At 41.7% G+C, this 144179-nt stretch overlaps 5 protein-coding genes across 5 annotated transcripts; 3 read left to right on the plus strand and 2 right to left on the minus strand.

The window, feature by feature from the left end:
* Positions 1 to 15265: 15265 nt before the first annotated feature.
* Positions 15266 to 52597, minus strand: cd109 (CD109 molecule). The gene is made up of 33 exons (XM_078275389.1): positions 52533 to 52597; positions 51717 to 51883; positions 50387 to 50415; positions 49247 to 49483; positions 48829 to 48954; positions 46265 to 46304; positions 46063 to 46144; positions 45852 to 45945; positions 45153 to 45297; positions 43853 to 43962; positions 43101 to 43376; positions 42524 to 42625; positions 42306 to 42368; positions 41661 to 41834; positions 40516 to 40668; positions 39422 to 39511; positions 37797 to 37866; positions 37617 to 37692; positions 36105 to 36222; positions 35126 to 35239; positions 32990 to 33208; positions 31716 to 31854; positions 31284 to 31460; positions 29105 to 29186; positions 27711 to 27939; positions 26256 to 26427; positions 24804 to 24994; positions 22957 to 23112; positions 20722 to 20787; positions 18395 to 18528; positions 16129 to 16285; positions 15943 to 16045; positions 15266 to 15749 (listed from the first exon to the last, which is right to left on the minus strand). Exons 1-33 carry the CDS (start codon positions 52595 to 52597, stop codon positions 15553 to 15555), a joined length of 4353 nt encoding a protein of 1450 aa, XP_078131515.1. The 3' UTR covers positions 15266 to 15552.
* Positions 52598 to 53352: 755 nt separating this feature from the next.
* naa20 (N-alpha-acetyltransferase 20, NatB catalytic subunit) lies at positions 53353 to 59598 on the plus strand. Its single transcript, XM_078274416.1, has 6 exons — positions 53353 to 53453; positions 54113 to 54137; positions 54275 to 54365; positions 54812 to 54947; positions 57017 to 57162; positions 59238 to 59598. The coding sequence occupies exons 1-6, from the start codon at positions 53401 to 53403 to the stop codon at positions 59321 to 59323; spliced, it is 537 nt and encodes a 178-aa protein (XP_078130542.1). The 5' UTR covers positions 53353 to 53400; the 3' UTR covers positions 59324 to 59598.
* On the minus strand, positions 59543 to 68323 carry crnkl1 (crooked neck pre-mRNA splicing factor 1). The gene is made up of 14 exons (XM_078274415.1): positions 68129 to 68323; positions 67176 to 67328; positions 66877 to 66968; positions 66608 to 66766; positions 66130 to 66296; positions 65655 to 65833; positions 65280 to 65450; positions 64095 to 64286; positions 63855 to 63914; positions 63573 to 63653; positions 61925 to 62164; positions 60858 to 60959; positions 60477 to 60725; positions 59543 to 60099 (listed from the first exon to the last, which is right to left on the minus strand). Exons 1-14 carry the CDS (start codon positions 68174 to 68176, stop codon positions 59689 to 59691), a joined length of 2304 nt encoding a protein of 767 aa, XP_078130541.1. The 5' UTR covers positions 68177 to 68323; the 3' UTR covers positions 59543 to 59688.
* A 2080-nt stretch (positions 68324 to 70403) lies between these two features.
* Positions 70404 to 111448, plus strand: cfap61 (cilia and flagella associated protein 61). Its single transcript, XM_078274782.1, has 24 exons — positions 70404 to 70546; positions 71342 to 71492; positions 71971 to 72047; positions 72270 to 72337; positions 72882 to 73002; positions 74302 to 74434; positions 75898 to 76089; positions 76968 to 77065; positions 79263 to 79302; positions 79554 to 79690; positions 80811 to 80937; positions 81994 to 82071; positions 84122 to 84328; positions 87833 to 87961; positions 91587 to 91714; positions 95447 to 95539; positions 95735 to 95903; positions 96645 to 96813; positions 100073 to 100365; positions 102396 to 102723; positions 104754 to 104836; positions 105715 to 105926; positions 110874 to 110961; positions 111234 to 111448. The coding sequence occupies exons 1-24, from the start codon at positions 70404 to 70406 to the stop codon at positions 111390 to 111392; spliced, it is 3423 nt and encodes a 1140-aa protein (XP_078130908.1). The 3' UTR covers positions 111393 to 111448.
* A 3072-nt stretch (positions 111449 to 114520) lies between these two features.
* insm1a (insulinoma-associated 1a) lies at positions 114521 to 117537 on the plus strand. The gene has a single exon (XM_078275204.1). The coding sequence runs from the start codon at positions 114821 to 114823 to the stop codon at positions 116165 to 116167; it is 1347 nt and encodes a 448-aa protein (XP_078131330.1). The 5' UTR covers positions 114521 to 114820; the 3' UTR covers positions 116168 to 117537.
* Positions 117538 to 144179: the final 26642 nt, after the last annotated feature.

The raw sequence follows: 144179 nt of genomic DNA on the forward strand, positions 1-144179 counted from the left end.
AAGCCTTCCAGTGTTTTTTTAGAGCACTGCTGATGGACAAAAAACATGTATATTCAGAGTTTTTTCAAGCAGGAGTAAAATAATCCTTCCACACAGCGTGCATGTGGGAGTTTTGTGGCTCCAGCAGTGCTGAAGCTCACTCAGCACTTCGATGATCTGATGATCATTTTTCAGTTTGAGTAAAAACAGAAGAGAAACTCTGCAGTGATATAGTTTTGAAGCTCTGTGCTCTCAGATTAACAGATCAAGAGAGAAGTGTGAGATGTGTTAAACAGATGGTCTGAATTCAAAATGAACAGAGCTGGAAGAAGGCTTGACATGTTTGCTGTACATCCACATGGCTGCATTGGTTTTTCTCTTTTCACAGCGAAACTCACTGCCAAGGTAACTGCAGATTCTGTCCACTGCTGCACTTCAGTACAGTTTTACTGTTTCCATGTTTGGAATCTATTTTTTTTTCCCCCTTCTGTTTTCCCTCCTTCGGGGGATGGGGGGAAATATTCAACCTTTTAGCCACGCCAGCAGGAAGCATTCAGGGATGGCACTGTTGCTCAGTCCAGACTGAAATATCTCAACAACTATTGGATGGATTGACATGACATTTCATACAGACATTCAGGTTCCCCTCACGACGAATCCTACTCGCTTTGATGATTCTGATTTTTCCTCCAGCACAACCAGGAGGCCAACACTTTCACTTGTTCCGTAAACCGTGATCTACCTGATGGATTTTGGCATAACAAATACAGACATGTTCCCCTCAGGATCAATCTGTTTAGTAAGTAAAGTAAAATGTAGCGCTTTTCACAGATAAAAAAAATCACAAAGTGCTTTACATAAAACATACAATATGATACATATTAAAATACAGTGCACAATTAAAATCAAAGTAATACATAAAACATAAAATGAAGTGAGGACAGTTCAACCAATGGCCTGTTTAAAAAAGCAGGTATTTAACTGAGTTTAAAATTGATGTTGGGTTTGTTGGAACTACAAAAACACAGTGATGTTACAGAGCGGAGCTTCGATCATCCCTTACAAAAGATCTTTGGCTGAGACACACACACCCGACAACAGAGACGTTTAATTTTCATCATGATACCCACAAAATTAACATCAATTAGCGACGGCTGATATGACCTGCTGCCGGCGAGGTTTGTGGACGTTTTAATCGGCCAAAGCAACAGTTAGGTTGGCAAAAAAATGTGAAGCTGCTACCTGAATGTTTTGTACACTGATCTTTGCTAATATGATTTATTTGCTTTGAAGATTTACATTTACAAGTTTAGGCACCAATACAACTACTTAAGATTAGAAAAAAGATTGTGGTTTGGGTTTAAACACCGGCCCCCTTTAAGTAGTACTCCCAGGACACAAACACCCGTTTCCTGGGTGAAAGTCTTGTGTTTTCCCCTAAACTTTGTCTGGGAAACAAACTAAAAAATTTCAAAAACAAATACTGCATTCCGCGGGCCCACATAAGCTGTGTCACGGCGGAGGTTAACAACTAGTTCAATCAACCCAGGGTTTCCCAATCCAGCGGCGGGCGTTCACATAACAGAGGCGTTGTTTGCACAGCACGACCAATCGCAAACATCTACCAGAGCCGCATATTTTACATAAGAAGACACGGTTTTACAGGCAAAACGCAGGAAGGTAAGCTGGCATAAAAATAGCCGACGCTGTAAATGCGTAAATCACAACGCTTCTCCATCAGTCAGGCACAAGATCTGACCATAATTACACTTGTGCTTTCCATGAACTGCTGATGCTTTAGCCTTTTTTTCAGTTGCAACCCTGGCAGTGGTAAGCAATCGTGACAGTAAATACAATATATAAAAACATAATTCAAACCTATGCACGCATTGGCAACACACGACTCAAGAAGCCGACAAAGATACATAAATCCGCTGAAAATCTTTATCTTTCATAAAAATACCCATCGGGGAATGTTATCGGGGTTGTCGGTCTCTAAATGTGTGAACTTTTCTGAGCGCACCTCTCTTTCTCCGCGCACCGAGCTCCACCGGATCTCCTAAGAGCGGTGACGCCGTTATCAATCGAGTATTGATTGGTCAGTAGGCGGTACATTTACACCGGTTGATCTCTAATCTCCAACATAACCTGCTGCCGACCAGGTTAGGTGTTCAGCATAAGTTACCACGACGATTGAACCCGGTAACAAGTGATCCACCGTCGTGATACACAAAACCCTGGGTCAAACCTGAAGTTAACCTCGTGAACGCCAAATCTTGCTTCGTAGTACAGGCCTCAGGTGTTGTACTTGTAATAGAGTATTGCTACACTGCATGGTGCGAATACTTTAAAAGTTTTGAGGTTGCTCTTCCTCCGCCGCTCGACAACCAAAACATGTGTCTGCTTATTGATTCCATTTGCGCACGGCTCTGTTTCAATTACAGTTCTTTTAAAAGGTCACACATACCCAGTGAAAGATAATTGGTTTTACTGCTCTTCTGTTCAAACGAGGAGCTCATTTCCACAACGATGTGTATTTATTTTGGAGAACAATCGTTGCCTGAGGTTCATCATTCAGTATCCACATTTATATAACATTTAACCTTGTTTACAGTGAGTGAACTCATCGAGTCGGACTGGATTTCTGTTCCTGGCTGCTGCCGACAGTCCGGAGGTCATGCAGGTTCAGTTACCTAAAAGAATATAATTAAAACTGATATCTCTAATCATTTAATTGGATGTTTACGCAAACCACAGCACCGATGATGTTACTTGAAAAGATTTCATTTGTATTATTGCGTAAGAAATTTATATTTTCTAAAGGAAATTATGTTACATGCACCCTTTCACTGCCTTCCTCCTGATTGGAAGTTACTATCTGACCGAACTATTTAACTCTCCTGTTGTCCTCAGGTCAGATTTGACCCATATTCATACATTTTCTATATCAGAAATTTGGGTTTCTTTCAACCAAATTGTCAAAAAAAAATAATGTGGATGGTTCCATACATTGCTTTTCACTTCTTTTATTGAATTTGGGTGTTTTATTCAATTTTATAACATTTGAAAATTTATAAAAAGAACGTTGAAAAAAATTTCGGAAAAAAACTTGGAAAAACGAGACAAAAAACGTCAAAAATACATGACAATAACTTTAGAAAAAGCAAGAAAAGTGTCAAAAAAGACCTCAAACATTGAAGAAATACAAAATTGCATGGTCGACGGGAAGACAACACAAAGGTTAAGCCTTTCAGAAATGCATGATCTGTAATTTGTGCTGACGATACACCTTTATTTAAATTTTTTTTCCATTGTGTCACTCATTGTATGAAATAAACCGATCCACTTTGAGTGCAGACATTCGTTTGACATGATGTGACGTCACTAAAATGTGATGTAGTGGTTCATGTTTGTGTGGTAATAATCACTGACCAGGCAGTTGAGCTCTTTTAAATGGCTCTCTGGGCAAAGAGCTGCATGAGGCAGTCCCGATAAATGGAAGCAATTATCTTTTAGTAATGGTTCTGGGAAACCAGTAGCTAATATTGTGTCACCTTGGCAAAACCCTGCATGTTTATTTGTCCCGGTTATTAATGTTTCCTCTGAATCCGGCCTGTCTGCAGCCGTACAGCTTGTACTGATGCCAAATCCCCCGACAAGAGATTTTCTCTCTTAACGCTCTCTACATTTTCCTCTTGATGAGATGAGCTTACTGTAATTCATTCACATTGTCCAGTTTTCACGTTCAACATGTATGCCGACGACACGTGACTGAAAATAAACATCGCTGCCTGCTTCTCATTACTCTAATTGGTGATTTAATAAGTCTATGGCAGCTGCCTACATATAAACCCCATGCTGGGCTCAAATGGAATACAAAACGCCAGCTCTTCCGCTCATAGGAATCTGGCTCGAACTGGGGCTCTCCAGATGTTTCAGATGTCGAGCTGCAAGCAATATTTTGAGAAATAGAAGAGATAATGTGTCCTGAAGTGGAGTCATAAACACATTCCTGCTTTTTGCTGATGCGGAAGATCTGATGTAACTGTCCTTTGTGTTGTTTGAACAGCCTGAAAGGGAGTTTGGAAGTTGGTGTAGTTATTTTGACTGTTCACCCTGCAGTGTGAAGTGATGGAAGTTTAGTGATACGATATCACTGTGGGTACGTCCCAGGTTCTTAAATTGCATCCACGTTTGCTTCACTTGCTTCCCTTTCTCGCGTCTTAATCCATCCCACAGAGGAAAGCATGGGAGAGACCCAAGGAAATCATGCGAGGAGAGAGGAAACCAGGAAATGTGTTTTTGCGGGATGAGACGTCCTTTCCTCTGAAGCGTCACGTGAATTCGTAAAATATTAAAAATCCATTTCTCCAATAACAGAAATGCACAGTCACAACGCTGCTTTTTTCCTCAGCTGCTGCACCGGATGTTCGGTCTGTAGACTTTCTGCAGGCTGCATCATCGTTCATAAGGTCCTGCCCTTCCAACAGGCTCCATGGATACATAAAGACAAAAAGACTGTATGCAGCATTTCTGCTGCCTGCAGTTACATTTTGGGTTAAAGCTTCATTTTCGTCTCTCTTGCACTAGACTGTAAAATTGTAAATTTGCAAACTGCAAACACGTGTTAATCATTAAATCCCTCTTAATAGTTAACGTGTGTGTGTGTGTGTGTGTGTGTGTGTGTGTGTGTGTGTGTGTGTGTGTGTGTGTGTGTGTACTACCATTCAGCACAAAGTCTGTGTTGATTAAGATGTAGATCTAATTTACAGTGTTGCTGACTAATGTTTTCTGTTTGCTTTCTTTTGTCGGTATCAGCCAGGTTCATATGATCACTCACGTCTGACGAACTACAACTTCAACCATAATGACAATTAATATTCATAGATGACATTCATGCAAACCTTCCTGTTCACACACATAAACACTTGTCCTTAATGAATCAGTATCTTTGTCCTCTTTTTACCTTTTGTATCAAATTATTTATTACAAGTAAAACAGACAACAGTGAAATGATGTTTGAACTAGAACAAAAATGCTCTTTTTTTCTCGTCTTTGGCACCTGCCAGTATTTGAACTCCTCATACTCAGACCCCAAAATCCCACCAGGCACGTATGCGCTATGGTTTTGATCTGTCATCCGCCATGTGTCATACCACACAAGGATTTGGCCATTCAATTTTATTTATAGTATCAAATCATGACAAGAGTTATCTCGAGACACTTCACAGATAGAGTGGATCTAGACCACACTCTATAATTTACAAAGACCCAACAATTCCAAGTAATTCCCACAACAGCAAGCATTTAGTGCGACAGTGGCGAGGAAAAACTCCCTTTAGATAGAAACCTTAAGTGGTGAGTAAAATTGACTGGATGCATTAGCCGTTCCACTCTCTCGGGCATATGTAACTGTCAGGATTTAGAGAAATGGTGGACCCAACACACACACACACACACACACACACACACACACAAACTTAGTAGTTTTTGTGCCTAAACCTAACCAAACTGCAACCATTTCACAACGTTAACGATGCAACCGTTCCATTCTCTGGTTTAGATATGAGACGGAAAACGCTCCTGTGAGTCAAACTAGAGGGTAGGAATAAACGACAACATTGTCGTATGGTTTTGAGGACTTGTTGGTCAGATGATAACTGATTGGTTCCAAGATTGCATTTCGGCCAGTGCGTTCCTCCTCTTTTGCTATCCACACGGACTGTTGACCTGCATGCAACCAAAGCCCGCTCAAACTGGATCGGTCAATGCTACCCAGACTACAAACAGAAACCAGAACTCATCTTGCCCTGTTGCCTATAGCTTCTGCATTCTCATGCAGATATCTGTTATAGAGATTATAGTTTCCACAACCCTACAGTTTACATGTAGGGACCCTCATTATGCTACCGTGGATCTGTGGTGCTATTTTGAGCCTTGTTAGTGGTATAGAAATAGTGATTTCTTTTTACTTTATCCGTGCCTCAACGATTAGCATTATAAGCTAATTAGATGTTTGCGCTAAAACTGGTCACATTCGATTAGCATGAAAACATATCCCAGAGAACGGTCGACTCGGTACACATGTGTTATTAGCCCCTAGGTTCATTTTGCGCCGGATTTCTCCTTTAAGTAACCTTGGCAGAAATTGTTTTCACATCACCTACTCCTAACACGAAATGTCCTGAATTTTCACTGAGAAGTTCCCTGAAATTGGTTCTCATTGTCCAACAAAGAACTTCCATTGAGAATTACATTTGAAGCCAGAAGTAGGTGTTACACTCAGCCAGCCATCCAGATCCTACAAAATAAAGGCCCTATGGATTTTACAGGGCTGCTCATCATGCTTAGAAAGCCAAGTAGACCAAAAGCATCCAGCTGTATCTTAACGCTCTCCACTGGAGACATTCAGGCTGATCATCCTGAGTTTGACAGGAAACAAATTGGTTTGGACTCCATAAAACAACCAAAAACTCAGACCGTTCAGGATGATTTATTACCCAAAACTCTATCCAATGAAATCTAACTTTGATTTACAAGCCGTGGTCCACTCCTAGTTGGTCAGTGTGAAGCTGAAAGAGCCAAGTATAAAGAATCCAACTTTTCCAGTCTGATTGAGACCAAAGAAAACAAACTGTGGAGGCGATCACATCCTGAGAGCAGCGGTCAGATTTAAACCGCTGATCTCCTGGACGACCCACAGAGATGACATCACAGCCGGCTGATTGCAGTGTCTGTTGGCTGCTGGAGTTCAAGACTGAAAATAAAGGGCCACTTGGGAGGTCTGAGGTTACACATTTACCCCTGAAGCCAACACTCAAATGCCAAACTGTTTGTTGGACTGATCGTCAATGTTAACCTACAGGTTTGATCTGTTTTATTAAGTGTTGATCAATCATCCAGTGGCGGTCACTTGACGTCTTAATTCTTGCAGGAAACCTTCTGTGGCTCCTTCTTTGCAACTTGTGCCGTGCAGACAAGAGCTGTTTAAACCCACCGAACTTAGAAGATACTAAAGTTTGTGATGCTAGTGCGTTCCATTTGATCAATCATCCAGTGGCTGCAACTCTCTCCAGTGGAGAGCGTTAAGACACAGCTGGATGTTTTTGGTCTACTTGGCTTTCTAAGCATGATGAGCAGCCCTGTAAAATCCGTAGGGCCTTTATTTTGTAGGATTTGGATGGCTGGCTGAGTGTAACACCTACTTCTGGCTTTAGATGTAATGCTCAATGGAAGTTCTGTGTTGGATAAACTTTGAGAACCAATGTAAGGGAACTTCTCAGTGAAAATTCAGGACATTTCGTGTTAGGAGTAGGTGATGTGAAAACAATTTCTGCGGAAGTTGGATTTTCCGAGGTCAAAGTCAGAAAACAAAAGAAAAAAGAGATCTGTGTAATGCGTTATCAAATGGTATTGCCAATAATGGCTAACCTTGCTAGAGCTATACCCCACAATGAAAAATCTGATTTGTAAATGGAATGCATTCAACTTGGGTGTGACGTCATTCCCAGCTCTGGCTTCTAAATTCCGAGATAAATGGAACACACAATACGTCAAAGACAAGCATAATCCGGTACAAACTATGTTTCCCTCGAGAATGCAGTTTCGTTGTATGGGAACATCATTTTTAGGTGACAGGGTTGTCACAACTTGTTTCTGCTGCCCACTAGTGGCCAACAGAATCTGTTAATGCAGGTTAAAAATTAAAGGGATTATCCATATTTTTGTTTTAGTACAATATAAGGGTTTGGTCTCTCTCTCTCTCTCTCTCTCTCTCTCTCTCTCTCTCTCTCTCAACATCTTGTTTCCAGAAGTTTTCAGAGATATTAAATATGTCAAACTGACCTACAAAACATGTAACATATTTTCCACAAGCGCAGTGTCTCGTGCAGAACTTAGACTTTTACTTCATGTAATCGATGCAGGCTGACTTAGCTCTCTCTCTCTCTCTCTCTCTCTCTCTCTCTCTCTCTCTCTCTCTCTCTCTCGGCTCAGTTCAAATCCACATTCAGGCTGTAAAAAAGAAGCTTGGTTTACGGTTAACATCAACTTGTTTCCATATTGTCGTGCACCTTGAGATACACATTTTAAAAAAAGCTGTCAAACAATGTGCTCAAAAATCCAATCATCACCTTTAAACATGCTGGAATATTTCTAGAGATGTAGCTTTGTGACATTTTAAAGTGTTATAATCCGACATCAATGCTTCTTTTTTTCCATAGTCTCTAAATGTCAAGCTGCTTTACTCTGAGCAGAATAAGTGAATCACCCCCCCTGTGTGTTTGACAGCGACAGAGCAAAATATACAATCAGCATCCAGTCTGCCTGCTTGTGTGAAACCTGCACTGGTTCCAGATTTCCCTCATTAGTCTGCAGCGTGCGGGCCAGGTCCATCTGCCTCCCATTAACAGTGGCAGCCAGAGAGGCTCGACTCTCTCAGACTCAACTTACGCAGCCCATGTGAAAGCCTCTATAAAAAGTTTCCTGTAGATACCTTTGTGCCATGGAAAGTTGTCGTTTAGAGAAGTTCATGCCTGGATTTTCTTTCCCTGAGCAAGACTGCCACCTACTGGCAGAGCTGGAAACAGCAGAGGGATCAGAGTTCTGTGGGAAATGAACAGCGGTGGAAGAAGTATTCAGATCCTTTTCTTCAGTAAAAGTACTAATAGCACACTGTAAAAATACTCTGTTACAAGTAAAAGTCCTGCATTGAAAAAAGCGAAAGTCAGTAAGTCAGAAAGTAAGTATCATCAGGAAAATATAGTTAAAGTATTCAAAGTAAAGAAGAATCCTCCCATTTTAGAAAGTGTAAAGGATCCAAACAGTTTAATGGTCTAATCATCTCAGCTGGTCTTGTAGGCCATTATATTGTTGGCTAGTTTCATTTATAATAAAACATCAGATCTTATAAACTACATGTGTTTTGTGTGCAGGAATCTTAATGTGTAAAGTAACTAGTGACTAAAGCTGTAACAGATGAATGTAGTGGAGTAAAAAGTACAATATTTTTCTATGAAATGTAGCGGAGTAGAAGTAGAAAGTGGCATGAAAAGAAAAGACTCACGTAAAGTACCTCAATATTTGTACTTAAGTACTGTACTGGAGTAAATGTACTTAGTTACATTCCACCACTAGAAATGAACATACTATAAAACGTAAGTATGGCTCGTAATGGACTGCAAGGACAGTCTAGTTTATTTACATTGAATAAGAAATACATATAGAAATCAATAACGCACATTAAAAGGATAGAAAGGAAATTAAGAAACAGGAAAATCAGATCGAGAATTTAATTAAGAATTTACTTTATTTCATTCTAAATAAGGATAATTTGAAAGATTATGCGATTGTATAGCTTTTTTGCCCATTATTTGATCATTATTGTAACCTATACATTGTTTTTATATCTTTAAAACTTTAATACTACTACTATTAATGCCCTAACTGTCAGGGTTTCAGGAATGCAGGTTTGGACCCAAATGCTGAACACAGGTGAGGATGAAGCAGGCGGAGAAAATAAATTTACTAGCTCAAAGTCCAAATACAGGAGAACAGAAGCAAATCCAAACGAAAAGCAGGAACACTGAAACACGTGGGGAAACTAATCGCTGGAAACAGGCAAGACTTCAGACCACGAGAAGAGACGGCGATCTGACAGCAGACAAAGGGAGCACACAGACCAAATACACGAGGCAACGAGGGTAGTAACGAGGGACAGGCGACATGAGGGCTGATGAACAGGTGAAACACATTAGAGTGGGGAAGACAATTACAAAGGCAGGAAAACACACAAGGCAGGAAGTCAAACAAGACATGACAAAGATTCTCTGGGAGCATCTCACTTTACTTAAATTTCCTCCACGGCTCCTACACTTGCTTTCCTTTCTCGCGTCTTAGTCCATCCCAACGAGGAAGCATGGGAGAGACGCGAGGATATCATGCAAGAAGAGAGGAAATATGTTTTTTACAGGGATGAGACATCCTTTCCTCTGAAGCGTCACATGAATTAGTCAGCTGTATGGGCGGAGTTAGCAAACGGCTTTCAGCTGCACGGCTTCCAGGAAGGCTGCTCTCGTGTATCCTCGCTCATAGCTCCTCAGAGATCCCTCCTCCATCCTCGCTCATAGCTCCTCAGAGATCCCTCCTCCATCCTTCTTCTGTGGCCCTCCTTCACGAAGGAGGGCCACAACGACTTCCGCTTCAGCCGAGGAGCTATCTAATAAAGGACATGGGATGTACCCTCTATTACTAAAGATAGCACATTACACGCGGCTCCAATACTATGAAACGGTACACACTTCCTGTCTCCTAAAGGGGCGTGGCCTCATTTGAAAGCGTAGCGAACGTTGTCTGGATGGACAAAAAGTTATATTTTCATAATTTATAAATATTTTCCGTCCGTCCATCCATCCATGCGTCCATTCATCCATCCATCCATCCATCCATCCATCCATCCATCCATCCATCCATCCATCCATCCATCCATCCATCCATCCATCCATCCATTCATCCATCCATCCATCCATCCATCCATCCATCCATACATCCATTCACCCATCCATCCATCCATCCATGCGTCCATCCATCCATCCACCCATCCATTCACCCATGCGTCCATCCATCCACCCGTCCGTCCATCCATCCATGCGTCCATTCATCCATCCATTCATCCATCCATTCATCCATCCATCTCCTCGGCACACTTCTATCATGCAATCAGTAAAAATCTTCCCACTTTTCTTTCCTTTGTTCTCCTCTGATTGGGGACTAAACGTCCTTTGGAGAAGGATGTGAGTTTTTTGAGTGCATTGTCTTTTATCCAATAGAAACAACCTCTCTGCTCCAGAATCGGCTGCTGATTGAGCCCAGATGTCGGCAGCTGCATGTTCTAGTGACTCATCTCTCTCTTGAAATATGGTAGCCCCTGCTGGAGCTGTGTAATTGTGACATGCTTGCGCTGTTTGATGTCCATGAGAATGAGTGGAGCGGTCTGTAGTGCATGTGTTGACTGAGTACATGTGGCGCAGCTTTGCCTGCTGACAGATGATGCACTGAAGGGCCAGTATTTGGAGTTAAGAGCTCTATGGAGGAAATATTTTGCCTCTGTGGTTGTGTTTATATTCTGACAGGATCTGATACACTCTCAGGGCTGATGATGAGCGTGCTGCCCCGGCATGGTGGTTTTAATGTCTGTTCGCTCTGGAATCCAAAACAGTCCAAAATCTTTCTTACAGAGAAAGTGAGAGTTTCACACATTTGTTTTTGCAGCTTGCCATGCTGCAGTTTGTGTTTTTCCAAAGTGTCTCTATGGATGGGAGTGTCAGTCTGTGGGTCCTCCTCCAAAAATGCCCGCATAACATGTTTGTTCAAGCAGCAATTACGACCTATATTTATATTTATAGTGGTGGCACCCTCTAGTGGTCATAGTAAGTATGCAAAGCAGGAAGTAAGGCAAAGAAATATAAGAACGCAAATAAGGACGCAGGTTGGGGTGGTGGATGGGTCATGTTCTTTTTTTAAATTAACGGAACAAACAAACCTTCCTTCACCTCGCTGTGGAGGATGGTCTGGCTAGTCCACACAGAATTCCGGGAAGAAAATTATGCTCTGGTTTATTGGTATTTCTTTGAACCATTCACAATCATCATGGGCGGCGCTAAGGCCAAAATAGCCTTGGGAAGGAACTGGTTTTAATGGAACATGTTCATTCAAAAGTAGTTTTAGTCGTGCAACAGAAAACTCAGATTGGACAGATAGTCTAGTTAGCTGTCTGGATTTACCCTGCAGAGATCTGAGGAGCAGTTAACCATACTTCCTCATCCCGGAAGTAGAATGCCGTGGATATAGACTACGTTCTGTGCAACACAATCTTGCCGCGTCATTTTTTGATTTTCAGTTTTAAATTTTTTAGACATGTCCTCATACCTAAATGACAGAATAGGTCTATTTCCAATGACCTCCAAAACGCAACATATGACCGCTCAACCCGATCTCACGCCAGTTCGTGAAATGGTCACATTATTTAGATTTATTGATTCGTGTACAGGTCACGATGTTCTCGTTTATTTCGTGTACAGGTCACGATTTTCGAACGTGACCATTTCACGAACTGCCATGACACTGGGCTGCTCTGGGGGACGCAACAACGGGGAAATGAAATGCCACAACGGGGAAATTGTGGAGATGGGGGAAAGACCACCACACGCGGGATGCGATCCCCGGGCGCAGGGACACGATCTGCGGTCTCTATGGCACGCAACAACGGGGAAATGAAACGCCACATGCCGGCCACAACAATGGGACGGTTGTGGTTAGGAAAAGAAGAACGGGGAAAGGAACCTTCACACGCAGGAGCTGCCGACAACAATGGGGCGGTTGTGGTTAGGAAGAGAATAACGCGGAAAGGAACTGCAACACGCGGGACGCGGGAAAGTCCTGTGTTGTTTGATCCATCCACCACCCCGACCAACCTCCCTGCGCGGATTTTCGCCTTATCAACACTACTCGCTACAGTAATCGTTCTGTGATCACGAAATATGCTTCCCTTTGAAATACATTACTTTAAAATTTGTGCTCACCACACAAAAATAACGACATTAACATGTTCAGTACACTAATCAATAGATTCAATAACGTGACCATTTCACGAACTGCCATGAGACTGGGCTGGTAATTTCATATATTTATTGACCAGGAATTCCAAAAACAAGTGAAAAACTAGTGTTAATAAGTTGGTTCTAGTGGTGAATATAGCCTACTGGTAGTAATGGGGGAAAAAATGCAACAATTTACTGTTTATGTTGACCCAGGAAGACAACACAAGGGGTGTTGTCTTGTTGTCGACCATGCAACTTTTTGTTTTTCTGGGTCAAAATTTTAAATAAATTATTTTTTTCACTTTTCCCCAATGTTTTTGAAGCTTTCCCGGCTTTTTTTTTTTTTTGTCACTTCTCGACATTTTTGTCACTTTTTCAATTAAGTAGTCTGATCATATATTTTACTTGTGAAAAGCATGTATGCCATCCACGTTATTTGTTTTGACAATTTGGTTGACAGAAACCCAAATTTAGGATATAGAAACTTTTTAAAAATGGGGCAAATTTGACCCGAGGACAACAGAAGGGTTAAAGGTACACACCATTTCCAACTTAATCTAAGCTACACTAGTCTGTTGTACAGTTGGATGATCCCAAACTGTGTGAACTGTGAGTGAAAGGTGAGCTGCGGGGCGTTGTGCACCGCGACTGGAGGTCAGCTGTAATGAGGTAGAACATCTGAGGGCAGTAAAACGCCCGAGGGCAGAGAAATGCCGGCGATATCGATCCCACCTGCTCCTCCCGTCCACATGTGGGTTAAATATTCTCGTCTCAACTTGCCGTTTCTCTCAACTGGAAAGTTTAAGCTGTCCATCATCGCGGGATCTTTTGAAGTTGTCGTTAACGTTCATGCCCCCATCGCTGTGATTGTCGAAAGGGATTTATTGTGCCTCGGTACCACGAGGCAGCATACCTGCTTTAGTATGCATATTTATGGGAGGTGTTCCTGTTGGGCTCCTGCTCGTGTTTGGTCGTTCATTTTGTCACAGTCTGAGTAAAGTAACTCCGAGGTCACTGTGCACTGAGTAAATCTTTCCTATTGATTGTTTGGGGTTGTTTTACACTGTGAGGCGGCCACTGTCCTCCGTCACAGCTGGTTCTCCTCCCGGGTCAGGACCCTGCCAAGGATCACAGAGAGGCTTAAAGCGGGTTACAGGATGGATTTACGTGAAATTTGTGTCTCATACACGAAAAAAAAGAGGCCTTTTGTATCAAAGGAGGTCTTGTTTTCAGTCCTGTTTCCATGTGTTGTTTGTTTTTTTAAGAAGTCCTGTTTGAGTAATTATTAGATTTATGAGTTTGAAGTAGAGATGTTCCGATAACGATACCAGTATTATAAAAGCCTCCGATACTGCCTATAATGCTGGTATCGGTATCGGAAAGTACTGGAGTTTATGCACCGATCTGTTTAAACATAATAAAATATATGACACACTGGTAGCAAATCGGTACTCGGTATCGGCCTATACGCAAGTTCAGGTATTGGAATCTGTACCGGGAAGCAGTACACCAGACCAACAGACACCTAAACTCTGACGAAGAGTTTCTAAAACTACAAGACAGGATTTTACAACTCTGGATTCCCCCCACAAGGGGAGAATACACTACCAGGAGTGTGTGCTTGCACGTATTTGATTGGCCAACACAGTGCATTGCTGGATGTTGTTGAATTGGGTTGCAGCAAAAGTTAAACCAATTTCAACTTTTTTTGTCTTATTTTTTTCCTAAAACGTGGCAGAAGACACAAAAAGACGAAACAAAAAGAACAAACTCAACAGAAAATCTTGGATATACAAATTTAACAGTCCCATTTAATCTGTGGCAGAAATCTACACTGTATTTACTTAAAGTGTCCAATAACTTAAATGACAATTCCGGCGTAAAATGAACCTAGGGGTCAATAACATATGTGTACCGAGTCGACCGTTCTCTGGGATATGTTTTCATGCTAATCAAATGCGTCTCTGGCTTTTAACAAGCTAACGCAAAACCGGTGGTTACCTGCTAACGCTAGCTTTCAGGGCACTTGGTAAATCACTATTTTCTACCACTAACAAGGCTCAAAATAGCACAACACTTAAACGGTAGCATAATGAGGGTCCCTACATGCAAAACGAAGCATTGAGAACTTTGTAAGTGTACAGACAGTTTATTAAAAAGATAGATTATAAAGATAGTAGTGTTAGTGTTTACATTCGGCCGCCATCTTGGAAAACAGTCACGAGCAGTCGAACGACGAACGCCGTGCAACCAGTAACCAGTAACAGAGCTCAAATACAGCGTGAATCGTGTTTTCCAAGACGGCGGCCAAATGTAAACACAAATGCTACTGTCTTTATAATCTTTTTAATAAACTGTCTGTACACTTAAAAAGTTCTCAGTGCTTCGGTTTGCATGTAGGGACCCTCATTATGCTACCGTTTAAGTTTTGTGCTATTTTGAGCCTTGTTAGTGGTAGAAAATAGTGATTTACCAAGTGCCCTGAAAGCTAGCATTAGCAAGTAACCACCTGTTTTGCGGTAGCTTGTTAAAGCTAGAGACGCATTCGATTAGCATGAAAACATATCCCAGAGAACGGTTCACTCGGTACACATATGTTATTAACCCCATGGTTCATTTTGCGCCGGAATTGTCCTTTAATACATCGTTGTGCACTTAAAAACATAAATCATATTTTAATGAATGCAAGGTGGCAGGCAGAATAAACAGTGAAACCAGAAGGTCACATATGATAAAAGATTATTCATGTAGGAGAATCTCCCTGGATATGCATGCGTGTATGAATAATAAATGTTCCCATGAGACAAAAACATTGAGCTCAGCAGTATTTAGCGGCTGTGTTCAAATGCACAGTGAATCATTCAAATTATAACACAATGATATATGACTAAAACAAATGCATTTTAAAAAAAAAGTCACACAATGTATGTAAACTTTATACATCTGCAAACGCTGAACATCTGTTATACTGTCTTATTTACATGATGGTGATGATGAGGAGAAGGAGCAGAGCCGGGGTTAACCCATGCATCGGGACGTTTTGGCTGCTGTGTGACATCACGCTGGTGTCATAATAGTCGTCTTGTCTGCACTGACTGCAGTCGCCGCCGCAGAAGGAGCAGACGGACAGCTCGCTCCTCCACTCCGACGTGTACGTCCTCACCGTCCTCCGTCCTGACAAAGAGAGGGGGGACAGGTCAGAGGTCAAAGGTTCAACATCATCAAGTGTATACAGGACTAGGACCAAAACCCCAAAACTCTGCAGTCAGCCTCACCAACAAGGCCCCAGACCCCCACTGACTCTTAACAAATGTAAGTAAAAATGTATGTAAAAAGTACAAATGGAGATGATTGTGAAACTTCTTACTTGGTTCATAATAATCATAGATGACAACATTGGCCTCCTGGACTTTGGCGACTTTAAACTCCACGACCAGAGGAATCCGTATACACATCTCCTCCGTCGTCACCTGGAAACACATTCACACGTATTAGTCTTTGACCCGAGTCAGACCGAGCGTCTGCGATCCAGGATGTTTTCAGCCGAGCTTACAGAGTCCAGGTACAGGATGACTTTCCCCGGCACCGTCTCCACTTTCTTGATGACCTGGTCGATGGGGACGCCGTCCTGCCGCAGGCTGAAGCCGCTCAGCAGACCCACCTCCATGATGGCCATGCCCGTCGCCGCCAGACCCAGATCCTCTGACAGACTGTAGGACAACGTTACAAAAACAAATTCCATCAGTTAAAAACATAGGGAACATTTAAGTTATCAGTAGGGCTGCACGATATGAGGAAAATATGTGATAACGTTGTTGAATATCGATATAGATAACAATAGTACTTGCGATAAATAAACAGCTTTTAAAGTGTACTAATGTTCTGCATTTCTGTTGCTTTGAGTATTCTGCTAAAAAACAGAACATTGCTTGCTAAATTTAAACATTATTTTATTGAACGAATTGAACACTGAATTGAACATAAAAGGCACCACTAAAAAAGAATGAGGGCCCTATCTTGCACCGATTACACAGATGTGCGTTTTTTTACTGATATTTTCTTTCAACTAACTTGAAATACACCCTGCAGTGCCATGCTACGCCATGAACTACTACAACTCTTATTTCTAGTCATAGTTCCATTATCTTTATTGTGACTGTTATTGCCACTGTTCATCACACCCTCAACCGGCACCGTCAGACCCCGCCTACCAAGAGCCTGGGTCTGTCCCAGTTTTTCTCGCCACTGTCGCACTAAATGCTTGCTCTTGGGGGAATTACTGGAATTGTTGGGTCTTTCTAAATTATAGAGTGTGGTCTAGACCTACTCTATCTGTAAAGTGTCTTGAGATAACTCTTGTTATGATTTGATACTATAAATAAAATTGAATTGAAATATCTCCGAGTGTCTTTAGCGATGTGTTTATTGTACCAGTTGATATCGCGATAACGATGAAAAAACGATATATTCTGCTGCCCTAGTATCGATGCATCCTGGATCGCTTAAATATCAATTTAAAAAAAGAAGAAAAAAAATCTATTACAAATTTAAAAGCATTTCGCAAAACTGTACGAGCTGCCTGATTTGACAGAGTAAAAAGCCAATACATTAAGAAGTGAATTCTTTCATATCAGCATATTAATGTAAGTACTTTTTTCTCAGTGAATGGATATGGTTATTTTTTTTTAAACATTCCAGTTTTGTTTCTGTGTAATCTTATTCTCAGAACTGGTGTTCACATTGTGTTTTATTGTTTTGTAAAGTGGCTTAATGAAAGGTTTGACAGATATCCCACCGTGTGCTGTTGGTTGTTATGCTATTGTTAGGTTATGTAATGTAGGGTTGGGTATCGTTTGGATTTTTACGATTCCGATGCTAAACCGGTACTTTTAAAATGATTCCGATTCCTAAACTGATTCTTGAAAAACTGAAAAATGACATCAAAGAAAGGCTCTTTTATAGAGTTTTTTTTTTTATTGAAAATTATTTAAATTTAACAATATATTAATGTTTTTAAGTACTTAAATATATAATAAGTAAACATAAGTTGCCTAATACACAACTAGAAAATTTAAGAATAATTTAAAAATAAATAACAGTTACACTATTAACAACATAATAATGTTGAGTTGGTATGCTAACTAAACCAGCTTCTAACTTTTGCAGAAAAAATGACCATATGTGAAATACAGCCACACTTTCGACTGCTTCGCTTTAGGCATTTTAAATGCACTAAAAGCTAGCTAGCTAACGATAGACTAGCAGAGCAAGTGTAATATGTTTACTAGCGATCACGTGCAGTGAATGGTTAATATGCTTTTATGTCCGTTTTGGTGAGCCCAGAGGGAAAATATGGCATTTTAATAGTGGCCTACATTTACGGTAGCTAGCTAACGGTAGACTACAGAGAAAGTGTGATATATTTACGTCTGTTTCGGAGCGACAGAGGGAAAATATGGCATTTTAATAGTGGCCTACATTTACGGTAGCTAGCTAACGGTAGACTACAGAGAAAGTGTGATATATTTACGTCTGTTTCGGAGCGAATGAGGGAAAATATCGCATTTTAATAGTGGCCTACATTTACGGTAGCTAGCTAACGATAGACTATAGAGAAAGTGTGATATTTTTATGTCCGTTTCGGAACGACAGAGGGAAAATATTTCTGTCGACACATTAAGTGGAACCGAAATGAGGAACCGAAATTTGCGTCCTAATCCGGTCCGATTCCTACCGGTTGCGTAGGAACAGGTTCCATAGTGGAACTGGGTTTCGGTACCCAACCCTAATGTAATGTGGAGAGAGAGAAACCTGCTCACCTGCTGCAGATGTACAGATGCGAGACCATCTCCGTGTCAAACAGCTTGACGTCCAGATCAAAGGCCTCGAGCTCATCAGCCCCTCGCCGCCTCCTCATCAGCCCCTCGCTCCTGATGTTGTAAAACACGTTCAGCTGAGGCAGAGGAAGAGGTGCGTTCACGGGAAGGAAAAATCTGATGGTTTTCAACAAGGACTGAGCATCTTAATACCCCTTTGAAAGTCTCTGCATTGCTTTGCTGCATGCTGTGTCCGCTGCTTCTCTCCTAGTCTACATCCACGAAGATTAATTTCCTGGATTGTTATGGTGCCGCCGGAGGTTCCGCCGGATGTCCCTCACTTTCCGTTTGAACTGTGTGATCATTGTCAAAAGATCCGTTATAAACTGTAGCGAGTTTGTTTTGATATTATGAGAGTCAAATATTGTATCTGTTAGAGCTGCAAAGATTAATCGATTAGTTGTCAACTGTGAAATTGATCACCAACTACTCGCCGTTTTGATAATCGATCAATCGGTTTGAGACATTTTTTATTTAAAAAAAATTGTGCTGTCAGTTAAACGGGTTATTAACGGCGTTAATGCAAACCCATTTTAATGGCGACAATTTTTTTATCGCGAGATTAACGTTCTTTTTGGCCTAGCAAACTTTGTAGTTTTTTTCACATGCTGTTGCAACAACTAGTAATGTTAGAAAAACTACAACACCACACCGGATCTAGCTAGACCGGAAACAAAACAACAGGCACGCCGCACACACTTGTTTGGGCTTGCGAGCCGGCCAAAGAGTAGTAGGCTAACGTTACGTTTTGAGTGGATGGCGAGCGCGAGACGCCGAAATGGATGCCAGTAAAATTCTGAATGGAAAGTTTACTTTTAAAAAGTTGCCAAATGGTTCCATTGACAAGACCAAAGTGATCTGTGTGCTTTGTCGTTGTGAACTGAGCTATCATCGCAGCACGTCCAGTCTGATGGCCAAGCACACAGCTGATGCGTCAAAGCTGTTACATTGTGTGAGAGATTATTTGCTCCAAGTGAGAATGTTAGTGTGAAATTGAACACTACAGTATGCCAATGTTGTTTTCAATAAAAAAACATTTGCACAAAGCAAGCCGATCCACTTTCCCATGTTGATAAGAGCATTAAAATGAGAAAAAAGAATGGGACAAAAAGAAATCAAGGGCCATTTAGAATAGATAAAAATGTGCGATTAATTGCGATTAATTGCGAGTTAACTATGACATTAATGCGATTAATAGTGATTAAATATTTTAATCGTTTGACAGCACTAAAAAAAAAATAATAATAATTCAACAAACAATTTATCTGATTGCAGCTTGTTAAATATGAATATTTTCTAGTTTCTTCTCTCCTCTGTGACAGTAAACTGAATATCTTTGAGTTGTGGACAAAACAAGACATTTGAGGACGTCATCTTGGGCTTTGGGAAACACTGATCCACATTTTTCACCATTTCCTGACATTTTAGAACAACTAATGGAGGCAATAATCGACAAATTAATGGACAATAAAAATAATCGTTAGTTGCAGCCCTAGTCCCCATCTCTGGCTTAGTCTATATCGACAACGTTTCATTTCCGGGATGGCTTCAGTGCCGCCAGATGTCCCTCTTTTCGGCTGGATGTCCGTTACCTTCCACTTTCTTTGTGTTGGCGTTCTAAACTCCGGTGGATTTGTGAGGACTATGGTTAACTGCTCCTCAGATCTCTGCAGGGTAAATCCAGACAGCTAGCTAGACTATCTGTCCAATCTGAGTTTTCTATTGCACGACTAAAACAACCTTTGAACGTACACATGTTCCATCCAAACAAGTTCCTCCCCGAGACTATTTTGCAGCGGCTCCGTGTGGAGCTTAGTGCCGCCCAAGATGATTGTGATTGGTTTAAAGAAATGGCAATAAACCAGAGCACATTTGTGTGGTCTAGCCAGACCCTCCTCTGCAGCGCCGCGGTGGAGGAGGGTCTGGCTATGCGAGACTACTTCTCTCTGTGCCCGTCCCACCTCCACTTTCCTTTGCGCTCTAATTGGACACTTCTCTTTTCTCGTCTCAGACTCACTTTTGCAAAAATAGTTCACCAAAATGTGTAATGCGAGAAATAAGCATTAAATTATTTCATTTCAGATCGTCAACGGTCAGTTTAAAAGATTTTCGTGAGTTATCACGAGGCGGCGAGTCGAGCCAGGCGCCCCTGATTTGCATAAATTAGCCTGAACCTCAACTTTATGCAAATGAGGAGCGGACAACTCGAAGCCCCGCCGTTTACGTGACAATTAAGAATAAAGTTTGTTTTGTTGCTTCTGTGGCAGTACCTGAAACAGGGCGAGTCCACGACCTTCTGCAGACACCCTCAGGTTCAGCTCCTTCTCTGGTTCAATCTGAAATGGATCGACATACCACAGATTACACTGTTCTACCTGCAGATGAGTTTGGGTTTTGTTTTTCTGCTCCAACATGAAGTGAAATGACCGGAGCAGGGGTGGAAAGTTTGACTGATTTTAATGACCCTGTTATGTTTCTTTTAGCGCCAAAAATAAGGACAGTTTAAAATGCTCATATTATGCTCATTTTCAGGTTCATAATTGTATTTAGAGGTTGTACCATAATAGGTTTACATGGTTTAATTATCCAAAAACACTATATTTTTGTTGTACTACACATTGCTGCAGCTCCTCTTTTCACCCTGTGTGTTGAGCTCCCTGTTTTAGCTACAGAGTGAGACCTCTCACTTCTGTCCCATCTTTGTTTGGAGTCGCACATGCGCAGTAGTTAGGTAAGGACTACTAGCCAGTCAGAAGCAGAGTATTAGGGCGTGCCCTGACAGTACCTAGGTAAGGACTACTAGCCAGTCAGAAGCAGAGTATTAGGGCGTGCCCTAACAGTAGCTAGGTAAGGACTACTAGCCAGTCAGAAGCAGAGTATTAGGGCGTGCCCTGACAGTACCTAGGTAAGGACTACTAGCCAGTCAGAAGCAGAGTATTAGGGCGTGCCCTGACAGTAGCTAGGTAAGGACTACTAGCCAGTCAGAAGCAGAGTATTAGGGCGTGCCCTGACAGTACCTAGGTAAGGACTACTAGCCAGTCAGAAGCAGAGTATGAGGGCGTGCCCTGACAGTACCTAGGTAAGGACTACTAGCCAGTCAGAAGCAGAGTATGAGGGCGTGCCCTGACAGTACCTAGGTAAGGACTACTAGCCAGTCAGAAGCAGAGTATGAGGGCGTGCCCTGACAGTACCTAGGTAAGGACTACTAGCCAGTCAGAAGCAGAGTATGAGGGCGTGCCACGCTAGCAGCTAGGCGAGCATTATAACGTGTGTTCCAAAGTGACCACGTTTGTCTCTGAAGTAAAGGCTGGACTACAATAGAGCTGTTTGGAGCAGTTTGTGAACAGTGTTTTCTGTTGGAGATGGTAAGTCCCTTTGGGGTGGACTTTGGGCTTTTTGACTTTGTTAACCTATAACATGCACAAAAAAGATATATAACATAAAGGAATTTAGCATTTAGTGTGTTATGTAGTTTGTGTATGTAATAGATGTATAAAGTAAAAAACAAACACATTTCACTCCAAATGGAGCTTTCTCTCCCACAGACAACACTTTTTCTCAACTGCCTGAAACAACTTGCCCACATTCCTGTTCGAAATTCCTCAAACAGTGATGTCACTGATTGGGAAAGCCAGCCCAGTTTTTCATATGTGCTGCCCATAGGTGCTGCCTGAGCAAGCACAGCCCGCCCAGTGGCTTGTTGGAATTTGGTTGACCAATCACAAAATAGTGGGCCTGCTGACCAATCAGAGCAGACTGGGCTTTTCAGGAAGGCGGGCCAAGAGCTCAGACTGTAGCTGTGTTCGAAACCGTAACAAAAAGATTTTGTAGTGGTGTTCGAATTCTCCGCGGTTAATTTCATTCACTATATAGTCCATTATAAAATACCCACAATGCACAACTACTTTGAGTGAACAAACAAGGTACCCTACATTTTACTCCCATATACCACAATGCAACACGGTCGTGTTTCCGAAGAAGCAGAAGGACCCGCGAAAACTGAAAAGTAAAAATGGAGCGGCCTTTGGTTTCTAAACAGTGGAAATGTAACATGCAACATATATAATATATATAACCTGTTACTCTCTGTTAGAAGTATTTTCGTTTTGGTTTGTTTACATGATGGCGCGCACTCGCCTCCGTCACACGTAACCGGCGCATCTACTGACACAACTATATAGTTCCCTATTTAATAAACATTATACAGGGAATAGTGAGTGAGTGAATGAGGGAATGGTTTCCAACACAGCTAACGTGTTTCAGGCAGAGGAGCTGTAGCAATGGGCAGTATGAGAAACATTATATGTTTTTTGAACATCAAAGCATGTAAACCTATTCTAGGAGTACAAATATGATGCTGAAAAGGAGTATAATAAGGGCTCTTTAACACATCTGCATCACCTCTGTGTGACCTGACCTCTCATTGGTTCTTCAAAGTTTCTGATCATCATTACTGCAAACAGTTCAGCTTTTGTTTCTGATAAATGTGACATGTCTCTGTGTACCTGCTGGCTCTGGTGCAGCAGGTAGTTGTCCTGGACGATGTGGAAGAAGGCGACGGTGGTCAAAGGGTCGGTGTTCACTCTGATGTGGAGGTCAAAGTCGTGAGAGCCGCCGTGAGCTGCGAACGTGGACAAGGCCTGCAGAGCCACGACCGTGTCCTAAGAGAGGAAACAAGAGTCAGAGTCATACATCTGCTCCTGAATATTCTGTTACAGTCCAGTCGCTGATAGACTTTTGCTTTGATAGTCACCGTTGACGTCCCGTTTACAGCTGTGTACGTGTCGTTTTGCGAGTGTGTTCATGTCTGTCTGTGCATCTGTTTTTGTAAACAAATAGAGTCATGTTAGGCTGACAAAGCCTGAGGAAAAGCTTTATTCAATGTACTATATTTGGAGCCACTGACGCAGTATTTGGATCTTTTTTGTTTCCTTGCCATGCATGTTTGCGTGTCTGTGTGTGTGTGTGTGTGTGTGTGTGTGTGTGTGTGTGTGTGTGTGTGTGTGTGTGTGTGTGTGTGTCCATGCGTGCTGCGGGGTTAATTGTCCTGTCATCGCCATATGCCCAGACGGCCACAGTCTCCTTTTGAAGTGACACAAACCACAGACTCCTGCTGATGTGACGCAGGAGGGAATTTCTCTTCTTGCATGAATGCACTTTATGATTGTCTTCAACTTTAGACTGAGCCTTAAATCCTTTAAAGCAGGGTTTTGGAAACTTGTACAGCTCGAGACCCAAAAGAGAAATGTGGTTTCTCCCCCAGCAACTCATTCTCATGAACGGGTTCGTGTGATATTGTACCAAAAAACGAAATTAGGCGACTGTCACGTGACAGTTAAGTTTAGCGGTCTTTACAGTTAGATTTGGCCGACAAAAGGTGACTGTAAGTCGGGTACCCGTCGACGTGAGGTTATGGTCGTTTCAGCGGACAATAAAGTTGAGTTTAGCCAACAAAAGGTGAGTGTCATGCAGAAAAGACAGTTAAGTTTAGCCACCAAAACGACTAATTAAGATTAGAAAAAAAAAAATGATTGTGGTTTGGATTAAAACACCAGTAGTAGTAGTAGTAGTAGTAGTAGTAGTAGTAGTAACTTAAGTAGTACTCCCGGGACACAAACACCCTTCCTGGGTGAAAGTCTTGTGTTTTCTCGATAACTTCTTCCAGGACGCAAATTCCGCTCCCTGGCTTGAAAGCCCTGTGTTTTAAGACCCACCACGACCTCCTCCCCACGCAGATCTTCTCGCTCTTATACAGCAGCTGTTAATGTGGTGCATACAGTCATAAATACGTGGAATACATACGAATTACAGTGCATTACTTTTCATAGCTATATGTACAAATGGTTCATTAGAACAGCCTGTCCCCAGGAAGTGCGCCGGGCTTTGAATTTGAAAAATTGAACGTAGTATCCAAACAGTGGAATTACAACTTCTGTGTCCATCATGTGAATGCCATGAGGCCCAAAAATACTTTTTCCCATTATTTAACATGGCGAAAGAGACGTCTGTATATCAGTGGATACATTTTTTTGAGTGTCACAACCCCCGCAAAATGACTCGTTTCGCTATCAGAATTTGATTCATCTGGTCCGATAACATTTGGAAGTCTAGATGAGCTGCACGATTAAATCATTTTTTATCCCAATGTGGTATTGAGTTAAAATGAACTAGTGTGTGTGTGTGTGTGTGTGTGTGTGTGTGTGTGTGTGTGTACATGGTGATGAAGGAACATGACAGTCAGCGCAACAATGTGGCTCACTGATGGGTTTACTGTGATACACACATAATACTTTGTGTTAGTGGATACAATTTATTGTAAGTTTATGGTCCTTTCTGAATTTCAGTATCTCACCTGAGTGCTCCCAAATCCTCCGTTGGGGTTCCGCTGTCGGCTGAGCCACTTCATGAGGCTGAGAGCCTGTGTGACGTGCCCCAGTTTGTGTTGGGCGAGCAGCAGGTACGACACCATCTCAATGTCTGCAGAGCGCGGCTGCCAGGACGACGAAAGGCCGCCGTCTGGGGAAGACCACATCGGCACACCATCTACTCGCAGAGGAGAGTCCGAGGAGATACAGGCGCCATTAATACACATGATTTAATGGACTATAATTAGTGGTGTAGTCTACGTGATACGCAGATATGCAGTATACCCACAAAGAAAGCTCCAGGATTTCCATATACCCACTTAAAAATGCCCAATGACACACAACAACATACTTTCCATTATATTTTTGACATATTTTGAATTGTCATCTGTGTTTTTTTTTTTCTTACCATAGGCTAAATAAAGGTATTTCCACCGTAAATTGGTGCATAAAAGTGTATCCGAATACAGGAAATGAAGTCGTTGATGCTCAAAACTTCCCTGGGGGAGGACAACCAGACCCCCCACTATGATATGTGTGTGTCTCCCCCCCCGGCCAATATATAGTATACCCACTACAATACATTAGACTACACCACTGAATATAATAAAAGAGAGGAAAATGTTTTTACTCCTCTACATTAATTCAATAACTTAGGTTACTTTGCAGATTCAGACTAATGACACAAGACATAATCAACAAATAAATGATGGTGTATTGTGTAATAGGTTAGAATAATATTTATTAAGTATTTATTGGAGATTTTCGGGGGGGGAAATCACAAGCTACCCAGCTGAATATAAAGTAAATAAAATGAGCTCCATCTTTACCAGCTACAACATAATAGTGATCAACACATTAATGCATCAATAATTAAAATACAATAATATATATTATTCTGAAATGGGTTTCTTTTGCATAAAGAGTACTTTTAATTTTGGTACTTTAAGTACATTTTCATGCTAATACTTTCGTACTTTTACTTGTACTTTACTTTTACTTACGCCATCTTGTTTTCCCAAGATGGCGCCCGCCTGTATACGTGAACGGTACTGTCTTTCTAAACTATCTTTTTAATAAACTGTCTGTACACTTACAAAGTTCTCAAAGCTTCAGTTTACATGTAGGGACCCTCATTATGCGACCGTGGAAGTGAGGTGATATTTTGAGCCTTGTTAGTGATATAGAAATAGCGATTTCTTTTTACTTTACCCGTGCCCCGACGACTAGCGTTTTAAGCTAATTAGCGGTTTGAGCTAAAACTGGTCACATTCAATTAGCATGAAAACATATCCCAGAGAACGGTCGACTCGGTACACATGTTATTAACCCCTAAGTTAATTTTGCGCCGGATTTGTCCTTTAAGTACATTACAGAGAATTTCAGAAATCTTCTCAGTTCACACACAGACACACACACACACACAGTTGCCATTGCACCTCTCATCTCAGCTCGTCCAATCAGCTGGCTGAGTGCGACGTCGGCGTTGGAGCTGCCGGACAGAGCCAGAGCGTAGGTGAGCAGGCTGAGGCTGTAGTTACTGGACACCCTGAGAGCCAGGCGGGTCTCCAGGAACATCAGGGCTGCAGACACCTGGCTGCCGTACTTAACCTGACAGAGGGGAGCAGCGTCTCACACAGACGCAGCGAGACAAAGCATGAACTTATAGATTTATTGACTCTCACCCATAGACTGTAAACATAATATAAGTAGCATCAGTGTCGTCACCCATTGGTTTGTGGACTGCCATTTTTAAGTCAGTAGTATGTTTTCGCGGTTCCCATCTTGGTACTTTGGAGCCAGAAGTGACCATATTTGGGACAAAAAGGGCGGAGCTGGGGAGGATGACGCATCAGAGGCAATGTTGTGTATGGTTTCAATGGCGCTGCGCTAAGCAATTTTTTGTTTTTTAATTTAGAGATTTATTGATTCTTACTCACCCCTAAACTGTAGAAATAATGTCACCCATTGGTTTGTGGACTGCTGTTTTGAATCCATGGATGTATTAAGATAATGTTTGAATCTCTTTTTTGAGCCAGGAGTGACCATATTTTGACAAGCCAGTGTGTCTATGGTTTCAATGGTGCAGCGCTAAGCTAAACGCTAAAGAGGGGAAATTGCCGAATTTCAACCCTTCTGACGCGAGTCATGCAGCAGAGATTTACTGGTGGGGGAACACAGACCTCCGGGTTCTTGTGCAGTTTGTCAGCATGTATGGCAGTACACAGAGCTGGTTGATAAACGGACGTTACCAGCTAACGCTAGCGCTAGCTAGCAGCTTGGTTGACAATGCTGAACAAGACATTTTTAAGCAACCAAATCTTTGATGACGTGAAAACTAGGGCTGTCAAAATAATGCATTAATTTCGATTAATTAATCTGAGAAAAAATAACGCGTTAAAAAAATTAATGCAGATTAGTCCATTCCATATTGACGTTTGCATACAGACGAAAATCTGGTGCCTCTGATATGTCTGCGCTTCTCTCTGATGCTCTGAAACAGACGTTACAGAAAACACAAACCCCGCTGCACGTGACGCTAGTTAACACTATACTCAACAGCAGCTAACGTTAGCCTACCGCTAGCTAGTAGCTGGATTAAACACGGTTAAAATGCTGACAGCTAACGCTAAACGGTGTAAAGTTTGACTGTGTTTTACTGTAGAGGATTCAAGACCATTGAGGATTGAGACCATAAAGTCATTATGAAAATTTTTACTGAGGTAATAAATCAAGTGAGAAGTAGGCTCATTTTCTCATAGACTTCTATAGAAACAGACTTCTTTTTGGAGACAGTGGAGTCACCCCCTGCTGGATATTAGAGAGAATAAAGGTATAAGGAGCTTCCTCATTGGCTTCACATTTCAGACCCGGAAGTTGCCAATTGCTCTCACCCTGATGTTGCTGTCTTCCAGCAGGGCGATGAGGACGTAGGCTGTGAGGGAGACAGGGCCGTCCAGGCCTCCCTGGAGCTCGGTGTGGATGACGCGACCGGGCTCCATGTATCTCCCGTCAGCCTCCTGCTGGTCTCCTAACCAGGCTGCCGCTCCCTGCAGCACTTGGTCATCGATGCTGATGAACGGCCGCGCCTGCAGGAAACACCTCAGCACGAACGCAGAGAGCCTGCAGAGATTTCTTTTGTCAGTGTTTCTAAAGGGGAGTCATGTTCCTGCTACATGTACAGAATTAACTACTCTATGAGGCCGCATTCAGACAGCCTGAGTTGGCCATCCAAAGGTCCAGCAAAAACGCAGGTCTTTACCTTCATTTTGAATGGGGGTAGTGTGTTTAGGCTGCGGTGGGGGGGTGCCCCAGGGGGGACACTCAAAAAAACACAGCAGGCCTGCGGTGAAAAGTTGAGACCGACTCAACATTTACGTCACACTGCGGTGGCCAATCATGAGACCAGAGATCAGACTTGTCGGTGTGTTTTGAGGCGATGTGAGAGTCCCGTACAGGAAACAGGAAACATCACTGCCTCTATCGCTGCAACGAGAAAGTTTTAAAACACCAAACACAAGCACTGAACTGCCCGGGAGTTTGTGTAATAGCTGAATGTTTCCTGCAACAACAAAGCACTCGCTATGTTTCTTTCTCTCTCTCCTGTGAAATGAAGCTGCCTTCAAGTGCGGTCGGAAACGTCGAAATCTATAAACGATCTGACGGAAAACAGTAATTATAAAGTCTACTTGTGCTTTGTTGGGGGGTTTAAGAACATAACAGGATGTCACACAAATGGGCCATTTCATTGACACTCCTCCACGCCACACAACCCTGCGGAACATCCCTTTTTTTTAGTGTGAATGCCCCGTAAAGGCCGTTTTACACTCGCCGTAGCCGAGCTGGCACGCACCAATGTGACATCAAAATTACGTAGATCTCGCTGGTGCGCCAGGATTTTGAGTGCGCGACCACTCTTTCTTTTCAGCGGTGCGCGACAAAGCGGAACCAGGAAGCATTCTTTGAGGGCAACCGGATGCCAGGACTCTCAGAGTGACTGCAAGGCTCTCTTGTAAACTTACTGGGTTAAGATGAGTTCTTTTAGGGCGAATGAAAGGCTTGATCCGACCAAGTAGGTCATCGAATCAAATCGAACCATTGACGTCAATGCTGCTGCCAGTTCTGCCATTATTTACCTTTTTTCTTCTTCTTCTAGTCCGTAGAAATAGCAAAGTCGGTAGCCTTTCCTCATTAGCGCCACCTCTGTTCAGGAGAAGACTGCAACTAATGTCGCGACCACCACGTGCCACAGGTCTGCTACGGCGAGTATACCCCACATTTAACTCACCAGGTGCTTCCAGATGAGTCCTGGTCTCCGAAGGCACTGAAGGAGCCATCTGCTCTCTGAAAGGACAGCTCTCGCTCATAACCTGGTGAGAACATCAAAGATTATACAGACAGCGATCAGGTCATCAGCAAAATATGTGCACAAAAGGTCCTGACATGGATACGGAAGTCAAAGAAAAATTACAGACAATGAGACAAATAACCCCAAAAAATCATGAAAGCTGATTATTTTACTCAACAGACTGTTCTTGATGCGAGTGCAGCGATAGTCTGTGTCGTTTTTGACGCGCTAACTCTTGCAGTAGAAAAACATATTTATCTACAGAAACTCCTTAAAGCGTAACTCTCGCCAAAATGCAACCTAGGGTCTTTTTGTGAATGTACCCGAGTCAAACTTTCGTTTAAAAGCATATTTAGGACGGAATCGCCACTTTTAAGATTTATCGTATTTTAGTTTTTCGGTCAAATGGCCTTTTGAATGGGAGAGCTAGAGGCACTTTTATGCTAGCCTCAAAATAGCTATTTTTAAAACACTAAGAAGGCTCGACACAAAATGATACTTTGCTCGAAGTATCGCCAGAGGTTGTACACCTTAACGAAAGCATTGACAACATTGTTTGTGTACACAGAGTTTACTAAAAAGAAAGGTTTTGAGCAACTCACGTTAGCAGTTGTTGTTTACGCTATCCGCCATTTTCCCAGTCCAAAATAGGCGATCTCCGAATGCGAATGAACGGACTCCATAGGAGGAAATGTCATTCTTATATGAGGCTCCTTTTTCAACTACCATGTCAACATTGTGTTTCACTGTGTTGTGTTAACGACAAAACAACGAATTATCCGTGCATTTATATGCAACTAAGCTTTTGGAGCGTTCCATCTGTACTCTCCTCCCTCGACTATTTTTGACTGGCTCGATAGACGGCGACCGGAAGAACAGCAGCTAACGTGAGTTGCTCAAAACCTTTTTTAGTGAACCCTGGGTACACAAACAATGTTGACAATGCTTTCGTTAAGGTGTAGAGACCCTGGTCAAAGTTTCATGTTGTGTCGAGCCTTCTTAGTGTTTTAAAAATAGCTATTTTGAGGCTAGCATAAAAGTGCCGCTAGCTCTCCCATTCAAAAGGCCATTTGACCGAAAAACGAGAATACGGTAAATCTTAAAAGTGGAGCTTCCGTCCTAATTATGCTTTTAAAAGAAAGTTTGACTCGGGTACATTCACAAAAAGACCCTAGGTTGCATTTTGGTGAGAGTTACGCTTTAAACAAGGAGCAAACAACAAGGAAAAAAGTGGCATTATTGGCAGAAAAACAAGTGCAGGATAGATGTTTCTTGCATTTGGTAGTGAGATTAAATTTTACAAAAAAAAAAATTTTGATCAAATTTGTATCAAAAGAAGGTATCATTCAAGAACCGGTCTCGAATTAATTTACAGCATAAATTAGGGCTGGGCAATAAATCAATAGTATATATTGACAGTGATATATGAGGCTAGATTTAGTCTTACATTTTGGATATCGTAATATCGTGATATGACACAAGTGTCTTTTCCTGGTTTTAAATGCTGCATTACATTAAAGTGATGTCATTTTCTGAACTTACCAGACTTACTAGCTGTTTTATTATTTGCCTTTACCCACTTAGTCATTGTATTCACATTACTGATGATTATTTATCAAAACTCTCATTCTTGTATTTTGTGTGTATTTTTGTAAAAGCACCAATAGTCAACGCTACAATATCGCCGCAATATCGACATTGATGAATTTGGTCAAAAATATTGTGATATTTTCTCCATATCGCCCAGCTCTAGCATAAATTATAAAATAAAATAATTAATAGTATTGCTACTATTATCTGTATCGAAAAAGTTTGAACGATACCCAGCCCTGTGAACAGGGGTGGGGCTGTCACTTGGCTGCCTGTTTTGCCAATCTTCCCAACCCTTGTCACATGACCAATTCATGTTTCAAAATGTATCCAAAATTTTGATAACATGGAACCAGCACTGAAATTGTTTTTTTTTTTAAAGTGGCAGACTGAGCCTATAGAAAATCCAACATTTCCTATATTTCTAAGCAGATTTTCTATGATGATTACCTGTGCCATCCCACTTAAAAAATCCTGGAATCGCCCCTGCCTATGAATATGTTAATGTGACTTAATGTCCGCTGTTTACCATTCATCATGTAGCCTGTGGCTCTTTCTGTGGTTTCTGTGTCCGTCTGTCCCACAGCGCTCAGATACTGCAGAACGTAGATGTTTGGTGCAAAGTTGATCATGTTCTGCTCCCCGCAGCCGTAAGGCATCTGGATCAGAGAGCCCAGGCCGCTGATGGACGGGCCCAGGATGTCACCTTCATCACCAGGGAAACCAGACAAACCAGACATGGTGAGGGAGAAGGGAAAGTGTGTACTGAGCTGACCTAAACATCACATCAGCCAGTGAATAAGGGACACAAATATTTGGATTCTGGGGAGATGCTTTGTCCAACTTAGTTAGGAATCGAATGTTGTAATGTTTTACAGGCATCGGACATCAGGGGATCTGAGTCTGAATGTGTTTCCCAGAAGACTGTGAATCAATGTTTTTCAGGGGGGTGTTTACATACCGACAACCATCACTGAAGCTCTCTTGCTGCCCTCTACGACATCTGCTGGGAAGGTGAACGTGACGTCTTGACTGGAAACCCCTGATGGAGGATGCTCAAACAGCAGCGAGGCGGAGAACGACTGCTCGAGTCCTTCGGCCTGCAGAATCAACAGCAGTGGGAAATTAACACACAAACAAAACGTGGTGAGTAATTTTTCTGGGAAAAGGCAGAGCTGTAAAACCACATCATGGGTTTTTTTTTTGGGTTACAGTGGCGCAGCAGATGAACGCTGCAGCACAGATGCTCGTATAAACACAATATGACGGCTTCAACTCTCACTGCCGATAATGTTCTGTTGACACGGAACCTCTGACTCCATACTTCACTATGCCCCAGTAAGTCTGAGGGAGTCTCTTGATCAAGACTGCCCAATTTGGGGCCTGCGGGGCCAAATGTGGCCTGTGCCCCCTTTGTTTTGGCCCGCCATGGCATTTGACATGCTCATGCTTATTCTCTACTTATTTTGAAAGTGCACTAAAATCCTAGCCATAAGGACTATGAAACGTCCATTTTGAGTTTTTCAGCAATGTAAAGCACAGTGCTGTTGTTTCCCCTTAGGAAAAGTAAAGTTCTACCTTTAGGATTGGTTAAGCTGAAACAAAAAGTGTATATTTGAATGTGTACCTTTGCTTCATATGTTTTCTATTTACTGTTATACCAGCAAATACTTAAAGGAACACGCCGACTTATTGGGACTAACTGTATAAATACTGGGAACTATATTCTCAGAAGGCGAAACACTGCTACTTCTGCTACTTGGGCGGAGTGATTTGCTCGCAGCACCTGAGAAGCCCCGTGGTGAGGAGCAGAGAGTAACAACGGTGCTTTTCAGGTGTTGCGCTAATCACTCTGCCTAAGTAGCAGTGCTTCGCCTTCTGAGAATATAGTTCCCAGTATGCATACAGTTAGAAGATGGCTGTGTCTCATGTGACCTTGTTATTTGTACACGCTGTGACTATACAAATCACAACATGTAAATAGGAAAATGTTGGCGTTATTTTGTCACTTATTGGGAGCAGTATGCTAGATGGAGCCGGTTACCTCCAGGATCTGTGCTAAGCTAGGCTAGCGGTGGGTGCGTCAGACAGAGTTACGACACGCACAGAGATGAGAAGGGTATGTATGGCCTTATCTAACTCTGGGGGATACGGTGAATAAGACAAAGTCCCAATAAGTCGGTGTGTTCCTTTAAATTGCTCTAAATGATATGACTTCCCCGGTATGATTGTCACCTTGACGAGCACAGTCCTGCGGACGAAGTCGGACGCCGTGGCTGATACGGCTTCCACAGAGACGGGGATCTCCCCGAGGACCAGCGGCTTGATGGGAACCAGGACAGACGCTCCGCTCTGACTCCCCACAGACACATGACGAACACTGGCCATGGACAGCCCCTCAACATCCGGGACGACAAACTCAAAGGTGTCGCTCTCTGCAACAATCACCGTGACCTGACAACAGAGAGCAGAACAAGAACCCGCCCGGATCACATTAAACAGAGGGCTGGAGGTACAAAGAGTGTGGGAGGAAACACAAGAAGCATGTTTTTGTAACCAAATATCACATTAATACACAAATTCCGGCACTCTCACGAGTCGATGAGCCCTTTTTATGAAGCCTTTAGGATTTGCAGATTAAAGAGAAACTGGGTCACGTCTTTAGTGTGCCTGCAGACGTGACAGCAGAGTCGTATAAGATGTTAAAACCACTGATGCCACATTAGATTATAGCTACCTGGTTATATTATCTGACACAACCGCACCAACCCTGTGAACCGCAGTCACTTGTAATCCAACACCTGCTGTATTCTACTGTTGGTGCAGATTGAAATATATACTCCAGGGTCAGACTATTGTATAGGGACCACAATGGAAATAAGTCTTTGGGCTTTATTGTGTCATCCACGACTATTTATGTATTTTTAATGTATGACACAGAGTACTGTTTCATATTTTTATATTTAAGTGGTCAAATAAAATCAATCAATCAATCAATTATGGCAAGCCATTTTTACATTTAATCAAACCACACTCCTATCTGTAATTACATTTAAGACATGAATAACAGCATTTCAAATATATATTCTCACTAGTCAGAATGTAATTAAAGATATCGACAATAACATTCTTACTAGTAAAATAGTTTTTAAGATAACTACAACTTTGAATTGTACTAGTCAAAATGTAAATACTTCAAAAGTTTAAGTGGCAGTTTTAACATTCAATAGCTAGACTAGGGGCCCTATCTTGCACCCGGCGCAGCGCAAAGTCCGACCCAAGTGTCTTTGCTAGTTTGAGACCGACGCAGTTGTCAGTTTCCCATCCAGCGCCTGAACCTAGCCAAAACCTGGTCTAAAGTCAATAACGCAGCATTTCATTGTTATTTTAACAGCACATTAGTAAAATGCGCCTAGGCTTATGCACAGCGCACACACACACTATGCTTGTTACACACACAGGGTTGCACAGCAGCACATACACATGCAAAATATTACAGATAGAAATATATAATAGCAATGCGCCAAGCTACAAACGCGCCTGGCTTTTAAAGGGAATGGGAGATGATCTCTGATTGGTTTATTGCATGTTACGCCCAAAACACACCTCTGAATTAATGAAGACACTAAGTACAACCCTTTCTGAACCATGCGCCCGGTGCACGGACCCTTTTTTCCACCGTCAAATTAGCAAAAGTGGATTTGGACACGCCCTAAACACACCTGCACCAGGCGCTTCACGCCATGCGCTTAGATCCTTGAAATAGTACCCTGGGTATTTTTTTGCAGATATCCATAATTCATTTCTTCTTAAAGTCACAAAGAACATTTCAGATATCCAAAATAAAAAAACTGACATCCACAATACATTTGTGCATATATGAAACTGCATTTCTTTCCTAGTCATAATGCCAATTGTAGATATCTGTAATTACATTTGTACTACTCAAAATGTATTTTAGATATTCAAAATGACATTGTGGATATCTGAAACTAAAATGATGACTAGTAACAATTGGATTGTAGATATCTGAGTTCCCTCCCAGTAAGAAGAACTTGAATTGCAGATATCTAAAAGTTCATTCTTACATCGTGATTTTTAAAAGACTGGATGAACGTGACCCACACACATGCACAAGCAGGCATACACACACACACACACACATGTACAGGCGCACACACACACATGTACAGGCGCACATACACACACACACACACACACACAGACAAACATTTGCTCGTTTCCTCTCTCTTGTATTTCGCAACCAACAATACTAAAGGACTTGCTAAACTGAAAGTAGTCAGAAAAAGAAAGTTAAGAGAGTTCCTGTGAAATGGAAGTGTGTACGGTGGTACGGAGCAGCAGACTGACCTCCAGGTCCTGAGGGAGGTAGTTGAACAGAATGATCTCCAGCAGCAGCTCCTCTCCTCGGATGATGTAGGCCGGCAGGTTCAAGGACAGGAAGAAATCCTGGAACACTGTGAGCTGCAGGAGGGGTTACATGGATCCTTTATACTTTCTCATTAACTAACGAAAACAGAAAATGCACAATTCAATTTTATTCAATTTATTATTTATTATTATTTATTTCAAACCATAACAGAATGTACCTTAGGACATTTTACAGATAGAGTAGATCTAGACCAAACTCTATGATGCTAATACTACATTTGCTTTGGTGCTTTGCTTTGCAGTGGTGGAATGTAAGTACATTTACTCAAGTACTGTACTTAAGTGCAAATGTAAAGTACTTGTACTTTACTTGAGTCTTTTCTTTTCATGCCACTTTGTACTTCTACTTTCTACTACTAGAAATATTGTACTTTTTACTCCACTACATTCATCTTACAGCTTTAGTTACGTAGTATGTAGTTTATAAAATATGTTTTAATATAAATTAAACTACCCAACAATATATAGACCTACAAGTCCAGCTAAAATGATTGGAAGATTAAACACTTAGTTGATTGTCAGAACTGTGTGGATCATTTCCACCTTCTAAAATGGGAGGATTTTTCTGCATTAAGTACTTTTTATACTTTATGTACATTTTCCTGATGATACTTACATACTTTTACTTACATTTTCAATGCAGGACTTTTACTTAAGTAACAGAGTATTTTAACAGTGTGGTATTAGTACTTTCACTGAACTAAAGTATCTGAATACTTCTTCCACCGCTGCGTTTGTGTAATACAAAAAGTCAAAGGGTTAAAAAGTGCTTCAAACCAAAAGAAGAGTAACATCCAGTATTGGAGATCAGACAATGACTCGAATTTCAAAGAAATGATAAAAAGGAAAAACATTTTTTGTATTTTTTTATTTTGGTTATTGAAGTGATGATTAATACCTCTGCCGGCATGTCTACGACGCCCAGGCCCAGGTTCTCAGATATGACGAAGGCAGTGGCTGTCCAGGTTGTGATGCTGTCTGGTACAGTCAAAGGAATCTCTAATAACTTTGAATTACTGCCAAAACAAGATAAGAAAAACATATTTAAAAATAAAACAATGGTAAACAAATAGGATTAAAAAAAATACTGTATTTACTAGGGATCGACAACAGTCCACGGTCCGTGTACAGTCTAAAGATACTATGTTACACAGGCTCTGTATTCTGCAGACCACTCTACCTCTGTCTCCTTTTAAAAACTCACTCGCCCCTCCCCTCCATGAAGTACAGCTGAACAAACTATATCCCAACATATGGCCTACTGCAAACAACACTGTATGTCCACAAACATGACATACAAAATGTCGTGGGACAGAAACAACAACCTAAGATATTTATAAACTCCTTATTTTATTGTCATCGCAGTTTTAAAGCTTCACCACCAGCTGCAGGCGCTGCAGCACCCCCACTTCCCGCGCCTATGGGGCCGATATTTGGCAATTTGCCGATTACCTGTATCAGTGTTTTATTTGACCGATAACTCCATCCATCCATCTTCATCCGCTTATCCAGTATCGGGTCGCGGGGGGAGCAGCTCCAGCAGGGGACCCCAAACTTCCCTTTCCCAAGCCACATTAACCAGCTCTGACTGGGGGATCCCGAGGCGTTCCCAGGCCAGGTTGGAGATATAAATCCTCCACCTAGTCCTGGGTCTCCCCCGAGGCCTCCTCCCAGCTGGACGTGCCTGGAACACCTCCCTAGGGAGGCGCCCAGGGGGCATCCTTACCACATGCCCGAACCACCTCAACTGGCTCCTTTCAACGCGAAGGAGCAGCGGCTCTACTCCGAGCTCAAGAGAACAAACTCAGCTTTCTGTACATTGAATCCCAAATTTGTCCCAGAGTATCGTGTAAAGAGATAATGTAGCCTCTTTTTGAAATTCTTCAAATCTCTTGTAAAAAACAAATCTTTACTTATGTAAACAAATTGTTTTGGTCCTTGAAATGAGTTGACCAAAATCTTAGGTCGGACGACAGAGAGGCAGATGACGAGTGTCACAAGCTTTTCATTTGCCGTGTGAGTGACGTATGATCTTTCCGATTCAGACAATATCTATTTGAGATCTCCACATATCTAGCAAAAACGTTAATTTCAACATTAGGGGGGACAACTTATAACCAGGGTGTCAAACGCTTCATTTCCTGCATTCTGGGGAATTTTTCTGTTTCTTTATTTATGGAAATATTATTATTATTAATGAATTAATTAATCTGCTGTATTGTTCAAAACTTTCTGCAGATTCAAAACATTACACATGTTTCGGGATGCTTTTTTAAGGAATTATGCATACCTTAACAACAAATATTTGCTTTACACAGAACGCTCTGACTTCATTACCCCGGCCAGTTTTGATTATTGGGGGGGTTGTACCCCCCCCCAGTAAATTACGCCTATGTTTCAGAGGCTTCACCTTGTGTTGGTGTCCATCCATATCCAGGTCTCTGGAAAGTCCCAGCGCTCTCGTGGCTCCTCCATTTGTGAAATGGCTATTGTTTTAAAAAAGAAAGGTCAATTGTATTAGCATCACATAGTGAAAACAGTGACAGTGAAAAAGGCAAGCGTTTGATTATTGTTGATTTTTAAAACTTACAAAATTCAGGCCCCCGGGGATAGTTCATCATGTGTAAACTGGCGTCAGTCAACACCACAAGGTCGCATGTCTGCACAAAAAAATACACATTTCACACCACATTGTAGGAGAAAATGAAGAAAAGAAAAAACGGATTAGTATATTAAATGTTTCAGCAGCTTCAACAACCACTCCATTTAAATACAAAGAGATTTGACATTGACATGAACTACATTATCACAGTAAGAACAAGGTTTGCGCGATGATGTGAAAACCGATATAGTTTGTCTTAAATACGTGTTCTGACCTACTGGCGGTTTTTAATTCAGCATCCATGTAAACATAATGGAGACAAGTGCATATGTTATCATCATTACTTTCTTGAACATATTGGGGGTAGCTGCTGGTCACACTTTTTAACCATGACCCCCATCTTTCCCAACCGTAACCAGGTCATTTGTGGTCCTACACCTAGCCAAACGGTATTTATTTAAACAGGGACAATGCACAATTAAAGGTGCACTATGAGTTCCTGCATGACATCATTTCTGTTGACGTTCAAAGTAAATACCAAACAAAACAGAGCAAGCTCGCCCGTCCCCCCATGTTTCGGTAACTGTCATGCCTAACTGACTAACTGTCACTAACCCCCACCCCTCCCCCAACCATCTTGTCGGTGATTGGCTGGAGTGGTTTGTTGTATTTTGGTGCACAGCCTGTGCCTCCAGTATTTGTTTGACATTTACGACCCCTGTGTTGTCTCCCGAGACCGGGCTTTTTCATGGTGTGTTCAGGGGGCAGGCAGCTAGCGGATCAAGGAGAGATGCCTACAATTTGAGACTAAAATGAAATCACGCTGAAACCATGCAGTGCACCTTTAACCATTAACCTTGTATAGGAACAAGGAGCGATGCATTGCACCAGGTTGTAGCACAATTGCTATTTTCACACATTCACACCTAATTTACAATAATACAAATGTGCAAAGTTGTTCTGGCGGGCAAGCACAAGCTGACATATTTTGTTGTTAATTTGGAAGGTTTGTTGCCATTGTAGTTACAAAAAATTGTACTTATTTATGTATATGTATTTTATGGATTGTTTTAAGAGTCATCAATAAAGAGCTTTTATTTATTTATTTATCTTTTGGTTTTAAATTGTCATGCCTCTGGTGATTCATCACATATGATGGCGTTTCCTCAGAATGGGGCTGGGGGGGAGGGATAGTGTGTTATGTGTGTGTAACTGTGTGTGTGTGTGTGTGTGTGTGTGTGTGTGTGTGTGTGTGTGTGTGTGGGGGGGGTTGTATGTATATTGTATGTATTGTATGTAGCACTTTGTGCTACATTTACATGTATGAAAAGTGATATATAAATAAAGTCTGATTGATTGAAATTGTATCTACAAAGACATTACAAATATCCCTGTGTACAGAGAATGTATATGCTAAAGATTACAAGTAAATATACTCAAAAAGACTAACAAAGTAAAAGTAGGGTAAGAAGTTTAAAATGTTTGACTTTATGTGAGACAGAAATATGATTAAGTGTGATTGGAGTCAATACAATGCTCTGCTGATCAAACAGACTGATATAATGGCTTAGTGATTGAATAAACAGATGTGATGTGTCTCTGGGGAGGCTAACCTCGAAGACGGAGTACGGATCTCCCATTGTCATCATGTCAGAGTAGGCGTCAGCCATGGAAACGCCATACTCCATCATCTCTTTCAGCACCTGTGAAAACAACACCAACATATAGCGACAAAAAAGAAAAGAGCACCCATTGTTTAAAACCAGTTTGACTGAGATGGGGGGAAAAAAGGGTGTGTGTTGCCTCAGCTTGTATTAAACCAATACTGGGACGGGGCGGCAGATTGGGTTTCATAGAAATACCTGCAGAGGATGTTAGGAAAAATATGGGTGGACATATAACCGGAAAACTGTTGGAAAATATTAAACCGGAGAGGACACTGGGGAGTTATGGAAGCTTCTGGTATTCACAGATCACATGATAGGCTGTAAATGACAAAGCCAATATGTGACAATTAACTGTCTGTACAAAACAAGCTTCAAGATGTATCTCTTTTGAGTGAGGGTCAGGTTCAGGGTTTCTCCCCCGGGCCTACGTTGCCCCCACCAGGCCTAAGCCACTGGGGGGAACATTTTTTGTGTAATTTGAAGACATTTTTTAAACTAGTTACAGTGGGGCGGCTCGGTTGGAAACTAAGACGTAGACATATTTTCAAATCTCCAGTTAGCTTTTAGCACAGACTTAATGTAGAGCCCTGTATAATCTGTTTTATAGCTTTATTAAATCCTCAATTTCGGGATTCCGTCCATGATTCTGTTATCACAGAAACTACTGGGTTCTATATTAATGCTGCCATCAGTCTGGGACTGGCGCCAGGTGGTGCCCTTGTCAAAAAAAGACACTTGCCGCCTGGCCTAACAACTTTTCTGAGGGAAACCCTGAGACTGAAGTCACACTGAGCTGCTTCCCTTGCAGTGTTTTTAAAGAATTAATAATAGAGTTAATAAAGAACTAGAAAATTCCGCAAGAAATTTTGACAGTGTGCCTACTACTTGGTGGGTTTGCTTTGTACATTTTTTTACTTTATGTCTCGTAAATGTATTATGGTTGTTGTTGTTGTTTTTGTTGTATGTGCTAAATAAATAAATGAAATCAAACTGAAGAAAAAGTTGAAGGATGTGAACAAAGACTTGGGCGTTGTTCTCACCGTCTCCTTGGTTATGTCATTGTATGATCCCTTCCACTTGGTCGCCTTATCGACCACCAGGATGCTGACCAGAGAGGCGGGCTCCGACACCGCGACCCTCAGTGTGACCTCGTCAGCTGGCTGCCGCGTAGTGTCGCTCCAGCTCAGAGACACCTGCCGAGCACAAACCACCATTACATCACCACTTTAGACCTCCGTACACCAACCGACAACATTAAATTGAGCAACGTAGCCATCCGGTTTTCTCACAGGAAACTGGTTTGCATAAGTATTGAATTATTTCATTTTAGGCCCAAAATATGGTCAAACTTAAAGATAAATAAGTCTAGATAGCCTTTTACAACTGCATTGCCACACGAAAGCATTACATTTTAAAAAGACGTATAGGAACGCTCCAAAAGACTTCTGGTATGTTTCAATTAAACATTGCCTTAAAAGTGAGTTTTCTATCTCACACCAGACAAACCAGAATACTGATGACATGATCTCTTTTGCATTCAATTTGGTTACAAGATAGAAGTTTATTTCATAAATGTGCTGTATATTTTCTGACTTTTTGACAGTCTCTACTCTGTATTGAATTATTTCATTTTTTGCCCAAAATATTTATTTTTTATTTTTTATTCAAGACAGATATGTTTAGATAACAACAGCAAAACCACACAAAAGCATGAATTTATTTACCAAAGACGCATGTAAACACTTCAAAAGCCTTCCGGTGTTTTTCAATTAAAAACCACCTTAAAGTGAGTTTTATATCTCACACCAGACAGATTCTGATGACATGTTTTGTTTTTTTTTGCAATCAATTTCGTTACCAGATAGCCGTTTATTTCATAAATATATATAAAAAAATTGACTTTCTGACGGTCCCTGCTCTGTCCAGGTAGCAGACTCAAAGATAACCTCTAACTTCTCCTTTATCCAAACACTTCACAAGCTTCTGATTGGCTCACAGTTTAGGCAAATCAACTAGGTTGCTACTGTAAAGCTAGTTAGCATTAGCTCCACCTTTCTGTGTGCTGGCTTTACCACCTTGATAACATATCATACTCACAATACTCAGAATCACTAAAACTAAAATATCACATTGTCCTTTTTTTAATTAAGCAAAGAAATTGAAAACGAGTGAAACGATAAATCACCTGGTTTTTTAAAATTTGGGTGATGGGTATCTGCATGACGTCGTTGACTATCTCTCCGTTGGGACGCACACAGTAGACAATGACGCAGGCCAGAGGAGCCCAGGTGATTTCTGGGATCAGAGTTACAACACCAGAGCTTTTCCCAGCAGAAACTACCTGCCCTCTGGACTTCACCTTCACACACAGAAAACAGATTTTATTAATTTTATACATTGTATTCTTAAAACTGCAATCATTGTTTGGTTTTTGTTGGCCACTAGGGGGAAGACAAACTCCAAAACAAGTAGGCAGACATATTGTGACTTTCTAAAGTTGTATAATAACAAACTCTATTGATAAAGCACTTTAGTTCTATACCTCTAAAAAAAAGGCATGTTCACAAAGTGCTACTTAAGTTGTAAAAACACAAAAAATAAGAGAAGAAACAACATTGCAAACTAAAATAAAAGATGTGAGAATATAGCAAAAGAGAACAATCTATAAAATAAGAAAAAATCATACAAATCTAATAATTTGAGAAAGTCAAGTGTATACTTGATGTAAGTCACTCTTAATTAAAGCATTGGATAATTAAATCAAATATTAATCAATTAAATGCAATATATTAAATTAATGAAGCTTTGAGTGTCATAATATTGTACTCACTATGTAGTGAATCTCAGTCATTTTAAAATTCCTGTCAATGTGCAGCAGGAGGGGTGAACCAACCTGAAGGAATACATGATTGTGATATAACATGTTAAATGATTACACAAGTGAAGTAAATGCACATCTGGTTTTTAATACTCTTGACCAAAATTATTTCCACAATGCTACTAGTCAGAACATTAAAACACAGATGTTACGAAGCTCCTCATATTTACCACTAAAGGCCTGGAGGGTTTTTGGATCTGCAGGTAGGAGTCACTGGGGGATGTGTAGCGTCGATAGAGTTGTAGAGTGTTATGACTGTCCTCAAAATATGCCTGAAAAAAAGAAATAAGAAACAGATAAAAGTGTGAAAAAGTCTATAGTTTTCTCTCCTGGTGCCAAATAATCTTGCTGAATATCTTTTTTTTACATGTAGATGATTTAAAACTTCAAGGCTTCATATCCTTCTATGCAGATGATACCCCACTTTAAATTTCAATTAATCCCATCAAAAAAGACTACTGTGTTCAGATTCCACGCTGAATATTAATAGTAAAGTCATCCCTAGTCTGTGGAAAACTATGGCACGAGACATGAATGTACTTTTGCTGTTTTGTACCAATAGGAAATATACAAAATGTACCGACAAATGTCAATGAAACTGTGACCGTGACATGCTGCTGTAAATTTTACAATTGTAGCTTTCATTCTGGCATGTCTAACTCTTCTCATATGTAATTTTGTTACTATGCAATCAATAGTTTGCATAAAAGGGCAAGTTTTTAAGTTGATAAAAAAAGATCATCTTACGTCAATCGTGAGTGTTTCCGTTTCATTCATGAGCTGAATGTTGAGGGGTATGACTCCATCTGCAGGGACAGGAAATTCCATTTCTTCGGGCAGCATCTCCTCTGAATGCCCAACTTTTGAAGGGCCCGAAATATTTAATAGACGAGGCACCATTACCTCTACCTTGGCCATTTGCATACTCCACGGACTTTGCTTTTGTTGCATCACTGACACTTTAACAATCTTCTGTTGATCCTCTGGTGACAGTGGGTTATCGTTGTATGTAGATATTTTTAGCTACAAAATCAAGAAAACTATTGAAAATATGCTTTCTAAATTGAATCCTTTATGTAGAAATATAGAGCAGTGTGTAAAATATATTGTGTAGCGTACAGAATCTGAAATAAGAGGCTGTTGTCCTCGGATGTCGGTACTCAATATGTTGATGACACTTGTTGTACTTTGTAATAAGAACTAGTCATTGTGATTGAATTTTGCTCATTTTATCGGAAAATACCAGTTTGTATAATTGTTAGAAATGTGTGTTTGGTTATTTATCGAAGAGAGATTACATTCGTGTGTAATGTTAATGCGCTGAGGTTAGCAAATAGCTGATTTGCACTCAACATCCCAACAAAACTAAAAGCAGACATTTTACTCAAAAAAGTTAATTATGTTTAATAAAAAAAAGATATGGAAAAATTATGAAAGCAAACAAAAAAAACATTATAAGCAAATTACATTTAAACTATAAAAATATGTGCTTTCCTTACCCTGGCAGCAAAATTCAGAGAGGGCCTTAATACGTGGGAATAGCCATCAAAAGAAACTTTATATCTGTACCTTGCCAAATACACCTTTGCTGTACTGTTATATGTGAGACCTGAAACATGAGAAGCATCAGTATTATCACATTAATTAATGAGCTTGGTCACTAGTGGAAAAAGAAGGCATCACAGTTTATTCAAAAGACATATTGATACCATCGTTTCATAACTGTGTGTAAACCACTAATCTGAGCAGTTTATACTCTGAGAAAATATGTTAAATAAAAGCTGATGGTGCAACACATCTGATAAGTTTCGATAGCTTCCTTCATTTTGGTCTGGCTCCGTTTCCTCAAAGACGGTGTGCTATTGGTCAACGGCTCAAATTCGCAGAGTCAGAATTCACCAAAGTTTAATTTTGCATTGATTTACATTATTATCAATGGGAGGGAATCAAATACACTGGCAATAATTGATTTCACTGTGAAATTCTGCTGTTTTGAATACAAGTTTTAAAGCTATAGTGCTTAGTTTCTAACGCCCCCATGAGGAATTCTAAGTAATGACAACAAAACTGTTGACGCGTCCACATGATACAAGCCTTCCGTGATCGCACACCACCCCCACCCCTCCTCGACACAGCTACTAGTAACCAAGGAGGACATGGAGGATTAAAAAAACATGATGGACTCTTCAGAAGAGGTCATTATCTTCACTTGAGTTCCTGCACGTGAAAGTTGCCGGACAACACAATCTTCTGAACATAGCCATACTGAGAGACATAGAGAGTTTTATGGAGCTGATGGTCTTAATTAGCTTAGTTACGCACTAAAGCTTTAAATACTAAATCTTGAACTACCCTGCCAAGGAGGTTTAAGTTAGGTGTCTTTGTCTGTCAGCAGGAAAACTACTGTTCCGGTTTTCATGGAACTTGGCGGAATGGTGTATCATGGGCGAAGAAAGAACCCATTATATTTTGGAGCGGATCTGAATTACGCGGCAGATACACAAATTATTTTTCACTTTTGTTAACATTGCGCGATAGGACATGGCCCTGGAGGAGGTCTGTGCTTTCCAAGTGCCCTTCTAGTTTATTTATGCATTTGCTGGCCTAAAAGCACAACGATTTAAATACATTCAAGCTAAAATATACAGGAATGAACCTATGAAATATTTACTTTGTAGAATGTAAAATCTCCTTAAATTCCCAGAAGAAATACTGAGGACATGACAGTGTCCTGTCCTCGCTGACTTATCCATACAAAGGTCCATAAATAAGTCTAGAGTGGAGGTGAAAACGGATTACCTGTAAGATGCTCAGTCACATTAACATCGATCATTAGATACTGATCGTCCATGTAGCCGTCATAGGAGAACATCTCAAAAGCTTGTTTGCTCATGGGGTAGTGGTAGATGGGAATGTCAAACATGAAGTCTGTGCTGCCGTCGATCTAAATCAAAGCAACAGTGATGCCAGATGCCATTAAGCATATTGATTCTTTATCAGTTAATATGTCGATTGAACAGTATTTGTTAGTTTATTGATTGATTGGTTGGTCTGCAAAAAGTCAGTGATGATAAATAACCAGTTTACCAAATGTCAAGTCTTCAAAATAATTTTTTTGTCTAACAGTCCAAAAACTCCAAAGTAGTTTTTTGTATATTTGTACTTTCTTTAAATGTACTCTTCTTGTTAGCACTGGATGCAGTAGGCGACAAATCTTTTGGACAAAAACCTTAACTAGCATTTACACAGAAAAGGGCAGGTGACGTGATAATATAACATCAATTTACCATGATATGAATGCAGTTGTTTTTACATAAGGAACCTGTGCGTGTTTTACCCTGTGACTCTTAATAGACCTGTTATTCTTTTAGTCATCTACCAGGTTTGGGTTCTATGACCCCAAGCTAATATTTATGTTCACTGTAATAAGATTATGATCAATATTTTCCTCAGTCTGCTTCCAAATCACATTATGAGCTTTAAATAAAAATGACACACCTCTCTATCTTCATCATAAGCATTTTCAATACCATAAAGGTTGTGGAGGAACGTTATATTCATGTGTCCCTGAACAGGCTTTCCGTACATGTACCTGAGGATGAAAACACAATAATCTTAAATAATCATCCAAACAAGAAACACAAACTTATAAATATACAGAGTAAGTATTAAAACTGAGAATATGTAACACAGAAACAAAGGTTCTCACTTTGCTGTGACGGAGCCCCACAGAGTGTCCTCTTTATAAATGACATCTGGAGTGTTAATCACAACTTCAAACTTTGGCAGAACTGCAACCAAACACACAATGAATGGGGTTTAGAGATGAAAAAATCCAACATCGCAATGTGTTTTGCAAGACATCTTGTTATATCAACATAAGGATGTGAAGTCAGAGGAAATGTACGTACCATAATGAGCCACGTTGAAATTCTTCTCGCTTGAAAAACTCTGTAAAACACACAGACGATAAACACTTTTCATTGAGGTAACAACGTGATCGTTGCTCTGGTGCCACCTCCAAGAAAACTTTATATTTTTTTACAGATGGGTTTTCTGGTATGCAGTTAGCATCCTCAAGAAGGGCATTTGTATATCTGTAGACTTTTAGTCATGATGAGTCTTTATGATGCTTGAGCGTCACCATAAAGGCCCAGATATACTAGCTTTTTAACTATGTGTACGCGTAGACAATCGGCGGCGGCGCTTACGGCATTGTTTACATACCGTACTTTGCGTGTACCTGGAGGATTAAACATATATCCATTAGGGGGCAGATCAGGGGCATATCATCCCCGGCCAACACCAGAAGATATTCCTGGGCGGGAGTGCGGAGCAGCTGCTGACCTGCCTGTCAGATGATATGCTGCCCCTACGTTAATGTGCTGAATTGCATCTTGCGTACGCGTAGCGTTAATTTCTGAAGACGTACACAACCGACGCTCCAAAGGAACGCAGGATACGTGTGGCAGCACGTCTTACGTACACGAACACGTAGTTAAAAGCTAGTATATCTGGGCCTTTATGATGCAAAGCCATCTGAACTAGATTCTCGTGGACTCGTAGGTCTAATCTTACAGCAGGAAAGTCATCTGCTTTCTCCTTTTTTTTCCTGCAGAGCTCTCAAATGATGTAATATAGTTTCAAGGATACTGAAAGTTTTTAAATCTTCAACAAACGAAGTGAAAGAAATTTTAAACAAATTAAAGTTTTGAATGAATCCCAGGATACATATTTTGCTTTACTGTCATGTGACCCAGATAATGCAATAACACAAATACACAGTCTGTGAAGTAAACAACGTCTCTATTATCATGAAAAAAAAATTCTAACTGTACCCACCCTCGTCATTTTTGTTGTTATGAACGTGTTTAGGGTCAAGTGCCAACTAGCATAGCTTTAGCTCAACAGTCCAACCAATAATCTTATATAATTACAATTAGGGATATACTGATTATCAGGGTTTTTATTTTTTAAAGGTCATGAAAAAAAAAATTTCAGGCCATGAAAATTTCACTTTATGAGGTTTTTTAATATTAATATGAGTTCCCCCAGCCTGCCTATGGTCCCCCAGTGGCTAGAAATGGTGATAGGTGGAAACCGAGCCCTGGGTATCCTGCTCTGCCTTTGAGAAAATGAAAGCTCAGATGGGCCGATCTGGAATCTTCCCTTTATGATGTCATAAGGGGAAAGGTTACCTCCCCTTTCTCTGCTTTGCCCGCCCAGAGAATTTGGCCCCCCCATGAGAAAGAGAGAGACAGCATGGCTTGAAAACAAGTGAAGAATGGCAGTTGGTCAAGGCCATACCCCCACCCTCCACTTTGCCCCCCCTCTCTCCTCCTCAATAGCATTTAAAGCTACAGACACAGAAATGGCACATCCTAAGGAAAGCTCATTGTGGGACTGGCTCTAGTGGCTGTAATTCTGCACCAAGGCTGAATTTCGGGAAGAGGCTTCAGATACAGTATTAGGGGACCACTAAGGTCTATATAAAACAGACTTCAGATACAGTATTAGGGGACCACTAAGGCCTATATAAAAGAGACTTCAGATACAGTATTAGGGGACCACTAAGGCCTATATAAAAGAGACTTCAGATACAGTATTAGGGGGACCACTAAGGCCTATATAAAAGAGACTTCAGATACAGTATTAGGGGACCACTAAGGCCTATATAAAAAGAGACTTCAGATACAGTATTAGGGGACCACTAAGGCCTATATAAAAGAGACTTCAGATACAGTATTAGGGGACCACTAAGGCCTATATAAAAAGAGACTCAGATACAGTATTAGGGGACCACTAAGGTCTATATAAAAGAGACTTCAGATACAGTATTAGGGGACCACTAAGGTCTATATAAAAGAGACTTCAGATACAGTATTAGGGGACCACTAAGGCCTATATAAAAGAGACTTCAGATACAGTATTAGGGGGACCACTAAGGCCTATATAAAAGAGACTTCAGATACAGTATTAGGGGACCACTAAGGTCTATATAAAAGAGACTTCAGATACAGTATTAGGGGACCACTAAGGCCTATATAAAAGAGACTTCAGATACAGTATTAGGGGACCACTAAGGTCTATATAAAAGAGACTTCAGATACAGTTTTTTGTTGGAGTTTGTAACATTCCAAAATCTTAATTTTGACTTAAAGATTTTCATTTTCACTGTATATGCACATTGGTTCCAAATATCAGTTATCGGTTTCATTAACTTCTAATAATCGGTATCGGTATCTGCCATGAAAAACCAGTATAGGTCAATCCCTATTTATACCTAAAATCAGCAACGACCATCAACAGTCATATCCTAAAGACCTTAGCTAATGTTAGCAATTACTTGCGGTTTATCAAAGATACCGTGATTACGTAAAAAAAAAGAAATTAGACAATTATGTAATAGTTGTTACAGGCCAAGTCGCTACAGTCCTTCTAACAGCTGGGTCTGGGTGAGAGGTAGCAGACTTACAGCGACTGTAGTAATGATGGTCCATTCACCCAGAGGCGGGTTTTCAGACAGTTGATACTCTTGGGACACGACCCCGAGGACGCTGTCCAGGGACAGCCACTGTCTGAGCGTGTTCCCCCTCGGATCCTGAATCAGGTACAACATGGAGACAGAGAAATTAAATGATGCGTTATCCTGGAGGACAGAGCTGCAGACAAGCAACGAACACAGAGACAAAAACATGTTTGTTTGTTTTTTTTCATCATTTCAGCGTTTTGCGTTGTGATGTTGTATGGGAAGATGTTCTATCAGTGATACGCTCAACATACGATTCACGATTTTGGTGGTTTGGTGGGGGGTTGTAACCCACTCATCCCCCCCCGTAATTTACGCCTATGATGGTTCCATCCCTAATGCTGTGTATTGAAGTCCAACTCACTCTGATGATGATGTCCACCGGGCTGACGTAGGGTTTCCCGTCGGGGTGAATGGACACCGCTCTGATCTTCACCGCCTGCCCCGGCATGTACTTCAGTTTGTCTGTCTGAATGAAGGTGGACAGGCCTTTGGGGTCAAAGTGCAGCTGCGTTGAGTTGGAGAACACCTCGGTCCTGCCCATTTGACCTTTAACCTCCAGGCGGTACGGCTGCCAGTAGCTGGACTCACTCTGGCTGATCTGCAGGGGTTAGAGTTCCCCACATCATTTAGAAAATGTCTTTCAATTAGGGGTGTAGGGCTTTAGTCTTGACCCAATACATCAATGTTGATATTGCGGCGATATTGTAGCATTGGCAATTGTTGCTTTAACTAAATAGTTACACAATTAGATTTTCGATAAATAATCAATTATAAACGTGGATATTATGACTAAGTGGGAAAAGGCAAATACCAGAACAGCTAGAACAGTCTAGTAAGTTGTAATAACTGTAATGCAGCCTGTAAAACCACAAAAAGACAATCTCTTTCAATCTCATTTATAAATGCTTTGTGAGGCATACACACCAAATACTTCACTAACGACGAGTAACTTTCTGAATTAGTCATGAATTCCAGTATTAATAAGTGTTTATACAACATTTTATAACACTAACTTACCATTAGTGGCACAGGCAATACAACTTTTGAACACTGCATCACTGAGTGTTACTGTCTGTCTGTCTGTCTGTCTATCTATCTAGGGACCACAATGAAAATAAGTCTTTGGGCTTTATTGTGTCATCCCTGACTATTTATTTATGTATGTTAATCTATGACACAGAGTACTGTTTCATATTTTTATATTTAAGTGGTCAAATACAATCAATCAATATCTATCTATCTATCTATCTATCTATCTATCTATCTATCTATCTATCTATCTATCTATCTATAAGTGTAAATCCATGCATAAATGTCCATCTAAATAGTTTGGAAATCATTTACTTACACTTTCTCAATCGTCTTGTGAACCAGTCAACTCCTAAATGCCTGGTTTGAAAGTTATGTTGAAACGGTTGTTGAGATATTTCACTGTGGACCAAAGGGACCACTGACCGCTAACAAGGCTAACAACTGAAATATAAAGACAAGTCATACTTACAGCTGGTAAAGTCAGCAGCTTGGTTGAACCTTTGAAAAAAGAATTTGACAGTAAAGAGTTTTAATTACACGGTAAAGTACAAACCACTGTTGGACTATTAGCTCACGCTAATACAAAGATTAGACCTCGCGTAGCACAAATGTCTGGGCCCTGTAGAAAGGCATTTTCTATGGGCCCCTCCCCGCATCCACAGCTATTCATTCTAGCATTTTTTTGGGCCCTCCTCACATGAGGGCCCTGGGTAGTAGGGGTGCATGATATATCGACTCAATATCGTTATCGCAATATATTGAAAGTGTCCCAATAAGTATGCAATATTTAGTTTATTTTGTGGAGCGCTGCGTCCCGTCCGTTGGCTGTGTGGCTTAGTTGCGTTTGATTTAGAGCTCGCTTGAAACACTAATGACCCTGTTTCATTGGTCAGTTACCGTGCCACTTAGACATGTTGGTGCACGTCAGCGCACGGGTCCACTACATGACAAACACTATGGAACGTACCATGTGACGTGTGTGTGCATATTTCGAGAGAGTGACAGTGTAAGTGAAGAAATAGATAGAGACAACAAAACGGAACGAATCAGAGAAGAGAAAGAAAAGTTGTGTCCTGTTCTCTTTATATATTTGATACTGTCCAACCAGTAGAACATGTCCTGTTCTGTAGACATGGTCTTTATTTATTAATTCATGTTGGACCAGTCCAAAATGACCGTCAGTTTAAATAAACCCTGTAAGAAAAAACAATTGTGTTGTAAGAAAACTTGTTTAATTTGTTATGAATCTATTTTGATGCGTTTTCCCGTAACCTCTGTAATTTTACATATGTTTAAAACATCTAAATTAATATCGATAGAGCAATATTCATAATCGATATTGCAATATCACATTTTGTCAGTATCGTGCAACCCTAGTACTCAGTCCCTTTTCCCCCCAGTCCGACGCCCCTGCTTGTGACCGACTGAGCCTTTTGGGGATGCCTCTTTTATACCCAATCATGACCAATTAACCTGTTCACCTGTGGAATGTTCTAAACAGGTGTTCTTTGAGCATTCCTCAACTTTTGTTGCCCCTGTGCCAGCTTTTTTGGAACGTGTTGCAGGCATCAAATTCAAAATGAGTGAATATTTGCAAAAAAAAACAATAAAGTTGATCAGTTTGAATACTGGATATCTTGTCTTTGTAGTGTATTCAATCGAATATAGGTTGAAAAGGATTTGCAAATCATTGTGTTCTGTTTATATTTTCGTTTTACACAACGTCCCAACTTCATTGGAATTGGGGTTTGTAATTTATATCAGAAGAGTCCTTGGTTGATGATAAAAACAGGTTTTACCTCCCTGGACAGTAGCGAAGTCTGAGGCCACAGTCTGTTTGCCGTGAGCGATGAGGGCAGACACATTGACGGAGGAGGCGGTCAGGATGGTGATGGACACTGATGTTGGGACTCCGGGCCGGATGACTCCGGGGGCCAACAGCAGGTAGGAGGGCTGAGGGTTGGGGCTGGGAAACCAAACAAACACACTGAGAGAGTCCTGGGCCAAACAAACAGGGATGTTCTGTTAGAAAAAATGATTCAACCCTTCGGTTGTCTTCCCATCCACCATGAACTTGCTCTACTTCTGGGTCAAAATTGAAAATTAACTCTTTTTTTAATGCTTTTGGCGCTTTTTTAACATTTTTTTCTTCATATATTATATTGTAAGTGCCCAATTTCGAGATCCTGAGCATCAAAAGGTGTTATTTACTTTCTCTTTTAGTTCATATTTAACACCAAAGTCTTTTTTTTGTTGACATTAGGACAATTTACCTGTGATGGCTTGTCTAAATTCACACAAACAAACAATATGTGAGTGATATTTTGTCACTTTTATAACTTATACTCATATTTTAAGAAAACATTCACCACAGAGACATTAAGCATGTAACAAAACTTTATATAATATAAAAAAATCTGTTTTGACAGAAAAGATATCTCAGAGATCTCCCTGGCTCTGCACCTGTACGTTTACCTGTGTGTGTGTGTGTGTGTGTGTGTGTGTGTGTGTTTACCTGTGTGTGTGTGTGTGTGTGTGTGTGTGTGTGTGTGTGTGTGTGTGTGTGTGTGTGTGTGTGTGTGTGTGTGTGTGTGTGTGTGTGTGTGTGTGTGTACCTGTGTGTGGTGCTCTGGGCGAGGATGATGAGGCCGAAGAATCCCCACACCTGGAGACGCTCCATTTGCATGAATGAACCTCACTCCACGGGACTTCACTCAGTGCTGGGAGCAGATGGACGTCTGCGACGGCCTTCATACCTTCAGACAGTATCCTTCTCCTCCTCCTCCTCCTCCTCCTTCTCCTCCTCCTCCTCCTCGGATCACCTGATGAACTGAACCAGTGTCAGTTTACCTGAACCCACCCTGGGGAGTCTTCGTTAAGGAGCTGAGACTGGGTGTTTCCATTCTGAGGAGATTAACTCTGTTTACACAGAGGAATATGTGATATTATATCTTTGTAAAGAGGCTTCGGTTCAGTCTCACTAGTGCTGTGGAGACTGTTATCTCTCTGCCTGACGGTGCCAGTGTCAGTTTGACAAAGAAAGAGAAAAAGAGTTTCTATACAAACTGTTCAGAGTGGGAAACAAGGATTCAGATTTATTCCCCAAAGGATGAATCCTACTGACTTTGTTAATGGCCAAACGTTTCCTTTTAGTGCCACCATGAGGTTGACATTTAGGGAATGGATTCCCATGAAATTAGATACGTAGGCTACATAATTTCCACCTCAGGATGATTTGTAATAGCTTCCGTGATTCTTTGACTTTTTCTTTAGCACCTTAGTCATCGCCCAATACTTTGATTTATGACCAAAAACCCCGAAATCAATAGACAAATATACTGAGTGTATTGATGCCTAAAATCATTTTACAATGTTGTACCTCCGTGTCGGCAGGGGGCGCTTCTATTTTTCTTTATGCCTTTCATAGTAAGCCGATGTCTGTTTTCTTCTGTGAGGTGAAAGGACACAGAGCAGCAAGCCAAGATGACAACATTAAGACCGTTTACCTGCGATGATTTATTTAAATTTAACAATATGTGAGTGAAGTCTTCTCAGTTTTATTATATATATTCTTAAATTATCCAGCTGTCTTGTGTTTATGTGGCTATGTCATCTGCACATCCTGTTTTTTTTTTGGAGTCCAGCAGATTTAGCAGGCTAACTAGTGTGACCACAGATGGACTGCTGACTGGGAGGAATGCTGTGCCAAACTCCGTTCAAAAGAATCGAGAATTTAATAGTCCCATTGTCAACGGCAATACGGATACTTTTTAATGCCTGACTGAAACACATTGTAAATCGTTAGTGTCTCCTGAAAGAATCGGCACACATTTAATCAATTAACTAACTTGTCTTTTCAGTAAAAAATGTAATTGTTCTGCTAGTTACGCTAGCTAACGTTAACGTTTGTTAGCTAGCCTAGCTAAGAGGTTAGCGAATAACGTAATGTGAAAATCATGGTGTTTAGTCGTGCACGGGTATTCCATATTTACCGAAAAATCCCAATTATATTATGATAACTTTTAGTCAAATTTAGGTTAATATCCATAAATAACGTCACATTATAAAAGTGAGTTTGGTTTGTGTGTGTATTCATCAGACATCAACATACTCGTATTAGAATTGTTATTGAAACAGATAAATGACAGTTAAGATGAAGGATTATATGACGTACTCTTTGTGTTTTGTCCAACAGCAACCTGGACCCATTGACAGAAACTGTATCCTTTTATTTTAAGTTAAATATCAGCCATCTGTCATTTCACATGTAGTTTATTGTCATGTAATAAATTAAAAATGACTTACTTTTTTTTTGTATATGTAAGTCTGTAGTTTTCTTTAACCTTTTGACCTCCAGTATGGGATCCCGTTTTACCTCCAGTACCTGGCTCACTGGCCGGAGTACTTTATCGTTGCTGAGGCTCCTGGTGGTGAACTGATGGGCTACAGTAAGTTCACTCACACACACACACACACACACTCACTCACACACACAAAAATGTATTCAAACACACAAATAATGCCCCAGATGCGAGTGTCAACACATTAAAATCCGCTGCTTTCTAAATATTTCCCTCATTTTTTTTATTTTTATTTTGGCAGACATTAATCTGTAAAGTCCTCTATCTGTCGGTGTGGGAGGCTCGGTTGTCTGTGAAAGGAAAATAAATGTCCTTGTCTGTACCCATACAGCCATTAGCCTCAGTGAAAACATGTCTAAATACATCCTCAAAACAATTAGTATCTCATAATTACATTTAAAAAGTCAATGGGAAGAACACAGATTTGTGTCTGCTGTGTTTAAGTTACATACTTTTCTGTGTTTTGGTAGTAAATTAAACTCTCAGTAAACCTTTTTTTTTCTTCTTATGGCTGACTCGTTGCTTGTTTGCAGTCATGGGGAAGGCGGAGGGATCTGTGGCTCGGGAGGAGTGGCACGGTCACGTCACCGCACTGTCTGTCGCCCCCGAGTTCAGGAGACTCGGCCTCGCAGCCAAACTCATGGAGATGCTGGAGGAGATCTCGGAGAGGTTTGTACACGCGTCTCACCCTGAAGTACACAACGCATACTGGACAGGGAAGTCTATCTGCAGACAGGAGATACATGTGACAGTGTTGATGTCACAGAAGCAGTCAGATCATTTACTTAAAGTGCTCATATTATACCCATTTTCAGGTTCATAATTGTATTTAGAGGTTATACCAGAATAGGTTTACATGGTTTAATTAGTCAAAATACACCATATTTTTGTTGTACTGCACATTGCTGCAGCTCCTCTTTTCACCCTGTGTGTTGAGCTCTCTGTTTTAGCTACAGAGTGAGACATCTCACTTCTGTTCCATCTTTGTTGGGAGTTGCACATGCTCAGTAGCTAGGTAAGGACTACTAGCCAGTCAGAAGCATAGTATGAGGGCGTGCCCTGACAGTACCTAGGTAAGGACTACTAGCCAGTCAGAAGCAGAGTATGAGGGCGTGCCCTGACAGTACCTAGGTAAGGACTACTAGCCAGTCAGAAGCAGAGTATGAGGGCGTGCCCTGACAGTACCTAGGTAAGGACTACTAGCCAGTCAGAAGCAGAGTATGAGGGCGTGTCCCTGACAGTACCTAGGTAAGGACTACTAGCCAGTCAGAAGCAGAGTATGAGGGCGTGTCCCTGACAGTACCTAGGTAAGGACTACTAGCCAGTCAGAAGCATAGTATGAGGGCGTGCCCTGACAGTACCTAGGTAAGGACTACTAGCCAGTCAGAAGCAGAGTATGAGGGCGTGCCCTGACAGTACCTAGGTAAGGACTACTAGCCAGTCAGAAGCAGAGTATGAGGGCGTGTCCCTGACAGTACCCTAGGTAAGGACTACTAGCCAGTCAGAAGCAGAGTATGAGGGCGTGTCCTGACAGTACCTAGGTAAGGACTACTAGCCAGTCAGAAGCAGAGTATGAGGGCGTGTCCTGACAGTACCTAGGTAAGGACTACTAGCCAGTCAGAAGCATAGTATGAGGGCGTGCCCTGACAGTACCTAGGTAAGGACTACTAGCCAGTCAGAAGCAGAGTATGAGGGCGTGCCCTGACAGTAGCTAGGTAAGGACTACTAGCCAGTCAGAAGCATAGTATGAGGGCGTGCCCTGACAGTACCTAGGTAAGGACTACTAGCCAGTCAGAAGCAGAGTATGAGGGCGTGCCCTGACAGTACCTAGGTAAGGACTACTAGCCAGTCAGAAGCAGAGTATGAGGGCGTGCCCTGACAGTACCTAGGTAAGGACTACTAGCCAGTCAGAAGCAGAGTATGAGGGCGTGCCCTGACAGTACCTAGGTAAGGACTACTAGCTAGTCAGAAGCAGAGTATGAGGGCGTGCCCTGACAGTACCTAGGTAAGGACTACTAGCCAGTCAGAAGCAGAGTATGAGGGCGTGCCCTGACAGTACCTAGGTAAGGACTACTAGCCAGTCAGAAGCAGAGTATGAGGGCGTGCCCTGACAGTACCTAGGTAAGGACTACTAGCCAGTCAGAAGCAGAGTATGAGGGCGTGTTAGCCTGGTTGACACCAGACCCTGAGAGTGGGTCTGGGGAAGGTTCATTTCCAAAGGGAAACCACCAACGGACGCCACTCAAATGCCTCTGGGCGCAATTGGATAGTCCTTCAACCGGTCAGACCAACGATCTGGGTGACGTAGCAGCGACAGCGGCATCAACGGGTTGCTGCGCTTTGGTGGCCGTCATGTTGAATGTAAACAAAAAGCTGCTCGCCGTCGCTGCGCTATCGTCATCGTGTAAAGCCCGCCTCAACGGTTGTGATTGGTGCCTCAATTTGGAAAAATTGGAAATGGGCTTGAATGGGCTCTAGACCAGACGGACTTGCAGAGCAAATCTCTAATTTGCCGGATGTTCGTCAGGGTTTTACCACGCTAGGTTCATGTGTTTTGTGTGTCTGATGAAATAACAGATGTTGTCTGGATCTGTGATGGCTGAAGTTATCTCATCATGGAAGTGTGTGTTCTGAACATGTTTTTTATTTATTTCTATTTTAAAGGTTTACATTCCCTCAACACATAGTTACCCTGTGTTTAAATTCATGTGTTGTTACGTTTTAACGTTGTCTTGTAGGAAGGGCGGATTCTTCGTGGACCTCTTCGTGCGCGTCTCCAACCAGGTGGCGGTGAACATGTACAAACGTCTGGGCTACAGCGTCTACAGGACGGTGATCGAGTATTACTCAGCCAGCAACGGAGAACCGGATGAAGACGCCTACGGTGAGAGGAATTACCAAAACTGAAACCAGATCATTAACAGGATTTGGCAAGCAAATTCAATTTTACAAAGTGAAAAAGCCCAAAGTTCCCCCCAAAGGGACTTACCATCTCCAACAGAAAACACTGTTCACAAACTGCTCCAAACAGCTCTATTGTAGTCCAGCCTTTACTTCAGAGACAAACGTGGTCACTTTGGAACACACGTTATAATGCTCGCCTAGCTGCTAGCATGGCACGCCCTCATACTCTGCTTCTGACTGGCTAGTAGTCCTTACCTAGGTACTGTCAGGGCACACCCTCATACTCTGCTTCTGACTGGCTAGTAGTCCTTACCTAGCTACTGTCAGGACACGCCCTCATACTCTGCTTCTGACTGGCTAGTAGTCCTTACCTAGGTACTGAGCATGTGTGACTCCCAACAAAGATGGAACAGAAGTGTGATGTCTCACTATGTAGCTAAAACAGAGAGCTCAACACACAGGGTGAAAAGAGGAGCTGCAGCAATGTGCAGTACAACAAAAATATGGTGTTTTTTTGGAAAATTAAACCATGTAAACCTATTCTGATATAACTGTCAAAACCAAAAACTAATCAAAAGTTATAACAGTAAATGCTGTCGGTCTGCAGACTCTTGCCACACTAAAATATGAGGCTGGCATTGTGGGAAAGCTTTGCTTTCATGTGTAAGAAAAGAAAGCAGGTAATAACTATGATGAATTGTCTTTTCAGATATGGCTGGCTTAGTGTGGATGTATTCCACAGTCCCATACAGTGAAAACAGTGGATGGAGTCTTGTAGCACATCTTTAAGACACATCTTAAATGACAAATGTTCACATTTAAAGGGTCAGTTCTAGAGCCCGACTGATATATCGGCGGGCCGATATTATCCAAACTATTTATATCAGCATTTATAATGGCCGATAAATGAATATTTCAAAAATAAAATAACGGATGAAACCCCCTTCAACCATGTTCTGAGTGTTGGCGGTGCAGTTTGTCCACCAGAGGGCGCTCTACAACGTCCCTGTTGGCAACCAGCTTTGATTTTTGTTTTTTAGTGTTTTTGTTCAAAGGACTTTAAGTTGCATATCTTAAGTTTGTATTTTTATACATTTTATGTATCAGAACTAATATATTTTGATGTTCCTCTGTTCTGTTGTACAACAAACCAGTTTTTAAACTGCGTTATATTTTAGTGAGGACTCATAAATAACCCAAATAACTAATGTTAGGGACATCTGTTTAGGTTTTGTTACGCGTTTCTGGATTTAAATTTTTTTTATATCATATCTATCTATATCTATCTATCTATATCTATCTATCTATATATATATCTATCTATATCTATATATATATCTATATCTCTATATCTCTATATATATATCTATATCTCTATATATCTCTATATCTATCTCTATATCTATCTATCTATATCTATATATCTATATCTATATATCTATATATATCTATGTCTATATCTATATATCTATATATATCTATGTCTATATATCTATATATATATATATATATATGTATATATATCTCTATATATATATATATCTATATATATATATCTATATATCAGATTTTAAATCACCAAATATTTGTATTGGTATCGGCCTTAAAAATCCTTTGTCGGCTGGGCTCTAGTCAGTTCACTCAAATTATAAAATCTCACTTTTAGTGGTAAGAAACAGCATTCTGCGGATTATAACGGGAACATCTTTCTGCAAAGATACGTTTATTTTTTAAGCCTTGAGCAGCAGATGACATTTTATTCAGCTGAAAACCTGGACGAATAACACCAGAACTATCTGCGTGGATGGATACAACTAGAAGTAACAACTCTTTTTCGTGTATTTTCGATGAACTGGCCCTATTTAATGACTTTCAATTAGCAAACCAACTGTAGATTATTAGTATTAAACGAAACAAAAAAAGCCTCTGTTCTGCACATTTGGAAAATCTGTCTTTATAACACCCATCAGAAGAGGGCGCTGTTCCCCCAGAACAAGCAGAGACCTTTAGGTTTGAAAAACTGACAGTTTTCTATTTGGTCTTTCCTTGTTGCAGACATGAGGAAAGCTCTGTCCAGAGACACGGAGAAGAAGTCCATCATCCCGCTGCCACACCCAGTCCGACCAGAGGACATCGAATAACAGACGGTGGCTCTCTGACCCCTCTTCACCCTGATAATCACATGTGAATAATATGTAATAACAGACCCTGCTCAGTTACATTGTACATAGTTAAACTGTCACAGAGGCTGCTTACCACTTCAGTCATAGTCAGAGAGCCACACCGTACACATTTTAATGTCCCATTTCCTGTAAATTCTGAATCAACATTTTCTTAAGAAATAACACAACAAAGTGGGATTGAATTGACGTTTGTATAATGCAGAAAACAGTCATACAATAAAGACTACTCATGAGCTGTTTTTTTTTTGTTGTTGAAAATATTCAGTAGAAAAATGAATCCAGGATGAACGTCACCCTGAACGTTTGAGCAGGGAAACATGAATCTACTCTTTATTTTCATCTCCGCCCTCCTCTTTCTTTCCGTTCTCTTCCCCCTTTTTCTTCCCATCATCATCATCATCATTACTGTCACTCTCACTACTACTGCTGCTGCTGCTGCTGCTGCTGCTGCTGCCGTCGTCGTCTCGATCATCACACGTCTTCTCCTGTTCCGTTTCCGTCGCTGTGTTTCTGTCCGAGTCGTTTTCCGGCAGGTTCTCTGGAGCAGCTGCGGGCTCGCCGGAGGGCGGCGATGTCGTCTCTTCGGCCGCTTCGGGAGACTTTTCTGGACTTTCATCCTCCTGAATCTGCTGCCTCTTCCACATCTTTGCCATGGCCAGCAGCTTGAGGTTGGGCTGGTTGGCCGCGTCCTCTGGGAAGATGTAGTCGTAGTACTCCTCCCAGCCTGCGTCTGACTGAAAGAACCACAGACGAGAGATGGCGATTAATTCCTGTAACTGGCTGCAAAGAATTATTGGTTACACTTTACTTGAAGGTATATCTACATAAGAGTGACATGACACTGTCATGTCACTCTTATGTAGATACCTTCAAGTAAAGTGTCACTGAATTATTTTAATCAACATTTGAATTGGCCAGTGCAAAACTGAAATGTACATGCAGCAAAGGGCCGCAGGTCGAGGAGCACCCCTCTATACACGGGCGCCTGCTCTACCAACCGAGCTATCCGGGCGCCCCATTTTGGAACTTTTGGTGGAACAAGAACTCCACACTGCTGTTTATTATCTTCGATACGACACTACGCCGCTCAGTTAGCAAAACCAGTTCTTACCCCGTCCTCGGCCGTCAGCTTCCTCCTCTTCTTCACCTTCTCTGGCAGCAGCTTCCGGACTCTGTCCATGGTGCTGTCGGAGCCAAACTCCCTCTCAAAGTCCCTCCAGGACTCGAGCAGCATCAGCCGCTCCTCCTTCTCCTCGCAGTTCCTCATGCCCTTGTTGGCCTCCTCGTAGATCTGCCGGCACTTCTCCAGCCGCTCGCCGCTGTCGATCGACAGCTCGAACTTGGCGTAGCTGATCCAAACCTGCACGAGAGGGGAAAAAAATAAGTCAAGAGTTAGTCATCTCACGGTCGTCGGTTGGTTGAAAAAAAGAAAAATGGATCAGTCTGAATCCAGATCTTCAATGAGCACAGGGCGCTACGATGCAGCTCTCACCTTGACGTGCTGGGTGCGCTGCAGCAGCCTTTTGTAAAGGTTCCGGGTGTTTCCAAACTCCTCCTGCTCAATCTCAAAGTCAATGTAGGACTTCCACAGCACCTGAAAACACAACACAGACAGACGCTTTGAAGGCCCTCACGCGCTGAATGTGTTCCAGTCATGAAGGAAAGGATGGATATTGAATGAAGTATTTGGAAGATAAACTTGAACCTGCCTTCCACAAAGGAATATCAATGCAGTAGTGGGGGAAAAAAAACTAACTGTCCATATGTTTTGGAAATATTTGAGATTTCTTTAGTCCATATTCTAACCTGACGCAACAGATGGTTTGTTACACAGAACCCTCTAAAAAAAAAGCCGTCAGTGGAAACTGTTTGGAAAAGAGAAGGCCTTTTTCCCTATAAAAAAAAATACCTGACAGGTGATTGGATGAGCCACCTGTATATCATGACCGCCATTGTTGTTTTGAACAAACAACTGCATCCGTCGCACGCGCACCTAAACCACGCCCGCAGCTGCCAGTAGCTCCTCGCATACAAACGCATTATTTGAAGTCTGACGAGATGGATTCTCACAAGATCTCGCAAAAATACCGCTGCTGGACAATAACTCAATATGATCCTTCATCTTTCAATGGAATCGTATCGTGATGAAATCATATATCGAGAGATCGCGATATACAATTACGTTGTCTAAACGGATTATAACAAGCACACACTAACTCAATTTTCTCAGAAAGTCTGTTGTGAAACATTTTGAGGGAATATCATTTGAAGAATTGCAGATTTGTTCTAACATCTAACTATTTTTGCACATGCGTGTAAACAGTCAGTATATAGCTGGATTTCTTTTTAAATGTTTGCTCTATAATTGCACTTGAAACTGTTCTGTGAAAGCACTTGTCAACAATGTTAACGCAGTATTGATACCGATGTGTTTGGTCAAGGTTATCGTTTTATCAGAGCTTCTGATCGCCCAGCCCTGGTGCGAGGTAATCCATATTCCCCGGCTCTGACAAAAGCAAAAAGGACGAAGACACGGATGAACAAAACGGCAAGCGATACCTCAGGCATGTCCAGCCGCGGCTGTCCGATGGCGAGTTCGAAGATGGCGCGGGCTCTCTCGACGTCTCCCAGGATGGTCTCCAGCTCGGAGAACTTGATCCAGGTGGTGCAGTTCTCCGGGCTGAACTCCAGGTACTTCTCGTAGAGCTTCCTGCAGCGGTCAAACTCGCGCAGCTGCAGCTCCAGCTCGATGTAGCCCTTCAGCAGCTTGTTCTTCGGGCATTTGCCGATCGCTGTACCCTGAAGGAGAGAAACGAGGACGATCATCACAGATGCAGTCAGACTGAGTTCATCTGCGGGGAGTGTTTGTAAAGTGCAAAAAATGTCTTTTAGTGTTAATAAAAGTGACGTGTTTGCTTCGAAATGTACTAGTTTTGCCTGACTTTAGATATAACTGTCTGTGCATCTTACCAGATATTTGTTTTTATCGATTATGCTGTTTCATGGTGAGTAGGGCTATATAATTAATCGCAATTTTATCCAAATCGCAATATGGACTAGTTCAATATCCAAATCGCAGGGCGGTGTCAAACACTTCTGAATTAAGTATTGTGGTGCTCCAGCCTACATATCTGAATCCTACAAAAAAAAAAAATCACATTATAATCACTTACATTTTGTATTTGAATATTTTTCTAGGAAAATAAGAATAATGATACAAAAATAAAATTCCCTCCATTATCGTGGATCATATCGCAATCATATCAGTCAAAATAATTGCAATCAGATATTCCTCACATCGTGCAGCCCTAGGTGTGACAGCTATTTTTTTATATCTTTATATTATGTAAGGCTGCACAATGTGAGGAAAATATGCGAAAACGTTGAATACCGCGATAACGATATTACTTGCGATAAATAAACATATTAAAGTGTACTCAGTTCTGCTGCTTTCAGCAAAGCTGCTAAAATACAACGTATTGCTGGTTAAAAGAAAGGAAATCATAACGTATTGCTGGTTAAAAGAAAGGAAATCATTTCCAACATTCTTTTATTGAACGCTGAATTGAATATTAAAAGGCAGCACTAGAAAAAGAATGAATGAAAAAGATTTTAAAGTTTCTGCTGATTTTTTTCTTTAAATGAACACAATGTTTTTTGCGATGTGTCGCAGCCTTTCGCGATGCGTTTAAAAAAAACACGATATATGATGCAGCCCTAACTTTTTAGTTTGGGTGTAAAATGTTCTAAATAAAAAGGCAACGTTAAAATTGAAAGGTTGTGACTTTTCGTTGCGACCAGAAGCTCTATAGCTCGCTTTGTCGGTCGACAGAAATTCCCCCTCCGTTTGGCGAACAAACGACCAAAGAGGCTGAATTTTGGCAGGTCAAGTGTGTGTGTGTGTGTGTGTGTGTGTGTGTGTGTGTGTGTGTGTGTGTGTGTGTGTGTGTGCTCCAGCTATTGTGAACTCGCACTTGCGTACAACTGAAATCACGCTTTTGCTATTACAGAGAGAGTAAAGTACAGAAAAGGGACCACTCTCGGTTCAAATGTGAACAGTACAAAATCCTAATATTGATCTTAAAAGACAGGAATATATATATATATATATATATATATATATATATATATATATATATATATATATATATATATATATATTTATTTATTTATTTGAAAACTCATCGGTTTGATGAGTGAATCTTACCATGACCTTTCGGGCTCCCTGCAGGTTCTTCTGCCGGATCTCAAACTGAGCGTAGAGCAGCCAAATCTTAGCGAACGTGAACTGAAACCAAAACATGAGATTATCTCAACCTGGTAACAACAGTGCCGGGACTTTGACTGTATATATACACACATATATATGTATCTCAACAGTAATACCAGCATTCTGTTTTAGTACAGTGACACTACTATTGTCTTTATTACAAGAGAAACAACGGGCGAATCAGGGACTCGTACAAGAAAAAGCAAATATCTGAATTACCTTTTTATGCGGGATGAGGTCCAGAGAGGCCTGGTACACCTGCCTCGTTTTCTCAGGATCCTAGGGAAAAATATATATGACAGTAATTAGTTTGTGAGGAAACTTCTATTCTGTCAACATTCAATTTATTTATTTATTTTTTTTTATTTGAATTTTTCTAACTCCACACGTGTATGTAGGACTCCTCTGTTGAGGTAAAAATGAAGGTTGATGATGATGAAGAAAAGCGTGTAGACGGACCTTGACCTCCAGCTCTTCGTACAGCGCGTAGTTGATCCACAGGTAGATGTATCGCTTCCAGTGTCTCTTCTCCTGGATGGGGGGGATGTTGGCGATGGCCCTCTCGTAAACATCTCGCACCGTGTCGGGGTCGGCGTCGTTCTCCACCAGGCGCAGGTAATCGAACCACGCGTCGTAGTTGTGTGGGTTCGCCTGGTGGAAACGGAAAAAAAGTCAGCGATGAGGAAAGGGAAGTCACTTTTTCCCAATACGTTGCTCACATAATCCTATTTCCGTCTAGGGCTGCACGATATGAGGAAAATATGCGATACGCGATAACGTTGAATATCGCGATAACGATATAACAGATAATAGTGTACTCAGTTCTGCCTTTCTGTTGCTTTCAGTATTCTTTTAAAATACAACATATTGCTTGTTGAATTTAAAACAAATAATCATTTCTAACATTCTTTTATTGAACAAATTGAACATCGACTTGACAATGACAGGCACTACTAAAAAAGAATGACATATCCACTTTAAAGTGCAGTTTTCTACTGATATTTTCTTTCAACTAACACCTTAAAAAGCACCTCTGACTGACAGCTGGGAGACTAAAGATTAGTTTCCTCTCGTATTCAGTGTGTCTTGTGTTCTGGCCAACATGGTACATTTAAAAAGGTGAGAATAGGCCGACTGCAGCACTACTATCAACTATCGAGGACATTAGGGGTGAGCAAAAAAATCAATTCATATTCGCATCGCGATTCAAGCTCTACCGATTCATACAATTCCAATATTATTTTATTTCTTTTAAATGTTATGTCTACTGCAATCACATGGGAAAAGTAACTACATTTACATACTGTGAATCTAAATCGAGAATCGTTTTTGAATCGAGAGCCTAAAAATTGATATTGAATCAAATCGTGGCATTTTCTGAATCATGCACCCTTAAAGAACATAAACACAACATTTTACTTAATATCGCAAACTTAAAAACTAAATAAGAAAAGGGCTCAATGACACAGTTTGCGGTTATTAGCCATATCAGCCCCCCCCCACCGAAGTGCAAATAAAGGAATTTAATAAAGGAGTGAATCTCTACATATGGGCGCATGCTCTACCAACTGAGCTATATAGGCGCCCCTGATTTTTTTTTGGTAAAAACCTGAATGTGCAACATTGATTTTCCACGATAAATACCTTGACTTCCTCCTCATACTGGAACCTTCGTTTGCTGACGATGACGTCCTCGATTCCCCTCCGGTCTCCGAACTTCTTCTCGAACATCGTGTAGAACTTGAAGAGCTCCTGCGCCTGGTGTTTGGGGATTCTGTCCAGAGCGTACTTATAGATCACCCGGACGCGCTCAAACTGTCGAGCAACGGGACGTTTCGCACAATCACTCAACAAGTCGTTCAACAAGCAATGACAGCCAACACACATTTGTCAGGTTAGAGCCACAATCTAAAGACAAGGATATCAACATTTTTGATCAGTCTCCAGCATAACGAGAAACCAAAGGCTCCGATTTGAATTCATTAACACTGTTACAGGTCGGTCATGTTCTCCACAAACCTCTTTCTGTGTCTCCTCGAACTTGGCGAAGGCCACAAAGAGGTTTTCGTCCACATGAACCTCTCCGAAGAACTCCACCGCCCTCTCGTACACCTTCCGGCTGTGGGCGATGTAGCCGTGCCTCTCTTCAAAACGAGCGTACTTGATCCAGTTCTTCACCTCGGGATGAACCATGACGAGTGCAGCAGGGTTAAGGAGTGTTTACACATTTTATAATCATTTCTCAAGCAAAGGTTTTAGCGTTTCTAATAAGGATAGGCTGATTATCGGCCCGTTTTTTGGCAGTTGATCTGTATGGGCGTGTTCAGTTTTCTTATCTTAAAAGTTGTTGTGCCCATTGTTTTTAACAGTCACTTTTCCTGTACAGTCCTCGTCGCTGCTTAAAATCCTTCAGTTTGAATTTGGCACAGCACCGCCTTCTCTCAGCGGATTAATACTCAGAACACAACGCGGGGAACACCACCAGAAAGGATATATCGCTCATAAATGGTGCGAGCTTTGTCCACTTCCTTGTAGCGCAGCTCAAAGTTGATGTAGGAGTGCCAGGCCTGCTCGTCGGGCTCCCACTCCATCCAGCGCTCGAACACCTGCCTGCAGCCGGCGACGTTCCCCAGCATCTCCTCCATGTAGGTGTACTTGTACCTTTGGCAGGACAAAAAAGTCAAGGGGAATTTAAAGCAGAGGTACATGTTTGGATAGCCATGTAGAAAAACAAAAGTAAAACACACACCAGAGATTCTCTCCATCGGCACTTTACAGGCACATGAAGCTTTTCAGAGCTTCAGCCATACATTCTAAATAGATCCAAGTGTTTCTCTTCCTGTATTTTCTAATGGAAGGTAGCCAATCACCCGTTCCCAAGCAAAGCAGTCCAACTGAAAAAGAATCTACTCTACAATTTAGGAGTCCATTCCACAAACAAACAAACTGTCAGTTACAAACGTCATTCGTACCAGAACTGGTTGACACGCGGGAGGATGGTGATGGCTCTGTCCCAGATGTTGCGGGCGTGGTTCACCTGCCGGCTCTTCATCTCCATCTCGGCATACTTCAGCCACAGAGTGATGTTGCGGTGGTCGACGTCCAGCGCTCGCTCGTAAATGGAACGAGCCCTGAAACCGGAGGAAGCAGCGGTGAGGGAAAACTATACAGCAGAAACGTGTGTGGGACTGTTGGGGGGGGGGGATGGAAGACTGATCATTTCCTGGCTACAGCACACTACCTCTGGATCTCCTTCAGGCTTTCCTCCCATTGTGCGTATTTGATCCAGTTACTGATGACAGTGCGATTCTTTCTGATGTTGTCCTCAAACCCCTGAAAGAAACAAGCAGTGGTTTGACAATAGCCAAAAATACAATAACAATACACATTGTTCAATTGCATTGAACAAGTAATGATTTTAAAATGTACAATATGAATTGGAGAATCTCAGCTTACTTGGGGCAGATTTCCCACTTGAATACTGCACGTTTAAATCCAAACATGCCGTGTCAGTGGAGAGATTGAAAGGTGAGCGCTTACCTTCCTCTTCCTGAGTTTGTAATCGTTCAGCTCCTCCTCATCTGTGATCTTCTGTTTGGGTGGCGGCGGCAGAAGTTCGAGCTCCCTCTCTTTGGCTTCCCTCAGCAGCTGCTCGGCAGTGATCTGAACCTCTGCGGGAGCTTTATTCTTCACCTGAAACACAACAAGAAGTCATTTAAAATGATGCGGCTCCAGTCGTGGGCATAATGTCCCAATGTTCTACATGTCTTAATGCTAAACATTCGTAACTTGTTAAACTGTCTTATTTCTTTCATCCCATGACATAATGATCTAGCGTATCAAGTTGAAAGTTCAAGTCAACACTAAACCTACACAAAACAGGAATTGAACACAATGTTCCACTAAGTAAACTGGAAGTCTTTAAAGGTCCAATGTCTGCAATTATGTAAGCACACATAATGTAATCTGAAAACTGCTGCCCTGATTAAAAAAAAACAATGCAACTGATCTCAGCTGGTATTCTGTCTATAATGGAGTGGAATGGACATTTCTAAGTGACCCCAAACTTTTGACCGGTAGTGTATTTGTTGAAATCCGTGTTAGTGAGCACTTCTCCATCCACCTGACAGGTGATTAGACAGCATGATTATTACACAGGTGTACCTTGGGCTGTTCACATTAAAATGACACTGATCATGTGCAGTCAGTGTTAGCTCAGTATCTTTTTTAGTTGTATATCGTCAGACAGCTTAATGTTAGCGGTTGTCGAGCTCACGCGGTTTTCGTCTGGCTAACGTTACCACTCTCAAACAATAATTTCATGTATATTCTTAGCCGAGGTGACAGCTATATACTATCTGGTCGTGGTTAAAAGCAATAGTGCGCACTATCTGGCGCTTTGCTCAATCAAAGTTTAGCGCTAACTATTTGTTAGCATTAGCTTAGCCGAAGTCAAGAGCTCATGGCAGTTGTATTGAGCTTTGTTTTCTTACCTTCGCCACCTTCGGTATCCGCTGTTTGCCCGCCGCGGTGGAAGCCATGGCTAATGGCAGGTTTAACACCAACGACACTCAACAATTAAGCTACCAAACGCACTTAAAACGTTTAGAAAACAACAAAACTAAAACCAGGTACCGAAACGTTTTGGCAACATTAAGCGCCAGCCACCATGACAGTACCCAGAATGCCTTGCGAGCAACGAGTACAAGCCAATCAGAGGCAGAGTAGGTTCATGCCTTCGCCATCGTTGGAAGGAAAAATGCTGCATTCATGTGCTCCTCGGATAGTCGCATTTCCCGAGTTTAAAAGTCGTTTTTCCGAATTCGGTGTGTTCATGAGCTTTAAATCCATGGTCTATGTTCGTAATGTGGGAGGAAACATGAACACTACAAAGAAAATGTGTTGTATTTTATTGCTTAGAGCGTTTAAACAATATATATTTCCAGTATTTAGTTCCGGTTTGAAGCTTTATATTAGTGGTTTTGTCCCAGACTTGTTGCTCCAGTTGGCCTATATTTCCTAAAACCACTAAAAATTGTTTTACTAATAATCTAGGTCACTGTATGTGGACAGCAACTAACAGTTACAACCCAATATCATGTTACAAATTACATGAGAGCAAAAAAAATGGATTTGATGATGAAATTATTTACTTTAGTCTGCCATGGCTGCAAATTTGGAAAATCGTTTAGCAAAAATGTCCGAAAGGTTGTCCTGACTTCACGTGTATTTTCCCAGTGGGGAGCTCATTTCCCCGAATATTTCAACACCACGTGAATGCAACAAAATATCGCTCCGTTACTATGGTTACAGAGCTTGTGTTAGCTAACGGCTGGGACGGTAACGAACAGTAAGTAAACTTAGAGTTTTTTTTTAAGGAAGCTACGTATATATATTTTTCGTTTCTAATTTTAACCCACAAGCAATGTAAAGTTAAATAGACCAGCGTCGTAGTTTATTCAGGGGGAAATCAATGTGTGACAGCAGGTGAGTAGCTAACGTTAAGAGTTATTATGGGCTAGCTAATGTTAGGACTGCAACTAACGTTTTACAAGGCAAGGAATGGCAGCTTTATTTGTATAGCACATTTCAGCAACAGAGCAATTCAAAGTGCTTTACATAAAAACAGATTAAACAAATAAAAACAGATAAAATATGAGAATAAAAGTTACAGTGCAGTATAAGAAATTAAACATTAAAGAACAGTTAAAAACAGTTAAACATAAAACCAGATAAAATAGGAGATTTTAGGCTGCTGGTATGGGACAATGTATAAGCCGTTGCTCTATACACGTAATCCACCTCCAATCCTTGCCGTTCCCAGAACGGGCCAGTCCCACCGCTCTTACTTTTTAATTTCTCTTTATATGCTTATATAGATTGTCAGATTGTTAGTGTTAAGATAACATAGCTAGGACGTCTGTTGTTGGTGTCGTTGGTATTGTCCATTGGTGGAATGCAACTAAGTACCTTTTCTCAAGTATAAGTTATATAATATATAATAAGTTCTATATATAAAATAGTATTTCTATTTTATGCAACATGCTTGTAGACTACTCCACTAACTTTACATTTCAGAGGTAGCTACATATCTTAATTTTTACTCCACTAGCTACATTTGTCTGACAGCTTTAGTTACTTTTCATCCCTTTTCCTGTCCAGTGACAACCATGTATCTCCAGATGTGTTGATGTTGAATAGAGCTGGGCGATATGGAGAAAATCCAATATCACGATATTTTTGACCAAATACATCAATGTCGATATTGAAGGGTTCACTATTGGTGCTTTCATAAATATTTAGGCTACACAATGAGAGTTTTGATAAATAATCACCAATAATGTGGATACCATGGCAAATTATAAAACAGTAAGTAAGTCTGGTAAGTCCAGAAAATGACATCACTTCACTGTAATGCAGCCTTTAAAACCAGGAAAAGACAACACTTGTGTCATATCACGATACTACGACATCCAAAATGTAAAATGATAACTATCTATATATTGCCCAGCCCTAATGTTGAACAACAAACTGAAGGATGAAGTGTTCCTTTATGTGTTGAAAAATGTCTCCTACTTCTTAAGCTAAATAAAGTCTTTAAAAAGCATATTGGATCAGCTGAAAAATGCCACAAACATCAGATATAGTAGGAAACCACTGACATTAAACATTTTACTGCACAGTAAGTGCTTTCACATTTCATACTTTCAATACATTTTAGCCTATGATACTTAACTTTTACCACAGCTTTAATCAGTCCAAGTGAAGATGAGGACCATAAGTTCAGCCGGTGGCCAGGAGGAAACTGTGAGCGTCAGGAGAAGCGAATCAGCCGATGCTCAGGGGATTGACCGCCTCATCAGCCCCTCAGCCCTGGCAGTTTTTGGAAGGGTCAATGCAATTCATCTTCTGTAAGACAAATGAAAAAAAAATGTGCCTTGCGAGTAATCAAATTACTGCTGACGTACTTGTAGTGTTTTGTTTGCAAAAAGTGCTCATGTTATGCTTTTTGGCTCTTCCCCTTTCCTTTATTGTTATATATCTATTTTTGTACATGTTATAGGTTTACAAAGTGAAAAAGCCCAAAGTCCCCCCCAAAGGGACTTACCATCTCCAACAGAAAACACTGTTCACAAACTGCTCCAAACAGCTCTATTGTAGTCCAGCCTTTACTTCAGAGACAAACGTGGTCACTTTGGAACACACGTTCTTCTGACTGGCTAGTAGTCCTTACCTAGGTACTGTCAGGGCACGCCCTCATACTCTGCTTCTGACTGGCTAGTAGTCCTTACCTAGGTACTGTCAGGGCACGCCCTCATACTCTGCTTCTGACTGGCTAGTAGTCCTTACCTAGGTACTGTCAGGGCACGCCCTCATACTCTGCTTCTGACTGGCTAGTAGTCCTTACCTAGGTACTGAGCATGTGCGACTCCCAACAAAGATGGAACAGAAGTGAGAGGTCTCACTCTGTAGCTAAAATGGAGAGCTCAACACACAGGGTGAAAAGAGGAGCTGCAGCAATGTGCAGTACAACAAAAATATGGTGTTTTTCTGAAAATGAAACCATGTAAACCTATTCTGGTACAACCTGCAAATACAATTATGAACCTGAAAATGAGCATAATATGAGCACTTTAATGTTGCAGTGCTATCTGAACGTGATTCTGTGGTTCTTGTTTCCTCTCTGCTCCCCCTCGACCCTCCAGAGAGAAAGCCAATCTGGCCGTGACCCTGGCCAATGAAAAGGATGACATCCTGGCCCACGCTTCCTTCCTCGACCACCCTGTTGGAGACTTGGTGGATCCGACTCACTGGAAACCTTTCCTGAAGAAACACTTCAAGGCTGGAAAATGCACAGTCGGTATCATTCACGAATTAAGATAATAATCCAAAGGGTTGCTGAACGGGGAGCGGTGGATTTTTGCAAATCCCACTACAGGCTGTAGGTGGTGCCAGAGGAGCTGGATTGTTTTTAAATGAGCTGCTTCATGTAGTTCTACTGGAACATAGGGTCAGTTTCAGCAAATATGACAGAAAGTTAGTTTTATAAGGCTTACCTACTGCACCTTTAATTATTGGTACATATAATGGCATAATAATGTATTTATCAAGTCAATCATTTTTTTATTTCGGCAGTTTCCGTCCTCCATACATACTGTAGTCTATAATTGCATAAGATCTAATTTATCTTTGGTCCCAACAGAACTACTCTGTCTATATGCTCATAATAACTAATAATAGATTTAAAGTTTGAAGTAAAGTGCTTCTTAAATGAGGTGAAATGAAAGTTAACTGACACCTGGAGAAAACTGGCTTAATCTTCTCACCTCTACAGCCCTTGAACACACTCTTCCTCCACCTTTTTGTGGCGGAGCCGGAGTTCGCCACAGCAAGTGTCAAGGAAATAATGAGGTATACAAAAAAGTGTATGTAAGAGAATATAATATAGCCATATACTGAATGTCACTTAATTTACAGTTTTGTATGGTGAAGTGATTATAGACAGCTGGACTGTAAAGTTCTGAACGTTACACTTTTGGGGTTCAACTCCCAAATGTCATGCATATAAAAAAACGGTAAGATGCAATGTCTGCCAAATTCTTATTCCCTTGTTGCTATGCTTCTTCTTTACAGGGCTGTCTTTAACGCCATCGCAGAGCTTGAATACATCTGCTTGGTTAGCCCGAACGTTGGCAGTTTAGGTGAAGAACTACTTCAAATGTATAGTTATGTTTATCATCAATTATTTAACCCTGATGTTGTCCTCCCGGTTCAAAATAAACAGGTTTTTTCTGGCGCTTAGTTCAACATTTTTGGCACTTTTTTCCCCCTTTACCACCAGTATTTTGACCACTAGAACCAACTTATTAACACTAGCTTTACACTTATTTTCGGAGTTCCTGGCCAATAAATCTCATTTATATGAAATTATCAAATTTTTGTATTAGAAAAAAAAACTGAAATTATGAATGATTTAGAATAAAAGTTAAGATCAGAGGAATGAAGGTAATGGATAATCACAGATATGTCAAAGTTTAGTCAGGATAATGCTATAAAATTGAGTAAAACACCCCAAATTCAATGAAAGTAAAGATCTGATCCTTAATTTCACTTGTGAAGAGCGTTTTATGGAACCATCCATGTTATTTTGGGGCAATTTGGTCGAAAAAAATTGGACCCGAGGACAACAGGAGGATTAAAAATGAACTTTGAGGAGACCGAGTCTTGTGATTGGTGTTTGTGCAGAGCCGGCGCTGGATGAGATGTTTGAGCCGCTGCAGCGCCGGACTGGCCCCGGGCCTCAGTGCTTAGCATTCATCTGCCACAGAGAAAAGAACTGTCCACGGCTTCATATCCGCCCCGCCAGGTGATTTCAGCGGATTCCCCCCAACCAACGAAACATCTGCCCACAAAACAGTGAAACTGTTGTATAACTCAACTATGTGGAGTGCATATTCATACAGTGCAGTGAAAAGGTTGTGGAGATCAAGGTGCTGGGCATGCATGTGAACATTTGCCTTCATCTTGAGCATGTCATGAACTGGCTGGATTGCCCTCTTTTAAAAAATGAAGCACGCAGTGTGACAATTAGGGCTGCACGATATGAGGAAAATATGTGACAAGGTTGTTGAATATTGCGATAACGATATTTATTGCGATAAGCAGATATTAAAGTGTACTCAGTTCTGCATTTCTGCTGCTTTCAGTATTCTGCTTAAATACAAAAAATGCTTGAATTTAAAACAAACGAAAGGAAATATTTTCCAACTTTATTTTATTGAACAAATTTAACATTGAATTGAATATAAAAGGCACCACTAAAAAAGAATGACAGCATCTTTTTAAACTGTAATTTTCTACAGATATTTTCTTTCAACTATAACACAAGAAATCTCTGAGTGTCTATCACAATATGTCGCAGCCTTTCGCAATGTGTATATTGCGGTAGTTAATATTTCCATAACGATAAAAAAATATATTGTGCAGCCCTAGTGACAATAGTTAATTTGCAGTTATTTTTTGTGCTGTAACTGGGTTAAAGGTGCTGTCGGTAGGATTGTGAAGATCCAGGACTTAGCCAAAAAATGTGAACATCAACAACTTCTCAGTCCCTCCCCCCTTTCCGCTAAACCCCAAAACGGTCTCCTAAGCCCCTCCCCCCACAAGGGAGAATGAATGCGTGTGCATGAGCAGTGATTGATACGCAGTATAACACCCCCCCCCCCCCTGGCCCTGATTGGTGCATCTGAACAGGGAGCGGTGGATTTTTGCAAATCTCACTACAGGCTGTAGGTGGAGCCAGAGGAGCCGGATGTTTTTTTTAATGAGCTGCTTCATGTAGTTCTACTGGAACATAGGGTCAGTTTCAGCAGATATGACAGAAAGTTAGTTTTATAATGCTTATCTACTGCACCTTTAAGTTAAAGCTGCATTATTAGATTTTTTTTAGGCCACTTGGGGGCAGAAGAACTTGCAACAAGCTGACAAACGTGCCGCAAAACTGAAACTATGAACCAAAAGAGGCTAAAAGTGTAGATTTTAAAGAGCTGCAGAGTTGGTGATAATTATTAGGGGGTTAAGCACTGTCCGCCTTTTTATGTTGTATAAAATATATTGGTTGGTTGAGCTTTAAGATGTAGGCTACTACTTTTTCTGTACATTACAGGGTAGAAGATCATGATGACATCATGCGCATGTTTGCGGAGCAGACCAAACTTCTGTCGGTCGTCGACCAGCCGTACTTCCTGGCAGAGCTCATTGAAGCACAGGACGAGAAAAATCACAGCGCTGTTTGTGAGGTTTGTTCCAACTTTTCGCCTTTTCCTCACTTAAACACACAGAATCACATCTTTGTTGTTTTTAGTTCGGGGTCAATTTTGATCTCGGTTTCGAAAGATCACACGCAGAAGCTATTAAATTGAGAAACTAGTTCAACCCTCCTGGTTTGTCAGATCTTATGTGAGTTATGTGATTTGGCGACGTCTTCTCACTCCCATCGCGTCAAAAAGCGCCACTTGGTCAGGTGCCTTTGGCGTTCGTTATTGGCGCAAAAAGTCTCTTGGCGTAACTTTTTGACGCTCTGGGTCGGGACGTACGTTTAACTGACATGCTGCAGAAGAACGGTACAGTTAGGTTTAAGGAAAAGATGGTGGGTGGGGTTATAAAATGTAGCTTTCAGTGACACGCGGGCAAAAACGGGACATGAACCCCCCCCCCCGTCGTCAAGTCTTGTTGTTTGACCCATCCACTCCCCCAACCAACCTCCTAACGTGGGTTTACGGTCTTTCATACTAGTCTCTCTTAATACTACGTCATCTTACAGCGCCACGGTCGAGCTGCTGCTCTGCTCGGTGTGTCCCATACAGACGCTAAAGGGTGATTTTTGCGTCTGTATCTGACGCTGAGAGCCCCTGACCAAGCGTCAGTATTTTACGAGTTGGGAGTGAGAACGGGTTTCATTTGTTCCCAGTCAGATGCTCTGACTGAAAAGCCTGCCGGGGTCCGTTCCCTCGGGACGACAGATCTTCTCTCCCTTCCCCTCCCCTCCAGTCGGGCTGACATGTGTTCATGGCACCAGCATATGGCAGATACGAGCTAACACTAGGCCAAGACATGCTCTCACTGAACATATTGTGTCCAGACATCTGAAGCATTTTGGGCTTTTTGTCTGAATATGTTCAGCACTCAGAGAAACAGTCGGTCAGACGTTGCCCCAGAGGGTTGGGCTGTTCCCTCTGCTGAATGCCACAATCTTTTTGTGAAGCTACAGAATATGTTGTTTTTCTTATCCTGGTAGATGATCTGTTACAGACACGCCATTATTTCAGTCCAAACTCAAACCAGCATGAGAGTCAATAGATGTTCGTGAATCCAATTTCAAATAATGAGAAAGATATATTAATGATAACATTTTAAAAAAAACAAAAAAAAACAGTACTTATGAATGATAAAAAATGTTTTGCCAACTTTCGCCAAGATCATGATTCTAAAACTATCTCTGCACTTCACTCACTTGTCAGTCAAACAGTGTGGGGTGGTGCTGTAATACCTTGTTTTCTTTGCCAGTACTACCGAAGTTCTGCTACTGCTGTTTATTCTGAATAGACCAGAAACTTAAAAGACTCATCTCAGGAGAGAACAGCTACCAGAAAGCGTTAAGTGTTTAAAACAGAAAATGTTAAAAACCTTCATGAGCTAGCTGGGTTATAGACAGATGTTCCAGGGAAATAGCATTAAAGATGTCTGTGTGTTTTCTCTAAAGGGTGATGGAGTCGCCATGGGCTTCATCAGGGTCACTTCTGATGTTGATTTGAAACGGCTGCACGACAGCTTTGAGCTGAGTGGGATAGACGGTCTGTACGAACCGCAGCAGGTAAAACAGGACGAAGCTGCTGCTCAGTCCGACTCAAAAGAAGAAGAACCAAGAAAAACCCAAACCTCCGACTCACAGCGGGTAAATCACTGCCACTGCACTTCTGTAAACTCACTGATTCATGTTACGAGTGGAAGATTGGAACTTAAGTTACAAGTTTTAGTAAAGACATGGTTATGAAATAAGTATTAAAAAGCAACACTGTCTAATAGTTGCATCAAAATACCCCAAAAAAAGTAACTAAAATATGATTTGACAATTTTATTATTTAGCTCTTCCCACAGGTGTAATATGGGGGGGGGGGATGGGTTCGTTACAACCCCCCCAATAATCAAAACTGTTTTAGGTCCTTTTTAAGATTTTTCGTTGCTTTTTGGGACATTTTTGTTGCGGTTTCAATGTTTTCTTCGCTCTTCCGACATTTTTGTAGTTTTTTTCAACGTTTTTGTCATGTTCTTCAGCGTTTTTTTTGGCAATTTTGTCGACGTTTTTGTCAACTTGTTCTAGTTTGCTTTAGCAGTGTTTCGTAGTTTTAGTCACAGGACATTTTTAAGGGATTTTTGGACACTTTTTTTCAATGTTTTTGTTGCCTTTTTTTGAATTTTTGCCAATTTTTGATGTTTTTGCGCTATATTTAGTCCATTTAGACATGTCCCAGGACCTCCCTTGATAGTTGAGGTCTCCCCCCCAATGTTAAACCCAAAGTTAAATAAAAAAATGATTATTTTTAATAAATAAGATAAAAATAGACCTCCTGTGGCCACATTTCTCCTGTTTAAGTGCAAATGTGTTTATCAGTTAACTTAAAGAGCTCTTGATGACCTAATTATTATGTCATGGGAATTTCAAAATAAAGGTGCATCTTAAAGATATGTATCAATGTTTTCATGTTGCATCGATGACGGTATAGTTTTCAGTCTTTATCGTCTAGTTTGTTGTTATTGTCACTTTCATTTCAGCAGGAGGAGACACAGCCGACTGGAGCGGCACATTCCCCTGAGAAATCCAACGTTGTCTGTATTCAGTTCTTCATTATTGACAAGAATTATGAAATGAGGTACAGTCAGGATGGAGTTTGTGTGAGGAAATTAATGAGGATGAAGCTGGCACTCATCTCTGTTTCATCTTTGCATCAAATCCCATGAAAAGACCAACAAATGTATCTTCTAACAAGTGTCGTGAGTGTATCACAGCCTGTCATATCATAAATATGCATCAGTGAGCCACACTTCCATGTGTGACATCTTCCTTCATCACCATGAACACACACAGACTTTAGTTTATTCTGACTCAATCGCACAAACACCGTCCTGCTGCCACAAACACTCACTAGAACACCAAATGTGGATTAATCCGGCGCTGAAAATAGTCCCAAACAAATGCACTACTTCCTCCTGTTTGTTTGATAAAAACTACAGTGACCAGCTGCTTTAGTGAGACTTGGAGCCGAGAGCCACAGACAGGAAGTCAGAAAGTATTAAGAGAAGAGCTAACGCATTGTTGGTTTTGGTCTTTTCATGGCATTTGTCGACCGTGAAAAGGTGGTGGTGGTTCCAGTTTGGTGTATGGCAAGAGTGGAGCGGTAGCAGGAGTCAGGTTCCAATGGCAGCTGGAGGCTCAAGAAAAGGAATCAGGACAGGCAAGCATACAAGTAGACTAAAACAGATAGGCAACCATTTGTCTGGCAAGCCTAACTGTGGCAGTATTGTCTACAATCTGACACAGAGCAACCGAATGACCCGGTATATGAAGGAGAGGTTGATTGTGGTAGATGAGATGCAGCTGGAACCCTGACTCCCGCACACCAGACTCCACTCCTGCAATTAGGACAGACAGAGGGAGGGAGAGAGGAGAGACAGAGAAGCTACCTGGGGGGCAGCGGGCCTAACAGAGCTCTAGAAAATGTTTGCTTTAGATTTGAACCTATTTGTTGTGAGGAACTTGAAGAATATGTTCTTTATATCAAAGTAGAGAACTTTTTGGAAATGAGTTACAGTAGTTATAGTACTTAAGGGTAACATGCAACTTCAGCCCAGTTTCTGTAATTCAGAGATATTGAAAATAAGATACCCCACAAAAAATGAACTTCATTTTGATTTGATATTTTGAACTTGCATTTGCATTTTTTTCCACTTTTATACATTTTTGGGGCGGTGCTTTTCATGGCATTTGTTGACTGTAAACAAATAAAAAAGTAGAATAAGGCAGGGTTCATACATTTTGAAAAAACCTGGAAAAGTTATGGAATTTAAAAAATGCAAATTCCAGACCTGGAAAGGTTTTAGAAAGTTTTGGAAAAGTCATGGATTTTTTTTTTAACACAGCATAATAATATATGATCAATAAATGTATTTCACGTCGTCCTAACCTCACCGTTCTATTCGGGCCGCGATATTACGACTCCCACTATGAACCACATACGTTGTCATTCATTTTATTGTTAAACCTCTGAGGGTAAACTTTAACACTGATTTGTATTCTTATTGTATAATGTCGACTGACATTTTCAGGAATACATAGTCATGGAAATTTGCCAAAAAGTCATGGAAAAGTATTGGTTAAAATGCGTATGAACCCTGATAAGGGCTACCTTAAATCCTTTAAATGCAATAGTCTTGAGCTTGAGAAAATGTTTGCTGCAGGCATGATCCTACTTGTTGTGAGGAACTTCAAGAATATGTTCTTTATATCAAAGTAGTAAGAGGACTTTTTGGAAGTACGTAACATGTACTTAAGGGTAACATGCAACTTCAGCCAAAAAATAAAGTTTACAGAATTAAGTTTCTGTAATTCAGTGATATCGAAAGGAAGATACCCCAAAGAAAATGTACTTTATTTTAAAATGATTCGATATTTTTAAGTTGCATTTGCGTTTTCCCACTTTTATACATTTCTGAGGCGGTGCTTTGGCAGTAGTGATGGCAGCCGTCCAGAGTTACATCAGTCATATGCTGTGTCAAAGCAGGGAGAGTGACTGTTAGTTGGCTCCTGCTGAGCTCCTCTCACCGCCACCTTACCTCCCAGCTGTTACTGAATATGGAGCCGAGGCGCGTCCTGCAGAGAGTGAGCATGTTATTAATGAGAGCTACACTGAAAGTGACAGCGTGACAGAGTTGGAGGCGAGAAGTTGAGCTGGAAGCAGCGGGCAGATCGGGCGGCCAGTTGTGCCACCACAGTGATAACCAGCTTGGCTTGGATTCTGAAGTCTGGCACTCTCACATATTTTCACTGAACTTCCCCTTCTTCTCTTCCAGATCAGTGGACTTTATTCCATATATATTCAACTGTTTCCCTGTGAGTATCGTTTTTGCATGATATGTTGCCGATGTTTTACCAGAAAGTAATCACAATCAGATCAGAAAAGGTTTTATTGCCGCAATAAGTTACACTGCCTTGGTGAAAGGCGCATACATAAACAAACATCCACACTGATTTCCAGGAAAGTTTATGAAGTTTAAGAAAATTACCTTTTTTAATGATGAATCGAACATATCTGCTCAGGTAAGTGTGTGTCTGTATTAGTTGTCCTTGTGTCCGTCTGTCAGGGTGCAGATTTCTGCATCATCACCGTACCAGCGCTGTCCCCGGAGTTCCTGTTGCTGCAGAGCTTCCTCAGAGTGCCGCCCCGAGCCACCAGCTCGCTGCCCCTTGAACTCTACGTCTTCCACCGCACCGGGCTCAGGTGGGTCAGCCTGTATCTGTAATCTGTTTCTTTTCAGTCAATATCAGTATGTCAGATCCCTGTTGCCGTCTGGGTAAGGCTGCCACGATACCAAGTCCACAACTTTGAGATTGTCAGTGCTCAGGGAGGAGGTCCCGTACATTTGTGGCTCCACCTGTAAATGAAAATGATAGGGACAAAACCATATTCAAGTCTCTTAGCCTGTTGGATTCGCTCACATTCATTTTTAGAAGTTTTGGAATGGAAGTGCTCTAAGAAGGAAGATGATGTTTTTCCTGCAAACCTTGTAGACTTACATAAAACCTCATACACCCCCAATCTGCCTCTTAATGTATATGTGATTCTCTCCATGGACATACATTGCGCCATAGTCTTGATCCAAGCACCAGTTGTAGGTTCCTCCATTTTCTTCCAGATGAGAGCTAAAGTCCTTTTTGCCTGTAGTATAAATCAAGTACAAATCAATAAATGTACTCCTGGGGTTTCAGATTCAGATCAACAAAATCATCTTAGGGTCAAGTGGAATGTTAACAGACAAGATGAACATAGTTGTGTTGATCACGTCCCTCCAGTATGTTTTAATATTGTCACACTCCCAGACACGGTGCTTAAATGCTCCTTTAGCCTTATTGCATTTAAAACAAAGGCCAGGTGTAACAGGCGTATTTAAAGTTTTTAAAGATTTTATTTTTTATTGTAAATTACGTTCTAAGTGACCTGGTGAAGTTTCACTATAAGCCCCCCACGGGCTTCTGGCCTCTCCAGCACACACTCTTTCTCTTTCTATGTGAAAGACATAAGTTGCGATTTATGTTGTATTGTTTTTTGTTCTTTTTAGGAATGTGTGCAAAAAAAACCTTAAACTAAAATTAACATGTATGAAATGTAATGTATAGCTGGCGTATTCAACAATCGTCCATGGGCCCCTTACAGTACCAATACAGACCACTAGGGGTCCATGGAAACATTTTTTTTTTTTATCTACTTCATCTCTTGTTCATCACAGGAAGAATACAACACAGCACAGAGGCTGCTAGTTAGCCTGCTTGGTGATGATCCTGTTCATTTATTGTAATGACTAATAATGTCTTCCTGTTCCATGGTGTGGTTGTTGTTGCAGGAGTGTGCAGGTGAGGCCGGCTGTGGCTGCAGACCGGCCGGCTGTCTCTGATCTAGTGAAGGGTCTGAGACTCAACGAGTCGCTGCTGCAGGACCTGGACTGCTTCTATGAGACCCGCAGAGACCCGGTCAGTCAACACGCACTCATATCAACGCACCACTCTACGATTGTGTTTTTTTCAGACTGCAGTTAGGATCGGTGGTGGTATCTTATTTATCAATGTTAGAGATGGACCAGGTCAGCACTTTTATTTGAAGGGCCACAACTATGATGCAGTAATGAAGAAGTAACGTTTACTTAAACATGATCACAACACTGCAATTCCGTTTTTTTAGCCTGCCACTTAATCCTTGTACATTACTGTAAGTTCATGAAGTACTACATGAATGAATTCACGCTTTTTCATACATGAAGTCGTGTGAATTCATGATAAATCATGTACCGTTATTATAAAGTGTTCAGATCCTTTAGTTGAGTAAAAGTACTAATACCACACTGTAAAAATACTGTTACAAGTGAAAGTCCTGCATTGAAAATATTACTTAAAAGTAAAAGTCTGTCAGTATCATCAGGAAAATGTACTTAAAGTATTAAAAGTAAAAGTACTCAATGCAGAAAAATCCTCACCTCTGAAACCAAACCTACCTTCTTCTCTTTGAATATACCTATTATTTACTTTTACCCATCGTAGCAGGAGTAGCAGTCTGCTGCTAGAGCTAAACTCTCAAGCTAATGTAGCTACCACTGCTAAAGTATGCAACAAAAAAAATGTATCCAACATGAAACCAGCTGGCCTGTAATATGGTCAGTGTTTGGGAATCATTTGAATTAGCATAAGCAGTAAATAGAGGAAATAGCAATGTTGAAATTGTAACTGGCTCCCCTTTAACATTGAAAATGACATTCTGATTGTTTTGGACGATCAAGTGTGACACGAGCTGGTTATGATGGTCTTGGAATAACGAGGACTATCGCCCGCGTGCCAGGGAACAGATTGGTGAGAATTCAGTTGAACGGATTTCCCTCTCTGACTGACACCCCAGCTGTCTCCGCCGCAGCTCCAAAACTGATAATTACTTCTGCGGTCACTTCATGTGAATTCGTGGCACTGGACGGATACAAGAAGGTGCACATTCAGTTCAACACACACATGTATGTTTAACAGACTTTGTGTTTTGTTTAGGATGGCGTGGCACTGCAGGCCTTCGTGGCCCAGGCGCAAAGTCAGGTTGTTGGGTTACTGATCGTCAGAGACGAGCAGGTAGGTGCAGTTTACAAGATGAATCTGAAGGGGTTGGGTTAGGGTTGGGGGTTATTTTAAGCACAATTCTGCGTCTGTCTCTCAGGATCAATAAGTACTAAGTACTAAAAATATTATTTTACTACGCTACTAGGAATAATCATGCCATAATTCAATTTTAAAAAAGAAAAAGGAAACTGAAAAAGCAAAGTTGAAATGTAAAATGATAATTTGAAAATGTAAAGTGACAATTTAAAATGCAAAGCTTAAAAAGAAATGCTCAAACTGAAATCTTAAACTGAAAGATGACATGAAAATCGCAGTGTAAATAAGAAAATGGAAACATCAAATATGAAACTCAAAATGTGAAATGGAAAAGCTTAAATGGAAATACTTATAAAAATACAAAATACTTTTATTTTAGCCTTTGCACTTTATAATTTTCAATTTTCAATTTTATCTTTTTAATTTTACATTTGGCCATTGCCCTTTGACATTTGGAGATTCACCTTTTCCATTTTGATTTACGTGTGTGTAAATGAGAAGGCGCAGCCCAAAGGCTGGTGGGAGGGTCTGAAATGGAACGGGTGCAGAGGCACCTTAGGGAGAGCAGGGGGAGCTGACTGATGGTCAGCACACTGTCTGCAACCTGAAAACGGCGACAACAGAGCAAGTTGAGGGAGCAGGGCTGTAGGGACTAGAGCTGTAATCGGGTCTTAAAAGTTCGGCCCAACAAGGACCGAGCCCGACAGAATTCAGCCCGAGCCCGACAAGTACATTTTGATTGACAGCTTCTTAAAAGGCCGAACCGTTTACAGCCCGACATTATTCAAATGTGCGCGCGCACACAGCTCTTTTGTCTTTTGTCAAGAATGAGTCATTTATAAATTTTTTAACATCATTTATTCATGACTAACATAGGCTATAGGTCACTTGGAAGTTGGAACAAAGAAATAAAATAAGTCCTCCAGAGGCCAGCCTCCGTTTCACTTCCTCAGCACTCATTTCCGCGCTAATCGAAACGCATCACCTGACTGCTTATTTACCGCGCAACCCGGAACGCAAGCCCGAGCCCGGCCTGAGTCCGTGTAAAATGATAGAAATTAAGACCGAACCTGTCGACAGGTACGGGCAAAGATCTTCAGCTCTAGTAGGGAGGACTGTTATTTATAAGGCAATGACTTCAACTTGATAGTGAAAGTCTTCTTACACTCAACTCACGATTCCATACAATTCACGGTTTTAAGTTTAGATACGATTTCCTCAGGATTTCTTTCACAGAATGACGTATGGTTGCATGGAACTCACTTCCAGCTGAGATTACTAAAGCACACAATAAACCAAGCTTTAAAAAAACAAGTAAAGCAACATCTAATGGCCCTTGGCCTGTAACCATATTTTGTAACTTTGTATGTATTTATATGTATACAAAGATGTTGTAAGATTTCACTTTTTGTAAATTCAGTTTTTTTTATTTAGTGTAATATATATAAGAGTATATGAAGAGGAATATGTGTAGTTATGTTTACAAGAAAGACAACACACAGTTGCATATTAAACTGGGCCTACAATAACTTGTAGGGCGGCCTAAAGCCTTTATACCTTTTTTTGCATAGAATACTAAGCTATTCAAATAGCATACTAATTGTTTGCATGATTTTATAAATCATATTTTAATGTTAAACATACATGTGGCAGAGTGAACCCTTAGGATTAACTGCATCTGTGGATGGCCTTAGTGACTATCTTACCTTTTGGCCAGTTAGCAGTGGGGATTTATATTTGCTAATAATATGTTGAATTCATGTTAAGACTTTTTAATTTTTGAAAAAACTTTCAAAACATTAACAATAATTTGGAGGGCCCCTTGCATTGCCTCTGAGGACCCCCTAGGGTCCCGGCCCCCCTGTTGAAGATCCCTGATCTAAATTGTACAAAAACAGGGGAACTGTATTAAACAAAAGACAGCTATAGAAATATATCAAATGCAAAGATTTGTCCTGGAAATGTTCCTCTGTGAAGGAGTTTATCTACAGGAAACTAACTTCATTATTTCATCTGTCTTTGTCAGGACATCGAGTACATCCGAGCCCACTACAACATCGAGAACTTCATCTATTTCAGCCATCACCGCTACGAGGAGCACGCTCAGATACGCCACTTTGTCCTCAAACCCTCCTTCCAGCACTTCACCAAACACGTGTTTAAGGAGGTCCTCCGGCTGGCTCACAAGTCCTGCCTGTTCCACAGAATCTACCCCTCGGACCACAGCCAGGAGGTGGGTGCACACAGGGACCCTCGGGACCTCACTGGGCCCTCAACACTGGGCCGCTTTCCAGCCTCTGTGCATGTCTGCTCAGATACACAGTGTCATTAGTGTAATGACCCTCAGATCATACACTGCAAGAAATGTAAGAGTACAAAAGTACTCTGACTTTGATTAACTTTTACTCAAGTACTAGTAAAATTACCACTATAAAAACTACTCAAGTAAAAGTAAAAAGTAGCTCCTTTAAAATGTACTGAGAGACTTTTTAACAGCAGGGTAGATATACTTTATATTTCAGTCAGAAAATTGGTATGCATTTAACTTTGATCTATAAAATGGCAGACCACACTATCGTTTTCTTTGAGCTAAATCTGCAGAAAACAAGAAACATTGAAAGACAATCTAAATCATAGACTGTATTGTCTTAATCTACTCTTAAGTTCATGTACTCTAAAAACAAACCTATGACCCTTGATCTTTAAAACTTGTATTAAATATTTTATATTAGTACATGTTATACCTGGATCTTTTTTTTTGGGTAGTTGAGCATTGATGAAATGTTCCTGCTGCCAAAGCGCCACCTGCTGGCCAGAAAGAAGCTGTTTTAGGGAGTGATTTATGAATTAATATAATTCTAAATTAATGTGACACATAAAACATCCTCGGTTGCTGCTGTTATTTATCATTCTACAATTTAAATTGTTTTAATTCCGCTTGGCTTGAGAGGCTGGCAACGTCAAGTGTCCCGAATGGGGGGAAAACGAGATTGGCTCAAAGCTGATTGGTTGTTGTTGCCCCGCTGCAGTTTGATTGGCTGTTTGCCAAGTACCATTGTTGTCATTGGCTCGTTGTTGATATGACATTCTTTAAGAAGATAGTAACTGCGGTCACCATGAACAACGGGGATTATCTTCTACAGAACACATTTAAAACTCTGTCTTTCAAAGAGAAACTTTAGAGAAAGCTAGCCGCGGGATATAGTTATAAATCAAACCTCTGGTAAAAAGAATCATATTTAACGAAGAGTGGGTTCTATCTTCACGACAAAATAACTAACAGCTAACGTTGGCTTGATAGAGAAGATACTTCTTTTGGCTTCCGGTGTGTGTTATTATTCGGAGGGGTCAAGAACAAGCTTTCAGGATCTCAAGCATCTTTCTGGATGGATTAAAGGTCCTATGACATGCTGCTTTTTGGATGCTTTCATATAGGCCTTAGTGGTCCCCTAATACTGTATCTGAAGTCTCTTTTATATAGACCTTAGTGGTCCCCTAATACTGTATCTGAAGTCTCTTTTATATAGGCCTTAGTGGTCCCCTAATACTGTATCTGAAGTCTCTTTTATATAGGCCTTAGTGGTCCCCCTAATACTGTATCTGAAGTCTCTTTATATAGGCCTTAGTGGTCCCCTAATACTGTATCTGAAGTCTCTTTTATATAGGCCTTAGTGGTCCCCTAATACTGTATCTGAAGTCTCTTTTATATAGGCCTTAGTGGTCCCCTAATACTGTATCTGAAGTCTCTTTTATATAGGCCTTAGTGGTCCCCTAATACTGTATCTGAAGTCTCTTTTATATAGGCCTTAGTGGTCCCCTAATACTATATCTGAAGTCTCTTTTATATAGACCTTAGTGGTCCCCTAATACTGTATCTGAAGTCTCTTTTATATAGACCTTAGTGGTCCCCTAATACTGTATCTGAAGTCTCTTTTATATAGACCTTAGTGGTCCCCCAATACTGTATCTGAAGTCTCTTTTATATAGACCTTAGTGGTCCCCTAATACTGTATCTGAAGTCTCTTTTATATAGACCTTAGTGGTCCCCTAATACTGTATCTGAAGTCTCTTTTATATAGGCCTTAGTGGTCCTTTAATACTGTATCTGAAGTCTCTTTTATATAGACCTTAGTGGTCCTTTAATACTGTATCTGAAGTCTCTTTTATATAGGCCTTAGTGGTCCCCTAATACTGTATCTGAAGTCTCTTTTATATAGACCTTAGTGGTCCCTTAATACTGTATCTGAAGTCTCTTTTATATAGGCCTTAGTGGTCCCCTAATACTGTATCTGAAGTCTCTTTTATATAGACCTTAGTGGTCCCCTAATACTATATCTGAAGTCTCTTTTATATAGACCTTAGTGGTCCCCTAATACTGTATCTGAAGTCTCTTTTATATAGGCCTTAGTGGTCCCTTAATACTGTATCTGAAGTCTCTTTTATATAGACCTTAGTGGTCCCCTAATACTGTATCTGAAGTCTCTTTTATATAGACCTTAGTGGTCCCCTAATACTGTATCTGAAGTCTCTTTTATATAGACCTTAGTGGTCCCTTAATACTGTATCTGAAGTCTCTTTTATATAGGCCTTAGTGGTCCCCTAATACTGTATCTCTGTACTCTTTCCTGAAATTCAGCCTTGGTGCAGAATTACAGCCACTAGAGCCAGTCCCACAATGAGCGTTCCTGTGGATGTGCCATTTCTGTGTCTGTAGCTTTAAATGCTATTGAGGATATGAGAGGGGGGGGCAAGGTGGAGGGTGGGGGTGTGGCCTTGACCAACTGCCATGCTTCGCTTGTTTTCAAGCCATGATGGCTCTCTCTTTCTCATGGGTGAGCCAAATTCTCTGGGCGGGAAAAGCAGAGAAAGGGGAGGTAACCTCTCCCCTTATGATGTCATAAAGGAAGATTCCAGATCGGCCCATCTGAGCTTTGCATCTGTCCAAAGTAGTTGTTGCCCTATCATTCTTTCCACCTAAAAACGCCACTGACAACACGACCGATTAGCTACATTTTAGTCCAGTTAAGTAGCTAAAGTACCTTGTAGCTATTTGCTAAATAATCATATAATCTTTATAGAGCACCTGTCAAACACCAAGTGCTTCACAGCTAAAATAAAACATACCAGTCATAAAAACATCAGTTTTAAAAAACCTAATTAAAACTAAAGTGAAGTAAAGTGTTAGACTCACTACAATTTAATTTGGACGAAGACAACAAATCTACAGCATCTCGGATATCGCAAATTGTCTTCTGTAGCCGTTCAGGCTGATCCGACAGATGGATTTGTTCATGTAAAATGTTCAAAGCAGACCATTTTTTGCAGAGTGAGCCCCCCCCCCCCAGCAGGCTGCTGTCTCCGGGGTCGGGCAGCAGGTGCCTACAGTGCTGCCAGCTCCACCTCTCCACACCATAATAAGACATTTCCTTGACATGTAGAGGCCTCCACTTCCTCTGCTAATTACCTTCCACAAACAAGTACCAGATTGGGGAGATGATGAAGTGCAAATAGAATAATGGCAGAAGATAACCAGAGAATTATCTCTGTTCAGGCAGAGGGTGATGTTTTCCACCGAGCTCACAACAGTGGTGTAAACCTTGCATCATCAAACCTCTTCACCTGAGCTCATTATCACTTCCAGTTGCCTCCCAAGTCCCCACATTGATGCTGTTTAACCTCATAGGAGATTCTCTCTTTCTGAGCTCACTGACATTGTGCCCTCTTCTTCTACACACAGAATTCCTGCGTCCACCATCTGGATTTTGTCCTCAACTGTGCGGTCCCTGTCCACCCGCGACGCCAGATCATCTACCCGCTGGAGGAGCTTGGCATCAACGCCCCTTCCAGGCAGATCACCGAGGACCAGGTGGGCACAGCGGCAGCTGGCTGACAGGGCCGCAGCCTGCCTGGGAATGTAGATTAGCTGGGGGCTGCTGACAGAGGGAACACAGCAGGGTGTTGTTGTGACCACTAGACGGTGCTGTTTCAAAAGGGAACAGAGTGGCACCCAGTGTGCTTCACTTAAAGGGATGAAGGAGAACCTCCAGTAGAGACGGATAGAAAACACAGTATTATGGAATGTCCATTTATGTTTTGATTTTCTATTACGTTTTTTTCAGAAACCACATCTAAATAGTTTTTGTTGTTGCCCCTGAACAGTTAACAGCAACATTATACATTTCATTTCTGTGTTGAAAGGCAAACTAAAACATTGCAAACAAGTTATTTGTAGAAAATAATTGAGGTTTTCAGTATTTGTAAGTAGAAATAGCAAAAATGTATGAAGAAAGGTTAACAGCTGGAGTAACTCAGCAATTATTGAGTGTATCGGATTTCTCTGTCCCCCTGGATAACTTTAAGATAATAAAGTAGACTGTTTGCACGTCATAACATACAAGTTTCTAAATGTAAAGAAACTACAGGTCACATACAAATCTGAAAATGTACAAAAGAATATCTGAAAATGCACAAATATTTGGAAGATATCTAGCTTTAAACCACTGATATCTGACCTATTCTGATATGAGTCTTTACAGGCGCCTGGGTAGCTCACCTGGTAGCGCGTGCGCCCATATACAGAGGCTCAGTCCTCGATGCGGTTTCGATTCCGACCTGCGGCCCTTTACCGCATGTCATTCTTCTTCTCATTCCCCTTTCATGTCTAAGCTGTCCTATCAAATCAAGGCATAAATTGCCAAAAAAAAAGAGTCTTTACATATTCACTGTGAAATGTAATGAGATAGTTGGGAGATTTCTTGTCATCATTAAACAAGTTCTTGGAAATGTATAGCCTTTTGAATTTGGAGCTGTGTAGGAGCCCTTAATGCGTCAGTATCTCTCAACCAAAGTACTTGAACGAGAAGCATACTCCAGCCTTAAAGACGCATGTTTTTACTGAGTCTCTCAAAGTGGTACCAATGATTGTCACTGTCCCTCAGGGCTAGCTGTCTATTTCAAGTAACTTAAGCAGATAGCGTCACTATGAGAGCAACTTCCTTTTTGTTTTTATAAAAAAAAAAACTAAACTGGTAAAAGAATGAAAGTAACAGGTGAATAATGATAATCACAAGCTCTCCTGTTTAAATTCTACTGTGAGTCCTGTGTTCTTCCGAGCCTGGCTCATCTTAATGTGGCTGTGATTTATTTTAATGTCGTGCACTTCAAATATTTACCACACGTGCAACAGCAGCTGTCTTTAGACCCGAGGCGACACCGTGTACACTCACGCGTTCATTACACTCCATCAAACCCAGTCCGCCCCCTTCGCCTCGGTTACACAGCAGTCATGATTTCCAGGCTTCCGTGCAGATAAGAGCTTCGCCTCCGAGCTGCATCTCTGCCTCCTGATGTCGGCCTTGGGACCATTAATCACATTTAAAGCACCTGTTCCCTCTCTGTCAATACAGGATCGTATTACACAGAGCCGCAGTCATTGTGTTTCGGGAAGGTGAGGCATCTCCGGCGTGATAAGAGCTGCTGCACCTGCTCCAACGCACATGTAGACGAGGCGGGAGCTTTGTTCATCTGATAACCTCATCTGGTTAATTCCTGCAGTATTCACATCAATAACAAATACAGGGTTTTTACATATAAAGTGATACTCCTTTTCAATAAATGTCAAAATACAGCATCTACATGACACACGGCTTAAAAATCATTTTTATCTGATACGGTTTGTATATATTAAGTGTTTTAATGGATCACTTTTATATGAAATAATGGCCAGCAACATTTTCCTATGAGTATTTAATCTGGTCTCTGACTGCTGTTACTCAGCAGTAGTCTATATTCATGACGTTCCACTTCCGGGATTGCTCCGGTGCTGTCGGAAAATCCGCCGGATGTCCTTCTTTTCGGCACGATGTCCGTCACCTTCGTATTCCTTTGTGTTGGCGTTCTAACCTCCGGTGGATTTGTGAGGACTATGGTTAACTGCTCCTCAGATCTCTGCAGGGTAAATCCAGACAGCTAGCTAGACTATCTGTCCAATCTGAGCTTTCTGTTGCACGACTAAAACTACTTTTGAACGTACACACGTTCCACCAAAACAAGTTCCTTCCAGAGGCTATTTTGCAGAGGCACCATTGCTCCATCGGGCGCTAGCGGCGCCCAAGGCGATTGTGATTGGTTTAAAGAAATGCCAATAAACCAGAGCACGTTTTTCTCCCATCCCAGAATGCTGTGTGGACTAGCCAGACCTTCCTCCGCAACGCTGTGGAGGAAGGTCTGGCAACTGACTACTCAGCAGTGATCCAGTCCAGCTTTTCCACTTAATGCTGTAGTATGAAGTATAAATCATCGTTGCATTTGGGAACAAAATATGTTGCCGCAGTTGCTGAATGCATCCAAACGTAATCTTAGAGTGACCTGCTGAAGATTGACAGTTTAATCTTTAGCTTCAACTTGTTGCACAAAAAGCAGAATTTGAAGTTCTGTGACTGGATGTTTCATACCAAAATGCTCCCTGGGAGTCGTAGTTTAACTTCTCTCCTTTTGTTCTTTCACAAGCCACAGGCTTCAACGTTCAACTTTTTAATAAAAAATCAAATACCTTTCAACAGTTTAGATGAATCAACCAGTAGAGATTCATTTTCTGAAAATGAACGGAACATCCACATCCCTGTGCTCCCGAAATATCTCCATTGTCACAACTCTAATGCAGCAACTTAAATATAAAATATCTTCCCAAAGTATCCCCAAAAACTTGCCTTTTATAAGTAACTTTTGACCTGATGACAATGATAGTTGAACGAAAGTATTAAAAAGAAGAAATTAAAATTTAAAACTGGGTAATAGTGTTCTGAAGTATACTGTTAGTAGGCACTATTATTCGTTTTTTTTTTTTTTTGTTGCTAAAATTAAAAATATAATGATACGTGCACACATACATTTATCATATTAAATAACCACAGGCTCTTTTATTTCCCTGCTAATCAAACCCCACAACATCTCTCAGTATGTGGCAGATGTCGGCCACACATGCCCTCTTGGAAATTATTTGAATATTACACAAAGGTTAATTTCACCCTCGGGTTTCCCCCACCTATTTGCTCAATGCTGTTTTCATCCAACAAGGTGCATTGTGGGGCCAATCTGCCTAATTACAGATGATGAAGGAGCCATTAGCTGCCTCAGCTCACAGTGCGAGGACCAGACACGCTCGGTGGTGGAGGGATTGGTAAATTAGAACGCGGTGTTCTACTAATTCCCGTGGGAGTGTTTTGTAATGATTGTAGAAAAGTGGTCCTTAACTGTCAGGTTGCCCGTTTGATCTCTGTGTTTCTATCGTATTACAATCTAAAGCTCCATTTACTGCAATTCTCCTATTTTTCCGATTTGTAGAACATCTGAATAAAGAGCAAGCATCTGATTGATACTCTAGCAGATGTAGACAGCGGGAGGAAAGTATGTCACCAGTCATTTTGGTAGATTTTGTCTCACTGACTTGTCTTCTTTCTCTCTCTCTCTGTTTCTCTCTCTGTTTCTCTCAGGCATCGTTTGCTCTCAGTCTCATCAGCAGAAAGTTAACCATGGAGCCAAAGGTCACCATTAACGCCAGGATTGTGGTGGTGGGGGCGTCAGACACAGGTTTATCTCTCCTCGAGGTGCTTTGTTTCTGGTGAGTCCGCTTTAGAACTAGATCCTCAGTGTCATTATTCTTTCCTTTTTCTGTATTAGTAGCGGCAGTGACAAATAACGCCACAATTCTTCCTCTGTAACCATGACTGGATTAACCTTTTAAGGGGCCCTGGGGCAAAACGTTTCTCTCAGACCCCTATTAACCCCTCCCACATACACACGCACACGCACACACACACACACACACACACACACACACACACACACACACACACACACACACACACACACACACCTCTCACCATCTGTGCATGGTGTATGTACCCTGTCATCTCCAACTTTCAATCAAGAATCATGCACACAGCAGTCTATACATGACATTATTTGCCCAGAAACTCATATACCAACCAGTGCTTCTGTGCTGGGATACAACAACCTGCTCCCAAAGTTTTGACATGTTCCTTCATCACAATAAACACACACGCTGTGTATTTTATTTTGACTCAATCCCACACACACACCGTCCTGCTGCCACAAATACTCACTAGAGCACCAAATGTGGATTAACCCCCCCGAAGTCTAAGTCTGATATCCATGTGTTGCATATCTGTCTTGTGTAAAGAGATCATTTGGCCCTGAAGCTGAAAAGTTGAAGTTTGCTTTTTTGAAATTCTTTAAATCTCTTGTGAAAACATACCTTTACTCATGTGGGCAAATTGTTTTGGTGCTTGAAATGAGTTTACCAAAGTGTTAGGTTCACAAAAGTCGTGTAATACATGAAATACAGAGTAGATAAATGTATAATAAGTGTCTAAAATGAAATTCTGTAATATTGCTTTTTGAGTAGAAGTGTTGTCCCTCACTCTACTTTCACCATAGAGTGACACGATAATGACTTCATACTGCATATCAAGCTTTATGGGATGTGTGCAAATGAAAAAATAATTACTACAAATATTTATTATATATAAAAAACACAGAAAATCACAATGTTTACATAAATCTGGGCAGAGATGGAGGTGATGTCTGCTCATAAGATGCTGCAAGTGCTTTCATCATACTACATGACACTCTTAGGAATCATTGTATGCTGCAGCCCGCAGTAGAAACAGATTAGGACAAGACACAAAATCCAAAATTGTACCCAAACAGAACTTCTATGAGCAGCGTAAAAACTGTCTGTGCCTGAATCTGTCAGTTAGTGTCTGTTTGTATAACACGTACCAGATGGACAACACTTTTATCTACAAGTGCCAGTAAACACAGACGAGCAGTAAATGCAGGAGGTATGATAGAACTGGCAGCTGTTACAGTAAAGCATTCACATCATGTTCCTTACAAATTCTGATGCGTCTGTAGAGAAATACTCCTCTGAACCCAAAGAGAGCAGGCCCTCACCGAAGCTTCTTTCATTTTTTATATATATTTCTTTTTTATCGTCTTTTATTCCAGGAATCCAATCTCTGGAAATGTCACTTGACTCTGGGTCGGACGTCTTACATGTTTGCCTTTGTCCTCGCTTTGTGAGATTAACTGCTCCGGCAGATAATAAGAAGCGCAGGGCTGCTGATTCAGAACCAGACGATAGCTGCCAGGCAACCGTGCTCGTTGTTTTGCCAAGCGAGATCTCAGAGCTTGCGAGGCTGGCACGCCGATGATGGCGGGGCACGCAGCTGTGTGAGGCCTGGCATTCAGCAGGACCAGCGCTGGCCCCCTTTAATTAGCCACTCCACTGTCCCCTCCCCTCCATCAGGGATCTGCTGCAGCGATCTGTGTTTGCTGTCACTAATGAGTTGACTAATGAGGCAGTTAGTGTCCACTGAACTAATGGTGAGGCGGCGACGCATTGAGAGGGTGAATGATGGGTCAGTTTCGGCCTGCTGGGGCCCCTCTTATCAGCCCTGCCCAAACGTCCATCCCCCTTCACCACCCCCCCCCCCCACCTCTACACAGCTTTCCATGTGCTTATTGAATGCAGCCCAGCAGCGCAACACCCCCCTCCCCAACTTCATTACTGGCTGGGACGAGGTCAGACAGATAAAGAGCTCTGCGGCGGCTCGGCCCTCTGCTCGCCGCGGTCAGGCTGCAGGGTTACCACGGCCGTCTGTCACCGGCTGATAACGGGGCAAAGCCATGGCTTCTGATTCACTCACACCCAGACACCAATAATGGGCCTTAATGCCTCACTGCTGCGGCATAAATCCACCTTCTGGCACAGATTAACATGGAAAGTTTGACTGCACTCATTGTCTGATGGCTGCTCATTATTATTATTATTATTATTAGCATGTTCACCTCCAAATCAAACCACTAATGAAGCAGAGCTTTGAAGTGATAGTCGAGGATTCTTTACTTTTTTCCATTTTTTGATTGCCGCGTTTTCATTTTTATACATTCTGCTCACTCTACAAGTGAGCACTGTAACCTAATATAAACTTAATCAACCAATTTTAATCATTTCAAGTCAATAAATCAATAATCAAGTTAATTATCAAGCAAAAATGTCTCTACACATTGTAAATATAAAAATATCTTTGGGTTTAGACTGTTAGTCGGACAAAAAACAAAAGGTTTGAGGACATCAGCTTTGGATTTTCTTCATTTTCTGACATTTTATATGAACGAATAATCAATCAATAAAAAACCTAATCAACAGGTCAATCGATAATGAAAACCATTGTTTATTGCTAAATTTCCATGTTGTTTCTCACTCTACTAGAGAGAGAGGGTGGGAAATATGGGCACAATCTTTTATTACGACATATGCAATCAAAAGTATCCACAATGATCTAATAAAACCCAAGATTTTAAGTTTGCCGAATCTCTGCCGGTTGACAAATTTCTATCATCTTCCTCACAGTGTATTTCGCCAGTCGTACTACTCGTGAGTAATGTAACACAACAGCCAGTTCACCAACATTTTGGTGTCTGGTGTTGTAGGTCTGTGCCGCTAGGCGTTCTTTTAGCAGGAAGCTGAGATAAGAACAGAGCAGGAGGTGATCACAGGCGTCGGTGTGATAAGGCTGAACAATGCGAGGTACACACACTCTGCTTTTCAACGGACAAAGGAGCTGGAGCTGCCGTTATCTGCGGTATAATGTCCTGTAGGACACCACAGAAGAAGTAATTTGCATCACAAGAGATGTTGTATATTGTGGACAGTAAACACACACAAGGAAGGAGGGCAGTTCAGGAGTTTTCAGGATGCTCGGAAACCACACATGCATCAGTAGGCTGGAAAACTCCCATCTGAGAACCATTAATTCAACAGAGTTTCTATTTGTTTAATGATGCTCAGGATTTTTAAATGTCTGTCTTCAAGCAGTGAGAATCAAGCAGTTTGAGTTTTACTGAAGCAAAATGTGAGTGGAAGAGGAACTAGTAAGTGAAACTCAATGTCTGAGCTCCTTTATTTTCAACACTAATAGTATTAGCAGCAGCAGCAGCAGCTAATATTTAAAGAGTGCCAGGGTCAAACATCTTGTACAAACAGATGTATCTCTGTGTTTGTGTACAGCACAGACCTTCCTGTTGCATCAAACGCAAAGTTAGATTTGTTTTCATGTAATATTCTTTATTTCATCTTAGCATGGCTGACATTAGCCAGGCTTTCTAAATGCTGTTGCACATCACTGTATGAAGAAGGTAGTTGTTGCAGGAATTAAAGTTGTCCCTCCCCAGATAACATTCGTGTCGCCCTGTGTCCTGTATGTATTCACTGTGTCTTGTGGAAAAGCACTCATGCTGTTGAGTGTTGTTTGTTCTCTCGCAGCCCTCACCTCAGGTTCAACAACCTGAGCCTTGTCTCAACTCACGGTTTCCCCAGCGACTACAACCACGAGGACATCAGGTTTCTGTCCACAAGGTGAGTGAATGTAATCAGGCATGGAAACGGAAAATCGTGTTCGGCATCTTACATTGAATGACTTATTGGATCTCAACATACCATGAGAACGTTCCAAAAACATTATCCCTTTATTTTATGTGTAATTTAAAAGTCAAGTTATCATTCACAACTACATTGGCTAACTACATTAAGAGGTTTCTTCACTTCCTGCAGTCATGCATACAGCAGCAGAGACTTGGCCCAGCTACCTCTGCATTCATACGTCAATGTGGTGACTGGGAAGATGTTGGGCATCAACAGGAAATCCAAACACATCCGTGTGTCCGGTGGTAGGAAGGTGCCCTACGATCACCTCGTCCTCTGCACGGGCCTGCAGTACCAGGTGAGACAATGGGCGCTTACGCTTTTTAAAATGTAACGCTCCACGCCTATCTCCTTTTGCTCCGGTACCACTCACACCACGAGTTCGAAGCATGCCCGAGCCCGTCTCTGCGTTACTGCAGCACAGAACATGCAGGTGAACGGCGCCCGCCCTCCCTCTCCATGCTGCAAGTGCCCGTCAGCAGAGCTCCGGGCATAAAGGGAGAGTAGGCGCTGTTCATCTGATAAATACAACACTGTGTTTTACTTTTTTGGAGCGAGAAGTGAGTGATTTGAGTATGCGGGTGAAATCTGAGTTGAGCAAGGAGCATAAATTAGATTTTTACCACTCCACTCAACTCACATGCTCTGTTAATAGACCAAACAGGGCTACATACCTTCAAGGGCTCTTTTTCTGTTTGCATTCGTGCCGCCAATAGGAAAGCAGAAGTCACAAAAGCTGGCCGGTCCCTCCACTTCACTCACCGTGCTAGGAGACCACATCGCCGGGAGGAGAGCAAACAGAAGCTCCTGAGACAGACGGCTAGCTAGTTAGCCATCTAGTAAAAATATGCCAACATTTTATGATCTCATTCATCTGTCCTTTCACAATACTACTTCTCTTCTATGATTGATGAATGATCTTTGTGGGCCTGAGCTGTTTCAACTGTTTGTAAGTCGCTTTGGGGTTTTGAAATGTACATTATACATCAAAATTGACGTAATTATTCAATGTTCAATTCTGTTTTATGCGATGCTGTAGGTTCCCCGTCCAACTGGTGTGGATCTGAGCCAGCCCGTCACAATCAAGCAGCTGCAGCCTCAGTCCAGATACACAGGGCCCGTCCCATCCAACCTCTTCACCCTCAACGACCTCAGCGACTGCATGGCTGCTCGCCACTGGCTGTGTGCCAACTTTGTGGAGCTGGAGGGTAGGTGAACACACACACACACACACACACACACACACACACACACACACACACACACACACACACACACACACACACACAGATAACCTAAAATGAATCTGTAGTAGTATGTCACTACTCAGCCAGTCAGCGCTGAAGTGCCCCGGTGTAATTAGCAGCTAATTAGCTGCAGAGAAATCTTTCATCTCTGTGAATCAGGTCAGCCTCTTCCATCCCTTTTCCATTATCATATCACTTTCTGAGAGCCAGGCTTTTCAGAGCAGGAAAAAAAAAAATTAAGCAAAATGAATCTGCTCTCTGAAGGAATTGTGCAGTGATCTAGAGTGAGGCTTTTATATGTACTAATTAGATGATCCCAGTCATAAACGAAAACCATTAATAAATGCAAATTACCATGGCAGACTCAAGCAGATACCATGTTTATTTCCATATTTTAATAATAATAACAGAAAGAAACCGAGTAAATGCTAATTTTTTTGCATTAGGCTAAAGCAGATGTAGCTGTTCTGTCTCGGCACAAGCTTTAAAAGATATTTTTTTTATTAACAAATCCCATGAAAATTGTAAATCAAGCATTGTGTTAGTCTGTCTCTAAATACTCTCTGATTCCTCTCTGCCTGTATGGTTCCTACTGAGAGGTCAATCTTTAAAACTAAATTTCAGATATGTTAGTCATTTCTTTAAAACAGTTGCTCACTGTAGTTTTTATCAAACAAACAGGAGGAAGTAGTGCATTTGTGGGGGACTATTTTCAGTGGGGGATTAATCCACATTTGGTTCTGTGGTGAGTGTTTGTGGCAGCAGGATGGTGTGTGAGGGATTGAGTGTAAATAAACTTGTGTGTGTGTGTGTGTGTGTGTGTGTGTGTGTGTGTGTGTGTGTGTGTGTGTGTGTGTGTGTGTGTGTGTGTGTGTGTGTATGGTGATGAAGAAAGATGTCACCCAGTGCAACAGTGTGGCTCACTGATATGTTTTAATGGCACGGAGGAAGAAGAAATATCAGGCTGTGATACACACAATACTTGTTAGCAGACACGTTCACTGTGGATGTCGGTCCTTTTATGGGATTTGTTGACAATAAGAAAAATATATAGAACATCACCAGACGTGTTCTTTAATGTGACTAATAACAGTGATAGCAAATGGGAATTAAATAGAATGGAAAAAATATTTGACAAAAACAAACAAACAAGGAAGCGCTTTTTGTTCATGTACTCCTGATGCACAGTTCAGCATCCAATGCGCCCCAAAACAAGGAATGATTTCCCCAAAAAGTCACAGCACACTGGTTTATTCAGGTACAAGGATTTTATTTGTGTCTACATGATTAAAAACAAGACTAGTTGGTACTGACATCCTACCTCAAGACTCTGATAACGTCTTTTTCTTTCAAGCTTTGGTACGTTTTTTGGGGCTTTTCCCTGTATTAGATAGTGACAGTGAATAGACAGGAAAGGGGGAGAGAGATGGGGGATGATACGCAGCAAAGGGCAGCAGGTCGGAATAGAACCCGCACCGCTGCAAAGGACTCAGCCAACATGGGGCGCACGCTCTTACTGGGTGAGCTAGAGGCCACCACGTGCCTACACTATTTTTATTGTAGAAATAAAAAACATGTTTCCTTGTGTAGTTCTAGTGGTAATAGAGTAAATGTATAAAGTGAGTGGTACAATCGGGATGTATTGGTGAGAAGCTTTGTGTTCTGCTGGCCTTGATGGTTCAGTAGCGGCAGAGCTCCTCTGGTTCAGCACCACGGACAGAGACACTGAACGGCAGCCAGGAAAACTCTAATACTCCAACTGCAGTCGTCATTCACTGATGTAAAAGTACCAATGCAACATACTCCATCACAAATAATACTCCTGCATTCAAATACTTGATGATGATCTTTGCTTTTTGTGAAATATTGGATAATTTGACCTCTTTATGCCTCGAAAAGGTACTTAAATGAAAGCATCTGAGAAGTTTAGAGGGGAAATATCTCTTTTGGTGAAACTGCAAACTCGTAGAGATTTAAAACATAACAAGGCGCCAAATTACACACTGCGTTTTTATAAGAGTTGACAAGCCAAAAAGGTCGAGGTTGCTTTGATTTGTCTCCTGAAGGAGAAAAATTGTCTTGGACAGGAGAAACTGCTGCATTAAAAATAGAGATGCTGGAAAAGACACTTAATAAATAAAAAAGTTTAAAAAAACACACATGCTTACAAAAAAAACATGTAGCAAACACAGTTAAAAATACAAAAATGTACAAAATATATATTCAAAAGATATACAAAAACATACCCCTGAGTTTATTAGAATATGTCTCGACACACTCTTTTTGCTGATGTGTTTACACAGGATGAAAGTATCTGTTTTATAACCAACATTACATGAACTCCAGCACTAACTAAAGTACATGAGTATAAACGTATACACATTTAAGTTCCTGATCTCCTTATGTGGCATACATTGGAAAGACGACCCCGCTGCTCCAGGCTTTGTGCTTTCCGTGAGAGATGAGGAGCACATATTCATTTTCTAGGAGCTTGTATGTTTGGAAAATGTCTTCTCTGAAGAGTAAACAAGGATGGATTACCAAATTGTGTCTTTTTATTTTAAGAAACGAATGCTTTGCAGTCACCATTCACTTCCTCTTGATTGCAGAGCTTCTTTTGTATTTACAACATTATAATTTTGCAAGAAACATTTTCTGTGCCTACAATCAGGAGTTACTACGAAACACATTTTTCAGCAAAAGTGTTGTTACTGTAGTGGGTAGTATTCTTCTGTTTTTCTTTTTCATATTTTTCTATATTATTTAGTCATGATGTTTCACATCTGTTATTCATAAACACAAATATCACCTGAACATCTATCAGGTGGAGAAATTGTATGGAACTTAGAAGACTTTTTTTTAGTGACTGTAGGGCTGAATATTTTGGAAGAATGTCCAGACTGAAATACATCGTGTATGGATTGCCATTATATATTTACAGATATGAAGTATCACATTCAGGCAGAGCATTGAAGTCATACTTGCATTAATATTGGTTCTTTATCAGAGGGCTTTAAAGAGGTTATTGGCTCTCTCTGCAGAATCTTCATTGTTGTTCGTTTTCTTTGAGAGCTCTGTCAAAGAGAGAGCCGTATAACTATTTGATATGAATTGCCTATTTCTTGACGTTTGTGTCTCTGACTGAAAAACATTGTAGACACTCTGAAAGACTATGAAAACATGCTGCAAATTCCTAAGCTTCTTCCTTGTGTCTCTCCAGATAATGCCGTCGTCTATGGAAACAGCATCGATGTCTTCACCACAATCGAGACTTTGCTCGGCCTTGGCGTTCGGGGGAATCGTATCCATCTAGTCCTTCCACCTCTCGAGCCCGGCGACTCGTGCTTCAGCGACTCTGCCGTGGAGAAGGCTGTGGCGACAGCCATGGAGAAGGCCAAGGTCCAGGTCCACCGTAACTGCCTGCTGGCTCAGATGAACAACGGAGAACACCCCGATCCCCTCACATCTGTGTCTTTCACCACCGACGCGGAGCCCCTCCATCTGCACTGTGGGGTAAGTCAAAGATTCTGATTTCACTGCTTACCTGCTTATCATTAGTACATACAAAAGAACATGTTCTCCAAATAATGGTGGGTAACTGGGCCAGGGTGTCTGGTGGAGCTGAAAAGCTCACAAACGATTGGCTGAATTCACCAGCATGTGGCTATCGGATGGATTTTAATTTCCCTCCTGGAAGCAGACGTTTGTCAAGCACAAAATGATATTGGTGTGTTTCCCATTTGCATTGTTTCAGACAGTAGAGGTTTCTATTGTGCGGTTATGTGTTTTTTTATTTTAGGCTAAAATAAAGGCACCCTGCAGATGAGGTCTTGTTGTCTTTATATTATGCAACTACTGTGTGAGCTGTCAAACCATGCAGGTTCCAAAACATTAAAGAATTTGGCTTAGCAAATGTTTGTTTTTTTGAGAATGGACATACAGTCAGGTCCATAAATATTGGGACATCGACACAATTCTAATCTTTTTGGCTCTATACACCACCACAATGGAGTTGAAATGAAACGAACAAGATGTGCTTTAACTGCAGACTTTCAGCTTTAATTTGAGGGTATTTACATCCAAATCAGGTGAACGGTGTAGGAATTACAACAGTTTGTATATGTGCCTCCCACTTTTTAAGGGACCAAAAGTAATGGGACAGATTAACAATCATAAATCAAACTTTCACTTTTTAATACTTGGTTGCAAATCCTTTGCATTCAATTCCAGCCTGAAGTCTGGAAGGCATAGACATCACCAGACGCTGGGTTTCATCCCTGGTGATGCTCTGCCAGGCCTCTACTGCAACTGTCTTCAGTTCCTGCTTGTTCTTGGGGCATTTTCCCTTCAGTTTTGTCTTCAGCAAGTGAAATGCATGCTCAATCGGATTCAGGTCAGGTGATTGACTTGGCCATTGCATAACATTCCACTTCTTTCCCTTAAAAAACTCTTTGGTTGCTTTCGCAGTATGCTTCGGGTCATTGTCCATCTGCACTGTGAAGCGCCGTCCAATGAGTTCTGAAGCATTTGGCTGAATATGAGCAGATAATATTGCCCGAAACACTTCAGAATTCATCCTGCTGCTTTTGTCAGCAGTCACATCATTAATAAATACAAGAGAACCAGTTCCATTGGCAGCCATACATGCCCACGCCATGACACTACCACCACCATACTTCACTGATGAGGTGGTATGCTTTGGATCATGAGCAGTTCCTTTCCTTCTCCATACTCTTCTCTTCCCATCACTCTGGTACAAGTTGATCTTTGTCTCATCTGTCCATAGGATGTTGTTCCAGAAATGTGAAGGCTTTTTTAGACGTTGTTTGGCAAACTCTAATCTGGCTTTCCTGTTTTTGAGGCTCACCAATGGTTTACATCTTGTAGTGATGTATTCACTCTGGTGAAGTCTTCTCTTGATTGTTGACTTTGACACACATACACCTACCTCCTGGAGAGTGTTCTTGAGCTGGCCAACTGTTGTGAAGGGTGTTTTCTTCACCAGGGAAAGTATTCTTCGGTCATCCACCACAGTTGTTTTCCGTGGTCTTCCGGGTCTTTTGGTGTTGCTGAGCTCACCGGTGCGTTCTTTCTTTTTAAGAATGTTCCAAACAGTTGATTTGGCCACACCTAATGTTTCATTTCATCTTCTGGATATACAGAGAAGAGAACATCAGCAATCCAGTTGACATACCATCTCAAGAAGGCTAAGAATTAATATAACTGGCAACCTTAAATTAGTAGTCTACATTTTCAATGCAAGGGATTAAACAAAACAAGATTTAACATGATAATTAGTAGTAGTCTTTATGCTAAACTAAGCTAACTGGCTGCTGTAGCTTGATATATAAGTGGTTTCTCCCACTCAACAAGAAAGTCAATAAGTATAACTATTGCTTTAACAAAGACAGCCAGCCGTATAAGGATGAACACCAACAGGAACAACAGGAAGTGGGTTTGTGAGAAATGTGATTACACTGAACCTGATCATGAAATCACAAGCAAACAGAAAGCATACTGATTTCTTCATTTTCTCCTTTCAGGTGTTCATTAATCTCTCCAATAAAGGAGTCGACTATGACGCCTTCAAGAGCATCAACAACTCTTTCATGGTCTTTGATAGCAGGCTCGTCATAAACGCCACTTTCCACACCAGCGATTCAGCCATTTGTGGTGCCGGACCTCTCACCAAATTCTCACGCTGCTACTACGCAGACGAGTGGTCGCACGCCAACTTCAACTCCAAGGAAGTGGGTCGGGACCTGGCGGCCATGTTGCTGTCCCTCTTCGATCCGACGCTGGAGCCTGCCGTTGAGCCTCCACCTGAACAGGATCGCCTCGTTCCACTGTACAAACAGCCCAAGATTCAAGGTCAGACTTCAAGTCTGAAAAAATATATTTAAAGAGTTTTAAGGGTTGAGTAGTTTTTCTGTTAAGTCTGGAACCATTGTATTTGACTTCTGTCCTTCAGTGTTTATGTCCACAGGCTTGTACCTTTTGAGTTTTTATCGAAGAACTAGATATGTTTTGAAGACGCTTGCAGCCTTGCAGTGGTTGAGACAGCCCCGTAAGGTTCTATAGAAAAGCTCAGAGAAGTGGCTGTATGCTGCTCTTTAATGGAGCTTAGGCGATTACACAGATGTCCATTTGCAAACCAACCAGTTAGTCTTTGTCCTTGAAGACTTTTCTCTTGTGAAAACCGAAAAATACTGTTTGAAAACACTTTTAAGAATGCACAAATCTTACCTTTGTCCAAGTACGTTTTCTAGTGCAGCGTCTTCTTCGCCACCTCGTGGTGCTCTAAAAGGGGATTTATGGTTCTGCGGGGGCTGAGAAAAAGAAACCTACGCCGCTGTGAACATTTATACTTGTGTGCTGACGTGTCAGCGTTGTTCTAGCGTATCTCTTTAAGAGAATACCAGAGCAGGTGTGCGTGGGGAGTGTGTGGTAGAGTGAGTGAGAGAGTGACGGTGATTAGCTTTGGAGCGAGACGGCGAAACAAAGTGTCTCTCCTGTGCTTTCTGACCACGGTCGGACCCTCTCCTCGATTTCATGTGGTTTATGGAGAAGGAGAACCCGGAAATGAGTAAGAGGAAATGCGGCGGTACCAATCCACGGCCAAGCGGACCAATCCCAGTTGTTGCGGTCTGCGTCGCTGCATCGTGTAGTTGAATTGTGTGAATTGAGTTGAGAGGTGCACGTCAGGCTACGGCGTAGGGTCCTGCGTATCTCCACGTACCTACGCACGTACCCACGGCGTAGATTTAACACAGAGCCCATTGGGTATAAGTCGTAATGGACTCATTATTCCCCCCTGAGGCCAGAGGGATGACACACTTGTTCATCTTTTGAATTTATCATTTAACCAGGAGAATGAATGAGAATGAATAGGACTGGACAACAGAAAAAACACTTCACCATTCTATTCTATCTTCTTGCTATTGTATTGAATGTTCAACAGGCATGTTAATCATCACTTTTAGATATTTAGTAGGTCCACATAAAAACTAATTCCTTCACATTCATCAGCAGATCTAAGGTTTTCGTAAGTTTTCAGGGTCTGTCAGTTTAGCTCAATATTCTTCTCTGCGTCCTTCCTCCTGTCTGTCCATGTTTTTGTCAGCTTTTATCTGTGAGAATTCGCACTGCCAATATTTTTTCATTATTTTTTTGTGGAACATTTTCCAATCTTTCACCCACTCACTGCCGCCGTTATTGTGGCGGACACTCAAACCATAGCTGGGGGTAACAATGCCTGCATTGCACTGCTGTGTATTCACGGAGTAACCAAGGCCACTCCGCAGGTTACATAAACACAGCAGCCACTCTGCTTCGCCCTTTTCACAGAGATAAAACACACATGAACTTTTCAGGGAGAGCGGAGATGCCGTATCGTCCCCCGCTATCAGAGTTCATTGCCTCAGCTTTGTTTTCCTCTGGGTGGATGTTAACAGTGAGATGCTTGTTATGATGTATCTGCTGTTGTCCCAGTTTTGATGCCAGTGTATGTTTCACCACTAAAACTCATTATCTTTTAACACGGACACCACGTTTAAGAAGATATTTTCATAATTTTCGTATTTCAGTGGCAATGTATTCACCTTTTCTTATTGTAAAGTAGGTCTGCAACTACTAGTTATATTTCTTAATATCCATTTAGTCTACACAATATCAGAAAACAATGAAAAATGCCTGTCATAACTATTCAGAATACAAGGTGGCATCTTAAAATTCTTGTTTCGTGCAACCAACAGTTCAAATTCTAAAATCCTCCATTTATTTACATGATATAAAACTGAGGAAAGCGACTCTAACATCTTGATGGATTCCTGTATCCTATTAAAGCATGAATTATATGAACCCCATCACACCATCATCATGTGGTGTCCCTCTCTCCTCAGGTGGGAAGCTGCCTGGAGGATATAACTACCTGCACGTTACAAAACCGTCCCCCACACACCAGACCGGTCCTGCTGTTAAACTTGTAAGTTTTTACTGTCCAACTAATCTGTCGGTGTTAGTTTTTCTCTGGTTTACACACAGTCTGACTCGATTCCACATATCTCAATCCTGCTTCCCCAAATGTGGATTGATCTGCCTCTGAAAATAATCCCTAACTATATATTTGTGATAAGCCTGCAAAATATGAGCAAAATATGTCATACCGTTGTTCAGTATCGCGTTAACGATATTTCTTCTCTCCTTTTTTTTATTATTTTTTGGGACATTTTAGGCCTTTATTGTGATAGGACAGCTGAAGACTTGAAATGGGAGAGAGAGGGGGAATGACATGCAGTGAAGGGCCGCAGGTCGGAGTCAAACCCGGGCCAGCTGCGTCGAGGAGTAAACCTCTATATGTGAGTGCCCAGTCTACCAACTGAGCTATCTGGGCGCCACGACGATATTACTTAATTATTTAATAATTACTTAAATAAACAGATATTAAAGAGTTCTCAGTTTTACCTTTCTGCTGCTTTCTGCCGTCGCAGCTCTAATCTGTGACACATTTTTGAAGATGCATGTCTTCAGTGAGAACCAGAGCCACCGACACTGTAGGGAAGTCAGAGAATATTTGTTGTGTTTTGATGTGATTTGAGGACAAAAACAAAATAGTTGACCGGGTTGCCTCAGTGGGTGGAGCAGGCGCACATATACTTGGAGGTTTATGCCTCGACGCAGAGGTCCAGGGTTCCAATCCGACCTGTGACGATTTCCTGCATGTCTTCCCCCTCTCTCACTCCCCTTTCTCACCTAGCTGTCCTGTCAGGACATTAAATAGAATATTGCAGCCGTATCCTTTTAAAGGGTCTAGGCAGTATCACGTTATTAATACAAGTCAAACACGTTCTCTCAATAACAAAGTTACAGGACACCGGCATCATGACCGGACGAGTGGAGACGGGGAACTACTTCTGTATACATCTCGACTGCAACGAGCTGGTGGAGGCGCTCACCTGTTTCTCCCTGAAGCCCCTCCCCGTCTCCAATTACCTGAGTCTGTACGGGAAACACCAGCAGCTGCTGGGCCAGCTGTCCAACCTCTATCACCAGGGCCTGATCCCAGACCTGTACAGGTGGGAGAGATGAGGACACTATCTATTTACAAATGTCTACACACATATTGAAAGTATCCAGTCAGTGTATCCATTTTGTCAACTTAAAATCTGGCTGGTAAAACTGATCTAAAAGAAAATCTGGTTTATTCAAACTTTTGTAGTTTTGGCAGTAATTTATTATAATAATAACACAAGTTATTTAATAAAACCTGTCAGTAGACATTGTAATAAGTCTTAATTCACACAGAATTCATACCAAAGTAGCTCTACGTCATTAAGAAAGTAAATAACTAGTCAACTTTGTGCAACAGAGGGATTTAGAAGTCTTATTTGAAATCGGACTAGTAGGCAAAGTCTGTCTTTGTGAAACCAGACTTTGGGAACATGGTGCTGCAAAGAACTTTGATTGGACGCAAAACACAGATTTTAAACTAACCAGCAGTTTATCCAGATTATCTTAAACACTTAATTTGGAGAAATAAATCAAACTGAAAGTGGGCACACCTTAAATGTCCCATGTCATGCTCTTTTTCAGGTTCAAATTGTATTTTGGGTTTCTACTAGACCATGTTTACATGCTTTAATGTTCAAAAACACAATTTTTCTGAATATACCTGTTTCACCCTCTGTCTAAAACGCTCTGTTTTAGCGCCTGTCTTTTTAAGCCCCTTCCAGTCTGCTCTGATTGGTCAGCGTTTCCGGGTCTTTTGCACCTGCACTCTCTGCATCTCTGCACCAACATTGCAGCCGGTAATGACTGTAATGGCTCTGCGGCACTTTCTATGTATATATATATATATATATATATATACATACATATATATATATGTATGTATGTATATGTATATATATACATATACATATATATATACATATATATATATATATGTATGTGTGACGAAGGACGGCCTCTTCAGGCAGGTAAAACTGGACTGCTTGAGAATCAGCCAATCAGGAGCTGCACTGCGCTCTGCTGTTCGCTGAAGAAGACTGCTTAAGTTTCAGTTTCGGGAAAGTTTGGAAGAGAGAGCTGGCGTCGAAAGACTGAGCAGTTATATAAATAGATAAAGAAGATAGTGTTGCGTACTTATTTCTAAGTTCCTAGTTTTGTGTGTGTGCAACAAACATTTGAGAGGCCTCCCTCTCCAGACGATTAACAGAGTGCAACCCTTGTTGTTAATCGGGTCTGATTATACACACTTAATCACTCCAGTGGAGCCTGTGCGTTTGGGACCCCACGGGGGACCAGCAGCAGTGAAGACGAGGTTGGGCTGGACACTTCAGGGGCCGACCAGGTACAGCAAACAGCAAGCAACATCACAACAGTGCCTGCACATCTCCACCCTCTCACCCACTAACGAGCTTCCACAGAGTGTAGAGAGATTGTGGCAGCTGGATGTTCTGCCCTACAGGAGTGAAAAGCTTGTCACACGCTCCAGGCAGGATCAGGAACCAGTCCGCCTGCTGGAGGCGAAGACCACACCAGTAGAAGTTGATGGGATTCAGCGCTACGCTACTCCCCTCCTCAAGGTGAAGAACATGCCACAGCTTCAGGCACCTAAGGAGGCTGTGCTCCTTAATCTCCGCAGTACAGAGAGGCGCCTGCTGCGAGACCCTCAAAGAGCAGCTGCATACTGTGCAGAGATTGGAAAGCTGGAGAAGGCGGGCTATGCAGTTAAAGTGTCAGAAGAGGAGCTGAGGGAAGCAGCCGAGTCGTGGTTCATCCCACATCACATGGTGATCCATAACGGAAAGAGCAGGATTGTGTTCAACTGCTCCTTTATGTATAAGGGAAAAAACCTCAATGAGCTGCTGCTCCCAGAGGATAAGCCATTGCTGCACTTTCTGTGGTGAGACCTGAAGACAGAGGAACCACCCAGCATCTACACATGGCAAGTCCTTCCATTTGGCACCACATGTACTGCCCCTGCTGTGCTACTTTCGCGCTGCAGAAACATGTGTTTGACCACAGTCAGTCGGGTGAAGATGTTCGAGTGTCTACAGAACGATCGTTTTATGTGGACAACTGTCTGCAGAGTCTGCCCTCTGTGGAAGAAGCCCTTCACCTGGTCGACAAACTGACTTCACTGTTGGCTACAGGTGGATTTGAGCTACGCCAGTGGGCCAGTAACACCCCTGAGGTCATCAGCCACCTGCCCAAAGAAGCCAGATCTGAGAGCAGTGAGTTGTGGCTCAACGAGTCAGGCACTGACCCACAGGAGCTCACCCTGGGACTCCGTTGGCTCTGCAATTCAGACACCTTAAGATATAAATACCGTATGCTGGAGCAACCCACACCCACAATGCGAAACATATACAGAGTCCTGGCACGCCTGTATGACCCCCTGGGATTTATAGTCCCCTTCACCACGCGGGCCAAGGTCCTGGTGCAGCACTTGTGGGACAAACAGAGAGACTGGGATGACCCATCACTGCCTGAGGATGTGCTGCAGCCATGGCTGACTTGGGAGGAAGAATTGCAGCATCTCTCCCAGATCCTACTGCCTCGCTGCTACGTGAGCCCTGAGATGGACACTTCAAACATCCAGAGAGACCTACACATCTTTGCTGATGCGTCAGAGAAGGCATATGGCTCAGTGGCTTGACTGCGGACGGAGAGCTCATACGGCCGTGTGGAAGTGTCTTTCCTGACTGCCAGATCCAGAGTGGCCCCAAAGAAGCAGCAGTCGATACCCAGACTAGAGCTGTGTGCTGCCCTGACTGCTGCACAGCCAGCTGCATTGCTGCAAAGAGAGCTTACTGTGAATATCCGCAATGTTGTCTTCTCGACAGACTCCACAACAGTACCGACATGTCTCCAGTCCGACTCCTGTCGGTACAGTCTTTCTGCTGATGACTACCAAGAAGCAGAGCAAGAAGTATTGAGACGGGCCCAGCAGGACAGCTTTGCTGAGGAGCTCAGCCTCTTGAGTACCGGTAAGCCAGCAGCTGCCACCAGTAGGCTGATCTCCCTAGCGCCAGAGTATGACGAGTATGAAAATTATAATGTAACTTCTTGATTGTGTTTGTTTTATTATATACCTGCTAGACATCTAATTATTATATATACTGATTTATGCCTGTATCTCTGTTTCAGAACCACACACACACTTGATCATTTATTCCAATAAACCATCTAAAAGGAACATCTTGTCTGCATTCTGATCGATGCCCCCTGGTGGCCACAATCTTTTAAAGACCAATCACTATATATATATATATATATATATATATATATACAGTCCTTTTCAATCACCAAAACAGTATGTATATGTATATATACATATACATATGTACATATACACATATACATATACGTATATGTATATATATACATATATATATGTATGTATACATCAACCTGCTTTATAATAAATAAATAAATAAAACGTTGCACTGGAAAGTCTGTAAACTGTGATGGATGTTTGCAGCAGACAATTTGGGTCCCAATTCTACTGTTAGACTAGCCTGGGGGTTTGTTTACAACATGTTACCAAAAGGAATAATGGAACAAACTACAAAAATAATATCTTTTTACAGAAGTCTTTTATATGCTTCAATAACTCAGGAGACAATTTTTAGTACAACAGACCTGCAGGAATGATTGGTTTTGTTGTCAACACACTGTTATTTGGTTTTGGCCGATGTTTGCTAGTTCTTCCGGCCTCTGTAGTAGTACAATTTCATTTAATCACTTAGGCACAATGCATGCTGCTGTTTTTATCTCTGATTTTGGTACCACAAAGTAACCGATGCCATGTGGTAAGGTTTTTTAAATAGCTGTTTTCCTACCTAACTTTTGTATGAAATTGAACCACCTTCACCGTTTCTGAAGGAAATTTCAGTCTGAGAAAGGAAATGTCTTGTTTTTAAAGCTACAGGTAGCGAAACTTCCCATCATTCATCTGCTGACTGATGACCTCACACTTCAAAATAACACATAAGCGTGTGTGTGTGTGTGTGTGTGTGTGTGTGTGTGTGTTTGTGTGTGTGTCACCGGGTGACCTGCTTTTGAGGTTTCAACACAAATGACCCCCAGATATGGACGTCTATTGTCCCCCGCCTCCTAATCTGTTTATGCAGCTCCCCAATCTGTCTTTGTGGCCGAGACGAGACAAAGCTGGAGCCTCCCCGCTGCAGAGACAGATTCCTCGTCACGCTGCTCACTCAGCTGACTCGTAAAGTCATTGTGGAGGCTGACGGAGCATCGTGAGCCGTTAAAAATCATTGATTGACCGTGTGGCAGCGGGGGGGTCTTTCAGCCTGTACAGTTTAGTGTGGCTTCTGTGTGTTTGGTTCCTTGGCTGTTATTTAAAGAGTCAGTTCACCCAAATTACACAGATAGTTTCTCTCTTACCTCTTGTGGTGTCTAGCTCTGCAAACAGACAGTGGTGGAAGTACTTTTTGTTCTAATATGCAAATCTATTGTGTTTTACGGACTTTTCTCTAATCTTTTCCTTTTTGAAAAAAAAATATATGAAATATTTGAGAGTTTGACGTCAAATATTTTTCAAATGAAACAATTTAATTTAAAACAGGGGAAATGTTTCCATGGTGGAGTTGATAACAACTCCTAGACATCTGAAACATGACGAGGAGCCCAAAATGCTGTTTTGTAAAGTCAAAAGCAAAACAGTTCAGGAATCACTGGTTTAATCTTTAATAATGCAATTTATTATATGAATTTTAAAGGTCCTATGACATGCTACCATGGGACCTTTACATGTAAAATCTTAATCTGAAAAGTAACTAAAGATGCCAAATAAATGTATTGTAGTAAAAAGTTCTATATTTTTCCTGCATGCAGTCGAAGTATAAAGTAGCTTAAAATGTGAATATCCCAAGTATAGTACCTCATAATTGTACCTAAGTACATAACTTGAATGTGATTGTGTTTAGAGGTTCTTTCTACAGAGGAATGTGGTCTACTGAAGTCTTAAAATGTAATGTTTGTCTCTCCTGCAGTTTCTTCAGACAGAGCTGGTGTTTGGCCATTTTTCACGACAGATTCTCCGACTTTGAGCAGGAGCTTCAGCAGATCTCCTCAACTGCAGTTAGTACTTTCTATTTTGATCTCAAATCACCAAGCTTGAGCTGTCTGACCTTTCTGTCTTTCTTTCAAAAATGTGACATGTACAGTATGTCTGAAACAAAAGTACATTGATAAATGGCTGAAAAGAATTTGAAAACGTATGTAAAATATATAATGGCAGGTCTGCCTTGACAGTCTAAGCAGGTGGAAACCGTTGTGAAGAATAGTTATTTTAACCCACGGAAACATGTAACTGTAATAATCTCTCTGTGTTCAACTCCGTGCCGCTGCAGGACGAGGAGTGGAGCCAGCAGGCCGTGGACTTGGACGTCCCCCCTCAGGACAGATTCCACGATGCTCAGAGTCAAGCGGCTCTGAGAAGCAGCGCTGTGAAATATCTGACCTACAACCGAAACCTGCTGCCCATGTTCGCCTGCCCCGGACAGCTGTGACATCACACGTGACCTCGCCAAGATAACGAAGCTTTTTAATCCCGATAAATGCTTTTTAAAATCATTATTTTCATTCAAAAGCTCTGCTCACGTTCGCACGAACACACTGTGCGTGTCTACCAAAAATGCTTTTCTCATAAAGCTTTTGCAAAGCCAATTCTTTTTTTGAATGTTCCAGGATACATTAGCAGCTGCTAGCATAACACACCACAATCTCCTGACTGAACGGTTAGTGGTCAAGTTGCATTGTGGGTAATGGAGGCGCCATGTTTTGACATGGAAGAAGGATGTGTGGCGTCAAAAAGACGATATCGCTGGTTCGGCCTTGTCAATTTTAATCATTTTTCTGTCCATCATGAGTTTGACGATGTTAAGGGAGTGTGATATAAATCGACAGGTTCCTCTTTATATGCAGACATCAGATTGATATCGTTCTTCTCTAACTCTTGTAGTGAAAGGAAATGAGCATTATTTTCCAAGAATGTTGAATTATTCATACATGGCTCTCACAGGACAGCGATGCTTCAAACATCGTATAGGAATATGATTCATCGCTGTAGATTAAACTACCCAACAGTATATAAAGGAGTCCAAATGAGCACAACCTCAAATATCTACAGCAGGAAAATGCAACAAACACATTAATGCAGCAGTGATATTAATCCAGAAACATCCGATAGAAGAAGAAAACACTGACAGGGAACATTTCACTGCATTTTGCTGAAAATACTGTTACTCAAGCAAGGTTTGGAATGCTTCTACTGCAGTAAAGGATCTGAATACTTATTTCAAAGTTCTGTTAAAGTCACCGAAAGATTCTTTGGTATGTCAAGTCCTTTTGATTTGTTCCTTAATTTGATCAAATTAAGGACTTTATTTTTCTCATGTACACGTAAAATTGTCTTAGCTCCCTCCTTTGATGTTTATCTGAGTATGGGAACTAACTCATGATGCACAGAAAATAGTTTAATACAAGTAAAATGAGAAAATCGGACTCCTCTGTTTTGTATTTGCACAGACCTCTCCTCCATAAAGTGCCAACTGTAACTGTGAGTACGACGTACTGACGTATGTCTCTGCAGCAGCGTGACCAATCGCGGCTCGTATAGCGGCTGGAGATGAAAGCTTTTTGGGGGGAGGAGGAGAAGGAGGGGGAGTGTGGAGGGTGTCACTCTACAGCTGTATGCTAATGAGGCTGAGCTGAAGCCTGTCCGGAAAATAACCGCACACACAACATATGTCTGCACCTACAAACAACCCCCAGGTTGAGAGAAAAACACACACACACTGCTGGTGTCCACATATAAAGTCACATATTATAGGATGAAAACAACCAGATTATCCTGAATTCCTCATGTGTAGGGATTTAGAATCTTTTTTTAAGATACAATATAAATCCAAGATAAGATAAAAAGGGACTTGTATCATTAGTGGTGTATAGCTTTGAGCTATTAGTCACAAGTTACCTTTGTGTATTTTATCTGTTCAAATGTTGAGCAAGACTTACCCACTGCCAAATAAATCTTTTAAATTATTTTTTTTATCATCTTGTATTGAGTCCTAAAAGTCAAAATGGATCAAAGATCAACTTGTTTCAGGATTTTGGTCTAAGTTAGTGTCCTAAACTTGAAAAACAAGACAGAATATGGCAGGTTGCTGCACTAGAATCAAGTCAAATGACTGTAGTCGATTCAGGAAAATTCTTGAAACAAGTTGTTTTAGATTGAAAACAGGTTGAAATGATCCCACCACACTGGCTAATTTGTTGAAAATAGGACTTGAAGAACTCAATAATGGACAAAGGTTTTTACTTCAGAGGAAACCAAATTTGAAAGCACAAACCCATGAAAAATGGAGGGGGAAAAAAACAAGAATTATGATTATATTGATTATATTATGATGAGATAACAGTATAGCATTTGGGTGGTACTTGATTGTATTTCAGTTCCGAGTTTGAACACCCTAACAGTCAAACTGATCCTGAGCTCAACGCTGAGACATCAACTGAAACCTGCTGCTTTCCATCAACACGCTGATTTCTGCGTGCGTTTGCCTGCGTTTACCTCATTTTAAACCCTTTAGAGCTCAGCACCGACCCTGGTCACATCCCATCATCCCTCACAGTGGAGGACAGACTCATATCCGGCTGACCGGGTCATATCTGACCTGCAGGAATTGGGTTTGCTGTGTTTTAACTCGCAGATAATCTCGGTTTGCCCCATTTGGTGACACAGAAAGAGCGCACTGATTACGCACAGCACGCGCCGACGGTATCTGGGGGCCAGATTGCTTTTTGGGGGCCCCCACTACTTCTCCCTTCCTCAACTGTGCAATTTCCTTCAATCACGGCGGGTCTACAGATTGCACAAGCGAAGCCATTGTGATGCAAAGCAGGAAACCCTCCTCTCGCTATTAATTATGTATGCGCAAAATGACGGATTCATATGTCCGGAGTTAACTGTCACGCCAGCGCACATGCTGCCGGGCCACAGGGGTTTTCCATTTGGTTATGAAGCTGGTCGAATTTAATGCCATCATTCAGTGCGTATAAGCGCGTTTCAAATCTTTTTGGGGGATCTTTAGTTGTCCTGGAAAGTCGTTAAATGTATTGAATTCTAAAATCTGAACAGCAAGTCCTGCACAGTCCTGAAAAACGGTTCAATGATGTGTTCTGAAAACCCGAGCTCATACATTTTAACTTTAATTTAGAAAATTGGTTCTAAATTCCCGTCTAACTTGTTCCGCGCCTTCCCTCTCTGGAGATGGATTTCCAGCTTTCAGTTCTACATTTTCCACTTTTACTCATTGTTTTTTCTAATCACTTCTTCTTGACATCGTTTATGTGGACGGGTGTGTCCGTCTTGAACAAATCAGAGCGCCCCCCCCCCCCCCCCATCCAACAGAGACACACAAAGCCGGGGCACGTGTAGATTTCTTTACAAACGCATCAGACCGTAAAAGTAGGAGGCTCCTGGCGTGTGCCCGGGTCGAGACTGTGTGTGTGTGTGTGTGTGTGTGTGTGTGTGTGTGTGTGTTTTTGTGCGCGCGCGCGCGCGTGCGTGCGCGTGAAGTACAATAAAACCCTCAGGTACATCTGCTTTGCAATCTGCAAACCCCCACCCCTCATGCATCAGCCTCTCCATCCTTCCACACCCACTCCCCAAATCCACTGGGAGAACTCGGCTCCTTCTGATTGGTCGGGGATGAGTCAACGAGGGGGGGACGTGAACAATGTCATCATGTCGCTTTAAAAAGAGTGCAGCTATGTTGTGGTGAAAGCACCTCGGGAGGAGAACAGAGGATCAATAGCAGCAGGAAACGACAACAAAAAGACGCATCAGATGTTTCTGTCCGCGCGCGGCTGAAAGTGGATTTCTTCTCCCCGCAGCAGCATCCAAAGTGCCTTCAGCTCTCCGTCCAGCGTTAACATGCCGAGAGGATTTTTGGTGAAAAGGAACAAGAAACCAAACCCGGTGTCCTACCGGGTTCGCTCCGACGAAGAGGACGCGCAGCAAACAGCGGCTATTAATGCGCCGCCGCTGCTGCCCTCCTGCGCGCCTCTCGCCTCCATCCCGGTGCGCGCACAGACGCCGACGCCCACCTGCGGGGCTGCTGCCACGGCACCGGAGCATGTAGCCAGACCGGTGCAATTCGGCAACCCGGAGGCGGTGTACCAGGCGCTCTACAGCCCCACCCGCCCCGTGAGCCACGACTACGACCGCTCCTACTTCGAGAGACGCTTCAACCTCGGATCACCGGTTTCCGCGGAGTCTTTCCCCGCACCAGCAGCGCTCCCCGCGTTGGACCACCTCTTTGCCCCGGTGGACCTGAAAATTGGCTCCAGCAACAGCAACCGCACCGAAGCCAGCGCCACATCCACCGCGACGCTCCCCACCGCCCGTACCAAACGGCCGTCCAGCGACACCGAGCGCAAAGGCAAACCGCAGTCCAAGAAAACCAAAGCTATCCGGAAACTGCATTTTGAGGATGATGTCACCACGTCTCCGGTCCTCGGACTCAAGATTAAAGAGGCTCCGGTGGACCAGAAGCCTCCCAGACCACAGTTGCCCGGAGGGGACAACGTCCCGCTGGGCGAGTTCGTGTGCCAGCTGTGCCGCGAGGCGTACGCGGACCCGTTGGCTCTAGCGCAGCACAAGTGCTCCAGGATAGTCCGGGTTGAGTACAGGTGTCCTGAGTGTGACAAGGTGTTCAGCTGCCCGGCTAACCTCGCCTCGCACCGGCGGTGGCACAAACCGAAGCCGCAGAGCGGATCCTCCGGTGGGCAACACTTGGAGAGCGACAAGGCGGCTGCCTCCGGTAAGACAGCGTCGGATGAAGCGAAGGATACTAGTGACAGGGACACACCCAGCCCCGGGCCGTCCGAGTCCGGCTCAGAGGAAGGGCTGTATGATTGTAATCACTGTGGGAAAAAGTTTAAGCGCCAAGCGTACCTGCGGAAGCACCTTGCGTCCCAGCACAGCTCCCCAAAGCCGGCAGAGGACGAGGACGCGTCTGCCTGCGAGCAGAGCGCGGCGCCGCTAAATCTGAGCGCCTCCGCCTGCCACATGTGTCCGGTCTGCGGGGAGAACTTCTCCAACAGAGGCAGCCAGGAACGGCACATCCGCCTGCTGCACTCCTCGCAGGTCTACCCGTGCAAATACTGCCCTGCCGTGTTTTACAGCTCCCCGGGACTCACCAGACACATCAACAAATGCCACCCGTCCGAGAACCGGCAGGTGATCCTGCTGCAGATGCCGCTCCGCCCCGCCTGCTGATCCGGGAATAAAGGCTGCTTTCACTGTCAGATACAAGCCTTGTTCCTGAGAGGATTTTAGGGTCACACTGCAAACATATCCGTTTAAAAAAAAGAAAAGAAAAGAAGCTTGGGCTCCTAAAACCTTCATTTTGTTCATTTATTTTTTTAAATCAAGGGGAAAATACATGGCACTTTGGTGAGAAGCTGTGACTCTGGTTGACTTCACTGTTGATGGGAGTGATTTATTTTCTCTCTAGTTTCAATAATTTGGTAGAAGAAAAAAAAAAAAACACTAAATTTCTTTAACAATTTGCCAGTTTTTTGTTTTTTTTGGTCTTATTTTGGGACGTTGATTCAAGCAAATGCACAAATCATAAAAGAATAAAGAGGAATGATTCCTGGCATCCCCATTTTTAGGCATGTTTTGACAACTCGTTGAAGCAGAAGAACCGAAAGGATATTTTTTGCAATGTAACTCCTACAGCAAACAGTGTGACTCACATGCACCATATTTGTAGAGGTCAGAGGTCAGCCGCTCACCTGCAGCTGGCAGGGATTCAGTGCCTTTCTTAAGGACACTTCAGCAGGTTCTGGGTGTGTGTTTGAACCCTGGCCTTTATCTTCCCCTCTCCCCCCCCCCCCTTACTTCAAACACTTAAAGCGTTAGACTGTTAATTTATTTTTCTAGCATCTCTGCACAAGTGCTATTAGCTTCTAGACCTAAGAGAGGGGACGACCTGTAGCCGACACAGAGCAGGACTCCCAGGCCTGAGAAGACCTTAAATCTCATCACTCTGATTAGCTTTAACATAGCTTGTGGATCTGTGGATCAGTAGCTGTTGCCTGAAAACAAAAAAAAAGAGTACAAACTAGTGTAGCCGGTAATGCCTTTTGGATTAGAAACTCCTGCTGTAAAACTGCCTTAAACTGATCTGATTGTCTTTTGATTGCTTATTTATCACTGGCTGGGTATGATATGATTACTATTTTTTACAAAGCCTTCTGTATAACCACTATACAGTATATCTTAACTGCTGTCTTTCTATTTATTTATGTATTTATTAAGTTATTTGTGTAAATTATTGTTCTGTGTGCTCTGTGATCTGTTGCCGCGTGTTTTCATGATGTAGCCAAATTTATTTTCTTTAACTTATATTTAAAAAAAAAAAAAAAAAGAAGAAACGGTGCAAGGAGGGCGGTGTGCTCAAGTGACATCTTAGCAATCAACGAGTTCTATCAGCCGCTCCTGAATGAATACATAACTGAATTGCAATCATTGATTTTATTTTTATTTATTTATTTTATTTGGTTTGTTTGTAGCTCTTATACTGCTTTGGATGTTTCTGCAGTATTTTGCTAAATGTCCAAAAATAATAAAAACCAAACTGAGAAACAGTTTTTGTTCCGTCTTATTTGTCTTTTGCAGGTTTTCAAACATACATGTACATAAATGTATTTGACAGCTGGGTTTAAACCCCATATCAACTTAAATGCTGCTTAAAAACAATCAAATATTTCATCTCCGTACAGATTATAAAACAAAACCTCCTTTATTTATCTTTATTAATGAATTTTTTTGGGCCTAAAACTCAAAATCTTAACATAGTCGGTCTAAAAATATCAGAATAAGCCTTTAAAAAACAATGTGTTGCAAGTGGTGGAATGTAAATCAAGTACTGTACTTAACTACCAATTTAAGGTACTTGTACTTTACTGGAGTATTTCCATTTATGCCTCTATACTGTACTTCATCTTAACATCTCAGAGGGCATTACTGTACATTTTACACCACTTCATTGATAGTTGCTAGTTACTCTAAAACATATGCACATTATCGGCTGAGTACTTTTACTTTTCAAGAACCTTTTTGCTAATAATACTCGTGTACTTTTACAGAAACAGGGCTTTTACTTGTAACAGAGTATCTCTACAGTGTGGTAGGTAACTCGTACTTGAGTAAAGTTTGCATGGTAAAAACCTCAGGGTCATTTGCTGAATTCCCACCGAATACCTCATGGTGTCCTGAATGACAGTTAGGTCCCTGAAAGCAGCACGTCACGTGTGAAGGTATTTGGACAGATAACGTTCCATCCAGACGTATCTGATTTCCATTTATTCTGATATATGACTGGCTTGGTTATCCCACACAACTTAAGACGAGTACAATATCACGTTTTACATCATATACTGTATCGCTGCCCCAACAAATGTGATGTTGGTAAAAAAAAGAAGACAAACAAAACATGTTCATACACAACAGCAGCCCGGAGGAACATTTGCTTATTGAGCAAAATATACAAAATGAAAGTAGAAACTTAGAGCGTTATAGTATATTATGAACACAAGAACTAGAAAATACAACTAACTGTTAACTTACTAATTCTGTTTTAACCATTTCACATCCACATCACGTCCATTTTTTATATTTGAATGATTCATTATTGAATTGGGAAATGACATTGAGTTAAGCTTATAAATATGAAACCGTATGCTGTACACAGTGGTGGTGGAAGAAGTATTTAGACCTTTTACTTTAACTTTATTTTTAGCAATATGACATTGTAAAATGTACCTAAGTAAAAAGGAAAATAAACTGGAGGAAAAGTAGCTAAAATAAGCTAAAACTATGCAGGTATGTACAAATAACTGACTCCAAAAGTTAAACATGACATCAGAGCTAAGTGACAGTGAACTGGTTTAGTTTCTCATCATGTTCTGTTTGTGGTTACGTGTAAATGTTCCATCTAGAGAGGATAGTTTGTTTCCTACACACTGTAGAGTGAGCAGTTGTGTTTACCGGAGATCAGAAGTCAGGTCAGAGGTTCAGCACTCACCAAACATTTCTGCATCTGAAAGACATTCCTGCAGTTCCTCTTTCTTCTCTTTCTCTTTCAGCCTTTCTAAAACAGATATATGGCTGCCTTCATCAGAGATGTTCTTCTGTAGTGGCAACTTTACTATTCATTGTGTTTTGCTTTGGCTTTAATTTCCCCAGTAACGTGTAAAGAACTTAATAAAGTTAATAAAGTAACCTGACTTACCGCCACATCTGTGGTTTCTTCAGCGAGCCAAACTGATCCGTTGTTGGGGCGAGAGGTGAAGTCCCTCCTCTCCCGGTTGACCACCATGGGGCCCTTTTTTGGAAAAAAACTATGTACATTAGTGAACCGTGAGAGACAAATAATCTTTGATCCCGTTTGAATTGAGCCATGAATTACACGTTTGTCAATTTAAAAGATTATTTTGCAGTGAAAGGAAGTCTCAGTTTGATGGAGCAGGGTTCAACAATTAGGATTGTCCGATGGCCCGGGGCAAGTTAAACGCCACTTTGGGCAAGCAAAACGCTTGGTCAGGTGCCTTTGGCATGGTTATTGATGCTAAAAGTGTCCTTCAGCATCATATCTAAACACGCTTTATCTAAACGCGCTTGTTCGGGACTATTGGCATCACTTTTGACGCAGTTAAGGAAAAGTGGTTGGGTTCAGGAAATGTGACCCATCCACCGCCCGGACCAACCTCCATTTGCGGATTTTGGGTCTTTCATACTATTGCTACCGTAGTCGCTCTTAGTGCTACGTCATCTTCAAACGCCGTGTAGCTGCTGCTCTGCCCTTTGCGTTCTACACACACGCTGAAGGGTGATTTTTGCGTTGTATCTGACACTGACAGCCACTAATCAAGCGTCTGTATTTTACGAGTTAGGAGTGAGAACGGGTTGTATATATATATATACTTGCCAGTTTGGGTATCAACGTCTCATAATCCTTTGATTTGAATGTGCCATTGCCTAATCAAGAAATTAGGTTTTTTAAACATTTTTTTTACACTTTTGATGCTTTCAACGTTTTACTTTCTTTATTTCTTTCTTTCTTTCTTTAAACTTTTTTGACGTTTTCTTATGTTTTTTTTACTTCTTTTTTTTTTCCAAAGTCTGACTCATTTTTTTGATATTTTTTGACTTTTTTTTTTAAGGGGCCAGTAAAAATTGACTTATGTCAAGTAGAATATTTTTTACTTGCCCGACTGGACAAGTGAAAAATAACCTTAGCGTTGTAAAACCGCTAACTACGCTAACTACATCTCCCGTCTCGAACAATATACCCTCACTTTGCTGGCTAGCTAGCTAAGTAACTTAGCTCTATTCCACACACACATGTAATGTTTTCTTACTGGATGTGTTTTATCCAGCGTCTTTTTATCAGCCAGAAGGTAAAAGAAAGAGCAAGATGTCTTCTTGTGTGAGTAATGTTGCATCCTGGTACAAAACACAGGGGCATCGTAGCTTCAGTGAGACTAATATTATCTCAACTGGGTTTTAAACGGAGGGTGAAATACCCAGTTGCTTGTGATAACAGACTATTAGCTAGAAGGCTAATGTAGCCGTGAGTGTTAGCTAGCTGTGTTAATGTTCTCAGCTCTGCTGCTGTTTAGTAATAAATATCATAAAATGAGTGTGTTATGACGTCACTTACGCGACTTTTGGGTGTCTCTCTAATTACGTATTTTCACTTCATAAAGTGCAAGTTTTGAGCACTTTTAAACATTTTCAGTTCTACAACACTGAACATTACTAACTGCCATTTCCAAAACTCAATAAAAACTTCATGGCCTTCCTTTTAATTTAATCATTGTTGATTTATATTGAAAACGTCTTCTGAGATTGTTAATTGATTATTTGCATTGACATGAATTTTAAATGTCAATTCATAATTCCATTTAATCTTTTTGTCCTGAATAAATGAATGAGCTTTTAATGGATTCCCTTTCGCATCGACTCTTAAATGGCTTTTTTACTTTTATCTGTTCCATTTACTAATGTCACCTCTCAGATCAAACCTCCTGATTCATGTGTCTCCCGCTGTAACATTTGGTGACTTCCAACTCTGACAATGAACACTTGTCGATTTATGCCAATATTCTTTCATTGAATCAAGAGCTTTTGAATCATACCACATCTTCATCAGCAGATGGAGTTTGACGGCATACCGTGAAAATGTAGATGTTCAATTTTAAAAATAATGGAATTCATTAATTTGCCAGAAGCTGTACAACATTTACAGACAGAACAAATGTGGATCGAAACAAACTCATCTTTCTTACAACATCTGGATGGAAACCTTTTGTCTCACACTTTCACCTTAACCCCTACTACACACCATCACACACATGCTGACACTTTCTCCCCGTCTCTAGCTCTTAAAACACACACACACACACACACACACACACACACACACACACACACAGAGGCAGGCCATCAGTCTGTGTCTCCCTCCTTGTGTGGCTCTGGCAGGTGTAAGCCAGCTGGGGAGCAGACTGCAGATAAGAGCTATAGATAAAACACACACACACACACACACACACACACACACACACACACACACACACACTCTGTCTCTATAATGGACCACAACAGTGTTTCCACAGGAATAAAGAGTCGGAGCTGAAAGCAGCAGCTGTCGGAGCGCTTTAAACAGAACATGTTTCACAGCCGAGCTACAACAGTAAATATTTAAGTATTCAAGATTACATGTTTCTTCTGTCTTTTTAGATGTATTGTCATGAAATTTTGTTTCGATATTCATGTTCCCCAGAGGATGTATCCTGAAATGCACTTTGGCGAGCCTCTGATTTTTCCTCTAGCGCAACCATTAGGTTTAACATTTCTGTTTTTTAGTGAAATATCTTAACAACTGTTGGATGAAGTTTGGTTCGCACATTCATGCTCCCCTCAGGATGAACTTTAACAACTTTGGTGAACCTTTAACTTTTTCATCTAGCGCCATCATCAGGTCAAACATTTTAATTTGTTCAGTACTTTATTTTATAACCAAATACCTGCAGAACTAAAGACATTCCCATCAGCCTCACCTGTTATGTGCTTTGCATTTACTGCTAAATTAGCAGTTCCTTGAATGGTTGGAGGACTTGTTGTCCCAAAGCTGTTGGATGTGATTGAGGTTCAGGGCTCTTGTGCAGACGTGTCAAACTCTTCCACACCAAACTGGGGAAAGCATTTCTTTATCAGGACATTAAAATCAAAATCGTTGTTTTGGACGGTGATGAAAGACGCTTAGTTCGATGGAACCTGTTGCCCATTTGTGGAGGGGGTGCAGGTTTAGCCTTTAGTCCAGGGGTATGTCCCATGCGTCCAACTGCATCCCTGTTTCCTTCACTTGCTTCCCTTCCTCGCATCTTAGTCCGTCCCACTGAGGAAGTATGGGAGAGACGCAAGGAAATCATGCAAGGAGAGAGGAAACAAGGAAATGTGTTTTTAGAGGGATCCTCTGAAGCGTCTCGTGAATTAGTCAGCTGTATGGGTGGAGTTACTCCTCATTTCCACCGGTTGCGGAACGGCTGCGGAACGGCTGCGGAACGGCTCCGTGCTCTGCCATCCGTCAATACCCACCAGGTCCGGATTTGTTGCGGTACGGTCATGACTGACAGCTGAAGTCACGAGGACCCACTAGATCTCGCGAATTCACGTAGAATAGAACCACAAAACCAACACCAGTTTGTTTCCATCCAGAGGAGTAGAGGTTTCTGTGCTCGACTTCCTGTCCCGCACTATCTGAATTGTGCTGAATTGCTGCGGATCTCTCCAGCGTCCGGCCAAAACAGAAGCTCTGCGTATCTGCTCCGGAGGGCTATGGACCGCCGGAGCTGGGACGCAGTCGGAACGCAGCCCTTCTGCAATCAGTGGAAATACACACATTGACTTCAATGGACACCTATTGACTCCGCTGCCGTTCCGGAGCCGTTCCGGAGCTGTTCCGGAGCTGTTCCGCAACCGGTGGAAATTGGGGGTTAGCAAACGGCTTTCAGCTGCACGGCTTCCGGGAAGGCTGCTCCCGTGTGTACTCAATCATAGCTCCTCAGAGATCCCTCCATCCTCTATCCTCCATCCTCGCTCCTCCATCCTCGCTCCTCCATCCTATATCCTCAGGGCAGGAATAAGAGCTTTGAGACGGCCTTTACGAAGGAGGGACAAAACAACTTCCAGTTTAGCAGAGGAGCGAGGAGATATCAAATAAGAGACTTGAGGAGCAGCCCAGGTCTTGTCCTTTTGTCCAGTTTGTGAAAGGAAACTCTGAAAATGGCTTCATAGGTTGAATCAAAGCTAATATAGAAAGGAGACCAAGATAATTTATGCAAAAGTGTTTTTCCACTGTCTGTGATGCGTTCCGGTTTTGTTCCGTCCTCCGCAACCTCCAAGATGAATCTCTTGTTGTCCTTGGTGTTGTAGAGGAGACATAAACGATATTGGGGGGTGTCTTTTCTCTTTTGGTAAATTGACTGGATCCTCTTGCTGTTTCACTTCCTGCCCGCGTGAAAATAGACCTAGCGCGTATCTTTAGCGGAGCGGAGAGCCTCACGCACGCTTCTGGGACGCGCCGTGGCGCAGCTGGTGGAACATCAAGGATTGACTTAAATGGCCGCGATTGCTCGCAGGGCACGCGACGCAGCGCAGACACGCCTGTTAGAAATTAGGGGTTACAGATGATTCCTCTAATGCGTCCTCGTATCACAGCTGCTCTGCTGTTTCCTCATCAGATCTGTTGTTGGTGGTTTTGCTTCGCTCTGTTCTGCTGTTGTGTGTTTTCTTCACTTGTTATCAGACATGAAAGCGACACAATGTGATTCGATTTGTCTGGTTTAATCAGACATTACTGCTCTCTAATGCTGTTAGTCCAGGACAGGGAGTAATGTTACACCATGTGTATGTGTGTGTGTGTGTGTGTGTGTGTGTGTGTGTGTGTGTGTGTGTGTGTGTGGATAAATGACTCTGTTTTTGTTTGCCTCCAGCGTGTGGACGCATTTATACAAGATAAACAGCATCATTTGTCGACTTTAAAGCTTCTATTTTTGTATTTTAGCGTTACTCAGATGGAAAAGTGCCTTTAACAATGCCCATGTTTCTCAGCATTAAGACTGCATTTCCCATCAGCCCCATCCATCCATGCTTTTCCTTATTCCTCCAACCAATCATCCACCATTCCATCCTTCCAACCATCCAATCATTCATCACCAATTCATCCATCATCAATCAGTCCACTAATCTATCCATACAACCAGCCAACAAACTATCCATCCATTCATCTGAGACTGTCCTCCCCTGAAAAAATGCCCAAATAAGTTGTTTGTTCAAGCAGGAATTATGTCAGTTACGTTTATAGTAGTCTTGCTTTGCCAGACCTTCCTCCACAGCACATAACATTCTGGGATGGGAGAACAACGTGCTCTGGTTTATTGGCATTTCTTTAAACCAATCACAATCGTCTTGGGCGATGGTAAGTGCTGCACAGAGCCCCTGTGCCGCCGTAAAATAGCCTCGGGAAGGAACTTGTTTTGGTGGAACGTGTATGTTCAAAAGTAGTTTTAGTCATACAACAGAAAACTCAGATTGGACAGATAGTCTAGCTAGCTGTCTGGATTTACCCTGCAGAGATCTGAGGAGCAGTCAACCATAGTCCTCAGAAATCCACCGGAGTTTAGAACGCCAACACAAAGAAAGAGGAAGGGGACGGACATCCGGCCAAAAGAGGGACATAAGGCAGAATTTCCGGCAGCACCGGAGCCATCCTGGAAGTGGAAGGTCATGGATATAAACTACATTTATAGTGGCGAGACCGGGGTTTGTGTCCCGTTTGTAAATAAAAGTAAACGGCAAGTTTTTTTTTTAAACTTCATGTAACACGCGTAACCGGAAGTGAAGTTACATCTGATTTTAACCCAAACCACCATCTTTTTCTAAACTTAACTAAGTAGTTTTGGTGCCTAACCCTAACCAAACCGTTACGTTCTCTGGTTTAGATATGAAGATGGAAAACGCTCCTGTGAGGCTAGGAATAAACAACTGATATTGCCGTGTGGTTTGAAGGACTTGTTGATTCACCTAGATTTCAAATTGAAATTGTCCAATTAGGGCTGGGCAATATATCAATATTATATCGACATTGATATATGAGGCCAGATATCATCTTGGATTTTGGATATCGTAATATCCTGATATGACACAAATGTTGTCTTTTCCTGGTTTTAAAGGCTGCATTACAGTAAAGTGATGTAAGTTTCTCAACTTACCAGACTTACTAGCTGTTTTAATTTAATTTAATTTGCCTTTATCCATTATTACAGTCATTGTATCCACATTATTAGTGATTATTTATCTTAAATCTCAGTGTGAAAATATTTTGTGAAATCACCAATTGTCAACCCAACAATATCGTCTTTGTATGTATCTTTATGTATTTGGTCAAACTTATTGTGGTATTTGATTTTCTCCATATCGCCCAGCCCTACGTCCAATTAGACACTGTTTTTGAACAATTGTGATGATAAAATTGTCCTACAAGCACATTATTTAAATATAAAGACACATTTAAAATATACTACACTGTTTCCAGACTGTTTGGAGAATATAAATTCCTGATGTGTAGATGCTGAGTTACATCACACCAGCTCCCTCATCTCGGTCATCTCTAACATGTCCTTGCATCTTTTCACCTCCTCCTCCTCCTCCACTCTGCCCTCCATCATGGCCGCCCTCTCGCTCTCTCTCCCTCTCTCTCTGCCAGCTGCTGCTCCCCTGCACGCGCCTCCTCTTATCTCCAACACGCTCAAACAAAAGAGACAAAAAAAAGAAAAAGAAGAAAAAGGCAGGAGCAGACAGAGTAAACACCGGCCTTGCGCCGTAAGGCCGAGGGAAGTCAAACAAACGTCGGGGGCATTTTCCAAGCCGGCAGGTGTTGGTGTCAGAGGCAGGCGAGCGTGGCGTCGAGAGTCAACAAGTGAAACAAGCCAACACAAAGGAACAGTGTGGTTTAAGTGCAGATTAAGCTTTATCTGTTGCTACTTGTAGAGTGGTTGTGACCTTTGTTCATTTCACATGCGGGTGCTGGAGTCAAAGCTTCAGTGCATACATTTTTTATATTAAACTATAGTGCGTAGTTTCTGTCGCCCCCATGAAGAATTCTAAGTAATGACAACAACACTGTCGGCACGTCCACATGATTCAAGCCTTCCGTAATCGTGCACCACCCCCACCCCTCCTCCACACAGTTACTAGTAGCCAAGGAGGACACGGAGGATTAAAAAAAAACATGATGGACTCTTCAGAAGAGGTCATTATCTTCACTCGAGTTTCTGCGCGGGAAAGTCACCGGACGCCACAATCTTCTGAACATAGCCATACTGAGAAATACAGAATAGTCTTAATTAGCTTTATAGCAACTCATTTGGCAATGCCTTGAATGTAACGGACGTTTATTAATATCAAAGAGGTACGCATTAAAGCTTCAATGAACGTCTGTTACATTCAAGCTTGAGATTTTATCAATAAAGTAAACTAAAATGCATCTTGTAGATCCAGGCTGGACCTGCGACGTCACATCCAAGGTCAGAGTGTGCAGCTGATCAGCGTTGCAGAGCAGGATCCAGCTGGCTGTGATACCCATCTCCCCTCTAATTAGCAGGGCTCAAGTAAAACCTTAATCGCCTTGTTGACTTGAAAGGATCTATGAGTGGGAAAGCTAATTAACTCAGCACAGAGACACAGAGGACTTTCTGGACTACAGGAGTTGCAGCTGATGAAATGTAGCATAGTCTTTTTAGTTTCTAGTGTCAAAAACTCGGCAAGAAATACATTTTATTGTCAACGCTTTTCCTACTTCAGACGCAAACAACATTATAGAAAGTTGGATTTATTCTAAAGCCCTTCTTTGATGAGATCTGGCAAATGCTGCATGCACATATCTGGTAAATGTATCTTTATTCAGAGAAACAGTTTTCTCTCTCTACACACACACATACTGGTTTGCATGTTGGATGAGGACCATTTTAAAATAATCACTTGTGGGGACCACCCTTTCTAAAGGTGCTAGATGTATGAAACACACACAGACAGACACACACACACACACACACACAATTAACACACAGAGGTGTAACTGTTTGTCTGATTGCCTGTACACAGCATGGATTAGTTTGGTTCATGTGTGCGTTGTGTTGGAACGAGATACAGTATGTCTCAGTGAAGTTTTAGACAACCTAACTCGAGTGTCAGCAGCTACATTGAGAAGGAACAATCTTTAGTTTTATTTTTTTAAAGATTTTTTTGTGGCATTTTTAGGCCTTTATTTTTGACAGGACAGCTTAGAGCTTCATCAGGTCGGAACCGAACCTGCGGCCGCTGTGTCAAGCATTGAGCCTCTGTATATGGGAATTTTTTTTTTAGCTCAGGTGTTAATCTTACAGCTGTGTTAATAGAGCTGGGTACCAAATTCAATACTTTTTTAGGCACCAGAATTTAAACACAGCTCATCAGTGTCAGTGAGCCAATGAGCACGCAGCATGTCTGTGATTGGCTGTCTAACGTTACACGTCGTAAAGACACGCAGGAAAAACTCTACGATACGAGACGACTCACGTAGCAGGGGCTGAAAAATAAATAAAAAGATTTGTGCTGTAATGTGTGATGTTGTAACTTATTTTTGTTTTAAAAAATTGGTATCGAAAAAAGTATCGTTTAGGAACCGGTATTGAAGTCACGGTAATGGTATCGGTAGGGTACTGGTATAGAATATTTTTTAACGATACCCAGCCCTATGTGTTAATGCACCCAAATTGTTTTTTCAGAAATTATATTTAATCTCCCTGAATGCATGCTTGTTTGATTTTCTTAACTTCAAAAACAAAAACTTAAATCACAAACTATCTGCAAACAAGACAAGAACCCAAGCAGATTCACTCCCATCTTTCAGTACTGGACAGTTTTTAACATTTGGTTCGTTTGGTCACAGCACTTCATACAAAAACCGCCCACATAGGTCGCTTGTTCAAGCAGCAATTGCAACTCATCTTTACTATTATAGTGACGGCGCCCTCTAGTGGCCGTAGTAGTTATGACGGGAGCAAATCTTTATTATCACCACAGTATTATTACCATTGACATATACATATAAAATGAACCAACAGATCCCGTTGCTCTGGACGGAGACCAGTGAAGGATATTAGAAGCACTTTTCCGGTGATGGCTGAGTGGTACTGCGCAGCCTCCAACTCAGAGAGACGACATGAGCAACCTGTCTGAAAGTTGTAAGTCATCTGGTAGCTGTGCCAAGAGAAATCTCAATCATTCCCAATCGTGCAGAGACGGAGAGCGTAGGTATATCTAAGGAGATAACATAGGCACAGGCTAATTATTGCTAACTAAAATGCTAGTTAACATTAGTAATTAAAGTTAAACAGCTAATGTGAGTTGAAACTGCCTGCAAGCTTCTCCTGTACTGTATGGTAATTTCTCTACTGTGCAACAGTAAGTCGCGTCGTTATGACACAATCGTTAGCCTATTTTTACAAAAATGCCTGCTACAGGGCCAGAACGTGAGATACAAGGTAATGGAGCCTTTTATACATTGTCGTGTTTCTTTAGAAATAAACAATGGACAAATAGAGTCTTTAAACGCTTCAGATGTAAAGTTATTCGCTGTCAAAGTGGCACCAAAATGAATGGCAGTCAATGGAATGCTAACGGGAGGTGAGTGCTTGTTAGCATGAAAATGGCGCCATACGCGTTCCAAGGAGAAGCTTACCCCCTTGATTATTACAACACAAAAAAAGTTATAGTACAGGGAGTATTTTCACAATGTGCACATAAATATACAGTTTCAGGTCTTAAAAATAAATAACCAAATTAAATTATCTGGCAATATTGTTTATAGTGTTCCTTAGGAGATGAGAAGTCTTTAAAGCTGTTTTTGTTTTTAAATACTTTACACACAGAGTCAAAGAATGTCTGAAGTTCACCATAAAACTATTTTTTTGCTGGGTAAAAATCTGACCTTGTGTATTTGGTATTTGCCTAAAAGACAAAGCAATTTCATCACGTTATCAACTTCCTTGTTGTTTGACTCTATATTCAAAAATAAGGGCATACATTCTGTTATAGGGACCAAGTCAACGTAATTAAAATAAATGGTAAATGGTGAGTTTTTTAAAACTTTACAGAACAAACGGAGCTACATCAGGTTCCGTCTGATTTGAATCCAAACCACGATCTTTTTTCTTTTCATAACTAAGTAGTTTTGGTGGCGACTGTTCCACAACGTTAATGATGTGTTTGAATCTGCAACCGTTATGTTGTCTGTAGAGATGTTCTGATACCAATACCAGTATTGGAAAAGCCTCCAATACTGCATAACTGCTGGTATCGGTATCGGAAAGTACTGGAGTTTATGCACCGATCCGATACCATGTAATTTAGCCCAGAAGAAAATCGACTTTAAAGTAGTTTATTTATGTTTTTTTCCCGTACTGACTGACTGTCAAACTGAGTAATAAAAGAAAGTTCTACGGCGTTCATTATTTGTGTTTGTTTATGTTTCACAAAGAGTTTAACCCGAGCCAGACCGTACAACAATGATAGAAATCATATCACATACAGGGATAGTAGAATACAGTGGTTAAAACATAGTAAAATATATGACACACTGGCATCGGATCAGTATTCGGTATCAGCCGATACGCAAGTTCAGGTATCGGAATCTGTTTTGGGAAGCAAAAAATTGTATCTGACAATCTCTAGTTCTCTGGTTTAGATAATTTATGAAATGCTCCTGTGGGTCGTAGTAGAGGGTAGGAATAAACAACCTATATCATCGTATGGTTTGAGAACATGTTGGAAATAACCTCTGTCATCTGTCTAAAGAATCTTTTGGCGTCTAATGGTCATCTTCTATCTTTGCAAACCTCAAATATTCCACTTCGTATATTAGTCACTGTGTAAAGTCAGTTTTTATTGGGTTTAAACTGGGTCTCTACTGACAGGTTTGATACTGCCCATGTTATTGTGGAAATTAGGGAACAGCTTCTTGCATCTGCTGTGGCTGAAAGCACACGTCTGTTCTGTAATTCCTAAAATCCTGCAAAACATCAGTGTGTTCTGTAAGCTTTTGTTCAGAGGGTTGAGGTAATGGGTGGGGCAGGAGGACGGGGGGGGGGGGGGGGGAATGTGGAGGAGGGATGCAGCTGATTTGAGAGCCAGGGCAAACACAAAGGGGGCCAGGACCTCCTCCACACATGCCCCGCACAATGCCCCGGCCCTAATGCTTGTAAATCTATTCACACATCCAGAGGCCAAAGATAATAACAAGCTGTTCAGAATGAATTTCTAATGAGCAGACTGAAGCCTGTCTCTCCTTCTCTGTCTCTGCAGAAATCCGACAGAAATTAGACATGAAACAAACGCCTATTTAGCGATGTGTACGTACAGACCAATAGCAACAGACAGACGGACGGCCTTCCTATAAAGGAATCTGAGAGGTGAAAACACACAGATTTCATTTTTAAACATTTGGTTGATTGTCGGCACAAAGGGAGTTCCTACGAGTGCAAAAAATTTTAGATTTTAATTCCCATATCGCTGTAAATATGGACTTCAGGGGTTAAAGCTCCAGCAGTCAGGTTTAAATATTAATTTCAAGTTGTAACTTTTATTTCTGGTTGATGTAACCTGGGGTTACCGTGGGAACATCAAGTGTTGGTGTAATACTACAGCAAACACTTGTTGGGCAGCTGCTTTGTCAGAAATACAGCCGTGGAAGGACAGCATCGTTTCAGTTTACAGTGCAGCTAGTCTATATCCACGACGTTCCACTTCCGGGATTGCTCCAAAATTCCGCCGGATGTCACACTTTTCGGCCGGATGTCCGTCACCTTGGGCTTCCTTTGTGTTGGCTTTCTAAAATCTGGTGGATTTATGAGGACTATGGTTAACTGCTCCTCAGATCTCTGCAGGGTAAATCCAGACAGCTAGCTAGACTATCTGTCCAATCTGAGTTTTCTGTTGCACGACTAAAACAACCTTTGAATGTACACATGTTCCACCAAAACAAGTTCCTTCCAGAGACACCGTTGTTCCGTCCAGCACGTAGCACTGCCCATGACGATTGTGATTGGTTTAAAGAAATAAACCAGAGCACATTTTTTTCCCATCCCGGAATTCTGTGTGGACTAGCCAGACCCTCATCCGCAGTGCTGTGGAGGAAGGTCTGGCAATGCGAGACTACAGTACAGTCAAACAAACTCACGTTAATTTAATAAAGAAGTCGGTCATGGCTTCTTCACAATAAAAGCCCCCTGCGTTTCCCTGGTTTTTAATGTGAAGCAGCAGCAGTAGTCGGGTCCTCCACTCCCTTCACAAGAAAGGAAGGAGCATGTATTCCAGCCCTGTCTGGCCTCTGGTCCAGGTTTGGGCTGAGAAGGTGTTTGAGTCCCAGAGCAGCTGAAGAAAGTCGCAGCAGCTCGTCTCTTCACCGCTGCAGGAAGCCAGAGCATAATAATGCAAATTAATTGTTATAATACAATATCCGTATGGCTTTTATTGCAGATTTACTCTCAAACAAGGATATAATAGTTTTGACTTTTGAGCTAGTTTTCAGTATGCGTTTGCTAGTTTTTCAGAAAGGTTTAGTTTTAGTTAGCCATGATGTTTAATGTTTGATCTTTGTGCTACTTAAGTGTCCGACGTGAAGCAATTACGGAACAGCTCCATCTCATGTCACGTCCTTTCAATATCTGTGCTTCAATGTCACGATGACATTTGACGGATATTCATGCTGTCTCCTTTTTTTCAGTATATAGCTAAAAAACATTTTTATTTGTTTTTTTAACCTGGCAATGTAGTTTCAGGTTTTAGTTTTTATTTAGTTTCAGTTTACTAAAACCCTGTTCTCAACACAACTGTTTCATGTTGCAGCCTTAATGTTTTAATATCACTTTAGCATATTTACAGTGTCTTTGTGTGTGCGTGTGTGTGTGTGTGTGTGTGTGTGTGTGTGTGTGTGTGTGTGTGTGTTTGTGTATCAACCCCTCCACTTGTCTCATTCAGTCTTAACCTCCTGATGACTGCAGCTAATGAAAAGCCTTCAGAGAGGAGGGATGTGTGTGTGTGTGTGTGTGTGTGTGTGTGTGTGTGTGTGTGTGTGTGTGTGTGTGTGTGTGTGTGTGTGTGTGTGTGTGTGTGTGTGTGTGTGTGTGTGTCTGTGTGTGTGTGTGTGTGTGTGTGTGTGTGTGTGCGTGCGTGTGCTCTGCCTATTCTTGTCCCTGGATGATGAGGCGGGGCAGGGGGCCGGTTGCCAGGGCCGACAGTGACTCCAGGGCCCCTGGCTGACAGTGGCAGGCTGTCGGGTCGTGCAGGCCGTCTGGCGAGCAGGCGCGGCCGTCCTCGGTGAGCTGGCACGCGCCGGCCCAGCAGCAGCAGCCCGGCCGAAGCATAACGAATCACTAAAAGAAACCTCAGCAAGGCCGCGCAGAGCAACACCTGAGCCACCGAGCTGAGGGGGGGGGGTTGGAGGGAGGGAGGGAGGGGTCCAGAGGTCCTGTGGCAGAGAAACCAAAACAGACAAAAGCAGACAGGAAGACACTTTAACATTAATGACCCAAATATTCTCCTTAAATCATTCCTTTATAGGGAAATTTAGACTTATTTAGACCATAGGTCCTTTGTTTAATTAGCAATTTCGACTCATCTTTTCATTCATAGTGCCGGCGTCTTCTAGTGGCCGTAGGAATTATGGCGGGAGCAAAGCAGGAAGTAAGGTCAGGAAGTATGAGCGCCAAATTCCTCATAAGGAGGTAGGTTGGGGTGGTGGATGGGTCAAACAAACACAGGACTTTCACCCAGGAGACCGGGGTTCATGTCCCGTTTGAAAATAAAAGTAAAACAGAGAGTTTTGTCGGCTAAACGTTACTGTAATGACCGGTCGGCTAAACTTTGTCTCATGAGCGGTCGGCAGTCATAGCATCTTCGTAAGATTTAACGTCCAGAGCCCTAAAGGATTTTTGACAACCTCTGGTCTGTCTGGTTTTATTTTTTTAAAAAGCTTGTAAAACATATAATTTTTTTCAGGAAAAACTGGGCTATTAGAATAGGTCACTTGAATGTAAAAAAAGGTTGTCTGACCTTAAAGACAAATCAATAAATAAAACGGAACATGAATCTCACAGATATGTATTGATATCAGACACAGAGCAATCAAAGCTAAGCCAATCTCCTGTCTAAATCAGTTCCCATATGTCTTGGGAGTCAAACTGTGAAAAAATACACATTATAACTTATACAGTTGACAAAATGTATAATTTCTTTCAAAAAAAGTCCAGACGCTTTTGCCCTCATTACATTCACTTATGCCAATAATCAAAATAATAATGTCATATTTATTGAAATCACACACACAGCAATGTTCTAAAACAGTTCTCCTATATATTTGGAGTCATGCAGTGCAAAAATAAACATAATGAACATTATAACTCATATAAAAGGACAAACTATTTACATTTCTTCAAAAAAGGCCCAAATGTATGCCAAATCTCAAAACATTCTTCTCTGTAGAATGGTAATAGACTGGATTGACCTATCTTTCCACTCTCTAGTCTTTGTTCTCGCTCAGATTTGCTGGAGTGATCTATCTTTTCCACTACATAGTCTTTGTATGATGGACCTGCCTTCCCATTGGTTGAAAGACGTTAACACAATCTTGCAAAGCATCATGGGAGATTTATGCTAGACGGTAGCACGGAGCTAGTGGCAGAAATGATCGAAAACGTGATAAATTATGGACATCAAGTGGATAAATCTAGGATGTAAGAGTTTGGATTTATTGCTCAACAACTCCAAAAAAAGGCACAACTTCCAGGCTGGACACCTGTGAAGGCTAGAAAGACACCAAAGACACCCCCGTTTTTAGCAGGAAAAATCGGTAAGAAGCTACGTTTTACGGTTATTAAATTATCTAAATATGAATCAGAGGTGCCGTTTGGGGTCGTGGACGATCCTTTAGGGTCCTGAGGGTTTTAATACGAATTGTTGTTTCGTACGAACCTGTTCAGGAGAACTTCTTTTAAGAAAACATAGTTGCAAACGTCTTTCCATGTAAGGTACAGAGTTAGCCTGGAAATCCAGACCCGAATCCGAAAGATGAAGGGTCTGGCAATGCGTAATGAAAATGGCCCAACTCGAGGGGCGGCACAAAGCATGCATTTTGTCTCACTGTACGCAATTGGATAACACTACGACCAATCACAACAATACACAGGGTGATGTATCCAGAGCCCCATACGCTTTGCTACCAGTGGAGCTAACTGGTAGATTAAACTCTTGCCGTATCCGGTCGACAACACAGTAAAACGTCTTTCTTGCAAAGGAACGATTGGAGCTCCGTCTTCTGTTCCTCTTTTAGATAAAAATCCAAGTCGTTCATTGTAGCGGCCAAAGCCGTTTCAAACAACTGGTGTTCATCCGTAGCCGTCTTGCAATGTTTACCGATGTGATTGGTGCAGCTCGGCTACAAGGACATAGTTAATGAGCATCATCACTGAATGCCAGAGTGACTCGCTGAGCAAATTCAAATTGTGATCTCGCGAGAACTCTGGATTTCCAGGGTAGTACAGAGTCTCAGTATGCTTCAAACTAGTCTGGATCGACAGCAGTTCATTTCCAGGTATGTCCCTCATATGTTCCAAACCGTTCCCCATCACGGAAATAGTGCATTAGTGTGTTTGCCATTTTGTAGTGGTGTTTGAATTCGCCACAGATAATTTCATTCACTATATAGTCCATTATAAAATACCCACAATGCACTGCTAATTTGAGTGAACCAACGATGTACCCTACATTTTACTGCCGTATACCACCATGCAACGCGGTCGTGTTTTCCCGGAGTAAAGGAAGAAGCAGAAGGACGCGCGAAAAATGTAATAGAAAAAAATGGAGCAGGTTTTTGTTTCTAAACAGTGGAAATGTAAAATGCAACATATTATACAATTTATAATTTCAGGGACGCGTTTTGGTTTGTTTACATGATGCTGGGCGCGCCTGCCTCCATCACACACGTAACCGGCGCAATCTACTGACGCAATGACAGTTACAACCCCCCCCCCCCCCCCCACCAATAATCAAAACTGGACAGTGCAACCGCCCCCATCTTATCTAATAATAATTACCTTCACATAATTAAAGACATTTGCATCATAACTTTATGCAGGAAAGCCACAAATTGTTGCAGGAAAATTCACCAAAATGCAGGAAATAAAGCTCAAAATTTCAATTTTGCTAAAAAGTGGAGATCTCAACACCGACATGAATGCTGCTTTGTATGTCATGAGTCATCCTAATAGCGCTGTTGGACCAAAAAAAAGAGTATATTTTCATTATTGAACCATCTGCGTTTTAAAAATAACAACAGATAAACTTCCACTAGCAAAATATTTCCCCCAAATGCCTGCATGTATCTGCAGTAATTGATTTACTAACGAACTCGGGTCCTCAATCTCCTTAGGAACAAAGCTTTTCACAGAAAAGAGCCGCTGATGGACGAGCAGCCGGTACGTTACGTGAAGTAAGGAGACCCGAGTATTGATCCGAGACATCTGTTTGTGAGCCTTGTGATTCATAGAGAGGTTAAAGGAACAACCATGTGAGGGTTTTAGTTTAACCCTTGTGTTGTCCTCGGGTCAAATTTGACCCTTTTTCAGTTTTAGTTTTTTCTATCAGAAATAAGGGTTTCTTTCAACCAAATTGCCCAAAAATAACATGCATGGATGTCTTAGCAGGTAAAATTAATGATTACTTTCGTAGAATTTTTGGTGTTTTATTCAATTTTATAGCATTTGAAAAATAATGTTTAAATGGTTTCAAAACAGTTTCCTGACTAAACTAAACTAAACAGTCTGTGATCCACTCAACATCCTGTGGTCTTAACTATTAGTCAAAATAATTCATAATTTCTGCTTTTTTTTTTTTTTTTACAAAAAAATAGGTATAATGTCATATAAGTTAGGTTTATTAACCATGAATAAAAAAAAATAAAAAAAAAAAGTAAAATTGAAAAATTGAAAAGAGCACCAACAGAAGTTCATTTTCAATTTTGACCTGGAAGGACAAGTTCATGGTGGACGGGAAGACAACACAAGGGACATTTCTGAGGCTCCCACATGTAGTAAAGGTACTGTATTGTCACATACACATACATGTAGTGACATTCATTCTCTGAATCCCTCAAGGGAGTAGTGGGCAGCCATTTACAGTGCCCGGGCACCAACTCCAGATCTGAGCCAGTGCCTTGATCAAGGGCACTGACTGGAGAACCTAGTACATGGTTTTTGATGGTGGAGGAAACCGGAGCACCCGGAGGAAACCCACAAACATGGGGAGAACATACAAACTCCACACAGAAAGGCCCGGAACGACCTGGATTTGAACCTTCTTGCTGTGAGGCCACAGTGCTAACCATTGGGCCACCATGCTGCCCTAGTACTCTATATCCACGACGTTCGACTTCTGGGATTGCTCTGCTGCCGTCGGAAATTCCCCGGATGACACTCTTTTCAGCCAGATGTCCGTTACCTTCCTCTTTCTTTGTGTTGGCGTTCTAACTCAGATTTCTGCAGCTAGACCAATCTGAGTTTTCTGTTGCACGACTAAAACAACTTTTGAATGTACACACGTTCCACCAAAACAAGTTCCTTCCAGAGGCTGTTTTGCAGAGGCACCATGGCTCCGTCCGGTGCTTAGCGCCGCCCAAGACGACTATGATTGGTTTAAAGAAATGCCAGTAAACCAGAGCACGTTTTTCTCCCATCCAGGAATGCTGTCCAGGAATGCTGTGTGGACTAGCCAGACCTTCTTCCTCAGCGCTGTGGAGGAGGGTCTGGCAAAGCGAGACTAGCTGCTGTAGTGGCGCTCAGACGGCTGTCCGTGACCTCTGACCCCTCTACAGATATAAGTGGAGCTGTGGTTGTCTCAGGGCTTCTGCTACACTGACTCACGTTTGATTTGTAGGGAACATTTGAACAGGTTAAGTTTCTTTTTTTCTACTATGAAATGAACCGCCAACTTTTTGGATAATGGATCTGTTTGAGTCATTTTTCATTGAAAAAAAAAGCTCAAAGTTATCTGACTCCAGCTTGTTAAATGTGACAGTAAACTGAATATCTTTGAGTTGTGGACAAAACAAGACATTTGCGGACGTCATCTAGGGCTTTGGGAAACACTGAGCCACATCTTTCACCATTTTCTGACATTTTATAGCCCAAACAACTAATCGATCAATCGAGAAAATAATCCACAATGAAGATAATTGTTAGTTGCAGCCCTGATCCCTAAAATGTATAATTGTGAAGACAGACGGTTCAAATGTCCTCTCCTTCTGTCACGCCCAAACAATGACAGGCATCAGTAATTGAAACATTACGGTTGTAGCTGGAGGGCCTGCGCTGTGTGTGTGTGTGTGTGTGTGTGTGTGTGTGTGTGTGTGTGTGTGTGTGTGTGTGTGTGTGTGTGTGTGTGTGTGTGGGACCCTGAATCAATAAGGGTCAGGGAGAAAGGGTCGTCTGAAGTCGCCATAAACTGACAGAGGTTTCAAAAGGGTTGGACGGTGGCAGCTGAGGCCGGATTAACCCCCTCCTGCCCCACAGTTGGACAACTTGTTTCATTGCCTAATGGAGCTGCAGACCAGGGGATTATTGCGATGACGGACCATGACGAGAAGTCTCTCACCTCAAAGATGATGTAAGGACAACAAAATCTCCTGGCCTTTGACAGGTCATTATTTTTACACCAGGGTTTCTGTTGCGGGGAGCTTCTGTTCTCCTTAAACGTGACTCATCCCTCACTCCTTTTAACTGCAAACACGGATATAAAAGAAGTGATCCTGAACGAGGAGAAGATTCCACTAGGGGGCATTATTCAAGTGTTTGCCAATCGGTTCAAGCACGCTCGAGGAAGCCGTCTCCGCTTTGAGAGGCAGATACGTCCTTGAATTGAAGACACTAGACATTCCTCTGATGGGGGAAATACCGGGTGTCTTACTCAATTGGGTCTCGAGCGGCAGTTGCTTAATCATCCCCCGTCGTCGGCGTTGACCTTCCTGTAACATGCTGGAGAGGCCCACGGCCATGCCGACCCTCCCTCGGTGAGATAATTGGCCTGTAAATATAAAGCCGACCGCAGGGGGGTGCTCAGTGTGGTGCAGCTATGGAGGCACACATCCCCCTCCCGCCTGAGTCAATACATCTGAATGTCAATGATCACTTGCATGGAGAAATGTATACTTTATGATTCAATTAAGAGTCATTTGAGTCAGTGTGCTGCAGTTTGACAGTCTGGGCTTCATTTGGAACCATGGGGTGTAAATTTCATCCAAAAGTTGGGGGGGGGGGGGCACAATAAACATAACATTTCTCAACGAATACAGCCATTGTACAGTTGTAGAGGATATGTGTAGTTGTGGAACTCCAGTAAATAGGCTGGCAAGTGATTTTATTCATTTCACCGTCAGGAGGAAAAGCAGTCGGACTGATCAGTCTCCCCGAGTTGGTGCCTCGGTACACACCGAAGCGACGCTGACTTGAGTGTACATTCTGCATGTGCCCGAGACGTAATACGTCTCCATAACAGCAGGCAGCGCTAATCTGTATTGAAAATTAAAACCGGCAGCTGATTGGACGAACGCGTCACGTGGGTCTCGCTGCTCCCGGATTTTACAACCAAGCATAATGGCGGCTCATTCAGAATATGATTTTACGAAGATAGTTCACCGAAACGTTTCTGAAAACATTTTAAGCGAGAGATAGGCCATACAGTTGCTGAATCTGTTTTCATTTCAGATCGACAAAGGTCAGTTTGAAAGATTTTCTTCTTCACGCTAACATAAGTGCACTGATTCGCCTGTCAAGGGCTAGAACTCCACCATTCAGATTGGTCATTGAGTCCGACCCTCCGACCCAGCAACGACGGTACGGAACACACCGAGCAGACTCGAGTCACTGACCTCGCCAGACTGTCCGATGGCCGATTATCGGCTTGGTGTGTCAGGGCCTTAATACGGATGATACTGAACTGAGAACTGAACCCCTTAGCAAGCAAGCCAGATAACTAACCAGCCGGCTCATTTTCTGTAACCAAAAGCGACAAAAGTGTCAAAAGATGATCAAAACATTGAGCAAAAAGTTTTCTTTTTTTTAAAATTTTGACCCAGAAAAACAAAAAGTTGCTTGCTGGTCGACGGGAAGACAACACAATGGTTAAAATTCTTTCACGTGCACGGCTAAGTTCAGGATAAAGCTATAAGTTATAACGTGTAGAGCTAAATGAATTCAAATTAAATTAAAATGACCAGTCTGAGTGAATATAAGTGAGTTGCATCATATTTCAGGAAGTTCAAACCGTATTTTCTTCCTTGTACTTTCACCTCTCTTAGATCTGGGCGAGAAAAACGGAGGTGCTGAAAGTTACGAGCATCCGTCTCGTCCCAGATGGCTCGGCGCTGAGAAACGCCATAATCTAATTTCCATTTCCATTAAGCCGAATAAGTGAGCAGATTAAATTTTCATCTGCATCTAGGGTTTAGGAAATTAAGACGGGTGCTGTAACAGAGATGAGGCTTGATTGCTGCTAAATGGGATTGTTTCTCATGGATGATAGTCACGGTGAAAATTAGGATTTATTTTCCTCATCTACCAAGTGCTTCATTAAACATATGAAAAACAAGATGAAACTATCTTTGTAAGATGTAAATGAGGAAACAAGAATAGGTTTTTGGTAATGTGTAGCTCTTCAGTAAGATGTGTTGTAAATTAAAATATAAAAATATAAAAGATAGAGTTTTCATTTCCCCCTGTATTTATTATTACTGATGCATTAAAGGAACATTTCATTATTGGAGTTTGAGGTCATTTTAGTTGCTTTATTTGTTGCTGGTAAAACGTGCAATATCCACCTCTGAAATGAAAGTATAAAGTTTCATAAAACGGAAATACGTAAGTAAAGCACAAGTGCCTCCAAACTGCACATACGGTATGAGTAAATGTGTTAAAAAATGAAATGTAATCCCATCCGATCCTTTAACTCGTGCACGATTCATCGTAAAGCAGAATGTGGCCACCTGATCAGCACACAGAGAAAGAGTCACTCATAGGGGCGATTCTAGGATCAGACCTTTAGGGGGGCTCAGCCCCTAATGAGAATGTGACACGGCTACAGTCCCCCCCCCCACCCCGCTAAATAAGTAATTTCATTATCTGATCATCTCTGAGCTAGCTACTGAACAATAACGTTTTTCTGACACAATGTTCTACATTCAGCAATTTTAGTTGCTTACGTTTTCAATTTGGATTCTAATCTAAATCTTTTGTTATTTTTCACTTCCTGTTGTGATCTTTAACCGCCTAGTGTTGCAAAGTAGACAGTTCTCATTTTCCGTACATGTTTTGAGCCCCCTGAATGGTTATTTTTACCTCTTGTTGAGTGGGTTGTCTTCCAAATTTTTTGAGGGGGACACATCTACCTCTTCTAAATATTGGGGGGGGGACATATCCCCTGCATCCCCCCCAATTTAGTTGTAGAGGTGACACAAATACAGAAGCTGAAGCTGGAGTCTGTGTGACTCTCTCCCTCCTGCCGAGCTGATCAGCCTCCACCCTGTCTGGGCATGCCAACACCCAGGCGTCTAGTTAACCGTTGGTGGGAATGACAGGAGCAGTGTGTGCCGAGACGGCAGGAAGACTCCGAGGTGGCTGACGAACACCCTCCCCGCTGTATTAACAAACCACATAACAGCACACAGCAGCATCTCCGAGTACTGAGAAAGCTCTTTGTGTGATCATTACAGAGCAGAGAGGAGGAGAGAGAGAGAGAGAGAGTGAGAGAGGCATCTCCCCGAGGTTTCGGCACAATACAACAACTTCCAGCCGGGCCTGTGGAGGGAGGGTCTGCTCCAGCAGGCAGCTAATGAAGGCTGAGAGGACCTGTGGCGGCTCGGTAATTGAACCTCAGGGACATTCTCTCACTCTACATCAGCATTCTGCTCCCCTGAAATTATCGGCAGTATCACACTGCTGCTGCTGAGGGCTCTTTAATGTGCAGGGACAAAGGCACCGTGATGTTTCTGGGACGAGAGGTGAAGAAAGTTCAGGCCAGTGGTCATGAGCTTCAACTGTGAGACAAATGTTGGTCGGTTCACCTTTTGGTCACATTTCTATTTTATACTTTGGAGGAAACATAATGCCGACCAGATCGAGTTGTGACAAAATATTCAATATGGCAATGCAATATTCAATTGTATCCATCTGTCAGTATTTATGTCCCATTCATGCATGTTACCAACTTGGCATCTTCCCTTACGCTTTGTCGCCTCGCAGATGTCCTTGGATTGTGGTGGCACCTGGATTGTGGTTGCAGCTGCTGCCGTGGTCCTGCTTGACGCCCTGCACTGCTACTACTAATATTATTAGTCATTGTTCTATCATTCTATTCTTTATCTTTACTGTTCCTATAATTGTCACTGGTCATCATGCCATTACATTATACCCACTGCTATCATTATTATGTATATATCTTTCTCTTTCTCTCTCTTTCCCCAACTGGTCGCATCCGATGGCCGCCCACCAAGAGCCAGATTCTTTCCAAGTTTTCTGTCTGTTTAAAGGAAGTTTTTTTCTCGCCGCTTGTTTAACACACCGGCCCCTTTAGGTAGTACTCCCGAGACACAAACATTCCCTGGGTGAAAGTCTTGTGTTGTCTGCATAACTTCTTCCTGGACACAAACTCCACTTCCAGCTTAAAAGCCCTGTGTTTTTAGGACCCATCTATCCACCCCGACCTCCTCCCTATGCATATGTTCACGCTCTTATAGCAGTCAATCTGATGCAAGCAGTAATTCATACGTGGAATACATGCAAATTACAGTGTGTTACTTTTCGTAGCTTTACGTTTAAATGATTCATGAAAACAACCTGTTATAAATCTTCGAAGATAAGATCACCAGCAATATGCAGGCAAAAGACACTTTGTTCATTCAGATATTAGAGATATAGAGACAGCACAAGAACACGCTAACAAATAGCTTGTCATCATAACACCTCTGACTATATTTGACTCTTCTAACTTCCTGTTTCAGGCTGTTGGAGGATCATCGTCGTGTCTCTGGGTTTAGCAACACTCATAACAAGTGTTGTGGCGGTCAACATATGGGCAAGAGCTAAAGGTGAGAACATTCACAGATGAGACTCTTTTATTTTGAAAAAAGTTTGATAAACCTGGATTTTTATTATTAAGTCTATTTTGTCTTTTTGTCTTTTTTAGGGAACAAAACACAGACGGAAGAAAACATTGTGAGTTTAAACAGCAAATTATTAAATGTTTATACAATTATAACTTTACAGATCTTTTTCAGCATTTATTTTCTCCATGTTCACAGGAGCAGTATGATGAAGATGAAGGTACAGTGACCTATGAAAACATTGCAGAGCCTTCTACCTCTGTCTGACTCCACTGATCAACAACATCAACTCAACAAAGAGTTATCTGCTGTTAAACATCATCTCATCATATATTTCATGGGTAGATAACCTTTTTGAAGAAATAACTCGCACATCCAAAAATTCTTCTGTGCAGGTGCGTTGGACGATAACATCAACTTAGAAACAAAGGAAAAAATCCTGCACTCTTCTCTGCATCCCCTTTTATTTAGAAAAAGTAAGTAGTTTGGGTCCCTCCGGACTTTCATCAATAGTTCGGAGGTCCGGAGGGACCGAAACGTTACTTTGTCTAAATAAAAGGTGATGCTATAGCAAGAGCAGAGGGCGGGAGTTTTTCCTTTGTTACTTAAGTAGATACCAAAATGATATGTTGATGGATGACTGAATGTGTTTTCTGACCTGTTTCTGTTTTAGTCTGAGTTGGACAAAGATACTCAAGTCTTGATCTGATCACATATTAAGAAGCCCCCTTTGAGTCAGTCTAGAACCTTAACTTCATCTAAAACAGATCACTTGGTATATTCATTTATTTCTTATTTAGCTTCCTTACATAATGCTCTCACATACTCATACACATTTATACTTCTGTCCATATATCTGATCTATAGTCTATACACAGTATTCATATCATTACTCCAGCTGTTTATTATGTATGTCATGTCTCATATTAGCATTACTTGTACCTAAATCTGCACTATATATTTTATACTTATACCTGTGCTGCCGACGGTTACTGCTGCAGATGTCCATACTTTATATATCTTAGCGTATTCATATCTTCCCCCTACTGTTTATTCTATATATTATATAATACTATATGTGCATTACTCTGCATGTTGCTTATTTTTTCACTTAAAATGCATGTCGTGGTCTCAGTGCAGTACTCTGCGCAACAACAATAAAGCTGAATCTAATATTTTTCTACATTTTCCCCTGGTTTCAAAATGTGTGTGTTTAAGATTGACTGTTTTTAGTTTTTTTTAAGCTGCAGCAGTTTTGTCCCTCAGAGTACAGAGGGAGTGATTTCAATTGACTTTCATTTCAACATATGGCCAGTGAAAACAGGCAACAAGGGAAGGACCCAGATACAGACAAAAGCAGGCATACAGGATCAGTTCAGTGCCTTAAAGTCCCAGTGTGTAATGTTTTTATTTGTTAATTAACAAAATAAAAACATACAAACTTGTCCTTTTTCATGAATATTTACCTCCACCATCAATTCCAAGTATTCCTTTTGGCTTGAAATTTTACATTTGCGTTTGCATGAACTGGGGTAGACGCTCCATATTCATGCTCCATCTTAAAATATGTTAGCCGGTAAGGGACATACAGGACATACTGCTCCACCTTTCACGTTTTGGCTGTCACATGAAGCTCAGCGCAAATTCTTTCAGGAAGACTTCTAATAACTTCAATCTCCACTATCTCTCCCTAAAACTTTCAGCTGTTAAGAGGCGTTCACTTTTCAGTAAACCAACCAGAATTGGCCACGAAATTTATGATCCAATCACAGCATGACATCCTGCTATAAATGTCTCCTCTCCTTGCTATCAGCTGTCTTTTCAAGCAAGCGTGCACCCCTCTTCCTCCCCGTCCACCTCCGGGCGTCGTCAACCACGGCAACCTGAGTCCCTTTCCGGCAGACAGCTCCTTCATTCGGTCTCCAGGTTCCCTCTCCACCATCACCAGTGTCTAGGCTCCACCGGGGGGGAATA

Source organism: Sander vitreus, chromosome 18, assembly GCF_031162955.1.
Source record: "Sander vitreus isolate 19-12246 chromosome 18, sanVit1, whole genome shotgun sequence".
NCBI classification, from domain to species: domain Eukaryota; kingdom Metazoa; phylum Chordata; class Actinopteri; order Perciformes; family Percidae; genus Sander; species Sander vitreus.

Excerpts from the sequence above, each read along its gene's own strand:
- cd109 (XM_078275389.1), bottom strand. The coding sequence starts at position 52,597 with ATGGAGCGTCTCCAGGTGTGGGGATTCTTCGGCCTCATCATCCTCGCC. Across the intron at positions 18,529-20,721 it reads GTGGACTCGCCCTGTTTCAG|CTGAACGTGTTTTACAACAT; the intron begins GTACTGCCACAG and ends CCTCTGCCTCAG. Across the intron at positions 16,046-16,128 it reads TCATCCTGTACCTGGACTCT|GTGACGACGGAGGAGATGTG; the intron begins GTAAGCTCGGCT and ends ATGTGTTTCCAG.
- crnkl1 (XM_078274415.1), bottom strand. The coding sequence starts at position 68,176 with ATGGCTTCCACCGCGGCGGGCAAACAGCGGATACCGAAGGTGGCGAAG. Across the intron at positions 66,767-66,876 it reads AGCCTGAAGGAGATCCAGAG|GGCTCGTTCCATTTACGAGC; the intron begins GTAGTGTGCTGT and ends CTCCGGTTTCAG. Across the intron at positions 64,287-65,279 it reads AGTATGAGGAGGAAGTCAAG|GCGAACCCACACAACTACGA; the intron begins GTATTTATCGTG and ends CGTTTCCACCAG.
- naa20 (XM_078274416.1), top strand. The coding sequence starts at position 53,401 with ATGACAACATTAAGACCGTTTACCTGCGATGATTTATTTAAATTTAAC. Across the intron at positions 54,138-54,274 it reads TGGACCCATTGACAGAAACT|TATGGGATCCCGTTTTACCT; the intron begins GTATCCTTTTAT and ends TTTGACCTCCAG. Across the intron at positions 57,163-59,237 it reads ACCGGATGAAGACGCCTACG|ACATGAGGAAAGCTCTGTCC; the intron begins GTGAGAGGAATT and ends TCCTTGTTGCAG.
- cfap61 (XM_078274782.1), top strand. The coding sequence starts at position 70,404 with ATGAGGACCATAAGTTCAGCCGGTGGCCAGGAGGAAACTGTGAGCGTC. Across the intron at positions 76,090-76,967 it reads AAACCTCCGACTCACAGCGG|CAGGAGGAGACACAGCCGAC; the intron begins GTAAATCACTGC and ends CTTTCATTTCAG. Across the intron at positions 79,691-80,810 it reads TTCCACCGCACCGGGCTCAG|GAGTGTGCAGGTGAGGCCGG; the intron begins GTGGGTCAGCCT and ends TTGTTGTTGCAG.
- insm1a (XM_078275204.1), top strand. The coding sequence starts at position 114,821 with ATGCCGAGAGGATTTTTGGTGAAAAGGAACAAGAAACCAAACCCGGTG.